The 144,179-nt window shown below is 42.9% G+C and overlaps 2 protein-coding genes across 3 annotated transcripts; one reads left to right on the top strand and one right to left on the bottom strand.

The window, feature by feature from the left end:
* The first annotated feature begins 38,106 nt into the window (after nucleotides 1–38,106).
* On the top strand, nucleotides 38,107–91,500 carry LOC109881512 (V-set and immunoglobulin domain-containing protein 10-like 2). Its single transcript, XM_031809092.1, has 10 exons — nucleotides 38,107–38,143; nucleotides 38,222–38,401; nucleotides 51,633–51,775; nucleotides 52,562–52,733; nucleotides 53,060–53,292; nucleotides 59,699–59,873; nucleotides 80,569–80,691; nucleotides 82,986–83,010; nucleotides 90,203–90,309; nucleotides 91,003–91,500. The coding sequence occupies exons 1-10, from the start codon at nucleotides 38,107–38,109 to the stop codon at nucleotides 91,107–91,109; spliced, it is 1,302 nt and encodes a 433-aa protein (XP_031664952.1). The 3' UTR covers nucleotides 91,110–91,500.
* Nucleotides 91,501–93,512: 2,012 nt separating this feature from the next.
* On the bottom strand, nucleotides 93,513–119,271 carry chek1 (checkpoint kinase 1). 2 transcript variants are annotated; one of them, XM_020473635.2, is made up of 13 exons: nucleotides 118,879–119,271; nucleotides 117,285–117,350; nucleotides 113,160–113,274; nucleotides 112,623–112,731; nucleotides 112,450–112,514; nucleotides 111,766–111,835; nucleotides 111,489–111,677; nucleotides 111,120–111,224; nucleotides 109,220–109,373; nucleotides 108,204–108,366; nucleotides 97,258–97,389; nucleotides 94,198–94,299; nucleotides 93,513–94,080 (listed from the first exon to the last, which is right to left on the bottom strand). In XM_020473635.2, exons 2-13 carry the CDS (start codon nucleotides 117,347–117,349, stop codon nucleotides 93,985–93,987), a joined length of 1,365 nt encoding a protein of 454 aa, XP_020329224.1. In that variant the 5' UTR covers nucleotide 117,350; nucleotides 118,879–119,271; the 3' UTR covers nucleotides 93,513–93,984. The 2 variants fall into 2 exon arrangements, with proteins under 2 accessions (XP_020329224.1, XP_031665249.1); XM_031809389.1 differs by lacking the exon at nucleotides 118,879–119,271 and adding an exon at nucleotides 117,592–118,804.
* Between the last annotated feature and the right edge of the window lie 24,908 nt (nucleotides 119,272–144,179).

Below are 144,179 nucleotides of genomic sequence, written 5' to 3'. Positions count from 1 at the left end.
CTGGAAGCTTGCTTCAGAGCTCGGGTATTTTCTGTATACCAGGGAGCTAGTTTCTTATGACAAATGTTTTTAGTTTTTAGGGATGCATCTGCATCTAGAGTATTGTGCAAGGTTAAATTGTCACGCCCTGGCCTTAGTTATCTTTGTTTTCTTTATTATTTTGGTTAGGTCAGGGTGTGACATGGGGGATTTATGTGTTTTGTCAGGTCTAGGGTTTTTGTATGTTTATGGGGCTGTTTCCTGTCTTTGTGTTCTCTGCACCAGATAGGACTGTTTCGGGTTTTGCCACGTTTGTTGATTTGTAATTGAGTTCATGTTGAGTTTCTCATATTAAAAACCATGTTGAACCATGTTGAACTGCATTTTGGTCCTCCTCTCCTTCAACGGAAGAAAACCGTTACATAACTTGAGTTCCTCAGTTAGGTGGTTAACAGATTTTTGTCCTCTGGCGTCCTTGGGTAGGCAGAGGGAGTCTGGAAGGTCATCAAGGAATCTTTGGGTTGTCTGAGAATTTATAGCATGACTTTTGATGCTCCTTGGTTGGGGTCTGAGCAGATTATTTGTTGCGATTGCAAACGTAATGAAATGGTGGTCCGATAGTCCAATGTTACGAGGAAAAACTTTAAGATCCACAACATGTATTCCATGGGACAAAACTAGGTCCAGAGTATGACTGTGACAGTGAGTAGGTCCATAGACATGACAAAACCCTCTGAGTCGATGATGGCTCCGAAAGCTTTTTGGAGTGGGTCTGTGGACTTTTCCATGTGAATATTAAAATCACCAAAAATTAGAATATTATCTGCTATGACTACAAGGTCTGATAGGAATTCAGGGAACTCAGTGAGGAACTCTGTATATGGCCCAGGAGGCCTGTAAACAGTAGCTATAAAAAGTGATTGAGTAGGCTGAATAGATTTCATGACTAGAAGCTCAAAAGACGTAGTAGTAGCACTAGTAGCAGTAGTAGTAGTAGTAGAGCAACAGTAGCAGTAGCAGCAGTAGCAGTAGCAGCAGCAGTAGTACTAGTTGTAGTAGTAGTAGCAACAGTAGCAGTAGCAGTAGCAGCAGTAGCAGTAGCAGTATTAGTAGTATTAGTAGTAGTATTAGTAGCAGCAGTAGCAGTAGCAGTGGCAGTAGTACTAGTTGTAGTAGTAGTAGTAGTAGTAGCAACAGTAGCAGTAGCAGTAGCAGCAGCAGCAGCAGTATTAGTAGTAGTAGTAGTAGTAGTAGTAGTAGTAGTAGTAGTAGAAGTAGTAGCAGGAGGAAGAAGAGGATCATTATGATTATTATTATTAATATTATTTGCATTATTATTTATATTTGTTATTTATAATATGTTTTATTATTATTATTTTTATTATTATGTATTTTTTAGGCCCTAAGCTGCAGAAGCTGGCCCAGAGTCTAGGAGACCTTCAGGTGATCTCTGGCGCCGCCTCTCTGAGTATAGAGCGCCTCCCATTGGCTGCCGAGGGCCTCTACACTTGCCAGGCTCTCTACGACACAGAGCAGGGAGCCAAGCTATACTACTACTACATACACCTACGGGTACTGGGTAAGATATAGTACTACTACTGCTACTGCTACTACCTCTACTGCTTCTACTGCTACTTCTACTACTACAACTATGATACTATTACTACTGCTACTACCACTACTACTACTAACAATACTAAAATTACTACTTAACAATAATGAGGCTATGTACAGGGGGTACAGGTACAGAGTCAGTGTGCGGGTGTACAGGTCAGTTGAGGTCATTTGTACATGTAGGTATGGGTGAAGTGACTGCGAAGATAATAAACAGCGTGTAGCAGCTGTGTACAAAACAAATGGGGGGGTCAATGTAAATAGTCCGTTGGCCCTTTGATTAATTGGTCAGCGGTCTTATGGCTTGGGTGTAGCAGCTGTTAATGAGTCTTTTTGTCATAAACGTGGCACTCCGGTATCGCTTGCCATGCGGCAGCAGAGAAAACAGTCTATGACTTGGGTGACTGGAGTCTCTGACAATTTGATGGCCTTTCCTCTGACACCGCCTAGTATATAGGTCCTGGATGGCAGGAAGCTTGGAACCAGTGATGTACTGGGCCGTACACATTACCCTCTGTAGTGCCTTACGGTCAGATACCAAGCATTTGTCATACCAGGCGGGGATGCAACCGGTCAAGATGCTCTCAATGGTGCAGTTGAATAACCTTTTGAGGTTCTGCGGACCCATGCCAAATCTTTTCAGTCTCCTGAGGGGGAATAGTCTTTGTCGTGCCCTCTTCACGACTGTCTTGATGTGTTTGGACCATTCTAGTTAGTTGGTGATGTGGACACCAAGGAACTTGAAACTCTCGACCCGCTCCACTACAGCCCCGTCAATGTTCGGTCCATCTTTTTCTGTAGTCCACGATCAGCTCCTTTGTCTTGCCCACATTGAGGGAGAGGTTGTTGTCCTGGCAGCACACTGTTCTCTGACCTCCTCCCTATAGGCTGTTGTTGTCGGTGATCAGGCCTACCACTGTTGTGTCGTCAGCAAACGTAATAATGGTGTTGGAGTCACGGGGTCGTGGGTGAACAGGGAGTACAGGAGATGACTAAGTATACACCCCTGAGGGGCCCCAATGTTGAGGATCAACGTGGCAGACGTGCTGTTGCCTATCCTTACCACCTGGGTGCGGCCCGTCAGGAAGTCCAGGATCCAGTTGCAGAGGGAGGTGTTTAGTCCCACGGTCCTTAGCTTAGTGATGAGTTTCATGGGCACTATGTTGTTGAATGCTGAGCTGTAGACAATGAACAGCATTCTCACTTAGTTGTTCCTTTTGTCCAGGTGAAAAAGGGCAGTGTTGAGTGCAATAGAGAACATCATCTGTGGATCTGTTGGGGTGGTATGCGAATTGGAGTGGGTCTAGGGTATCCGGGAGGATGTGAGCCATGACCATGAGTGCTACGGGGCGGTAATCATTTAGGCAGGTTGCCTTCACTTCCTTGGGCACAGGGACTATAGCGGTCTGCATGAAACATGTAGGTATTACAGACTCAGTCAAGGAGAGGTTGAAAATGTCAATACATGTCCTGGTAATGACAACTTTGAGTACACGTCCTGGTAATGAGTACTTTGATTACATGTCCTGGTAATCCATCTGGCCCCGTGGCTTTGTGAATGTTGACCTGTTTAAAGGTCTTATCACACAGTCATCCAGAACAGCTGGTTCTCTCATGCATGCTTCAGTGTTGCTTGCCTTGAAGCGAGCATAAAAAGGCATTTAGCTCGTCCGGTAGGCTCGCGTCACTGGGCAGCTCGTGTCTTGGATTCCCTTTGTAGTCCGTAATAGTTTTCAAGCCCTGTCGCATCCGACGAGCATCAGAGCCAGTGTAGTAGGATTCAATCTTAATCCTGTATTGACGTTTTGCTTGTTTGATTGTTCATCTGAGGGCATAGTGTCCCGCTCCTTGAAAGCGGCAGTTCTAGCCTTTAGCTCGATGTGGATGTTGCCTGTAATCCATGGCTTCGGTTTGGGATATGTGTGTACGGTCACTGTGGGGACGACTCCGTCAATGCACTTATTGATGAAGCTGATGACTGAGGTGGTATACTCCTCAATGCCATTGGATGAATCCCGGAACATATTCCAGTCTGTGCTAGCAAAACAGTCCTGCAGCGTAACATCGGCGTCATCTGACCACCTCCGTATTGAGCGAGTCACTGCTACTTCCTGCTTTAGTTTTTGTTTGTAATCAGGAATCAGGAGGATATAATTAAGGTCAGATTTGCCAAATGGAGGGCGGGGGAAAGCTTTGTACTCATCTCTGTGTGTGGAGTAAAGGTGGTCAAGAGTTTTTTTTCCTCTGGTTGCACATGTGACATGCTAGTAAAAATGTGGTAAAACTGATTTCTGGATGCGCATTTTCTTGTTTGCTTATGGTCTTGTAGAGTTTATTGTTTAGCGCGGTCTTAGTGCCAGCATCGGTATGTGATTTGAAATAGACGGCTACAAACAATATGGATGAGAACTCTCTTGGTAGATAGTGTGGTCTACAGCTTATCATGAGGTACTTTACCTCAGGCAAGTAATACCTTGAGACTTCTTTAATATTAGACATCGTGCACCAGCTGTTGTTAACAAAAAGACACACACCCCCATCCCTCGACTTACCAGACGTAGCGTCTCTGTTCTGCCGGTGCATGGAAAATCCTGCCAGCTCTATACTATCCGAGTCTTCATTCAGCCCCAACTCAGTGAAACATAAGATGTTACAGTTTTTAATGTCCCGTTGGTAGGATAATCTTAATCGCAGGTCTTCAATTTTATTTTCCAATGATTGCATGTTAGCAAGTAGAACGGATGGCAGGGTGAGTTTACTCGCTCGCCTACGGATTCTCAGAAGGCAGCCCGATCTGCTCCCTCTTATCCTCAGTCTTTCTTCACACAAATTATGGGGATTTGGGCCTGTTCCCAGGAAAGCAGTATATCCTACTCGTCGGACTCGTTAAAGGAAAAAGTTTCTTCCAGTTCGTGGTGAGTAATCGCTGTTCTGATGGCCAGAAGTTATTTTCGGTCATAGGAGACGGTAGTAGCTACCTTATGTACAAAATAAGTTAAAGAATAAGTTACAATCAACACAAAAAAACGCACAAAATAGTTGGTTAGGAGCATGTTTAAGGTCAGCCATGCTCTTCGGTGCCATCTTATCATCTTATCAACTGACATGCCTAGTTAAATAACGGTTAAATTTAAAAAAAATACTACTACTACTACTATTACTACTACTACTATAATACAACTCCTAATGCTATACAATTCCTACTACTACTGCTACTACTACTACTACTATGATTAATGCTACTGCTACTACTACAACTGTATTTTTACTACTACTGTACTGCTACTATTACTACTACTGCTACTACTATTTCTGCTACTACTACTACTGTATTACTACTACTACTATAATACAACTCCTAATGCTATACAATTCCTACTACTACTGCTACTACTACTACTACTACTATGATTAATGCTACTACTACTACTACTACTGTATTATTACTACTACTGTACTGCTACTATTACTACTACTGCTACTACTATTACTGCCACTACTTCTACTGTACTACTACTATTACTACTTCTGCTACTACTAATACTGCTACTACTACTACTGCACTACTACTACTATAATACAACTCCTAATGCTATACAATTCCTACTACTACTGCTACTACTACTACTACTATGATTAATGCTACTGCTACTACTACAACTGTATTTTTACTACTACTGTACTGCTACTATTACTACTACTGCTACTACTATTTCTGCTACTACTACTACTGTATTACTACTACTACTATAATACAACTCCTAATGCTATACAATTCCTACTACTACTGCTACTACTACTACTACTACTATGATTAATGCTACTACTACTACTACTACTGTATTATTACTACTACTGTACTGCTACTATTACTACTACTGCTACTACTATTACTGCCACTACTTCTACTGTACTACTACTATTACTACTTCTGCTACTACTAATACTGCTACTACTACTACTGCACTACTACTATTACTACTACTGCTACTATTACTACTACTGCTACTACTATTACTGCTACTACCACTACTGCATTACTACTATTACTACTACTACTACTACTACTACTACTGTTGTACTACTATTACTACTACTGCTACTACTATTACTACTAATATTACTATCACTACTGCTACTGCTACAACAATTACTACTACGACCACTACTACTACTACACTAATATGTGTGAGTGTGTGTGTGTTGTTTTGTTTGTAATGCGTGTGTTTGTGTATGTGCATTTGTGTAGTCCCTGTCAGTAAGCCCTATATTCTGCTGAGTGATGCGTCTCCGGCGGAGGGATCTTTGGTGTGGCTGCGCTGCGGCCTAGAGAACGGCACAGGGCCGCTTTACTTCTTGTGGGAGCATGAGACACACAGCGGATTGGTCAGCACCGTCTCCCAGGGCAACAGCAGCATGTTCAACATGACAGAAGTCAACCGTAACTACACAGGCTGGTACCGTTGTGTGGCCCGGAACCAGGTCAACCAGGAACGGTCCGACCGCATCTGGCTGGACATCATCTGTTAGTATACGCACTACACACCCTAAACCCTACACACTACCTCTAATGATGAACCCTAACTTCTTACCCATCTGGAGGGACATCATCTGTTAGTATACACACCACAGACTAAACACTATACCCTTAACCCTACACACTACCCCTAGCACTAAACCCTAACTTCTAACCCATCTGGAGTGACATCATCTCTTAGTATTAGGCCTGTCAAAGTTAACGCCTAGCCTGCTATCGTTAATAAATTATTAGCGCAAGGCATGATTAGCGGCATAATTTTTTCAAATGCTGTCAATTGCATCTCCATCTCTTTACCGCACTGAACCTTTTTTTAGCAAACATTTTTACGCTTGGACCTTTAAAGCACATCACAAAACTAAACACTGCTACAGACTACATTAAATGCTTGGGCAATTGCATTGCTGTGCCTTTAGTTCAAATCATTCGAAAGTTATGCCCCGGTTCTATGTTTTTTCTTTCTACAGCGGATTCATAAGCATTTATATAAGGTCAGTTTAAATTAACCATGTAGTGGGCCGTTTCAAACTATTCGCAGGCCGCTATTTTTTGGTTTGTTAACAAAAAATATTTTAGTCATGTTACATAGCTATCTAGCTTGCTAGATAACAAACTGATAACCTGACCACTTACACTGCTCAAAGAGGTGTGGTTCAAAGGTAGAATGCAAGAGTGGGGTGTATGTGTATGTTTGAGAAATAATGTGTTTAAGAGAGGCAGTAAGTGAGAGAGAGATGGTGTGGGAGTATTTAGTATTTTTTAGTATTTTATTGGGATCCCCCTCCATGTCTGTTCTCCCTCTCACACCTCCTCTGTCTGTTCCCCCTCTCATACCTCCTCTGTCTGTTCTCCCTCTCATACCTCCTCTGTCTGTTCTCCCTCTCTCACACCTCCTCTGTCTGTTCCCCCTCTCATACCTCCTCTGTCTGTTCTCCCTCTCATACCTCCTCTGTCTGTTCTCCCTCTCACACCTCCTCTGTCTGTTCTCCCTCTCATACCTCCTCTGTCTGTTCTCCCTCTCATACCTCCTCTGTCTGTTCTCCCTCTCACACCTCCTCTGTCTGTTCTCCCTCTCATACCTCCTCTGTCTGTTCTCCCTCTCTCACACCTCCTCTGTCTGTTCTCCCTCTCATACCTCCTCTGTCTGTTCTCCCTCTCATACCTCCTCTGTCTGTTCTCCCTCTTACACCTCCTCTGTCTGTTCTCCCTCTCATACCTCCTCTGTCTGTTCTCCCTCTTATACCTCCTCTGTCTGTTCTCCCTCGCATACCTCCTCTGTCTGTTCTCCCTCTCAAATGAGCTGATCCACTGTTCGATCTAAACCTGGAATGTAATGCAAATCCAAGGATCTAGGAATCAGCATTTGTCCTACCACTTTTAAAAGGGGGTGATCCAACTATTTTAAATAATTATAGAAAAATCTCAAAGCTGTCACCCCTGGAGAAAATACTATATACCTTTGTTAGTGAACAGCAAAAATAGCTTTTATATACTAACTCTATTTTATCAATGTACAAATCGGGCTTCAGGAAGAAGCATAGAACAATTAAAGCAGCCATTAAGGTTTTACATGATATCACTGAAGCCCTTGACAGAACTAAGTGCACTCAATTTGATGGGCTCATGTCTGTTAAATTGTCTGTCTGTAATGGTGTGATCCAGGGCACTGCACTTGGTCCCCTTGTATTCACTATTTCTATCAATAATTTAGACAAAAATGTCCAAAATGCACAACTTCATTTTTATGCTGATGATACTGTTATTTATTGTTGTGCCTCATCTCTCACAAAAGCATCCAGAACTTGCAAACTGTTTTTTAAACTGTTCAAGATACCTTGCGTCAATTGAAGCTTATTCTCAATGCTGACAAAACTAAACTAATGGTTTTTTCTAATTGACACCCTTTATATGACGCCTGCTCCGGCTCTACCTCTCTGGCGCTCGAGGGTGCCGGGCTGCCCTTCATTACGCGCATTAGCGCTCACTGGATTCACCTGGACTCTTTCACTTTGTTGATTGCCTTCCCTACTTCTGTCTGCTCCAACGTTTGTTCGCTGTGTCAGCATTGATGTCATTATGTGTTCATGTCCAGATGCTGTCCTGTCCTGTTCCATGTCAGTTGGTAATTAAATGTTCACTCCCTGTACCTGCTTCTCGTCTACCAGTGTCAAGCCTTACACTTTACCATGGGGCATTGAGATTTATTTTAAACTGCAAAATCCAAATCCAATCACTCGTAGGCTCAGTCACTGGTATACTTTGATTTGGAGGTTGATTCCTTGACCCGTCAATGTTTTTAATTTGCTGTTCAATGTGTGTTAAACTCCTGTGATTCCTGTGGTTTTTACTAGATTACCTGTAGTATTTCATGTTGTCTGTATATAACGGTGTAATGACTTGGTGCTGCCTATCTAGGCATGGACGCTCTTGAAAAAGAGATTTCAAATCTCAATGAGCGCTTCCTGGTGAGCGCTTCCTGGTGAGCGCTTCCTGGTGAGCGCTTCCGCTTCCGCTTCCTACTGAAACATTGATAAGAGGAAGTAGGTATACTGAATATTGATAAGAGGCAGAAGGGCTACTGAACCATTGATAAGAGGTTGTAGGCCTCCTGAAACATTGATAAGAGGGAGAAGGTCTACTGAAACATTGATAAGAGGGAGTAGGTCTACTGAAACATTGATAAGAGGGTGTAGAACTACTGAAACATTGATAAGAGGGACAAGGTCTACTGAAACATTGATAAGAGGGAGCAGGTCTTGTGAAACATTGATAAGAGGTAGTAGGACTACTGAGACATTGTTAATAGAGGGAATAGGTCTGCTGCAACACTAATAAGAGGGACTAGGTCTACTGAAACATTGATCAGAGGGAGTAGGTCTACTGAAACATTGATAAGAGGGAGTAGGACTACTGAAACATTGATAAGAGGGAGTAGGACTACTGAAAAATTGATATGGGAGAGTAGGCCTACTGCAATATTGACAAGAGGGACTAGGCCTACTGCAACACTGGTAAGAGGGAGTAGGACTACTGAAACTTTTATGAGAGGGATTAGGTCTACTGAAACATTGATCAGAGGGAGAAGGTCTACTAAAAAAATGATAAGAGGGACAAGGTCTACTGAAACATTGATAAGAGGAAGTAGGTATACTGAAATATTGATAAGAGGTAGAAGGGCTACTTAAACATTGATAAGAGGGAGTAAGACTACTGAAACATTGATAAGAGGTAGTAGGACTACTGAAACATTGATAAGAGGGAGTAGGCTCCTGAAACATTGATAAGAGGGAGTAAGTCTACTGAAACATTGATACGAGGGAATAGGTCTTCTGAAACATTGATAAGAGGGAGTAAGTCTACCGAAACATTGATAAGAGGTAGTAGGACTACCGAAACATTGATAAGAGGGTGTAGGCCTACTGCAACACTAATAAGAGGGACTAGGTCTACTGAAATATTGATCAGAGGGAGTAGGTCTACTGAAACTTTGATCAGAGGGAGTAGGTCTATTGAAACTTTGATCAGAGGGAGTAGGTCTACTGAAACATTGATCAGAGGGAGTAGGTCTACTGAAACATTGATCAGAGGGAGTTGGCCTACTGAAACATTGATAAGAGGGAGAAGGTCTACTGAAACATTGATAAGAGGGAGAAGGTCTACTGAAACATTGATAAGATTATCAATGTTTCTACTGAAACATTGATAATAGGTAGTAGGCCTACTGAAACATTGATAAGAGGGAGTAGGACTACTGAAACATTGATAAAGAGGGACAAGGTCTACTGAAACATTGATAAGAGGGAGCAGGTCTTCTGAAACATTGATAAGAGGTAGTAGGACTACTGAGACATTGTTAATAGAGGGACTAGGCCTATTACAACACTAATAAGAGAGACTAGGTCCACTGAAACATTGATCAGAGTGAGTAGGTCTACTGAAACATTGATCAGAAGGAGTAGGTCTACTGAAACATTGATCAGAAGGAGTAGGTCTACTGAAACATTGATCAGAGGGAGTAGGTCTACTGAAACATTGATCAGAGGGAGTAGAACTACTAAAACACTGATCAGAGGTTGTAGACCTACTGAAACATTGGGAGCATTAATACCTTTTACAGTGACTTTTGCGTTGTTTGGTGAAAATGCTATTTAAAAACATCCTGATACAGATATGTTGTGTTTTCGTCCCTTACAATCAACGCATAGTATGCCTGTAACTCAATGCATTGCTTTTTAAATTTGAGCAAATTCTAAAATTGCAATTAAATCGGAATTAGCTACAGAACATAATGAGATTCATCGAAAAAATAAATCAATTGTTTGTCAGCCCTAGTTAGTATACCCACTACACACTGCACCCTAAACCCTACACACTACCCCTAACTCTGAACCCTAGAACCAGGTATAAATGGGGCTAGAGAGAGGATACTTTGCTGATGTAGTGTGTATAACATAGTGTGTGTTTAGCATACCTTGGGTAACATAGTGTGTTTGTAACGTAGTGTTTTTTTGTTTTTTTTAACCTTTATTTAACTAGGCAAGTCAGTTAAGAACAAATTCTTATTTTCGATGACGGCCTAGGAACAGTGGGTTAACTGCCTTGTTCAGGGGCAGAACGACACATTTGTACCTTGTCAGCTCGGGGAATTGAACTTGCAACCTTTCGGTTACTAGTCCAACGCTCTAACCACTAGGCTACCCTGCCGCCCCAGTGTGTGTAACGTAGTGTGTGTTTGTAACGTAGTGTGTGTTTGTAACGTAGTGTGTGTGTTTAATAACATAGCGTGTGTTGTGGCGTACAGCAGGTCAGCCACCAGGGGGAGACTCGTCGAGGCCTGTTGACAGACTGAGTAAACATCACGAGGCGATGGCTCCATCTGCTGGATGTGCCGGGTCTCGACGGGCTCTCCGGCCAGGTCTAATTGGGGCTGATTGGGAGCTGGTGATTAATCAAGGGCTGATTGCTCACAAGCTGTGCAAGGCACATAAAGCTGCCAGAAGGGCAGCACACAGGGAGAGTGGGGGGAAGAAAGGACTCCCGTATAGTTGGGGACGGCTGCATAGGCATGAGGAGGGAGTTCAGTTTTTGTTCCCGACAGTATACATACAGACCCGGAGCCCAGAAGACGGGTCTCATGGGGGAGACCTATCTTTTTGTTTTGATTTATTTTTAACTCATTACTGATCATTGGGACGCTACCGTCCCACCTGGTCAACATCCGGTGAAATTGCAAAGCGCCAAATTAAAATGACAGAAATCGTAATATTAAACATTCATGAAATACATACATCATTTAAAAACTGAACTTCTTGTTAATCCAGCTGCTTTGTCAGATTTCAAAAAGGCTTTACGGCGAAAGCACACCATGCGATAATCTGAGGACAGCGCCCCGCACACAAAAGCATTATATACAACGTTCCAACCAAGTGATAAAATAAGTCACTTACCTTTGAAGATCTTTATCTTGTTGCAATCACAAGCGTCCCAGCTACATAACAAATTGTCCTTTTGTTCGATAAAGTCCTTCTTTATCTTCTTATGGCTTATGGTTCTTCTAGCGGCACCCCTCGACAACATTCCTCTGAAAAGGCAGCGCGCAAAATTCAAAAATAGTTTTTAGAAATATGTAACTTTCACACAACTAACTTCTTATGGCTGGGGGGCAGTATTGAGTAGCTTGGATGAATAAGGTGCCCAAAGTAAACGGCCTGCTCCTCAGTTTCAGTTGCTAATATCAAATCATATCAAAATCAAATTTATTTATATAGCCCTTCGTACATTAGCTGATATCTCAAAGTGCTATACAGAAACCCAGCCTAAAACCCCAAACAGCAAGCAATGCAGGTTTAGAAGCACGGTGGCTAGCAAAAACTCCCTAGAAAGGCCAAAACCTACGAAGAAACCTAGAGAGGAACCAGGCTATGAGGGGTGGCCAGTCCTCTTCTGGCTGTGCCGGGTGGAGATTATAACAGAACATGGCCAAGATGTTCAAATGTTCATAAATGACCAGCATGGTCAAATAATAATAATCACAGTAGTTGTCGAGGGTGCAGCAAGTCAGCACGTCAGGAGTAAATGTCAGTTGGCTTTTCATAGCCGATCATTAAGAGTTTCTCTACCACTCCTGCTGTCTCTAAAGAGTTGAAAACATGAAAACAGCAGGTCTGGGACAGGTAGCACGTTCGGTGAACAGGTCAGGATTCCATAGCCGCAGGCAGAAAAGTTGACTGGAGCAGCAGCACGGCCAGGTGGAATGGGGACAGCAAGGAGTCATCATGCCAGGTAGTCCTGAGGCATGGTCCTAGGGCTCAGGTCCTCTGAGAAAAAGAGAGAATTAGAGAGCATACTTAAATTAACACAGGACACCGGATAAGACAGGAGAAGAACTCCAGATATAACAAACTGACCCTAGCCCACCGACACATAAACTACTGCAGCACAAATATTTTAGGCTGAGACAGAAGGGGTCAGGAGACACTGTGGCCCCATCCGATGATACCCCCGGACAGGGCAAAATAGGAAGGATATAACCCCACCCACTTTGCCAAAGCACAGCCCCAGACAACTAGAGGGATATCTTCAACCACCAACTTACCATCTTGAGACAAGGCCGAGTATAGACCACAAATATCTCCGCCATGGCACAACCCAATGGGGGGGGGGGGGTCGCCAACCCAGACAGGAAGATCACGTCAATGACTCAACCCACTTAAGTGACGCACCCCTCCTAGGGACGGCATGAAAGAGCACCAGTAAGCCAGTGACTTAGCCCCTGTAATAAGGTTAGATGCAGAGAATCCCAGTGGAGAGAGGGGAATCGGCCAGGCAGAGACAGCAAGGGCGGTTCGTTGCTCCAAAGCCTTTCCATTCACCTTCACACTTCTGGGCCAGACTACACTCAATCATATGACCCACAGTCTTCAGTAAAGACTGAAGGGTTGAGACCGAGTCTGCGTCTCTCACATGGGTAGGCAGACCATTCCATAAAAATGGAGCTCTATAGGAGAAAGCCCTTCCTCCAGCTGTTTGCTTAGAAATTATAGGGACAATTAGGAGGCCTGCGTCTTGTGACCGTAGCGTATGTGTAGGTATGTACGGCAGGACCAAATCAGAAAGATAGGTAGGAGCAAGCCCATGTAATGCTTTGTAGGTTAGCAGTAAAACCTTGAAATCAGCCCTTGCCTTAACAGGAAGCCAGTGTAGGGAGGCTAGCACTGGAGCAATATGATCACATTTTTATATCTGCATATTATTAGTATTGAATGGAAAACACTCTGAAGTTTTTTAACTGTTTGAATGATGTCTGTGAGTATAACAGAACTCATACGGCAGGCAAAAACCTGAGGAGAAATCAAAACAGGAAGTGAGAAATCTGAGGTTGGTATGTAGTCAACACAGTTCCCATTGAAATCCCCTTGAGATAAGATTCACTTCCTAGGGCTTCCACTAGATGTCAACCGTCTCTAGAAATTTGAATGAGGCTTCTACTGTGTTGTGGGACTGAATGACAGCAGAATGAATCAGTTGTCTAGCAGTCAGCCATTTTCTGGTCATGCGCATTTCACATGATAGCGACCTGCGTTCCATGGCTCCTGAAGACACAAGGGAATACTCCGGTTGGAACTTTATTGAAGATTAATGATAAAAACATCCTAATGATTGATTCTGTACTTAGTTTGAAATGTTTCTTCGACCTGTAATATAACTTTAGAAGTTTTTGTCTGACGTAACACTGACCAGAACGAGCGTTTGGATATGTATACCAGACGCGCTAGCAAAAGTAGCTAATTGGACATAAATAACGGACATTATCGAACAAGCAATTTTTGTTGACCTGGGATTCCTTGGAGTGCATTCTGATGAAGATCATCAAATGTAAGGGAATATTTAGCATGTAATTTATGGTTTATGATGACTACAACATGGCGGCTAATTTGACTTGATTGTTCTGAGCGCCGTCTCAGATTATTGCATGGTTAGATTTTTCTGTAAAGTTTTTTTGAAATCTGACACAGCGGTTACATTAAGGATAGGTATTTCTATAATTCCATGTTTATAACTTGTATTATCATCTACATTTATGATGATTATTTCTGTTGAATCAATGTGGCTATGCAAAATCACTGGATGTTTTTGGAACTAGTGAATGTAACGCGCCAATGTAAACTCAGCTTTTTTTATAGAAATATGAACTTTATCAAACAAAACATACATGTATTGTGTAACATGAAGTCCTATGAGTGTCATCTGATGAAGATCATCAAAGGTTAGTGATTCATTTTATCTCTATTTGTGCATTTTGTGACTCCTCTCTTTGGCTGGGAAAATGCTGTGTTTTTCTGTGGCTTGGTGGTGACCTAACATAATCGTTTGTGGTGTTTTCGCCGTATATCCTATTCAAAATCAGAGACTGGGGTGGGATTAACAACAAGACTACCTTTAAAACGGTATAAGATACATGTATGTTTGAGGAATTTTAATTATGAGATTTCTGTTGTTTTGAATTTGGCGCCCTGCACTTTCACTGGCTGTTGTCATATCATCCTGTTAACGGGATTGCAGCCCAAATGCAATACACCAAATGAAAGAAACTCTTGTTAATCTACCCATCGTGTCCGATTTCAAAAAGGCTTTTCAGCGAAAGCACAACATATGATTATGTTAGGTCAGAGCCAAGAAACAAAAACACACTAATTTTTCCAGCCAAAGAGAGGAGTCACAAAAAGCAGAAAAATAGATGCAAATGAATCACTAACCTTTGATGATCTTCATCAGATGACTCTCATAGGACATCATGTTACACAATACATGTATGTTTTGTTCGATAAAGTGTATATTTATATCCAAAAATCTCATTTTACATTTGTGCGTTACGTTCAGTAATGTTTTGCTTCCAAAACATCCAGTGATTTTGCAGAGAGCCACATCAATTTCCAAAAATACTCATAATAAACATTAATAAAAGTGTTATTCACAGAATTAAAGATGGACTTCCCCTTAACGCAACCGCTGTGACAGATTTGATTAAAAACTTTACGGAAAAAGCACACCATGCAATAATCTGAGTACGGCGCTCAGAGACCAAACCAGCCAAAGAAATATCTACCATGTTGTGGAGTCAACAGGAGTCAGAAATAGCATTACAAATATTCACTTACCTTTGATGATCTTCCTCAGGATGCACTCCCAGGAATCTCAGTTCCACAATACATTTTTGATTTGTTCGATAATGTTCATAATTTATGTCCAAATTCCTCCTTGTTGTTAGCGCGTTCAGCCCAGTAATCCATCTTCATGAGGCACGAGCACTAGGTCCAGACAAAGTCCAAAAGTTCCGTTACAGTCCGTAGAAACATGTCAAACGATGTATAGAATCAATCTTTAGGATGTTTGTAACATAAATCTTCAATAATGTTCCAACCGGAGAATTCCTTTGTCTGTAGAAAAGCAATGGAACGCAAGCTACCTCTCACGTGAACGAGCGTCGCGAGCTTGTGGCACTCTTCCAGAGCACTGACTCAAAGAACCCTTATGAGCCCATCCTTTATAGTTGAAGCCTCAAACAGGTTTCTAAAGACTGTTGACATCTAGTGGAAGCCTTAGGAAGTGCAATTTGACCCCAGAGACACTGTGTATTCAACAGGCAAAGGTTTGAAAAACTACAAACCTCAAATTTCCCCTTTCCTGTTTGGATTTTTCTCAGGTTTTTGCCTGCCATATGAGTTCTGTTATATTCATAGACATCATTCAAACAGTTTTAGAAACTTCAGAGTGTTTTCTATCCAAATCTACTAATAATATGCATATATTAGCAACTGGGACTGACTACTAGGCAGTTTACTCTTGGCACGCTTTTCATCCAAACGTGAAAATGCTGCCCAATATCCCAAACAGGTCATATCCCAAAAAAGTCAGTTTCATTGGCACGCTAGACTCAGTAGTCCACCGGTTTCCCTCTTTCAAAATGCATACAAATGAATCCCGTAAATTACCAATAAACTTCTTCAAAACATATCAAACAACATTCCTAATCAATCCTCAGGTACTCTATTATGTAAATAAACGATACAATTTAAGACGGAGAATACCAGAGACCATTACCGGAGATAAATAACGAAGTACTCACCAGATCGCGCTACAAACACTAATAGCCAAAATGGGAGCCACTTAGAAAACTACAAATTCTAGATTATTTTTCAATAAACAAGCCTGAAACTCTTTCTAAAGACTGTTGACATCTAATGGAAGGCCTAGGAACTGCATTCTGGGGGGACTTTTATATACCCATTCCCAGCCATTGTAATTAGAGGTGAGCTGAATTGTTCTCGGGTTTTCACCTGCCATATCAGTTCTGTTATACTCACAGACATTATTTTAACAGTTTTCGAAACTTTAGAGTGTTTTCTATCCAATACTACCAATTAGATGCATATCCTAGCTTCTGGGCCTGAATAACAGGCAGTTTACTTTAAGCACCTCATTCATCAAAACTTCTGAATACTAGCCCGAAGAAGTTAATAAATAAACACCCTTGAAACCGAGCTAATCATACTCTGTCTGTGTCTGATCTTTGTAAACGCCTTGACGAAACCCCCTGGTCTGCCACAGTGTGTTTAACATAGTGTGTGTGTGTGTGTGTGGCAGGTAGCCTGGCGGGTAGGAGCGTTGGGCCAGTAACCAAATGGTTGCTGGATCGAATCCCCGAGCTGACAAGGTAAAAATCTATTGTTCTGCCCCCGAGCAATGCAGTTAACCCACTGTTTCCTGGGCGCTGAAGACGTGGATGTCGATTCAGAGGGCTTGGGTTAAATGCGAAAGACACATTTCAGTTGAATGCATTTAGTTGCATAGCTCACAATGTATCCCCCTTTCCCTTTCTTCTCCCCAGTTGGTCCTGATATTCCCCAGATAGATGTGACTCCCTACAGTATAACAGACAGAGGATACTCTGCTCAGGAGAGACAGACAGTCTCTCTGCTCTGCCAGGCCCAGTCCAACCCTCCCAGTCAATATGTCTGGTTCTACAACAACAGGTATGATTTAACACACACGCATCTAACAAATGTAAATGCATGGAGATTGCTAAATAGCATTGGCACTTAGATCTGAGCTGTGCATGACCATTGGGAGTCTTGCTCTCTGAGGCCGACGTGAGTAAGGTTTTCAATCAGGTCAACACTCAAGGCCGTGGGGCCTGACGGTATTCCAGTGTGCGTTTGCAGAACAGCAGGAAGACATTTTTATAATTAATTAATTAAGTACATTTGCTTTGTCATTATGGGTTACTGTGAGTAGATTGATGAGGAATCTTTAAAAAAAAATCCATTTTAGATTTAAGGCTGTAACGTAACAAAATGTGGAAAAAGTGCATTGTATATTAGGCCCAGCCTTTGGATCTTCGGTTTTTATGACTAAATAATTGAGTGAAGATAATAATTGTTTCATGCTTTCATTAGTGTTTGAGATTGTCAAAAACCTATAAGGATCCCCCCTTTTTTTCAATTTTCATCTAAAATGACATACCCCAATCTAATTAGCTGCTTGTAGCACAGGCCATGAAGCAAGGAAATGCATTTTCTTGGTATCATTTGAAAGGAAACACTTTGAAGTTTGTGGAAATGTGGAAGGAATGTAGGAGAATATAACACATTAGTTCTGGTAAAAGATAATACAAAGAACAAAAAAAACATATTTTTTTGTACCATCTTAATTAAAAATGCAAGAGAAAGGCCATAATGTATTATTCCAGCCCAGGTGCAGATTTTGGCCACTAGATGGCAGCAGTGTATATGCTACATTTTAGGCTGATCCGAATGAACCATTGCATTTCTGTTCAAAATGTTGTATCAAGACTGCCCAAATGTGCCTCATTTGTTTTGTAATACTTTTCATGTTCAGAATTGTGCACTCTCCTCAAACAATAGCATGGTATATTTTCACTGTAATAGCTACTGTAAATTGGACAGTGCGGGTTAGATTAACAATAATTTAAGCTTTCTGCCAATATCAGATATGTCTATGTCCTGGGAAATGTTCTTGTTACTTACAACCTCATGCTAATCGCATTAGCCTACATTAGCTCAACCGTCCCGCAGGGGACCCACCGATCCTGAAGAAGTTTTAAATAGAAGCATGTTTATAACACTATTCACAAATTATCTTTCAGGTAAATCTCTCTCACTGGTTCTCATCATGTCACAAGCTGACAGGCTCCCATAGACAGGTCCATAAAAGGCCCCAGCTCACTCAACTACCCCTCCCCCTCTCCAGCAGCCCAGAAGCAGAGAAACAAATCTGGCTCCACTGAACTAGTCAATCCGCAGTGCAAAAGCTTGGCACTCTGTGACCCCTTGAACACATCAACCTATATCACCAACAACAAGTTCATCACTCTATCTAGTTGAGAGGTGTCAATACACAGGTCAGGCATTTCCATTCTCCAAAAACAAATCAAATAAATGTATTGGTAGCAGTTCTGAACACAGACCCACGGCCCATTTGTTCCAGCTTTACTCAGACAGACACTCAACATATACAGAACAAAAGTCAGGCAAGGGGAAAAAAGGAAGCCTGGGTTCATGTCACAGTAAAGGGGCTGTACAGATATTTCTGGATGTTTTGATGGGCATGCTCTGGTCAGGGACACAGCTGTGGTGAGCAGAGGGGTTAGGTTAAATGCGGAAGGCTTTTCAGATGAATGTATTCAGTTGTACAACTGACTATGTATCCCCCTTTCCCTTTCTCTAGTAGTACTTCTCTTCTTTGTCATCGAGGAGAGGTCATCTTTCATGAAAGGTGAAATAAATACAATTGTGTAAATGTCTATTAGTGTCACGCCCTGATCTGTTTCACCTGTCCTTGTGCTTGTTTCCACCCCACTCCAAATCAAATCAAATCAAATGCATTTATATAGCCCTTCGTACATCAGCTGATATCTCAAAGTGCTGTACAGAAACCTAGCCTAAAACCCCAAACAGCAAGCAATGCAGGTGTAGAAGCACGGTGGCTAGGAAAAACTCCCTAGAAAGGCCAAAACCTAGGAAGAAACCTAGAGAGGAACCAGGCTATGTGGGGTGGCCAGTCCTCTTCTGGCTGTGCCGGGTGGAGATTATAACAGAACATGGCCTAGATGTTCAAATGTTCATAAATGACCAGCATGGTCCAATTATAATAAGGCAGAACAGTTGAAACTGGAGCAGCAGCACGGTCAGGTGGACTGGGGACAGCAAGGAGTCATCATGTCAGGTAGTCCTGAGGCATGGTCCTAGGCCTCTAGTCCTCCGAGAGAGAGAAAGAAAGAGAGAAAGAGAGAATTAGAGAGAGCACACTTAAATTCACACAGGACACCGAATAGGACAGGAGAAGTACTCCAGATATAACAAACTGACCCTAGCCCCCCGACACATAAACTACTGCAGCTTAAATACTGGAGGCTGAGACAGGAGGGGTCAGGAGACACTGTGGCCCCATCCGATGACACCCCCGGACAGGGCCAAACAGATGCTCGAATGCATCTTCAACCAAAACAAGTTTCAGTGCTGAACAGCAACTGATGGGGTCCAAGCATTTTGAGGGGGGGGGGGGGGGGGGGAGTGTTGGCAGTCTATATGTGACTCAGATGCAGTCCCGATAGACTGAAGGTGATGCTGTTGAATGACAAAAACCCATCCAGTTGTTTACCGGAATGATATGAAAGCGCAGCGTGCCAGTAGCTCACTTGTGCCTTGCATACAAGCCACACGCAACACTGTGTTGCATGAGAGGCATGCCCTAAATCACTACATAGTGAGGGATGTGTATACACTCTATGTCTGATACTTCAACGAAATAAAAGACTGTAGAAACTGAATGTGCTTATGTGCTGCCTAGAATATTTGCGCATCTTTCCCAGAAATTGATTTACAGTGGTTTGCGAAAGTATTCACCCCCTTGGCATTTTCCCTATTTTGTTGCCTTACAACCTGGAATTAAAATAGATTTTTGGGGGGGTTGTATCATTTGATTTACACAACATACCTACCACTTTGAAGATGCAAAATATGTTTTATTGTGAAGCAAACAAGAAATATGACAAAAAAGCAGGTAACTTGATCGTGCATAACTATTCACCCCCCCCCCCCCCCAATCACAGCTGGTGATTCATGACCCTGCTGACACCTGGTGTTTTATGACCCTAATGACAGCTGGTGATTGATGACCCTAATGACAGCTGGTGATTTGGCTGGCTGAGGTCCTGTTTGATATAGAAACACCGGATTTTCAGAGTTAAAAAAAGAAAGTGTATTAATTATTAAATTATGAAAAATATGAATATAATCCCACCTATGGGGCCACTAGAGGGCACTTCTAGTAATTTGATTGCAATAAAAGGTTATTAGGTAGAGGAGAGGAACTGCATCGCTTCTTTCAATTTTCAACTTTTTATTGTCACCTGCACTAGAACAGTGAAATGCCTTTCCTGCTTGCGCTTTTCCAACAATGCATTTATCAATTTCCGTAGTAATCAATATCAGTAGTACATTAAAAAAAGGTAAAGTAAAACAAAAACACACAAGAAGTAAGAACACAAGAAAGTAAGTTACAGAACCTTCAGAAAGTATTCACACACACCAAGCTACAGAGCCTTCAGAAAGTATTCACACCCCAAGCTACAGAGCCTTCAAAAAGTATTCACACCACTTTTTCCACATTTTACCAATGCCTCGCAAAGAAGGGCACCTATTGGTAGATAGGTAAAAACAAGAACTGACATTGAATATCCCTTTGAGCATGGTGAAGTTATTAATAACACTTTGGATGGTGTATCAATACACCCAGTCACTACAAAGATACAGGTGTTCTTCCCAACTCAGTTGCCAGAGAGGAAGGAAACCGCTAAGGGATTTTATTCATGGGGATCCTAATAAAATACAAACAATCTCAGTCATTTGTTTTATATATTGGTTCTAATCCCAGCACAGGTGGTTGGTGGCACATTCATTGGGGAGCATGGGTTCGTGGAGCGGAATGGTATCAAATATATGGTTTTCATGTGTTTCATGCCATTCCATGTCTTTTTATTTATTAGGGATCCTGTTAGCAATTGATGTTATTCTTCAATTACACAATCTCCAAAGCAAATCGGGGAGGAAAATGTGTTTATTTGAGATGGACAAATCACAATGTTATCCTGGGAGGTAGATGTTCAAATGTTCAGTCTCCCCTGTCCCCAGCTTCTCTCCACTAAACAAAGGAACAGGAGGTCATTTATAACCCACCATCCTAGCCTGAGGTTGACCAAATTACATACTGTTCCTTTGTACTGCATCAAAAGTCCTTGCAGTACAACTGGCCAATGGCCAAATAACAAGTATCCTGCTCCTGACTCAATGTACAGACCGTAGCTCTGAGTTCTGGAGCTCTGAGTTCTGGAGTGGCATTCTACAGATTCTAAACAGCAACCCAACTCATATTTACAATTCCCCATTAACCATTAGTACTCTAATTTTTAGTACTCTCACCTTCTCATCCTCTAAAAACTTTCAAACTCTCAAACTCTGTGTTGTGTATTTATCTTCAAAATATTCTTATAATCCCCATTAGCTTCTGTCAGCGAAGCAGCTACTCTTCCTGGTGTGCGAACACACCAAAGCACCCACATTACATAGACAGCAAAAGATAAAACAGTTAACTATATTTGTACTGAATGAGCTAAAGATAAAACAGTACATGATATAACATCCCTACACTACCACATATCCACAACACAAAATGTTCCATGTGCTCCATTCCGGTCGTTATCATGAGCCGTTCTCGCCTCAGCAGCCTCCACTGAAAACCAGCCAGGTGTTTTATATATTGGTTCTAATCCAGCCAGGTGTTTTATATATTGGTTCTAATCCAGCCAGGTGTTTTATATAATGGTTCTAATCCGGCCTGGTGTTTTAATATTGGTTTTAATCCAGCCAGGTGTACGCGGGACCCCAGTTCACCATCACTAGGATTCTGCGGATGCACACAGGTACCTACGCCTGTCTGGCTCAGAACACATACCTCAACACCCGCTCTATGAAGACCATCAGCCTCACCGTTTACTGTGAGTAACCTCTGATCTCTAACCCCGACTACCATCCCCTGACCTCCAACTTTCTCTCTCTACCTTCTAGTACTTCTCTCCCTCTTCTCCATATGACGTCACCACACACACACACTCACACACAAACAGACACACCGAAACACACATGGAATCGTTGGGGATGCTGCAGACCTGTTGGAGCATCGTGGAAAGAGACAGAACTCTCAGGAGGTTCTAAGGTACCAAACACTTTTGTGATGTTCACTCACTGTAATGTTATTGCCATGGCAACCCCTGGTTGTCTGAAAGGCTGGTGCTTGTCATCCTGATGTCCTGTGACGATACACACACTCACACACAAACACACACACAATAACAACACAATCAACACAGTGTTGCGCTGTATATTGTCCCCCTGTCCCCCAGACCCTCCAGATGGTTCCCCCTCCTGCTCTGTTCTACCAGCAATGAACTACTCCTCCCTCAACCTGACCTGTTCATGGCCAGGGGGCCTGCCCTCCCCTTCACTACGCTGGACCACAAACCCTCTCTCCCTGGCACAGGTACACACACACATACACACACACGTATACACACACACACACACACACACACACACACACACACACACACACACACACACGTATACACACACACACACACACACACACACAGCATGTTAAATGTGCAACCAGAGGGGATAAAAAAACAAAACCACCTTTATTCCACACACAGAGATGCATACAAAGATCTCCCTCACCCTCCATTTGGCAAATCTCACCATAATTCAATCCTCCTGATTCCTTGCTTACAAGAAAAAATTAAAGCATGAAGCACCAGTGAATCGGTCTATGAAAAAGTGGTCAGATGAAGCAGATGCTAAACTACAGGACTTTTTGCTAGTACAGACTGGAACATGTTCTGGGATTCTTCCGAGGGCATTGAGTAGTACATCACATAAGTGATGGAGGACTGAGCACGCCCCTATTCTCATTGACGGGGCTGTAGTGGAGCAGGTTGAGAGCGGGTTGAGAGCTTCAAGTTCCTTGGCGTTCAAATCACCAACAAACTAATATGGTCCAAGCACACCAAGACAGTCGTGAAGAGGGAACAACAAAACCTTTTCCCCCTCAGGAGACTGAAAAGTTTTGGCATGGGTCCTGAGATCCTCAGAAGGTTCTACAGCTGCACCATCGAGAGCATTCTGACTGGTTGCATCACTGCCTGGTATGAAAAGTGCTCGGATTCTGACCGCAAGGAACTACAGAGGGTAGTGCGTACAGTCCAGTATATCACCGGGGCCAAGCTTCCTGCCATCCAGGACCTCATTACCAGGCGGTGTCAGAGGAAGGCCCTAAATATTGTCAAAGACTCCAGCCACCCCAGTCATAGATTTTTTTGTTGAAATTGTAGACCTGCACCCGGCTGGGAAGACTGGTGCAGGGCGGCAGGGTAGCCTAGTGGTTAGAGTGGTGTTAGAGAAGGTTGCAAGTTCAAACCCCTGTCGTTCTGCCCCTGAACAGGCAGTTAACCCACTGTTCCTAGGCCTTCATTGAAAATAAGAATTTGTTCTTAACTGACTTGCTTAGTTAAATAAAGGTTAAAAAAAAATCTGCAATAGGTTAGCAACTTGGTTTGAGGAAGTCAACTGTGGGAGCAATTAATAGGAAATGGAAGACATACAAGACCACTGATAATCTCCCTCGATCTGGGGCTCCATGCAAGATCTCACCCCGTGGGGTCAAAATGATCACAAGAACGGTAAGCAAAAATCCCAGAACCACACGGGGGGACCTAGTGAATGACCTGCAGAGAGCTGGGACCAAAGTAACAAAGCCTACCATCAGCAAGGGTATTGAAGATGAAACATGGCTGGGTCTTTCAGCATGACAATGACCAAACACACCGCCCAGGCAACGAAGGAGTCCTGGAGTGGCCTAGCCAGTCTCCAGATCTCAACCCCATAGAAAATATTTGGAGGGAGTTGAAAGTCCGTGTTGCCCAGCAACAGCCCCAAAACATCACTGCTCTAGAGGAGATCTGCATGGAGGAATTGTGTGAAAACCTTGTGAAGACTTACAGAAAACGTTTGACCTCTGTCATTGCCAACAAAGGATATATAACAAAGTATTTAGATAAACTTTTGTTATTGACCAAATACTTATTTTCCACCATAATTTGCAAATAAATAAATAAAAAATCCTACTATGTGATTTTCTGGATTTTTTTCTCTCATTTTGTCTGTCATAGTTGAAGTGTACCTATGGTGAAAATTACAGGCCTCTCTCATCTTTTTAATTGGGAGAACTTGCACAATTGGTGGCTGACTAAATACTTTTTTGCCCCAATGTACATACATACTCACACATGTATACATACACACACACACAGATACACATATACATCACACACACACACGTATACACACACACACAGGTACACACACACACAGGTACACAAGCACACACACACACACACACACACATAGAAATGCTCCTGACAAATTAAATTATATATATTTTTTCACGGTTGTTATTTCACCAGGGAGGGGCGTGGCTTGGGGGTGAAGGGTCATGGCCAGCCAACAATGTCTCCGTACTGCAGTCTGGATCCCAGACCAACAACAACTCTCTGTTCACCTGCCAGGGGATGCACCCTGCTCTCAACACCTCCACACAATGCACTGCACGGGCCTGTAAGTCTCACACACCTCCACACAATGCACTGCACGGGCCTGTCTCACACACCTCCACACAATGCACTGCACAGGCCTGTAAGTCTCACACACCTCCACACAATGCACTGCACGGGCCTGGCTAGCTGATTAGCTGTTGTCTCACCTACTGTTTTAGCTAGCTTTCCCAATTCAACACCTGTGATTACTGCATGCCTCGCTGTATGTTTCTCTCAAATGTCAATATGCCTTGTATACTGTTGTTCAGGTTAGTTATCATTGTTTTAGTTCACAATGGAGCCCCTAGTTCCACTCTTCATGCCCCTGATAACTCCTTTGTCCCACCTCCCACACATGCGGTGACCTCACCCATTACTACCAGCATGTCCAGAGATACAACCTCTCTCATCATCAACCAGTGTCTGGGCTTACCTCCGCTGTACCCGCACCCCACCATACCCCTGTCTGCGCATTATGCCCTGAATATATTCTACCATGCCCAGAAACCTGCTCCTCTTATTCTCTGTCCCCAACGCTCTAGGCGACCAGTTTTGATAGCCTTTAGCCGCACCCTCATACTACTCCTTCTCTGTTCCGCGGGTGATGTGGAGGTAAACCCAGGCCCTGCATGTCCCCAGGCACCCTCATTTGTTGACTTCTGTGATCGAAAAAGCCTTGGTTTCATGCATGTCAACATCAGAAGCCTCCTCCCTAAGTTTGTTTTACTCACTGCTTTAGCACACTCTGCTAACCCTGATGTCCTTGCTGTGTCTGAATCCTGGCTCAGGAAGGCCACCAAAAATTCAGAGATTTCCATACCCAACTATAACATCTTCCGTCAAGATAGAACTGCCAAAGGGGGAGGAGTTGCAGTTTACTGCAGAGATAGCCTGCAAAGTAATGTCATACTTTCCAGGTCCATACCCAAACAGTTCGAACTACTAATTTTGAAAATTACTCTCTCCAGAAATAAGTCTCTCACGGTTGCCGCCTGCTACCGACCCCCCTCAGCTCCCAGCTGTGCCCTGGACACCATTTGTGAATTGATCGCCCCCCATCTAGCTTCAGAGTTTGTTCTGTTAGGTGACCTAAACTGGGATATGCTTAACACCCCGCCAGTCCTACAATCTAAGCTAGATGCCCTCAATCTCACACAAATCATCAAGGAACCCACCAGGTACAACCCTAACTCTGTAAACAAGGGCACCCTCATAGACGTCATCCTGACCAACTGGCCCTCCAAATACACCTCCGCTGTCTTCAACCAGGATCTCAGCGATCACTGCCTCATTGCCTGTATCCGCTACGGAGCCGCAGTCAAACGACCACCCCTCATCACTGTCAAACGCTCCCTAAAACACTTCTGTGAGCAGGCCTTTCTAATCGACCTGGCCCGGGTATCCTGGAAGGACATTGACCTCATCCCGTCAGTTGAGGATGCCTGGTTATTCTTTAAAAGTAACTTCCTCACCATTTTAGATAAGCATGCTCCGTTCAAAAAATGCAGAACTAAGAACTGATACAGCCCTTGGTTCACCCCAGACCTGACTGCCCTCGACCAGCACAAAAACATCCTGTGGCGGACTGCAATAGCATCGAATAGTCCCCGTGATATGCAACTGTTCAGGGAAGTCCGGAACCAATACACGCAGTCAGTCAGGAAAGCTAAGGCCAGCTTCTTCAGGCAGAAGTTTGCATCCTGTAGCTCCAACTCCAAAAAGTTCTGGGACACTGTGAAGTCCATGGAGAACAAGAGCACCTCCTCCCAGCTGCCCACTGCACTGAGGCTAGGTAACACGGTCACCACTGATAAATCCATGATTATCGAAAACTTCAATAAGCATTTCTCAACGGCTGGCCATGCCTTCCGCCTGGCTACTTCAACCTCGGCCAACAGATCCGCCCCCCCCGCTGCTCCTCGCCCAAGCCTCTCCAGGTTCTCCTTTAACCAAATCCAGATAGCAGATGTTCTGAAAGAGCTGCAAAACCTGGACCCGTACAAATCAGCTGGGCTTGACAATCTGGACCCTCTATTTCTGAAACTATCTGCCACCATTGTCGCAACCCCTATTACCAGCCTGTTCAACCTCTCTTTCATATCGTCTGAGATCCCCAAGGATTGGAAAGCTGCCGCAGTCATCCCCCTCTTCAAAGGGGGAGACACCCTGGACCCAAACTGTTACAGACCTATATCCATCCTGCCCTGCCTATCTAAGGTCTTCGAAAGCCAAGTCAACAAACAGGTCACTGACCATCTCGAATCCCACCGTACCTTCTCCGCTGTGCAATCTGGTTTCCGAGCCGGTCATGGGTGCACCTCAGCCACACTCAAGGTACTCAACGATATCATAACCGCCATCGATAAAAGACAGTACTGTGCAGCCGTCTTCATCGACCTTGCCAAGGCTTTCGACTCTGTCAATCACCATATTCTTATCGGCAGACTCAGGAGCCTCGGTTTTTCGGATGACTGCCTTGCCTGGTTCACCAATTACTTTGCAGACAGAGTTCAGTGCGTCAAATCGGAGGGCAAATCGACCTAGAATATGTGGACGTCTATAAGTACCTAGGTGTCTGGCTAGACTGCAAACTCTCCTTCCAGACTCATATCAAACATCTCCAATCGAAAATCAAATCAAGAGTCGGCTTTCTATTCCGCAACAAAGCCTCCTTCACTCACGCCGCCAAGCTTACCCTAGTAAAACTGACTATCCTACCGATCCTCGACTTCGGCGATGTCATCTACAAAATGGCTTCCAACACTCTACTCAGCAAACTGGATGCAGTTTATCACAGTGCCATCCGTTTTGTCACTAAAGCACCTTATACCACCCACCACTGCAACTTGTATGCTCTAGTCGGCTGGCCCTCGCTACATATTCGTCGCCAGACCCACTGGCTCCAGGTCATCTACAAGTCCATGCTAGGTAAAGCTCCGCCTTATCTCAGCTCACTGGTCACGATGGCAACACCCATCCGTAGCACGCGCTCCAGCAGGTGTATCTCACTGATCATCCCTAAAGCCAACACCTCATTTGGCCGCCTTTCGTTCCAGTTCTCTGCTGCCTGTGACTGGAACGAATTGCAAAAATCGCTGAAGTTGGAGACTTTTATCTCCCTCACCAACTTCAAACATCAGCTATCTGAGCAGCTAACCGATCGCTGCAGCTGTACATAGTCTATTGGTAAATAGTCCACCCTTCTTCACCTACCTCATCCCCATACTGTTTTTATTTATTTACTTTTCTGCTCTTTTGCACACCAATATCTCTACCTGTACATGACCATCTGATCATTCATCACTCCAGTGTTAATCTGCAAAATTGTAATTATTTGCCTACCTCCTCATGCCTTTTGCACACATTGTATATAGACTCCCCCTTTGTTTTCTACTGTGTTATTGACTTGTTAATTGTTTACTCCATGTGTAACTCTTTGTTGTCTGCTCACACTGCTATGCTTTATCTTGGCCAGGTCGCAGTTGCAAATGAGAACTTGTTCTCAACTAGCCTACCTGGTTAAATAAAGGTGTTCTCAACTAGCCTACCTGGTTAAATAAAGGTGTTCTCAACTAGCTTACCTGGTTAAATAAAGGTGTTCTCAACTAGCCTACCTGGTTAAATAAAGGTGTTCTCAACTAGCCTACCTGGTTAAATAAAGGTGTTCTCAACTAGCCTACCTGGTTAAATAAAGGTGTTCTCAACTAGCCTACCTGGTTAAATAAAGGTGTTCTCAACTAGCCTACCTGGTTAAATAAAGGTGTTCTCAACTAGCCTACCTGGTTAAATAAAGGTGTTCTCAACTAGCCTACCTGGTTAAATAAAGGTGTTCTCAACTAGCCTACCTGGTTAAATAAAGGTGTTCTCAACTAGCCTACCTGGTTAAATAAAGGTGTTCTCAACTAGCCTACCTGGTTAAATAAAGGTGTTCTCAACTAGCCTACCTGGTTAAATAAGGTGTTCTCAACTAGCCTACCTGGTTAAATAAAGGTGTTCTCAACTAGCCTACCTGGTTAAATAAAGGTGTTCTCAACTAGCCTACCTGGTTAAATAAAGGTGTTCTCAACTAGCCTACCTGGTTAAATAAAGGTGTCTCAACTAGCCTACCTGGTTAAATAAAGGTGTTCTCAACTAGCCTACCTGGTTAAATAAAGGTTAAATAAAAAATAAAAATAAAAGTAAGTCTCACACACCTCCACACAATGTACTGCACGGGCCTGTAAGTCTCACTCACTCACTCTCTCTCTCTCACTCACTCACTCACTCACTCACTCACTCACTCACTCACTCACTCACTCACTCACTCACTCACTCACTCACTCACTCACTCACTCATCACTCACTCACTCACTCACTCATCACTCACTCACTCACTCACTCACTCACTCACTCACTCACTCACTCACTCACTCACTCACTCACTCACTCACTCACTCACTCACTCACTCACTCACTCACTCACTCACTCACTCACTCACTCACTCACTCACTCACTCACTCACTCACTCACTCACTCACTCACTCACTCACTCACTCACTCACTCACTCACTCACTCACTCACTCACTCACTCACTCACTCACTCACTCACTCACTCACTCACTCACTCACTCACTCACTCACTCACTCACTCACTCACTCACTCACTCACTCACTCACTCACTCACTCACTCACTCACTCACTCACTCACTCACTCACTCACTCACTCACTCACTCACTCACTCACTCACTCACTCACTCACTCACTCACTCACTCACTCACTCACTCACTCACTCACTCACTCACTCACTCACTCACTCACTCACTCACTCACTCACTCACTCACTCACTCACTCACTCACTCACTCACTCACTCACTCACGGGGGAGTAATGCATAAGGTGATGGGTCAGGTCTTAATGGTGATGGGTCAGGTCTTAAAGGTGATGGGTCAGGTCTTAAAGGTCAGGTCTTAAAGGTCAGGTCTTAAAGGTGATGGGTCAGGTCTTAAAGGTGATGGGTCAGGTCTTAAAGGTGATGGGTCAGGTCTTAAGTTAGGTTATGTTTAAAGGTAGACTCAGCAAGATGACGTAGATGCACCAACGAAACAGTAGTAGCAAAGACAAAAGGTTCAAAAATAACCCAATTGGGTAAATATTGGACAGAACAGACGCTGGGTTATTTTGACCTTGGGTTTAGTTTAGTAGGATCCCCATTAGCTACTGCACATGCAGCAGATACTCTTCCTAGGGTCCACATGAAACGAACACAAACATGACAAAGTACAGAACAATTACAGAACAAGATATTACATTAAATTCAAAATAAATGTTTTATTTCCAACCTGGATAGGAATACAAGCCACAGGTCTCGCACCCACTGTGAAATTTGGTGGAGGATCAGTGATGATCTGGGGGTGCTTCACAGCAAGGCTGGAATTGGGCATTGTCTTTGTGAAGGACGCATGAATCAAGCCATGTACAAGGTTGTCCTGCTCTGACAATGTTCCCCAACTCAGAGGATTGGTTTTTAAAGCAGGACAATGCTCCATGCCACACAGCCAGGTCAATCAAGGTGTGGATGGAGGACCACCAGATCAATACCCTGTCATGGCCAGCCCAATCTTCAGACCGGATCCCCATTTAAAACCTCTGGAATGTGATCAAGAGGAAGATGGATGGTAACTACCAATCAAACAAATCCGAGCTGCTTGAATTTTTGCCCCAGGAGTGGCATAAAGTCACCCAACATCATTGTGAAAGACTGGTGGAGAGCATTTCTTTTTTAATATATTTTTTTCACCTTTATTTAACCAGGCAGTTGAGAATAAGTTCTCAACAACCTGACCAAGATAAAGCAAAGCATTGTGACAAAAACAACAACACAGAGTTACACATGGGATAAACAAAAGTACAGTCAATAACACAATAGAAAAAGTCTATGTACCGTGTAGTAAGATTAGGGAGGTAAGGCCTAAAAAGTTTAAAGAATTACAATTAAAAGAATTACAATTTAGCATTAATACTGGAGTGATAGATGTGCAGATGATGATGTGCAAGTAGAGATACTGGGATGCAAAAGAGCAAAAAATAATAATAATAACAGTATGGGATGAGGTAGTTAGTTGGTTGGATGGGCTATTTACAGATAAGCTGCAGTGATCGGTAAGCTGCTCTGACAGCTGAAGCTTAAAGTTAGAGAGGGAGACATAAATCTCCAGCTTCAGTGATTTTTACTGGTGGGTGTTGCTATGGTGACCAGTGAGCTGAGATAAGGCGGAGCTTTACCTAGCAAAGACCTATAGATGACCTGGAGCCAGTGGGTTTGGCGACTAATATGTAGCGAGGGCCAGCCGACTAGAGCATACAGGTCACAGTGGTGGGTAGTAGATGGGGCTTTGGTGACAAAACAGATGGCACTGTGATAGACTACATCCAATTTTCTGAGTAGAGTGTTGGAGGCTATTTTGTAAATTACATCACCGAAGTCAAGGATCAGTAGGATAGTCAGTTTTACGAGGGTATGTTTGGCAGGTATGTTTACCTCCTAGCCGTTGAGTTAGCAACAGTAGCTTCAAGTTTATTTGTTGTGTGGTAGACGAGTTTATCGTCTACCACACAACGTTGTTACTACAATGTATCCAATATACCAGCAGAGACATTCTTCAAAGGACAAAGGACTCGGTTTGGCAACACGGCCTTCCATCTACCACCAACCTACTGAAGCGCAGCTCAGAGTAAATATTTATTGCATTTTCCTTTTCCAAATGGTTGGTAATTTAGAATGTATTTACGATAGCACAGCTTCGCCCTTTGTTCCTCAGTCTTCCTGCTCTTTCACTCAAACCCAGCCCCTGTTCTTTTGTGTAACAAGCTGTCATATCTGTTCCGCCCGCTAGGGACGTTTTCCTTTATGACGTCATTTGTAATCGAGGTATAATTCATTCTTTGTATGTGTAATTCTGTGTGATTAGTTAGGTATTTAGTAAATACACAATTAAACACAATTTGGTATTGCTGATTCAACTTGTTAGCCAGGGTTCGTGCAGATAACCAAGAATGTACAACTTTCAGATGAGACTGAATTAAGGTGACGATTAATATTGACTGCTATTGATATAAAATATTACTAGGTCTTTAAGAGTTTATTCGGAAGATAACAGCTCTATAAATATTATTTTGTGGTGCCCCGACTCTCTAGTTAATTACATTTACATGATTAGCTCAATCAGGTAATATTAATTACGGAGAAATTATTTTATAGAATAGCATGTCATATCACTTAATCCGGCATAGCCAAAGACACGACAGTTGCCCAAGAATTACCTGGTAGACCTCTTCGGCTAGCAGGGAGATAGGCCTAGCTCGAGACTAGCTCAAGGCTAACTGGTGCTTGCTTTGGGACAGAGGCGTTAGCCAGGAGTCGCCACTCAGAATACAGCTATGCAATGATCCGGTGTATAGGTCCAGAGCTTGAAGGAATCCGGAATCCGGAGATGTGATAGAGAAAAAAGCAGTCTGATATGTCTGGGTTGATATCGCGCTGTGTGGGCTGGCAGGTATTGACCAAGCTGAGGCTGGCTGGTGTCCGAGTTAACCGTGAAGCCCGCTAGCAGGGGCTAACTGACTACTAGCTAGTAGCTAGTTAGCTGGCTAGCTTCTGGGGTTCCGTTTCTAATTTATAATAATAGCAGATCTATACCACATTGGGTGAGGCGGGTTGCATGAGAGTATATTCAGTCCGTAGATGGAAAGTGAGATTAAAATATATACAAATATATAAGGGAAAAAAACGAGGAAACGGGACAATACAAAACACACGTCCGACTGCTACGCAGACTTGGATTCAAGCAAGAAAATAAATGCTCTAAATGACAATATTTTAATTTGGAATTTGGGAGAAATGTTGTCAGTAGTTTATAGAATAAAACAAAAAAACATTAATATTATCTAAGATTAGCACATTACTAATCTCATGGACTCTGAGCCTATATATATTTATATGAGCTAACTTTAACTCTTTCCCAAGTAGCTTATCTAAAATTGAACTCATAATGATTTCTAATAATACAAAGAAGAAATGTATGTATTTTTGAGCAGATTAGGTTCAGCAGATGCCTTATATGCTTTATCCATTTAAGCACCAACTGTCAGAGCAGCTCACAGATTACTGCACCTGTACATAGCCCACCTATAATTTAGCCCAAACAACTACCTCTTTCCCAACTGTATTTATTTTATTTATTTATTTAGCTCCTTTGCACCCCATTATTTTTATTTCTACTTTGCACTTTCTTCCACTGCAAATCTACCATTCCAGTGTTTTACTTGCTATATTGTATTTACTTTGCCACCGTGGCCTTTGTTTTGCCTTTACCTCCCTTATCTCACCTCATTTGCTCACATCGTATATAGACTTGTTTCTACTGTATTATTGACTGTATGTTTGTTTTACTCCATGTGTAACTCTGTGTCGTTGTATGTGTCAAACTGCTTTGCTTTATCTCGGCCAGGTCGCAATTGCCCCATCCAGAGAGACCAGCACCACCATGCACCACCAGGCCCCATCCAGAGAGATGGCTACCTGGTTGCCTACCTGGTTAAATAAAGGTGAAATAAATAAAATAAAAAATAAAAATCTGGTTTAGCTTGGCTGCCGTGCTATCCACTCTGGAAGGGGCATGATGTTGTAGGGTGGACCAGGTCTCTCTGGGAGGGGCTCAATATTGTAGGGTGGAGCTGGCCTCTCTGGAAGGGACCCGATGGTGTAGGGTGGTGCTGGTCTCTCTGGATGGGGCCTGGTGGTGCAGGGTAGTGCTGGTCTCTCTGGATGGGGCCTGGTGGTGTAGGGTAGAGATGGTCTCTCTGGATGGGGCCTGGTGGTGCAGGGTGGTGCTGGTCTCTCTGGATGGGGCCTGGTGGTGCATGGTGGTGCTGGTCTCTCTGGATGGGGCCTGGTGGTGTAGGGTGGTGCTGGTCTCTCTGGATGGGACCTGCTGGTGCAGGGTGGTGCTGGTCCCTCTGGATGGGGCCTGGTGGTGTAGGGTGGTGCTGGTCTTTCTGGATGGGGCCTGGTGGTGCAGGGTGGTGCTGGTCTCTCTGGATGGGGCCTGGTGGTGTAGGGTAGAGATGGTTTCTCTGTATGGGGCCTGGTGGTGCAGGGTGGTGCTGGTCTCTCTGGATGGGGCCTGGTGGTGTAGGGTGGTGCTGGTCTCTCTGGATGGGGCCTGGTGGTGTAGGGTGGTGCTGGTCTCTCTGGATGGGGCCTTGGTGTGTAGGGTGGTGCTGGTCTCTCTGGATGGGGCCTGGTGGTGCAGGGTGGTGCTGCTCTCTCTGGATGGGGCCTGGTGGTGCAGGGTAGTGCTGGTCTCTCTGGATGGGGCCTGGTGGTGTAGGGTGGTGCTGGTCTCTCTGGATGGGGCCTGGTGGTGTAGGGTAGAGATGGTCTCTCTGGATGGGGCCTGGTGGTGTAGGGTGGTGCTGGTCTCTCTGGATGGGGCCTGGTGGTGTAGGGTGGTGCTGGTCTCTCTGGATGGGGCCTGGTGGTGCAGGGTGGTGATGGTGTCTCTGGATGGGGCCTGGTGTTGCAGGGTGGTACTGGTCTCTCTGGATGGGGCCTGGTGGTGTAGGGTAGAGATGGTCTCTCTGGATGGGGCCTGGTGGTGCAGGGTGGTGCTGGTCTCTCTGTATGGGGCCTGGTGGTGCATGGTGGTGCTGGTCTCTCTGGATGGGGCCTGGTGGTGTAGGGTGGTGCTGGTCTCTCTGGATGGGGCCTGGTGGTGTAGGGTGGTGCTGGTCTCTCTGGATGGGGCCTGGTGGTGCAGGGTGGTGATGGTCACTCTGGATGGGGCCTGGTGGTGTAGGGTGGTGCTGGTGTCTCTGGATGGGGCCTGGTGTTGCAGGGTGGTACTGGTCTCTCTGGATGGGGCCTGGTGGTGTAGGGTAGAGATGGTCTCTCTGGATGGGGCCTGGTGGTGCAGGGTGGTGCTGGTCTCTCTGTATGGGGCCTGGTGGTGCATGGTGGTGCTGGTCTCTCTGGATGGGGCCTGGTGGTGTAGGGTGGTGCTGGTCTCTCTGGATGGGGCCTGGTGGTGTAGGGTGGTGCTGGTCTCTCTGGATGGGGCCTGGTGGTGCAGGGTGGTGATGGTCACTCTGGATGGGGCCTGGTGGTGTAGGGTGGTGCTGGTGTCTCTGGATGGGGCCTGGTGTTGCAGGGTGGTACTGGTCTCTCTGGATGGGGCCTGGTGGTGTAGGGTAGAGATGGTCTCTCTGGATGGGGCCTGGTGGTGCAGGGTGGTGCTGGTCTCTCTGTATGGGGCCTGGTGGTGCATGGTGGTGCTGGTCTCTCTGGATGGGGCCTGGTGGTGTAGGGTGGTGCTGGTCTCTCTGGATGGGGCCTGGTGGTGCAGAGTGGTGCAGGCTGGTGCTGGTCACTCTGGATAGGGCCTGGTGGTGTAGGGTGGTGCTGGTCTCTCTGGTGGTGCTGGTCTCTCTGGGTGGGGCCTGGTGGTGCAGGGTGGTGCTGGTCTCTCTGGATGGGGCCTTGTGGTGCAAGGTGGTGCTGGTCTCTCTGGATGGAACACTCAAAGCGTTGTTCAGATCTGATATCTGAACAACGAATCAAATCAAATCAAATCACATTTATTTATATAGCCCTTCGTACATCAGCTGATATCTCAAAGTGCTGTACAGAAACCCAGCCTAAAACCCCAAACAGCAAGAAATGCAGGTGTAGAAGCATGGTGGCTAGGAAAAACTCCCTAGAAAGGCCAAAACCTAGGAAGAAACCTAGAGAGGAACCAGGCTATGTGGGGTGGCCAGTCCTCTTCTGGCTGTGCCGGGTGGAGATTATAACAGAACATGGCCAAGATGTTCAAATGTTCATAAATTACCAGCATGGTCGAATAATAATAAGGCAGAACAGTTGAAACTGGAGCAGCAGCATGGCCAGGTGGACTGGGGACAGCAAGGAGTCATCATGTCAGGTAGTCCTGGGGCATGGTCCTAGGGCTCAGGTCCTCCGAGAGAGAGAAAGAGAGAAGGAGAGAATTAGAGAATGCACACTTAGATTCACACAGGACACCGAATAGGTGTGCATTATCGAAGCGCATTATGAGATATAGGCCAGTGTCATAGGCCGAGAGTCAACCAATCATATTTCTCAAATCCTTTCAGGCTGCAAAAAACACTCAAACTGGACAGTTTTATCTCCATCTCTTCATTCAAAGACTCAATCATGGACACTCTTCCTGACAGTTGTGGCTACTTGGCGTGATGTTTTGTTGTCTCTACCTTCTTGCCCTTTGTGCTGTTGTCTGTGCCCAATAATGTTTGTACCATGAGAGAGGCCTGTAAAGATGAGAGAGGATGAGATGAGAGATGAGAGCTGCTACCATGTTGTGCTGCTGCCATGTTGTGTTGCTGCCATGCTTTGTTGTTGTATTTAGGTCTCTCTTTATGTAGTGTTGTGGTGTCTCTCTTGTCGTGATGTGTGTTTTGTCCTATATTTTTTTCAATCCCAGTCTCCGTCTCCGCAGGAGGCCTTCTGCCTTTTGGTAGGCCGTCATTGTAAATAAGAATTTATTCTTAACTGACTTGCCTAGTTAAATAAAGGCCCTGATGAAGAGCTGCAAAAGTAAGTAAAATAGCCATATTGGAGTGAAAGACATAGGCCTCAGGTCATTTGGAGTGATAGACACGGGCCTCAGGTCTTTTGGAGTGAAAGACACAGGCCTGAGGTCATTTGGAGTGAAAGACACAGGCCTCAGGTCATTTGGAGTGAAAGACACAGGCCTGAGGTCATTTAGAGTGAAAGACACAGGCCTGAGGTCATTTCTTAAAACTTGTGAGGCTCTCCATGCTCATTAGTTGCTCATTCAACATCGTTGCTTCTACTTCACTCAATCCCATTTTGAAAAGACTCCCATCCGAACTATTGTACATTCCCTGAGACCAACCAGAAATACTTCCAAATATTTAGAGATTGTTATTAAACAGCCACATGTGGTCTCTCGTTTCTGCATCAAGAGTAGACTACGCTACAATTGCTTGGTCGGTGCAGCACACAGCAGATTTCACAACACAGGCCCCTACTCACAACACAGGCCCCTATGCCCTCAGGCCCCTACTCTACCACTACCACATATCTACAGTACAAAATCCATGTGTATGTGTGTGTATAGCGCATATGTTACCGTGTTTGTGTGTGTGTGTGTGTGTGTGTGTGTGTGTGTGTGTGTGTGTGTGTGATAAAATAAAAATTCAACTGTTAAGTCATGATGTTTTTTATTGACATTTTGTTCATTTTGGAGTCAGATCATTTCAGTTGATAATTATATTATATACTTATTATATACTAATTATATACCAATTTCAGTTTCAGTATAGTTTTTTTTTCAAACGGGTTTATTAAAGGGATACTTCAGGATTTTGACAATGACTTCCCCTGAGTCGGATGAACTCATGGACACCATTTGTATGTCTCTGCATCCAGTATAAAGTAATGTAAGAGGTAGTTTATAAGCCAATGCTAACTAGCATTAGCACAATGACTGGAAGTCTATGGTATCTACTAGCATGTTAGCAGTTACGATAGACTTACAGTCATTGAGCTAACGCTTGTTAGCAATTGCTCTAACGCTAGTTAGACTTCAAACTGCACAAAGAGACATAAAAATGGTATCCATGAGTTAATCTGACTCTAGGGAAGTAGATAAAGGGCTTCACTGCCAAAATCCTGAAGCATCTCTTTTTATCTTATCTCAGTTTACTCAATAGTTTTTTCATGATTTGTTTTAGTTTACTATAAAAACCTTGCGTCACACTGCACCGCACTTGCCTGTACATCACACACCGCTGTACATCACACACCACTGTACGGCACGGGCCTGAACATCACAAACCGCTGTACGACACTGGCCTGTACATCACTCACACAGCTGCCCCTAATATATTTAAGCAATAAGGCACGAAGGGGTGTGGTATATGGCCAATATACCACGGCTAAGGGCAGTTCTTTGCACAACGCAACACGGAGTGTCTGGATACAGCCCTTAGCTGTGGTATATTGGCCATATACAACAAACCCCCTACTGGTTACCAACGTAATTTGAGCAGTAAAAATAAATGTTTTGTCATACTTGTGGTATACAATATACCACGGCTGTCATCAATCAGTATTCAGGGCTAGAACCACCCAGTTATTAAATATATATATATATCTCTCAGGGTCTCCTTATGGTGAGCCAGTGTGTTCTGCTTATGCCACCGGGATGAACCAGTACCTGCTGCTGTCCTGCTCCTGGGAAGGTAACCACAACAATAGTAACAGTCACAACAACCACCACAACATCAATACATATAATTATAATAATACTGTTCTTGTAGGTGGGTCTCCCAGGGCTGTGGTGTGGTGGGAGGTGCCTAAAGAAGAGGGGAGGGGCCAAGAAGTGGAGACTTCCAAGATCCTGGTACTTCGTTCTAACTCCACCCAGAATGGGCAGGCCTACACCTGTTATGCCAAACACCCTCTGGACACACACACCAGGACCTGCAGCCTCAAACTGGGTAAGCACACTCATTGATAAGAGTAAAGAGTAATGGCTGAACACATTGATAAGAGTACAGAGTCCAGTGGTACGCCGCTGGGTTTAACTAACAGTTTAATAGACATGTACTGGGTTCAACTAACAGTCTAATAGACATGTACTGGGTTTAACTTCTTTGGGACTGGGGGGCAGTATTGAGTTACTTGGATAAAAAGGTGCCCAGAGTAAACTGCCTGCTACTCAGGCCTCTAAAAGCTAGAAAATGCATGTAATTAGTGGATTTGGATAGAAAACACTCTGGAGTTTCTAAAACTGTTTGAATGATGTCTGTGAGTACAACAGAACTCATGTGGCAGGCAAAAACCTGAGAAAAAATCCAACCCGGACGTGAGAAATCTGAGGTTTGTAGTTTTTCAAGTCATTGCCTATCGAATATACAGTGTCTATGGGGTCATATTGCACTTCCTAAGGCTTTCCACTAGATGTCAACCGTTTTTAGAACCTTGTTTGAGGCTTCTACTGTGAAGGAGGGGGGATTGAGAGCTGTTTGAGTCAGGGGTCTGGCAGAGTGCCATGAGCTCAGTCTCACGCTAGTTAGCTGCGTTCCATTGCATTTCTACAGAGAAAGGAATTCTCCGGTTGAAACATTATTGAACATTTATGATAAAAACATCCTAAAGATTGATTCTATACATCATTTGACATGTTTCTATGAACTGTAATATGACTTTTCGTCTGAACTTTCACCTGGACTTGCCCATAAATCTTCAATAATGTTTGGATTTGTGTACTGAAAGCGCAAACAAAAAGGAGGTATTTGGCCTTAAATTATTTACTTTATTGTACAAAACAAACATTTATTGTGGAACTGGGATTCCTGGGAGTGCATTCTGATGAAGATCATCAAAGGTAAGTGAATATTTATGATGCTATTTCTGACTTCTGTTGACTCCACAACATGGTGGGTATCTGTATGGCTTGTTTTTGTGCCTGATGGCCATACTCAGATTATTGCATGGTGTGCTTTTTCCGTAAAGTTTTGTTTAAATCTGACACAGCGGTTGCATTAAGGAGAAGTGGATCTAAAATTCCATGCGTAACACTTGTATCTTTTAGCAATGTTTATTATGTGTATTTCTGTAAATTGATGTTGCTCTCTGCAAAATCACCGGATCTTTAAAATAGTGTAAAATACTTGTATGTTTGAGGAATTTAAATTATGAGATTTCTGTTGTTTTGAATTTGGCACCCTGCATTTTCACTGGCTGTTGGCGAGGTGGGACTCTACCGTCCCAAATATCCCAGAGGGGCTAACTAACAGTTTAATTGACTTGAACATTGGTTCTTCCTTTAACCTGTCTAGGACTGGGGTTCCGCTAGCGGAACCCATCCGTAACAGCCAGTGAAAGTGCAGGGCTCCAAATTCATAATTAAAATTCCTCAAGCATACAAGTACTTTACACCATTTTAAAGATACAATTTTCGTTAATCCAGAAACAGTGCCCACAGAACACACAACACCCAGCCACAGAAAAACAGCCATTTTTTCCAGCCAAAGAGAGGAGTCACAAAAAGCAGAAATAGAGATAAAATTAATCACTAACCTTTGATGATCTTCATCAGATGACACTCGTAGGACTTAATGTTACACAATACATGTATGTTTTGTTTGATAAAGTTCATATTTATATCAAAACATCTGAGTTTACATTGGCGCATTACGTTCAGTAGTTCTAAAACATGCGGCGATTGTGCAGAGAGCCATATCAAATCCAAAAGGGCGTTCAGGTCGCGCCGAACATCAGACGAAAAATTCTAAAAGTTCAGTTACAGCCTGTAGAAACATGCCAAACTAAGTATAGAAACAATCTTTAGGATGTTTTTAACATAAAACGAAACTAATTTTCCAACCGGACAATTCCTTTGTCTGTACAAATGAAGTGGAACGTAGCTACCTTTCACGTGAGCGCGCCAGACCGAGGCTGTGGCACTCTGCCAAACCACTCACTCAAAGAGCTGTTATAAGCTATTGAAATGTCTTGGAGCTTTAGGCCTAAGAGTCAAAGGGAGCCTAGAATAGAACAGACTATATGGGATAGATTTTTAGAAATGTAGCTTAATTCATTTGCAAAATATTATGTTTTTTCTATTCCAAGAAAAAACTCAAATGCATTTCATACTGTAACCGATGTACTGTAAGCCTAAGGGTTTCCGTCAGGAAAATATGGCACTGTACAACGTGTTTCTATTCCAAGAAAACGAAAATGCATTTCTTACTGTAGCTGTGTTAGTGTAACTTACTTATTGGAATAAAGGCCTACTTAAATATACAGTATATCAATCAATCACACAGCATACAAGTAATCCATGTCTTTAAATATAGTCAAGCAATTTAGTTATAAAACTAAATAACAAAGGGAGCATTGATTAATTATACAATCATGGCTAAAGCGATTTAATTAATGGTTTCAGTTAGGAAAATATGATGCTGTACAACAGGACCAGTCGGGAGTAGGTCTAAACTACTAAGTGACTGCGAGTGAAGAGCAAAATAATCCTTACATTTCATATACAAATATGATTGATTTATCAAGACCAGTCCCCATGCTCTGTCATTCAGTGATATTTATTCCCTATTGTCCTAATGATAGGACAATGATAGGACAATAAACATCTGTATTTTGAAAGAGTATTTTTATAATTATTTAATTAACGAATTCATAAATACTGTACAGTATATGCTTGATCTGACATTTTGCAGTTGCATGAGGTTTGGTGTTATAAATGTAACATTTTAGAGTACATTGCAATTTTGGGGGATTTTTACACCTGGCAGAGCTATTAGACAATGTAAATAAATGGAGGTATGAAGAGTCTATTGTCCTTCTAATAGCCCATCATGGAAACGTTGTTTGTAGAATTTATTGCCTGATATGCTTTTGAAAACAAAATGCCTCCAGCTGTCCATCTCTACTATAAATAAAAACACAGAATATCTAAGGGGCTTTTATATAATTATAATGCAGGGTTAATAATAATTAAAAGTAGTAATCATTGGATAACAGATTGGCTCTTGTTGTGGAGAATCGTAACCAAATTTAACACTTACAAGAACTTGTGAATTCAATATAGGCTTTTAATACAAACATACAGTGCCCTGCGAAAGTATTCGGCCCCCTTGAACTTTACGACCTTTTGACACATTTCAGGCTTCAAACATAAAGATATAAAACTGTATTTTTTTGTGAAGAATCAACAACAAGTGGGACACAATCATGAAGTGGAACGACATTTATTGGATATTTCAAACTTTTTTAACAAATCAAAAACTGAAAAATTGGGCGTGCAAAATTATTCAGCCCCTTTACTTTCAGTGCAGCAAACTCTCTCCAGAAGTTCAGTGAGGATCTCTGAATGATCCAATGTTGACCTAAATGACTAATGATGATAAATACAATCCACCTGTGTGTAATCAAGTCTCTGTATAAATGCACCTGCACTGTGATAGTCTCAGAGGTCCGTTAAAAGCGCAGAGAGCATCATGAAGAACAAGGAACACACCAGGCAAGTCCGAGATACTGTTGTGAAGAAGTTTAATGCCGGATTTGGATACAAAAAGATTTCCCAAGCTTTAAACATCCCAAGGAGCACTGTGCAAGCGATAATATTGAAATGGAAGGAGTATCAGACCACTGCAAATCTACCAAGACCTGGCCGTCCCTCTAAACTTTCAGCTCATACAAGGAGAAGACTGATCAGAGATGCAGCCAAGAGGCCCATGATCACTCTGGATGAACTGCAGAGATCTACAGCTGAGGTGGGAGACTCTGTCCATAGGACAACAATCAGTCGTGTATTGCAAAAATCTGGCCTTTATGGAAGAGTGGCAAGAAGAAAGCCATTTCTTAAATATATCCATAAAAAGTGTAATTTAAAGTTTGCCACAAGCCACCTGGGAGACACACCAAACATGTGGAAGAAGGTGCTCTGGTCAGATTAAACCAAAATTGAACTTTTTGGCAACAATGCAAAACGTTATGTTTGGCGTAAAAGCAACACAGCTCATCACCCTGAACACACCATCCCCACTGTCAAACATGGTGGTGGCAGCATCATGGTTTGGGCCTGCTTTTCTTCAGCAGGGACAGGGAAGATGGTTAAAATTGATGGGAAGATGGATGGAGCCAAATACAGGACCGTTCTGGAAGAAAACCTGATGGAGTCTGCAAAAGACCTGAGACTGGGACGGAGATTTGTCTTCCAACAAGACAATGATCCAAAACATAAAGCAAAATCTACAATGGAATGGTTCAAAAATAAACATGTCCAGGTGTTAGAATGGCCAAGTCAAAGTCCAGACCTGAATCCAATCGAGAATCTGTGGAAAGAACTGAAAACTGCTGTTCACAAATGCTCTCCATCCAACCTCGCTGAGCTCGAGCTGTTTTGCAAGGAGGAATGGGAAAACATTTCAGTCTCTCGATGTGCAAAACTGATAGAGACATACCCCAAGCGACTTACAGCTGTAATCGCAGCAAAAGGTGGCGCTACAAAGTATTAACTTAAGGGGGCTGAATAATTTTGCACGCCCAATTTTTCAGTTTTTGATTTGTTCAAAAAGTTTGAAATATCCAATAAATGTCGTTCCACTTCATGATTGTGTCCCACTTGTTGTTGATTCTTCACAAAAAAATATAGTTTTATATCTTTATGTTTGAAGCCTGAAATGTGGCAAAAGTTCAAGGGGGCCGAATACTTTCGCAAGGCACTGTATCAGAAGCCTAGATGGTCTGCGGAACACACACTTTTCCAGAGCACTGGCTCTGATTTATACACATACAACATATGAGTCCATCCCACATGCAAATGAAGTTACTTCCCTCAGTCCATCTGCCACCATTATATCCCAATCTGTGCATCCTGCTTGTTCACGCCCAATAACGCCCATATCTGCTTTCAGTCAAGTTATAATGGTGACAGGACCTCTTCATGTCCCAAAAATAATACATGCCCATCTTACCCTATGGGCCCCTTAAGTTCAGCTTGGTGTGGTCTTTGGTATGTCTGTCCTTATTAGGACTAGTAGACTGTGTCTCTTCTCTTCATGTCCTAAAAATATATGTCCCATGTCTATAGTCCATCAGTTGGTCATTTGGCTGACCCCCTCCTTTGTATGTCCCCCCGACCTTGGTATGTCCAGCTGTCCTAAGCTCTCATGGCCTTACTCTGGTTTCCTGTCCTATACAATAGACAATGCATTTTTACCAGAATGGTAAATGCACTCTAAGTGTATCTTTCTCTTGTGGTACAGTATTAAGTTTCTCCCTATATGTACATCTTTCTCCCACACTCTCGGAACTCATTAAGAGACGTCTTCTATCTTCAATATAATCATTAATTCAGAAGGTTAAACCCATAGGTTTAAGGCCTGCAGTAGGTTATAATAAACTCAACATTGTGTGCCATGTGCCATGGAGTCAGTACATTGAAAATCTCTTCCCAACTATTTTGCAATCTATATGGCACAGTTGTAAATTTTTGGGTTCTGAAATGAAACTGGTATATATTTTTATTTATCACAATTTTATTTTACCAATTTTGGTCTTTAATGCGGGGCTGACAGACAAGTTCCTTACATTTTCCCCCTTCCACTTGATAAAGGTTCTGATTGATAAAGTTATTTTTAAATATTTTATATTTGAGTTTAATTACAATCTTTGTTGTGTTATTTGTTGTCTTTTCTGGTGGATTTAACCGAAATTGCGACCGACTTTTATAGCTTGTTAACTTAAGAAGTAAAAAAATAACGATACTTTGGAGATTATTTTGTTTTCAAATAACCAAAAGTGAGCGGTTGTAATCTGAATGAAGGCAATTCTTGAACAGTGGGTGAGACATTCTTTCTAATGTCAAGTATAATTCCCCCATTGTATTTACCAAAGTTTTCTCTTAACTCCAGGACCACCAACAGTTTTTGTTGTTGTTGCCTGATGCATGACTCTAGTGCCAGAGAAGAGACTCTCAGACTGAAAACACCTCCATTAATAGCCACAGTTTAGACTACAGTGAGATCACTAAGGAACTAAGGAATTTACAAAAATCAAATGGGATCGAAATGCTATGTGGGCTAAAGCAAGAGGGACTGGTTTGGCAGATGATTGGATGGCTTTTAAATGTCTTTGAAATATGGGTGTGGCTATGATCTGTAAATTGAAAGCAGACCACTACCTGAAATCTACTTCACATAATTTAAATAATTGAATTGAATTTAATTTAAACAAATTCTGGCAAGTAGTGAAAGGTTTGGAGTGCAAAAAAGATTTTCCCAAACAATTGTTGGTAGACACACAGATTGTAACTGAGACTAAACCTCCATCCTTGAAATCAGCATTTGTTTTAGATGAAGGCAGTTTATTTGAAAATGTCAAAAGGTATAATTGAGCCCCTATGAATTTACCTGACACCCCTGTGCACTCTTTCACCAGGTTCTCCTTTTCATCCTTCTCAGTTTCAGAAGTGTGTAGCCATGGAAGAAATTGATGGAAAATAAATCCCCTGGCCATGATGAACTAGACCCCCGCCTCCTACACCTAGCTGCAAACATCATTGCTCCCCATTTACATGTATTTTTAACCTCACGCAAGATGTTAAGGAAATTCCCAAGTTATGGAAATCTGCTTTGTACTGCCTCTCCTGAAAGGTGGAGATCCTTCGCTACTTGACAACTATCGACTCATATCAAAATTGTCCGTACTGTCTAAGGTACTGGAGTCCTTAGTTAGTAGGCAGCTAAAGGCCTACCTCCAAGAAAACAAGATCTTAAATGGATTGCAATCACGTTTTAGGTCTGGCCACAGCACTGTTTCAGCATCATTGAAGGTTTTAAATGCCATCCACTGTGCTCTTGATAATAAGTTACATTGTGAGTCTGCCTTTATTGATTTGTTGGAGGCCTTTCCAGGTCCATACCCAAACAGTTCGAACTACTAATTTAGAAAATTACTCTCTCCAGAAATAAGTCTCTCACTGTTGCCGCCTGCTACCGACCCCCCTCAACTCCCAGCTGTGCCCTGGACACCATTTGTGAATTGATTGTCCCCCATCTAGCTTCAGAGTTTGTTCTGTTAGGTGACCTAAACTGGGATGTGCTTAACACCTAGGCAGTCCTACAATCTAAGCTAGATGCCCTCAATCTCACACAAATCATCAAGGAACCCACCAGGTACAACCTTAAATCTGTAAACAAGGGCACCCTCATAGACGTCATCCTGACCAACTGGCCCTCCAAATACACCTCCGCTGTCTTCAACCAGGATCTCAGCGATCACTGCCTCATTGCCTGTATCCGCTACAGAGCCGCAGTCAAACGACCACCCCTCATCACTGTCAAACGCACCCTAAAACACTTCTGTGAGCAGGCCTTTCTAATCGACCTGGCCCGGGTATCCTGGAAGGACATTGACCTCATCCCGTCAGTTGAGGATGCCTGGTCATTCTTTAAAAGTAACTTCCTCACCATTTTAGATAAGCTTGCTCCGCTCAAAAAATGCAGAACTAAGAACAGATACAGCCCTTGGTTCACTCCAGACCTGACTGCCCTCGACCAGCACAAAAATATCCTGTGGCGGACTGCAATAGCATCGAATAGTCCCCGCGATATGCAACTGTTCAGGGAAGTCAGGAACCAATACACGCAGTCAGTCAGGAAAGCTAAGGCCAGCTTCTTCAGGTAGAAGTTTGCATCCTGTAGCTCCAACTCCAAAAAGTTCTGGGACACTGTGAAGTCCATGGAAAACAAGAGCACCTCCTCCCAGCTGCCCACTGCACTGAGGCTAGGTAACACGGTCACCACCGATAAATCCATGATTATCGAAAACTTCAACAAGCATTTCTCAACAGCTGGCCATGCCTTCCGCCTGGCTACTCCAACCTCGGCCAACAACTGCGCCCCCCCCCCCGCAGCTACTCGCCCAAGCCTCTCCAGGTTCTCCTTTATCCAAATCCAGATAGCAGATGTTCTGAAAGAGCTGCAAAACCTGGACCCGTACAAATCAGCTGGGCTTGACAATCTGGACCCTCTAGTTCTGAAACTATCCGCCGCCATTGTCGCAACCCCTATTACCAGCCTGTTCAACCTCTCTTTCATATCGTCTGAGATCCCCAAGGATTGGAAAGCTGCCGCAGTCATCCCCCTCTTCAAAGGGGGAGACACCCTGGACCCAAACTGTTACAGACCTATATCCATCCTGCCCTGCCTATCTAAGGTCTTCGAAAGCCAAGTCAACAAACAGGTCACTGACCATCTCGAATCCCACCATACCTTCTCCGCTGTGCAATCTGGTTTCCGAGCCGGTCACGGGTGCACCTCAGCCACGCTCAAGGTACTAAACGATATCATAACCGCAATCGATAAAATACAGTACTGTGCAGCCGTCTTCATCGACCTTGCCAAGGCTTTCGACTCTGTCAATCACCATATTCTTATCGGCAGACTCAGTAGCCTCGGTTTTTCGGATGACTGCCTTGCCTGGTTCACCAATTACTTTGCTGACAGAGTTCAGTGTGTCAAATCGGAGGGCATGCTGTCCGGTCCTCTGGCAGTCTCTATGGGGGTGCCACAGGGTTCAATCCTCGGGCTGACTCTTTTCTCTGTATATATCAATAATGTTGCTCTTGCTGTGGGCAATTCCCTGATCCACCTCTACGCAGACGACACCATTCTATATACTTCCGGCCCGTCCTTGGACACTGTGCTATCTAACCTCCAAACGAGCTTCAATGCCATACAACACTCCTTCCGTGGCCTCCAACTGCTCTTAAACGCTAGTAAAACCAAATGCATGCTTTTCAACCGTTCGCTGCCTGCACCCGCACGCCTGACCAGCATCACCACCCTGGATGGTTCTGACCTTGAATATGTGGACATCTATAAGTACCTAGGTGTCTGGCTAGACTGTAAACTCTCCTTCCAGACTCATATCAAACATCTCCAATCGAAAATTAAAAAATCAAGAATCGGCTTTCTATTCCGCAACAAAGCCTCCTTCACTCACGCCGCCAAATTTACCCTAGTAAAACTGACTATCCTACCGATCCTCGATGTCATCTACAAAATTGCTTCCAACACTCTACTCAGCAAACTGGATGCAGTTTATCACAGTGCCATCCGTTTTGTCACTAAAGCACCTTATACCACCCACCACTGCGACTTGTATGCTCTAGTCGGCTGGCCCTCGCTACATATTCGTCGCCAGACCCACTGGCTCCAGGTCATCTACAAGTCCATGCTAGGTAAGTTTCCGCCTTATCTCAGTTCACTGGTCACGATGGCAACACCCATCCGTAGCACGCTCTCCAGCAGGTGTATCTCACTGATCATCCCTAAAGCCAACACCTCATTTGGCCGCCTTTCGTTCCAGTTCTCTGCTGCCTGTGACTGGAACGAATTGCAAAAATCGCTGAAGTTGGAGACTTTTATCTCCCTCACCAACTTCAAACATCTGCTATCTGAGCAGTTAACCGATCGCTGCAGCTGTACATAGTCTATCGGTAAATAGCCCACCCATTTTTACCTACCTCATCCCCATACTGTTTTTATTTATTTACTTTTCTGCTCTTTTGCACACCAATATCTCTACCTGTACATGACCATCTGATCATTTATCACTCCAGTGTTATTAATCTGCAAAATTGTAATTATTCGCCTTCCTCCTCATGCCTTTTGCACACAATGTATATAGACTCCCCTTTTTTTCTACTGTGTTATTGACTTGTTAATTGTTTACTCCATGTGTAACTCTGTGTTGTCTGTTCACACTGCTATGCTTTATCTTGGCCAGGTCGCAGTTGCAAATGAGAACTTGTTCTCAACTAGCCTACCTGGTTAAATAAAGGTGAAATTAAAAAAATTTAAAAAATAAAATGCTGTGTTAGTGCAAAGGTTAAAATATTGTGGAAGTACTGGTCATGCTCTAGATTGGTTTATAAATGACCTATCAAATCGTACACAATGTGTAATGGCGGATGGTTTTAAAGTCCATAAAGTCCATAGAGGTGTGCTCAGGTGTTCCGCAAGGTTCTATTTTGGGCCCACTGTTGTTCATTTTGTATATCAACAACATTGAGGATCTTATTGAAACAGCAAATGTTCATTTTTATGCAGATGTTTTTTATTCAAGTGGTATTAGTTTATCTGATGCTTTTGAAAATGCCCAAAGAGCATTTAACATGGTTCTACATTTTGTAAAAATGCATGGTATTTTCAAATACCAGGCATGTTACTAATCATGTCATTGCTACATTGGCTGGACATACTATAGAGCAAGTTAAAGTGTATACATATTTGGGCTTGTGGGTTGATGACAAACTGAGCTTCACTGTGCAGGTAGAGAACTTGATAAGGAAGCTCAAGCTGAGAATAGGTTTTTATTACCGGCACAAGGCTTGTTTTTCTTTTGAGGCCAGGAAGGAGCTGGTACGATGCACATTACTGTCGGTTTTAGATTTTAGTTATGTTATATATATGCAGGCCTCAACCACTACCCTGAGAGCACTTGATTCAGTGTATCATGCAACCCTCAGGTTAATTACAAATCAAAAACTTCTAACACATCATTGTGATTTTTACAGCGCTGTTGGCTGGTCGTCATTGACCTTGCATAGGCTTAAACACTGGTATACACTGATTTATTAGGCCATATTGGGTAAAATGCCATTTTATCACTGTTATTTTTTTGTCAGTTCGGTAAATAAATATCAATTACGGTCCCATTCTCATTTGCTTCTAACAGTACTAAAAATTTGAACAGGTCATGGTAGAAATAGTTTTAGTTAGCTCCATGGTCCTGGAATTCTCTCCTGAACATTTAAAAAGTTTATGATCTAGTTTCGTTGGTGAAGTTTAAATACTTGATTGATGTATAGTTAGTGTATGTAAGTTGTTTTTTTCTGAAACATTGTTCCCCCTGCTGCTATTGGACCAGGTCTCTCTTGGAAAAGAGATGTTATCTCAATGAGAGATAAGATCAGCGTTCTAATTCCCCCTTGTGATAGAGTGGTGCAATGACAGAATGCCACCATCTACCACTAACGGTCGCGGCATAAGCTGGTAACTTTTAAAGGAAGAACCACTGTAAACTTTTATTTAACTATCCAAGTCAGTTAAGAACATGAAGAACAAATTCTTATTTACAATAACGACCTACCCCGGCCAAACCCGAATGATGCTGAGCCAATTGTGCTCCGCCCTATCCCAATCACGGCCGAATGTGATGCAGCCTGGATTTGAACCAGGGACTGAGATGCTGTGCCTTAGACCGCTGCACCACCCGGGAGCCCTGAGTTTAACTAACAGGCTAATAGACATGTACTGGGTTTAAATAACAGTCTAATAGATACAGTGGGGAGAACAAGTATTTGATACACTGCCGATTTTGCAGGTTTTCCTACTTACAAAGCATGTAGAGGTCTGTATTTTTTTATCATAGGTACTTCAACTGTGAGATACGGAATCTAAAACAAAAATCCAGAAAATCACATTGTATGATTTTTAAGTAATTAATTTGCATTTTATTGCATGACATAAGTATTTGATCACCTACCAACCAGTAAGAATTCCGGCTCTCACAGACCTGTTAGTTTTTCTTTAAGAAGCCCTCCTGTTCTCCACTCATTACCTGTATGAGCTGCACCTGTTTGAACTCGTTACCTGTATAAAAGACACCTGTCCACACACTCAGTCAAACAGACTCCAATCTCTCCACAATGGCCAAGACCAGAGAGCTGTATAAGGACATCAGGGGTAAAATTGTAGACCTGCACAAGGCTGGGATGGGCTACAGGACTATAGGCAAGCAGCTTGGTGAGAAGGCAACAACTGTTGGCGCAATTATTAGAAAATGGAAGAAGTTCAAGATTACGGTCAATCACACTCGGTCTGGGGCTCCATGCAAGATCTCACCTCGTGGGGCGTCAATGATCATGAGGAAGGTGAGGGATCAGCCCAGAACTACACGGCAGGACCTGGTCAATGACCTGAAGAGAGCTGGGGCCACAGTCTCAAAGAAAACCATTAGTAACACACTACACCGTCATGGATTAAAATCCTGCAGCGCACGCAAGGTCCCCCTGCTCAAGCCAGCACATGTCCAGGCCCGTCTGAAGTTTGCCAATCACCATCTGGATGATGCAGAGGAGGAATGGGAGAAGGTCATGTGGTCTGATGAGACAGAAATAGAGCTTTTTGGTCTAAACTCCACTCACCGTGTTTGGAGGAAGAAGAAGGATGAGTACAAATGCAAGAACACCATCCCAACCGTGAAGCATGTAGGTGGAAACATCATTCTTTGGGGATGCTTTTCTGCAAAGGGGACAGGACGACTGCACCGTATTGGATGGGACCATGTATCGCGAGATCTTGGCCAACAACCTCCTTCCCTCAGTAAGAGCATTGAAGATGGGTCGTGGCTGGATCTTCCAGCATGACAACGACCCGAAACACACAGCCAGGGCAACTAAGGAGTGGCTCCTTATGAAGCATCTCAAGGTCCTGGAGTGGCCTAGCCAGTCTCCAGACCTGAACCCAATAGAACATCTTTGGAGGGAGCTGAACGTCCGTATTGCCCAGCGACAGCCCCGAAACCTCTAGGATCTGGAGAAGGTCTGTATGGAGGAGTGGGCCAAAATCCCTGCTGCAGTGTGCGCAAACCTGGTCAAGAACTACAGGAAACGTATGATCTCTGTAATTGCAAACAAAGGTTTCTGTACTAAATATTAAGTTCTGCTTTTCTGATGTATCAAATACTTATGTCAATGCAATAAAATGCAAATGAATTACTTAAAAATCATACAATGTGATTTTCTGGATTTTTGTTTTAGATTCCGTCTCTCACAGTTGAAGTGTACATATGATAAAAAAATTACAGGCTTCTACATGCTTTGTAAGTAGGAAAACCTGCAAAATCGGCAGTGTATCAAATACTTGTTCTCCCCACTGTATGTACTGGGTTTAACTAACAGTCTAACTGACTTGTACTGGGTTTAACTAACAGTATAATAGACATGTACTGGGTTTAACTAACAATCTAACAGACATGTACTGGGTTTAACTAACAGGCTAATAGACATGTAATGGTTTTTACTAACAGGCTAATAGACATGTACTGGGTTTAACTAACAGTCTTACATGGTGTCTGTATATGAAGACAGTGATCGAATCTCTATCTTCCTCCTTTGTGTGTGCGTGTGTGTAGAGGCTCCAGTCTTGTTGACCCAGCGTAGTGTGGTATCTGTGTTCGAGGGCAGTGACGTTCAGCTCACCTGTATCCTTCAATCCAACTATCCCCCGGCCAATCAGATTGTCTGGTTCAACAACCACAGACAGGAAGTCGTACAGGTACATGCTCCGCCAACCTCAGGGTCTTATTCCTCAAGATTTATTCCCTTTCGGAAGTTTTTCCTTGCCTCTGATCTGCTGCTCACTCTGAGGGTCTAGGCCAGAATACTGTAAAGTACTTTGAGGGTCTAGGCCAGAATAATGTAAAGTACTTTGAGGGTCTCGGCCAGAATAATGTAAAGTACTTTGAGGATCTCGGCCAGAATACTGTAAAGTACTTTGAGGGTCTAGGCCAGAATACTGTAAAGTACTTTGAGGGTCTAGGCCAGAATAATGTAAAGTACTTTGAGGGTCTAGGCCAGAATAATGTAAAGTACTTTGAGGATCTCGGCCAGAATACTGTAAAGTACTTTGAGTGTCTAGGCCAGAATACTGTAAAGTACTTTGAGGGTCTAGGCCAGAATAATGTAAAGTACTTTGAGGATCTCGGCCAGAATAATGTAAAGTACTTTGAGGATCTCGGCCAGAATAATGTAAAGTACTTTGAGGATCTCGGCCAGAATAATATAAGGTACTTTGAGGATCTCTGCCAGAATAATGTAAAGTACTTGAGGATCTAGGCCAGAATACTGTAAAGTAATTTGAGGGTCCAGGTTACTGTAAAGTACTTTGGGGGTCTAGGTTGGGCTACTGTAAAGTACTTTGGGGTCTAGATTACTGTAAAGTACTTTGGGGGTCTAGGCTGGGATACTGTAAAGTACTTTGGGGTTCTAGGCCAGCATACTGTAATTACGTACAGCTCTACCAGTGACCTGTAGAGTTAAAATGTGATTGGTTGATTTACAGGAAGTCCAGGAAGCTCTGGCCAAAACCAGGAAGTATGTACTGCGTCGCGCGGCTGCGTGGACCAACCTAACGGTCTTAGAGACGGATGGAACAACAGACAGCGGCCAATACTGGTGCTCCGCTAGCAACGCCGTGGGTGGGACCGAGATCCCTGTTACGCTATTGGTCAAGAGTAAGATCCCTGTTATGCTGTTTGTCAAGAGTAAGATTCCTGTTATGCTGTTGGTCAAGAATAAGATCCCTGTAACGCTAATGGTCAAGAGTATGATCCCTATTACACTATTGGACAAGAGTAATATCCCTGTTACACTATTGGTCAAGTGTAAGAACAATAAAGCTTTAGTCTGTACACACAAAACTAAACAAAAAAGTTTTCTGATGAACTGAATTACTATTTCATTACTGTTCTACTGTACCTCCTCCTCTCATCCCCTTCTCTCTCTCTGACCCACCCCCTCCCCCATCCTCTCTGTCTCCCTGCCCTCTTCCCCCTCTCAGGATACCCCATGCCTCCCAATGTGACCCTGGTAAGGCTGGTTTACAGCAGTCGGCAGCGCAGAGAGGTAGAGCTGGAGTGGCAGATGGAGGGAGAGGGAGAAGGAGGAGAGGGAAGAGGGCTGACTGGGTTCATACTTGACCACAGACTAGAGGAGGCACCAGGGCAAAGGAGAGAAGAGGAGGAAAAAGAGAAGGACAGAGAGGAGGCTGGTACAGATCCTGCTGACCAAGAGGTGAGCCAAAAAGAGAGTTGGGGGGCCAGAGAACACACAGAATAATACAATTCTGTTATTCTGCATGGAATAAGAATGTTTCCGTTGTGCCAGTAGATACCCTGATATTTGTGATCTATCTAGTAGATACCATGATAGTTGTGTTCTATCTAGTAGATACCATGATAGTGTCAGCCATTGGGTGCAGAGATGTAGCGGAGTCAGGTGCAGGACACAGTTACATGAGTTTACTCACAAAATTCAAACAATATTCCAAATAGGAAAATACATACAAACTAACACCTACAACAACAATTAAGACACCAACAATCATGGACAGAACAGAAATGTATGCCAGAGGGTTAAATAAGGAACATGATATGGGAATTGAAACGAGGTGTGTGTAATACAGACAAAACAAAACGAAAATGAAACATGAAACGCGGTGACTAGAAAGCCGGTGACGTCGACCGCCGAACACCACCCGAACAAGGAGAGGGGCCGACTTCGGCGGAAGTCGTGACAGTATCCCCCCTTGACGCGCGGCCCCAGCAGCGTGCCGACACCGGCCTCGGGGACGACCCGGAGGACGGGACGCAGGGCGATCCGGGTGGAGACGGTGAAACTCCTGTAGCAATGAAGGATCTAGGATGTCCTCCACCGGTACCCAGCATCTCTCCTCCGGGCCGTAACCCTCCCACTCCACGAGGTACTGAAGGCCCCTCGCCCGGCGCCTTGAGTCCATGATGGCTCGTGCGGTATACGCCGGGACCCACTCGATGTCCAGAGGGGGCAGAGGAACCTTCTGCACCTCAGACTGCTGGAGCGGACCAGCCACCACCGGCCTGAGGAGAGACACATGGAACGAGGCGTTAATACGATAATCAGGGGGGAGTTGTAACCTATAACAAACCTCGTTCAGTCACCTCAGGACTTTAAATGGCCCCACAAACTGTGGACCCAGCTTCCGGCAGGGCAGGTGAAGGGACAGGTTTCGGGTCGAGAGCCAGACCCGATCCCCCGGTGCATACACCGGGGCCTCACTGCGGTGGTGGTCGGCACTCGCCTTTTGCCCCCTGACGCCCCTTTGTATCCGCTCATGGGTAGCGTTTCATATCTCCTCCGAGTGCCGAAACCATTCATCCACCGCAGGAGCCTCGATCTGGCTCTGATGCCATGGTGCCAGGACCAGCTGATAACCCAGCACACACTGAAACTGTGATAGGTTGGTAGAGGAGTGGCGGAGGGAGTTTTGGGCAATCTCCGCCCAGAGATGTAAACCGCCCACTTCCCCGGCCGTCCTGGCAATAGGACCGCAGAAACCTACCCACATCCTGGTTGACTCTTTCTACCTGCCCGTTACTCTCGGGGTGGAATCCTGAGGTAAGGCTGACCGAGACCCCAGGCTTTCCATAAACATCCTCCAGAATCTAGACGTGAATTGGGGACCCCGATCAGAAACTATATCCTCAGGCACCCCGTAGTGCCGGAATACGCTGGTGAACAGGGCCTCCGCAGTTTGTAGAGCCGTAGGGAGACCGGGCAAAGGAAGGAGACGGCAGGACTTAGAAAACCGATCCACAACGACCAGGAACGTGGTGTTACCCTGCGACGGGGGAAGATCCGTCACGAAATCCATCGATAGGTGTGACCACGGTCGTTGTGGAACGGGAAGGGGTTGTAATTTCCTTCTGGGCAGATGTATGCACTGCGCATACTGAACCGGAGGAAACATAAACCCTCACGTCCTTAGCTAAAGTGGGCCACCAGTACTTCCCAGCAAGGCAGCGCACCGTCCGACCGATGCCAGGATGACCAGAGGAGGGTGACGTATGAGCCCAACAGATCAAACAATCGCGGACATCAAACAGAACGTACAGACGCTCAGCTGGACACTCAGAGGGAGTGGGCTCTGCACATGACGCCCGCTCAATGTCCGCGTCCACCTCCCATACCTCCGGTGCCACCAGGCGAGAAGCTGGAATTATGGATCCGTGGACCGCTCCTCTTATTAACACAGCCGGGACAGTGTGTCTGCCTTAACGTTCTGGGAACCTGGTTTGTAGGATAGGGTGAAAACCAAGCGGGTGAAAAACATGGCCCACCTTGCCTGGCAAGGGTTCATTCTCCTCGCCGCCCAGATGTACTCCAGATTGTGGTGGTCAGTCCAAATGAGGAAAGGGTGTTTAGCCCCCTCAAGCCAATGCCTCCACGCCTTCAGTGCCTTGACAACAGCCAACAGCTCCCGGTCCCCCACATCTTAGAAAAGAAAGCACAGGGGCGGAGCTTTGGTGGCGTACCCGAGCGCTGAGACAGCACAGCTCATATCCCAGCCTCGGACGCGTCCACCTCTACTATGAATGCCAAGGAGGGATCAGGATGAGCCAGTACAGGAGCCGAGGTAAACAGAACCTTCAGGTGACCAAAAGCCATGTCCGCCCCAGCTGACCACTGCAGTCGCACCGGTCCCCCCTTCAGCAAGGAGGTAATGGGAGGCACTACCTGACCAAAACCCCAGATAAACCTCCGGTAGTAGTTGGCAAACCCTAGGAACCGCTGCACCTCCTTTATCGTGGTTGGAGTCGGCCAATTACGCACGGCTGAAATGGGGTCATTTTCCATCTCCACCCCTGACCCGGAAAAGCGGTACCCTAGGAAGGAGACTGGAGTGTTGGAAGAACAGACATTTCTCCTTCATGTTCTAACAGTCAACCAAGCACCCTGCGTACGAGGGACACATGCTCGGAGTAGTGGAGTATATTAGAATGTCATCTATATACACCACTACACCCTGTCCGTGCAGGTCCCCTGAAAATCTCATCCACAAAGGATTGGAAGACTGATGGAGCATTCATTAACCCATACGGCATGACGAGGTACTCATAGTGCCCAGAAGTGGTACTAGATGCTGTCTTCCGCTCACCCCCCCCCCCCCCCCCCCCCGGATACGCACAAGGTCGGAAGTGCTCCTGGTCCAATTTTGTGAAGAAGCGCGCCCCGTGAAGTGACTCTGTCATACTGGCGATGAGAGGTAGCGGGTCACTGTATTTTACTGTAATCTGATTTAAACCTCGATAGTCAATACACGTAAACCTCCATCCTTCTTCTAGCCCATCCATTTTTACCTACCTCATCCTCATACTGTTTTTATTTATTTACTTTTCTGCTCTTTTGCACACCAATATCTCTACCTGTACATGACCATCTGATAATTTATCACTCCAGTGTTAATCTGCAAAATTGTAATTATTCGCCTTCCTCCTCATGCCTTTTGCACACAATGTATATAGACTCCCATTTTTTTTCTCTACTGTGTTATTGACTTGTTAATTGTTTACTCCATGTGTAACTCTGTGTTGTCTGTTCACACTGCTATGCTTTATCTTGGCCAGGTCGCAGTTGCAAATGAGAACTTGTTCTCAACTAGCCTACCTGGTTAAATAAAGGTGAAATTAAAAAAATAAAAAAATAAAAAGTTGTGTTCTATCTAGTAGATACCATTATATTTGTGTTCTATCTAGTTGATACCATTATAGTTGTGTTCTATCTAGTAGATACGCTAAAAGTTGTGTTCTATCTAGTAGATACCATGATAGTTGTGTTCTATCTAGTAGAAACCCTCATAGTTGTCTTATATCTAGTAGATACCCTCATAGTTGTGTTCTATCTAGTAGATTCTATGATAGTTGTGTTCTATCTAGTAGATACCATTATAGTTGTGTTCTATCCAGATACCCTGATAGTTGTGCTCTATCTAGATACCCTGATAGTTGTGTTCTATCTTGATACCCTGATAGTTGTCTTCTATCTAGTAGAATCCATGATAGTTGTGCTCTATCTAGTAGATACCATGATAGTTGTGTTCTATCTAGTAGAGTCTCTGATAGTTGTGTTCTATCTAGTAGATACCCTGATAGTTGTGATCTATCTAGTAGATTCTCTGATAGTTGTGTTCTATCTAGGTTATACCTTGATAGTTGTGTTCTATCTGGTAGATACCCTGATAGTTGTGTCCTATCTAGTAGATGCTCTGATAGTTGTGTTCTATCTAGTAGATACCATTATAGTTGTGTTCTATCTAGTAGATACCATTATAGTTGTGTTCTATCTAGTTAATACCATGATAGTTGTGTTCTATCCAGTAGATACCATGATAGTTGTGTTCTATCTAGTAGATACCCTCATAGTTGTGATCTATCTAGTAGATACTCTCATAGTTGTGTTCTATCTAGTAGAGTCTCTGATAGTTGTGTTCTATCTAGTAGATACCCTCATAGTTGTGTTCTATCTAGTAGATACCCTCATAGTTGTGATCTATCTAGTAGATACCCTCATAGTTGTGATCTATCTAGTAGATACCCTCATAGTTGTGATCTATCTAGTAGATACCCTCATAGTTGTGTTCTATCTAGTAGAGTCTCTGATAGTTGTGTTCTATCTAGTAGATACCCTCATAGTTGTGTTCTATCTAGTAAATACCCTCATAGTTGTGATCTATCTAGTAGATTCTCTGATAGTTGTGTTCTATCTAGGTGAAACCCTGATAGTTGTGTTCTATCTGGTAGATACCCTGATAGTTGTGTCCTATCTAGTAGATACCCTGATAGAACACAACTATCTAGTAGATACCATTATAGTTGTGTTCTATCTTGTTGATACCATTATAGTTGTGTTCTATCTAGATACCCTGATAGTTGTGTTCTATCTAGTAGAATCCATGATAGTTGTGTTCTATCTAGTAGATACACTAAAAGTTGTGTTCTATCGAGTAGAAACCCTCGTAGTTGTCTTATATCTAGTAGATACCCTCATAGTTGTGTTCTATCTAGTAGATTCTATGATAGAACACAACTATCTAGTAGATACCATTATAGTTGTGTTCTATCTAGATACCCTGATAGTTGTCTTCTATCTAGTAGATACCATGATAGAACAAAACTATCTCGTAGATACCCTGATAGTTGTGTTCAAAATAGTAGATTCTCTGATAGTTGTGTTCAGCAATTTAAAACTTGGCTGAATTACTTATTTACTAAATACCTAAATAATCACACAGAATTACATATACACAGGATGGAACATAAATCGATTACTACTCATGTCATGAAAGACAAAGTCCCTAGCTGACGAAACCGATATGACGGCTGATTACACAAAGAAAGGGTGTTAGGTTTGAATGAAAGAGTGGGAAGACTGAGGGACAAAGGGACAAAGGGGATTGGGTCTCTATTGGACCTTGAGAAGCTATGCCACCGTAAATATAGAATCTTATGCAATCTAATAACTACCCATTCAGAAAAGGAAAATGCAAGATATATATTTACACTGACCTGCGCTTCGATAGATGGGTTGAAGATGGAAAACTGGTTTGCCCAGCAGAGATCGCCCTTGTCCTTTGTAGAATATTTCTGGTCCTAGTGTTGTAGAGCTGATACGTTGAAGTACGTGTCCTTTCCTAGGCCACGTACGCTTACAGCTGCAGCTGATAACTCAACGCCTAGGATGTATCACTTCTTCAGTGAATAAAAGTTCAAAGTTCATACCAAGTTGCCATACTCAGCTCGTGCTGTATTCTGGCTGGTCTAGTCGAAATTCATCCTTCCAGCATGGTGATCGTCACCTCCACGTTGAAAGTAGCCCTTTTAAACATATGGACACAAGTCCTCACATCGTCGGGAACTAATCTTGACTTCCGTCAACGGGCTTTTGTATTGGGAGAGAGAAGGGCGTGTTTCATAGTTCTCAACCAACGTCTGTTCACATGGGTGTGGCCACTGAGTGAGCATAGTTTACTTATGAAAACAATTCTCTCATTTAGAAGCTAAAATTACATTTAATCTTTTCACAAATAGTTTCATATTTAAATTGCACAACAATTCCATGTGAATCTGATAACTAGAATGTGTAGACTTTCCAAGATACAATTTATGTCATCCTATCATCAGATATAATGTCCCAGACAACAACTGATCTGAGATCTTATTCTTTAAGTACCAACAGACACTTTCAACTGGTTGGATTACAGAAATATTGTACCTTTCCCCAACCTTTTGATGTTACCATAAACAGGGCAAAGTCATGACACCATAAATATACAGCAACTTTGAGGAGTGGGGAGTGGGACAACATTCCACAGCCCACAATCAACAGCCTGATGAAGGAGATGTCACGCTGCATGAGGCAAATGGTGGTCACACCAGATACTGACTGGTTTTCTGATCCACACCCCTACTTTTTTTAAGGGATCTGTGACCAACAGATGCATATCTGTATTCCTAGTCATGTGAAATCTATTGATTAGGGCCTAATGAATTTATTTCAATTGACTGATTTCCTTATGAACTGTAACTCAGTAAAATCTTTGAAATTGTTGCATGTTGTATACATTTTTTTCAGTGTAGATATTAACATAGTTTTGTTGTTGTAGGAGCAGCGACAGGAAAAAAGGAGTAGTTTCTCTCCATGGAAACAGGTGGCAGTATTGGAAGCCAGGGAGAGGGTCCACACGCTGGGCAACATGACCCCAACAGATACCTACCAGATACGCATCACAGCTGTCAATCACAGAACCCTCGGACACCCCTCCCCCCCAGAAACACCAGGTGAGTGAGATATATTATTACTACTATTATTGTTACTACTATCATATTATTATATTCTATTATCTTAAAGAGGGGGGAAAGGATACAGAGGGGGAGAGCGACAACGAAGGGGAGAGGGACAATGAGAGGCTGAGAAAGAGAGAGAGGAACATAAATTTCAACCTACCAATTAGGATTTGGCTAAAAATACTTGAATCAGTCATAGAGCCCATTGCCCTCTATGGTTGTGAGGTCTGGGGTCCGCTCACCAACCAAGACTTCACAAAATGGGACAAACACCAAATTGAGACTCTGCACGCAGAATTCTGCAAAAATATCCTCCGTGTACAAGGTAGAACACCAAATAATGCATGCAGAGCAGAATTAGGCCGATACTCACTAATTATCAAAATCCAGAAAAGAGCCGTTAAATTCTATAACCACCTAAAAGGAAGCGATTCCCAAACCTTCCATAAAAAAGCCATCACCTACAGAGAGATGAACCTGGAGAAGAGCAAGCTGGTCCTGGGGCTCTGTTCACAAACACAAACACACCCTACAGAGCCCCAGGACATCAGCACAATTAGACCTCACCAAATCATGAGAAAACAAAAAGATAATTACTTGACACATTGGAAAGAATTTACAAAAAACAGAGCAAACTAGAATGCTATTTGGCCCTACACAGAGAGTACACAGCGGCAGAATACCTGACCACTGTGACTGACCCAAAATTAAGGAAAGCTTTGACTATGTACAGACTCAGTGAGCATAGCCTTGCTATTGAGAAAGGCCGCCGTAGGCAGACATGGCTCTCAAGAGAAAACAGGCTATGTGCTCACTGCCCACAAAATGAGGTGGAAACTGAGCTGCACTTCCTAAACTCCTGCCCAATGTATGACCATATTAGAGAGACATATTTCCCTCAGATTACACAGATCCACAAAGAATTTGAAAACAAATCAAATTTTGATAAACTCCCATATCTACTGGGAGAAATTCCACAGTGTACCATCACAGCAGCAAGATTTGTGACCTGTTGCCGCGAGAAAAGAGCAACCAGTGAAGAACAAACACCATTGTAAATACAACCCATATTTATGCTAATTTATTTTCCCTTGTATACCTTAACCATTTGTACATTGTTAAAACACTGTATATATATATAATATGACATTTGTAATGTCTTTATTGTTTTGAAACTTCTGTATGTGTAATGTTTAATTTTTATTGTTTATTTCACTTTATATATTTACTTTATATATTATCTACCTCACTTGCTTTGGCAATGTTAACACATGTTTCCCATGCCAATAAAGCCCTTGAATTGAATTGAATTGAGAGCCTAGAATGAAAGCCAAGAATGAAAATAACATTACAATAATCTGTAGCTACTATTTAACTCTATAAAGACTGACTGCTAAGTTAAAAGGCTACCAAGCTTGCAAGGAAAGAACAGACCCGGATGCAACATTAATTAGCACTGAGGTGTGAAATGAGAGGTGTGAAGCCGCTGAGCCCAATAACGGCAGCAGAGTTCCTCCCCCACCCAAATGCCTTGTCCTCTTTGGCCCCCTGCTCCAGGGTTTGCCCACAACAATGCTGCTGCCATGTTGCTACCATTTTAATGTCATGTTTGTAACGCTACCATGATGTGTTGTCATGTGTTGCTGCCTTGCTATGTTGTTGTATTAGTTCTCTCTTTATGTAGTGTTGTGGTGTCTCTCTTGTCGTGATGTGTGTTTTGTCCTATATTTTTGTAAAATTTTTACATTTTTAATCCCCTGTCCCCGCAGGAGGCCTTTTACCTCTTGGTAGGCCACCATTGCAAATAAGAATTTGTTCTTAACTGACAAGCAAAATAAAGGTTAAATAAAACATAAAAATAAAATACAGGAAGAGGTGAGATATCTGAGGTGTGATAATGAACCACTCATGAGAGAGCTAGACATCCCCCCCAGAGAAGAAAACAGAACAGCCTTAATACCACAACAGGACAGACAAGGCAGGACACCCTCCCCCCTCCCCCGACAACACCCCCACACCCACAGAGGACACACAAAAGCCAAAGATTGTGCTCCTCATTGACTCAAATGGTAAATACATTGATGAGAGGAAACTTTTTCCAAAACACCAAGCGGATAAACTCTGGTGTCCGAACACCCGGTGTGCCCTGGAGTTACTCTCTAGCAGGCCCACCTCTACAAGGCAGCAGTCCCCACCTTTGACAGGACCTTGAAGGACATCACCCTCCAGCCCAGCCCCAACACCAAAAACAGCTTCTATCTCAAGGCCATCAGACTGTTAAATAGCGATCACTAGCACATTAGAGGCTGCTGCCTATATACATAGACTTGAAATCACTGGCCACTTTAATAAATGGAACACTAGTCACTTTAATAATGTTATAATATCTTGCATTACTCATCGCATATGTATATACAGTATTCTATACTATTCTACTGAACCTGAGTTCATCAAATCAAATTAAAAATTTTTTGTCACATGCGCCGAAAACAACAGGTGTAGACCGAACAGTGAAATGCTTATTTACAAGCCCTTAACCAACAATGCAGTTTTAAGAAAATACACAAACAAAAGTAAGAGATAAGAAAACCAAATAATTAAAGAGCAGCAGTAAATAACAATGGTGTAACAGTTTAACTTTCGTCCGTCCCCTCACTCAAACCAGGGACCCTCTGCACACATCGACAATTGACACCCACGAAGCATCGTTACCCATCGCGCCACAAAAGCCGCGGCCCTTGCAGAGCAAGGGGAACAACTACTTCAAGGCCTCAGAGCGAGTCACGTCACCGATTGAAATGCTATTAGCGCGCACCACCGCTAATTTAGTTTATTTAGTTTATTTTTTATTTTTACAGGGACAGTGCACATTAATCAACGTTTCAGTAAAAGTGCCGGTTTTAGCCAGCCGGCTAATTTTCAAGGAGCGGGAGACTAATCCGGACGCTTATAAGAAATCCCACTACGCCCTGAGAAGAACCATCAAACAGGCAAAGCGTCAATACAGGATTAAGGTTGAATCCTACTACACCGGCTCTGACACTCGTCGGATGTGGCAGGGCTTGAAAACTATTACGGACTACAAAGGGAAACCCAGTGACGCGAGCCTACCGGACGAGCTAAATGCCTTTTATGCTCGCTTCGAGGCAAGGAACACTGAAGCATGCACGAGAGCACCATCTGTTCTGGATGACTGTGTGATAATGTACACAGAGAGCTAATATAAATAATATGCATTTACAATCTTTCCTGGCTCAAAGTGGAGGAGAGATTGACTTCATCACTACTTGTTTTTGTAATAAGTGTTGACAAGCTGAATGAACAAAAGCGGTCTGTTTAAACTACTGGCACACAGCTCAGACAGCTTGAACAACCATGCATACCCCACAAGACATGCCACCAGAGGCCTCTTCACAGTCCCCTATGATTTCCGGCGCCGTCAGAGATGGCCGCCTCGCTTCGCGTTCCTAGGAAACTATGCATTTTTTATTTTTTTTTACATGTTATTTCTTACATTAGTACCCCAGGTCATCTTAGGTTTCATTACATACAGTCGAGAAGAACTACTGAATATAAGAGCAGCGTCAACTCACCATCAGTACGACCAAGAATATGACTTTCGCGAAGCGGATCCTGTGTTCTGCCTTTCACCCAGGACAACGGAATGGATCCCAGCCGGCGACCCAAAAAAACGACTTCGTAAAAGAGTGAAACGAAGCGGTCTTCTGGTCAGACTCCGGAGACTGGCACATCGTGCACCACTCCCTAGTATACTTCTCGCCAATGTCCAGTCTCTTGACAACAAGGTTGATGAAATCCGAGCAAGGGTAGCATTCCAGAGGGACATCAGAGACTGTAACGTTCTTTGCTTCACGGAAACATGGCTCACTGGAGAGACGCTATTGGAGTCGGTGCAGCCAGCTGGTTTCTCCACGCATCGCGTCGACAGAAACAAACATCTTTCTGGTAAGAAGAGGGGCGGGGGCGTATGCCTTATGGTTAGCGAGACGTGGTGTGGGCACAAAAACATACAGGAACTCAAGTCCTTCTGTTCACCTGATTTAGAATTCCTCACAATCAAATGTCGACCGCATTATCTACCAAGGGAATTCTCTTCGATTATAATCACAGCCGTATATATTCCCCCCCAAGCAGACACATCGATGGCTCTGAACGAACTTTATTTGACTCTTTGCAAACTGGAATCCATACATCCTGAGGCTGCATTCATTGTAGCTGGGGACTTTAACAAGGCTAATCTGAAAACAAGACTCCCTAAATTGTATCAGCATATCGATTGCGCAACCAGGGCTGGCAAAACCTTGGATCACTGCTATTCCAACTTCCGCGACGCATATAAGGCCCTGCCCCACCCTCCTTTCGGAAAAGCTGACCACGACTCCATTTTGTTGATCCCTGCCTACAGACAGAAACTAAAACCAGAAGCTCCCACGCTGAGGTCTGTTCAACGCTGGTCCGACCAATCTGATTCCACGCTCCAAGACTGCTTCCATCACGTGGACTGGGATATGTTCCGTATTGTGTCAGACAACAACATGGACGAATACGCTGATTCGGTGTGTGAGTTCATTAGAATGTGCGTTGAAGATCGTTCCCATAGCAACGATTAAAACATTCCCAAACCAAAAACCGTGGATTGATGGCAGCATTCGCGTGAAACTGAAAGCGCGAACCACTGCTTTTAATCAGGGCAAGGTGACCGGTAACATGACCGAATACAAACAGTGTAGCTATTCCCTCCGCAAGGCAATCAAACAAGCTAAGCATCAGTATAGAGACAAAGTAGAATCTCAATTCAACGGCTCAGACACAAGAGGTAGGTGGCAGGGTCTACAGTCAATCACGGATTACAAAAAGAAAACCAGCCCCGTCACGGACCAGGCAGACTAAATAACTAATTTGCCCGCTTTGAGGACAATACAGTGCCACTGACACGGCCTGCAACCAAAACATGCGGCCTCTCCTTCACTGCAGCCGAGGTGAGTAAAACATTTAAACGTGTTAACCCTCGCAAGGCTGCAGGCCCAGACGGCATCCCCAGCCGCGCCCTCAGAGCATGCGCAGACCAGCTGGCTGGTGTGTTTACGGACATATTCAATCAATCCCTATCCCAGTCTGCTGTTCCCACATGCTTCAAGAGGGCCACCATTGTTCCTGTTCCCAAGAAAGTTTGAGTGCTCAAAGTGCTTTGAGAGACTAGTCAAGGACCATATCACCTCCACCCTACCTGACACCCTAGACCCACTCCAATTTGCTTACCGCCCAAATAGGTCCACAGACGATGCAATCTCAACCACACTGCACAATGCCCTAACCCATCTGGACAAGAGGAATACCTATGTGAGAATGCTGTTCATCGACTACAGCTCGGCATTTAACACCATAGTACCCTCCAAGCTCGTCATCAAGCTCGAGACCCTGGCTCTCGACCCCGCCCTGTGCAACTGGGTACTGGACTTCCTGACGGGCCGCCCCCAGGTGGTGAGGGTAGGCAACAACATCTCCAGGAAATCTCCAGGAAATGTCTTCAGGAAACAGCAGAGGGAACACCCCCCTAGCCACATCGATGGAACAGTAGTGGAGAGGGTAGTAAGTTTTAAGTCCCTCGGCATACACATCACAGACAAACTGAATTGGTCCACCCACACAGACAGCATCGTGAAGAAGGCGCAGCAGCGCCTCTTCAACCTCAGGAGGCTGAAGAAATTCGGCTTGTCACCAAAAGCACTCACAAACTTCTACAGATGCACAATCGAGAGCATCCTGGCGGGCTGTATCACCGCCTGGTACGGCAACTGCTCTGCCCACAACCGTAAGGCTCTCCAGAGGGTAGTGAGGTCTGCACAACGCATCACCGGGGGCAAACTACCTGCCCTCCAGGACACCTACATCACCCGATGTTACAGGAAGGCCATAAAGATCATCAAGGACAACAACCACCCGAGCCACTGCCTGTTCACCCCGCTATCATCCAGAAGGCGAGGTCAGTACAGGTGCATCAAAGCTGGGACCGAGAGACTGAAAAACAGCTTCTATCTCAAGGCCATCAGACTGTTAAACAGCCACCACTAACATTGAGTGGCTGCTGCCAACATACCATCTACTGTATCTTGCCTATGCCGCTCTGTACCATCACTCATTCATATATCTTTATGTACATATTCTTTACTCCCCTACACTTGTGTGTATAAGACAGTAGTTTTGGAATTGTTAGTTCGATTACTTGTTGGTTATTACTGCATTGTCGGAACTAGAAGCACAAGCATTTCGCTACACTCACATTAACATCTGCTAACCATGTGTATGTGACAAATAAAATTTGATTTGATTTGATTTGAAGTCCAAAACAGGCTATGGGAGGTGCACAGTACTACATACAGCCATATCTACATGGCTATTCCTATTCCACATCAAGTAACTGATGCAAGCAATAACATTTTATTTTAAAAAACAGATCAAAAACACTGTATAGAACAGCGGGGACTGTGAAGTAACACAAACAGGCACAGACACATGCATACACACACACACGATAACATACACACTATACACACACATACAGTGGGGCAAAAAAGTATTTAGTCAGCCACCAATTGTGCAAGTTCTCCCACTTAAAAAGATGAGAGAGGCCAGTAATTTTCATCATAGGTACACTTCAACTATGACAGACAAAATTAGAAAAAAAATCCAGAAAGTCACATTGTAGGATTTTTTATGAATTTATTTGCAAATTATGGTGGAAAATAAGTATTTGGTCAATAACAAAAGTGTATCTCAATACTTTGTTATATACCCTTTGTTGGCAATGACAGAGGTCAAATGTTTTTTTGTAAGTCTTCACAAGGTTTTCACACACTGTTGCTGGTATTTTGGCCCATTCCTCCATGCAGATCTCCTCTAGAGCAATGATGTTTTGGGGCTGTTGCTGGGCAACACGGACTTTCAACTCCCTCCAAAGATTTTCTATGGGGTTGAGATCTGGAGACTGGCTAGGCCACTCCAGGACCTTGAAATGCTTATTACGAAGCCACTCCTTCGTTGCCCGGGCAGTGTGTTTGGGATCATTGTCATGCTGAAAGACCCAGCCACGTTTCATCTTCAATGCACTTGCTGATGGAAGGAGGTTTTCACTCAAAATCTCACGACACATGGCCCCATTCATTCTTTCCTTTACACGGATTAGTCGTCCTGATCCCTTTGCAGAAAAACAGCCCCAAAGCATGATGTTTCCACCCCCATGCTTCACAGTAGGTATGGTGTTCTTTGGATGCAACTCAGCATTCTTTGTCCTCCAAACACGACGAGTTAAGTTTTTACCAAAAAGTTATATTTTGGTTTCATCTGACCATATGACATTCTCCCAATCTTCTTCTGGATCATACAAATGCTCTCTAGCAAACTTCAGACGTGCCTGGACATGTACTAGCTTAAGCAGGGGGACATATCTGGCACTGCAGGATTTGAGTCCCTGGCGGCGTAGTGTGTTACTGATGGTAGGCTTTGTTACTTTGGTCCCAGCTCTCTGCAGGTCATTCACTAGGTCCCCGCGTGTGGTTCTGGGATTTTTGCTCACCGTTCTTGTGATCATTTTGACCCCACGGGGTGAGATCTTGCGTGGAGCCCCAGATCGAGGGAGATTATCAGTGGTCTTGTATGTCTTCCATTTCCTAATAATTGCTCCCACAGTTGATTTCTTCAAACCAAGCTGCTTACCTATTGCAGATTCAGTCTTCCCAGCCTGGTGCAGGTCTACAATTTTGTTTCTGGTGTCCTTTGACAGCTCTTTGGTCTTGGCCATAGTGGAGTTTGGAGTGTGACTGTTTGAGGTTGTGGACAGGTGTCTTTTATACTAATAACAAGTTCAAACAGGTGCCATTAATACAGGTAACGAGTGGAGGACAGAGGAGCCTCTTAAAGAAGAAGTTACAGGTCTGTGAGAGCCAGAAATCTTGTTTGTTTGTAGGTGACCAAATACTTATTTTCCACCATAATTTGCTAATAAATTCATTAAAAATCCTACAATGTGATTTTCTGGATATTTTTTTTTCATTTTGTCTGTCATAGTTGAAGTGTACATATGATGAAAATTACAGGCCTCTCTCATCTTTTTAAGTGGGAGAACTTGCACAATTGGTGGCTGACTAAGTACTTTTTTGCCCCAGCTAATGTGGATCCATAATACATACAGATACAAATTGATGGAAAGTGGTGTTCGGGGAAAAAATACAACAATATAAAATCCATGGACACAAACAACAAGTGTTTGGTTACAATTGGCAAAAAACACACACCTTTCTTTCCACGGGCCGTGGGGTGAGACAGGGATGCACCTTGAGCCCCACCCTCTTCAACATTTTTATTTATTCTTTATTTTACTAGGCAAGTCAGTTAAGAACAAATTCTTATTTTCAATGACGGCCTAGGAACAGTGGGTTATCTGCCTGTTCAGGGGCAGAACGACAGATTTGTACCTTGTCAGCTCGGGGATTCGAATTTGCAACCTTTCGGTTACTAGTCCAACGCTCTAACCACTAGGCTACCCTGCCGCCCCAAGGGCACAAGAACAGTCTGCAGCACCCAGCCTCACCCTACTAGAATCTGAAGTCAAATGTCTACTGTCCCCAACCAAGGAGGGCCTATACAGCAGCACCTAGATCTTCTGCACAGATTCTGTCAGACTTGGACAGTGACAGTACATTTCAGTAAGACAAAAATAATGGTGTTCCAAAAAGGTCCAGTTGCCAGGACCACAAATACAAGTTCCATCTAGACACCGTTCCTAGAGCACACAAAAACTATGCATAACTTCCATATCTATTGGGTGAAATACCACAGTGTGCAATCACAGCAGCAAGATGTGTGACCTGTTGCCACAAGAGAAGGGCAATCAGTGAAGAACAAACACCATTGCAAATACAACCTATAATTATGTTTATTTATTTCCCATTTTGTACTTTAACTATATGCACATAATTACAACACTGTATATAGACATATTAACTTCTTCGATATAGGGGGCGCTCTTTTAATTTTGGGATAAAAAAACGTTCCCGTTTTAAGCAAGATATTTTGTCACGAAAAGATGCTCGACTATGCATATAATTGACAGCTTTGGAAAGAAAACACTCTGACGTTTCCAAAACTACAAAGATATTGTCTGTGAGTGCCACAGAACTAATGCTACAGGCGAAACCAAGATTACATTTCATACAGGAAGTGCCCCAGATTTTGAATGCGCTGTGTTCCAATGTCTCCTTATATGGCTGTGAATGCGCCAGGAATGAGCCTACACTTTCTGTCGTTTCCCCAAGGTGTCTGCAGCATTGTGACGTATTTGTAGGCATATCATTGGAAGATTGACCATAAGAGACTACATTTACCAGGTGCCCGCTTGGTGTCCTCCGTCAAAATTATTGCGTAATCTCCAGCTGCGTGCATTTTTCCATTTGGTTCAGAGGAGAAACCAAACTGCCACGAATGATTTATCATTGAATAGATATGTGAACAACGTTTGCCATGTTTCTGTCGATATTATGGAGTTAATTTGGAAAATTGTTTGCGTTGTAATGACTGAATTTTCGGGATGGTTTTCTTAGCCAAACGTGATGAACAAAATGGAGTGATTTCTCCTACACAAATAATATTTTTGGAAAAACTGATCATTTGCTATCTAACTGAGAGTCTCCTCATTGAAAACATCTGAAGTTCTTCAAAGGTACATGATTTTATTTGAATGCTTTTCTTGTTTTTGTGAAAGTGTTGCATGTTCATTAATTGTTTAAGTATGGGAAACAGTGTTTTTACTCTTTACAATGACGATCTGTGAAGTTATTTGGATTTTTACGAATTATCTTTGAAAGACAGGGTCCTGAAAAAGGGACATTTCTTTTTTTGCTGAGTTCATGACATTTGAAATGTCTCTATTCTTTTTACTGTTCATTTTTTATTGTTTTCAGTTCACTTTTGTTTATGAACTATTTCACTTGCTTTGGTTTGTAAACATCTGTTTCCCATGCCAATAAAACCCTTTGAATTGAATTGAAAGATGGCGAGAGAGAGAGATAGCAAGAGACCGCAAGATAGAGATTGAGACAGACAGCAAAAGATATTGAGACAGCTAGCAAAAGAGATTGAGACAGACAGCAAAAGAGGTTGAGGCAGCAAGAGATAGAGACATATCTCCATTCCTAGTATCCTCTCTCCTTATCTCCTCTTTCACACACTGGAGAAGAAGATCAGAGGGCAGGGGCAATGGATCTTCGCCTCCAATACGGTTGAGAAGAAGACAGGATGTGAGGGAATCACAGAAAGACAAATTGAGAAAGATCCAGAGGTCATTGATTTGATTCATTTTTTAAATAGGCCATAAAGGCAAAATAAATACAATTTAGCATTAACACTGGAGTGATAGATGTGCAGATGATGATGTGCAAGTAGAGATACTGGGGTGCAAAAGAGAAAGAAGATAAATAACAATATGGGGATGATGTAGTTGGGTGTGCTATTTTCAGATTGGCTGTGTACAGGAACAGTGAGCGGTAAGCTGCTCTGACAGCTGATGCTTAAAGTTAGAGGGAGATATACAGTGGGGCAAAAAAGTATTTAGTCAGCCACCAATTGTGCAAGTTCTCCCACTTAAAAAGATGAGAGAGGCCTGTAATTTTCTTCATAGGTACACTTCAACTATGACAGAAAAAATGATTTAAAAAATCCAGAAAATCACATTGTAGGATTTTTAATGAATTTACAGGCCTCTCTCATCTTTTTAAGTGGGAGAACTTGCACAATTGGTGGCTGACTAAATACTTTTTTGCTCCACTGTAAGTCTCCAGGTTCAGTGATTTTTGCAATTCGTTCCATTGATTGGCCATGAGTTAAAACATTCCCATGATGCAGCTTGTTGACAGACTGATGCGAGACTAACCCTAATCTTCTTCCCTTTTTGTTTTTTTCTCTCAGGTGAAACACACACACACACACACACACACACACACACACACACACACACACACACACAGACAGACACATGGCCTTACAATAACCCTACCCCTCCTTCATCTCTCCATCCCTTCCTCTCCTTCTCTCCCGCTTTGTCCTTCCCTCCCTCTCAGTTGTCTGTCTGTATAGAAACTGTTTTGTCCTGAATAGCTAATCAAATTTCTCCATTGTGATGGCCAATAAGATTTATCCTGCAGCTGATAGAAAACTCTGATTGGTGTTTCTCATTATTCTATAGAGTTTCCAAAACAGCTATTTTACATGTGCAACAAAGAGAGGAGAGTAGAAAACAGAGAGAATGAAGAGAGGTGAAGAGATGTACAAGATGAGAGGAAATATGAGCAGGAGATGAGGAGAGAAACTCGACAAAGAAGCCTGGATTGCTATCAATTAATATGTTAATAACAGTTGCATTTCTTCAGTATTTATCAGTCACTTAATAACCCGTTAGGTTTGTCTATTCTGTTAGGGGCTATTCTGAACCTGTTAGCTCTGTCGATTCTGTTAAAGATTAGTTCTGAACCCATTAGTTTTTTCTATTCTGTTAGAGATGAGTTATATTCTGTTAGAGATTACTTCTGACCATGTTAGCTTTGTCTATTCTGTTAGAGATTAATTCTGAACCCGTTAGCTCTGTCTATTCTGTTAAAGATTAGTTCTGAACCCGTTAGCTTTTTCTATTCCGTTAGAGATGAGTTATATTCTGTTAGAGATTACTGCTGACCATGTTAGCTTTGTCTATTCTGTTAGAGGTGAGTTCTGAACCGTTAGTTCTGTATATTCTGTTAGAGAATAGTTCTGAACCCGTTAACTTTGTCTATCGGTTAGAGATTAGTTCTATTCTGTTAGAGATTACGTCGGAACCCATTAGTTCTGTATATTCTCTTAGAGATTAGTTCTGAACCCATTATATTTGTCTATCTGTTAGAGATTAGTTCAGAACATGTTAGCTTTGTCAACATTTTACATTTAAGTCATTTAGCAGACACTCTTATCCTGAGCGATTTACAGTTAGTGCATTAATTTTAAGATAGCTATGTGGGACAACTGCATATCAGTCATAGTAAGTCCTCAATAAATTAGCTAACAGCAATGTTGGGGGGGGGGGGGGCTCTGCTGGAAGATGGGCAGGGACTCTGTTGTCCAAGCCACAGGGGGAAGCTGCTTCCACCATTTGGGGTGCCAGGACAGAGAAGTGTAGTGGATGTGAGCTTCGACTGGAAGCTAGTGGAGTGTGCGGAGGAGCGGGGTGACATAGGAGAACTTGGGAAGGTTGAACACCAGGTGGGCTTCAGCGTTCTGGATAAATTGCAAGGGTTTGATGGCACAAGCAGTGAGCCCAGCCAAAAGCGAGTTGCAGTAGTCCAGACAGGAGATGGGAAGTGCCTGGATTAGGACCCTGCGCCACGTCCTTTGTGAGGTAGGGTCGTACTCTACGGATGTTATTGAGCATGAACCTGCAGGAGCTAGTCACTGCTTTGATGTTTTCAGAGAACGACAGGTTGTTGTTCAGGGTTTAAGTCGAGGTTCTTTGCACTCTGGGAGGGAGACACAGTGGAGTTGTCAACTGTGATGGAGAGCGGGCAGCCAATCCCCGGGAGGAATAGCAGCTCCATCTTGTCGAGGTTGAGCTTAAGGTGGTGGGCCGACATCCAAGTTGAGATATCTGCCAGGCACTCAGAGACGCCACCTGGGTGTCGGAAGGGCGGAAGGAGAAAAGTAGTTGAATGTCATCCTCATAGCAGTTATTGGAAAGACCATGTGAGGATATGATGGAGTCTAGTGACTTGGTGAATAGAGAGAAGAGGTGAGGGCCTAGAACTGACCCCTGAAGGACACCAGTCGGGAGAGTACATGGTGCAGACACAGATCCTCTCCACGTTACCTGGTGGGAGCGGCCTGCCAGGTACAATGCAATCCAAGAGTGTGCAGAGCCTGAGATGCCCAGCCCTGAGGGGTGGAGAGGATGATCTGATGGTTCACGGTGCCGAAGGCAATGGATAGATGTAGGAGGATGAGAACAGAGGACAGCGATTTAGCTTCGGCAGTATGGAGAGCCTCCGTGACATAGAGAAGAGAAGTCTCGGTTGAGCAACCCGTCTTGAAGCCTGACTGGATAGGGTCAAGAAAATTGCTTGGAAAGAGATAGCGAGAGATTAAGTCAGAGACAGCACGCTCAAGTGTTTTGGAAAGAAAAGAAAGAAGGGATACAGGTCAGTAGTTTTTGACGTCAGATGAGTCGAGTGTTGGTTTCTTGAGGAGGGTAGCGACTAGGGGCATTTTGAAGTCAGAAGGAACACAGCCAGTGATCAGGGATGAGTTGATGAGGGAAGTGAGAACGTCTGCAGAGATGGTCTGAAGTGATGATGAGATGGTTTCGAGCGGGCAGATTTTCGGGCAGCCAGGTTGGAGGCGATTGGGAAAGGGAGAGGTCAAAAGAGGCGAGGGGAAAGAGAGTTGAAAATAAATTGGGAGATTATAGTCGCCAAGTGCGAAGAGCGGCGAGCCATCGTCAAGGAAATGAGCTTATCAAGGTTCCAAGCTCATTGAGGAACTGTCCAAGGCCACCTGGTGGGTGACAGATTTCAACAGTGTTAAGCTTTAGTGGACAAGTGACAGTGACAGCATGGAATTCAAATGAGATGGACAGGTGAGAGAAGAGATGGACAGGTGAGAGAGGGAGAAAAGAGAAAATCTACAGTTAGCAGAAACAAGTAGCCATGTACCACCACCGCAATGACCAGATGCTCTCGGACTATGAGAGAAAATGTAGTCAGATGAAGAGATTGCAGCTGGAAGAACAGCTGGAAGAAATGGCAGCAGTTTTACGTGCGCTGAACCACTTGTGTTATTATGTGTTTTTTTTGCGTTTTTGCGTTATTTGTAACTTATTTTGTACATAATGTTTCTGCAACCGTATCTTACGGCAAAAAAGAGCTTCTGGATATCAGGACAGCGATTGCTCACCTCGGATTAGACAAAGATTTTTTCTTCAATTTACAAGACGCACAAGACATTCTCCAAAAACCCGGCGGGGCCGACATGAGGTACAATCACAAATATCCTACCAACGGGACATCAACAACTGTAATATCCTATTTTTTACGGAATCGTGGCTGAATGACGACATGGATATTCAGCTAGCGGGATACACGTGCACTGGCAAGATAGAACAGCACACTCCGGTAAGACGAGGGGGGGCGGTCTGTGCATATTTGTAAACAACAGCTGATGCACGGATTCTAAGGAATTCTCTAAATTTTGCTCGCCTGAAGAAGTGTATATTGTGATAAATTGCAGGCCACACTACTTGCCTAGAGAGTTTTCAGCTATACTTTTTGTGGCTGTTTATTTACCACCACAGACAGATGCTGGCACTAAGACCGCACTCAGTCAGCTGTATAAGGAAATAAGCAAACAGGAAACCACTCACCCAGAGGCGCTCCTAGTGGCCGGATACTTTAATGCAGGGAAACTTAAATCAGTTCTACCAAATTTCCATCAACATGTTAAATGTGCAACGAGAGGGAAAAGCATTCTAGATCACCTGTACTCCACACACAGAGACGCGTACAAAGCTCTCACTCGCCCTTCATTTGGTAAATCAGACCACAACTCTATCCTCCTGATTCCTGCTTACAAGCAAAAGCACCAGTGAATTTGTCTATAAAAAAAGTGGTCAGATGAAGCAGATGCTAAACTACAGGACTGTTTTTCTATCATAGACTGGAACATGTTCCGGGATTCTTCCGATGGCATTGAGGAGTACACCACATCAAGTCACTGGCTTTATCAATAAGTGGATCGAGGACGTCGTCCCCACAGTGACTGTCCGTACATACCCCAACCAGAAGCCATGGATTACAGGCAACATTCGCACTGAGCTAAAGGGTAGAGCTGCCGCTTTCAAGGTGCGGGACTCTAACCTGGAAGCTTACAAGAAATCCTGCTTTGCCCTGCGACGAACCATCAAACAAGCAAAGCGTCAATACAGGGCTAAGATTGAATCATACTACACCGGCTCCGACACTCGTCTTATGTGGCAGGGCTTGCAAACTATTACAGACTACAAAGGGAAGCCCAGCTGCGAGCTGCCCAGTGACACAAGCCTACCAGACGAGCTAAATCACTTCTATGCTCGCTTCGGGGGCAAGCAACACTGAGGCATGCATAAGAGCATCAGCTGTTCCGGGCGACTGTGTGATCACGCTCTCCGTAGCCGACATGAGTAAGACCTTTAAACAGGTCAACATACACAAGGCTGCGGGGCCAGACGGATTACCAGGACGTGTGCTCCGGGTATGTGCTGACCAACTGGCAGGTGTCTTCAATGACATTTTAAACATGTCCCCGATTAAGTCTGTAATATCAACATGTTTCAAGCAGACCACCATAGTTCCTGTGCCTAAGAACAGAGAAGCAACCTGCCTAAATGACAACAGACCCATAGCACTCACGTCTGTAGCCATGAAGTGCTTTGAAAGGTTGGTAATGAATCACATCAACACCATTATCCCAGAAACACTAGACCCACTCCAATTTGCATACCACCCAAACAGATCCACAGATGATGCAATCTCTATTGCACTCCACACTGCCCTTTCCCACCTGGACAAAAGGAACACCTTTATTATTTATTTATTTTTAATTTTACCTTTATTTTACTAGGAAAGTCAGTTAAGAACTAATTCTTATTTTCAATGACGGCCTAGGAACAGTGGGTTAACTGCCTGTTCAGGGGCAGAACGACAGATTTGTACCTTGTCAGCTCAGGGATTCGAACTTGCAACCTTTCGGTTACTAGTCCAACACTCTAACCACTAGGCTACCCTGCCGCCCCGCCACCTATGTGAGAATGCTATTCATTGACTACAGCTCAGTGTTCACCATAGTACCCTCAAAGCGCATTACTAAGCTAAGGATCCTGGGACTAAACACCTCCCTCTGCAACTGGATCCTGGACTTCCTGACGGGCCGCCCCCAGGTAATGAGGGTAGGTAGCAACACATCTGCCACGCTAATCCTCAACACTGGAGCTTCCCAGGGGTGCGTGCTCAGTTCCCTCCTGTACTCCCTGTTCACCCAGGACTGCATGGTCAGGCATGACTCCAACACCATCATTAAGTTTGCAGACGACACAACAGTGGTAGGCCTGATCACCGTTCATCATATATGCATAGTTACTTTAACCATATCTACATGTACATACTACTTCAATCAGCCTGACTGACCGCTGTCTGTATGTAGCCTCGCTACTTTTATAGCCTCGCTACTGTCTATAGCCTCTCTACTGTCTATAGCCTCTCTACTGTCTAAAGCCTCTCTACTGTATATAGCCTCGCTACTGTATGTGGCCCCTCTAATGTATGTAGCCTCTCTACTGTATATAGCCTCTCTACTGTCTATAGCCTCTCTATTGTATATAGCCCCTCTACTGTATATAGCCTCTCTACTGTTATAGCCTCTCTACTGTCTATAGCCTCTCTACTGTACATAACCTCTCTACTGTCTATAGCCTCGCTACTGCCTATAGCCTCGATACTGTCTATAGCCTCTATGCTGTCTATAGCCTGTCTATAGCCTCTCTACTGTCAATAGCCTCTCTACTGTATATAGCCTCTCTAGTGTCTATAGCCTCTCTACTGTCTATAGCCTCTCAACTGTCTATAGCCTCTATCTTCTGTATATAGCATCTCTACTGTATATAGCATCTCTATTGTCTATAGCCTCTCTACTGTATGTAGCCTCTCTACTGTCTATAGCCTCTCTACTGTCTATAGCCTCTCTACTGTCAATAGCCTCTCTACTGTATTTTGCATCTATACTGTATATAGCCTCTCTAGTGTCTATAGCCTCTCTACTGTCTATAGCCTCTCTACTGTCTATAGCCTCTATCTTCTGTATATAGCATCTCTACTGTATATAGCATCTCTATTGTCTATAGCCTCTCTACTGTCTATAGCCTCTATCTTCTGTATATAGCATCTCTACTGTATATAGCCTCTCTATTGTATGTAGCCTCTCTACTGTATATAGCCTCTCTACTGTATATAGCCTCTCTACTGTATATAGCCTCTCTACTGTATATAGCCTCGCTACTGTATATAGCCTCTCTACTGTCTATAGCCTCTCTACTGTCTATAGCCTCTACTATATTTTGCATCTCTACTGTATCGAGTACAGTATATAGATATGAGATGAGTAATGTACGGTATGTAAACAAAGTGGCATAGTTTAAAGTGGCTAGTGATACATGTATTACATAAGGATGCAGTAGATGATATAGAGTACAGTATATACATATACATATGAGATGAGTAATGTAGGGTATGTAAACATTATATTAAGTAGCATTGTTTAAAGTGGCTAGTGATATATCATCAATTTCCATCAATTCCCATTATTAAAGTGGCTGGAGTTGAGTCAGTGTGTTGGCAGCAGCCACTCAATGTTAGTGGTGGCTGTTTAACAGTCTGATGGCCTTGAGATAGAAGCTGTTTTTCAGTCTCTCGGTCCCTGCTTTGATGCACCTGTACTGACCTCGCCTTCTGGATGACAGCGGGGTGAACAGGCAGTGGCTCGGGTGGTTGTTGTCCTTGATGATCTTTATGGCCTGCCTGAGACATCGGGTGGTGTAGGTGTCCTGGAGGCCAGGTAGTTTGCCCCCGGTGATGCGTTGTGCAGACCTCACTACACTCTGGAGAGCCTTACGATTGTGGGCAGAGCAGCTTCCGTACCAGGCAGTGATATAGCCCGACAGGATGCTCTCGATTGTGCATCTGTAGAAGTTTGTGAGTGCTTTTGGTGACAAGCAGAATTTCTTCAGCCTCCTGAGGTTGAAGAGGCGCTGCAGCGCCTTCTTCACAATGCTGTCTGTGTGGGTGGACCAATTCAGTTTGTCTGTGATGTGTATGCCGAGGAACTTAAAACTTACTACCCTCTCCACTACTGTTCCATCGATGTGGATAGGGGGGTGCTCCCTCTGCTGTTTCCTGAAGTCCAAAATCATCTCCTTAGTTTTGTTGACGTTGAGTGTGAGGTTATTTTCCTTATACCACACTCCGAGGGCCCTCACCTCCTCCCTGTAGGCCGTCTCGTCGTTGTTGGTAATCAAGCCTACCACTGTAGTGTCGTCCGCAAACTTGATGATTGAGTTGGAGGTGTGCATGGCCACGCAGTCGTGGGTGAACAGGGAGTACAGGAGAGGGCTCAGAAGGCACCCTTGTGGGGCCCCAGTGTTGATGATCAGCGGGCTGGAGCCTCTCCACTGTATATAGCATCTCTACTGTCTATAGCCTATCTACTGTATATAGCCTCTACCGTTATAGCCTCTCTACTGTGTATAGCCTCTCTACTGTCTATAGCCTCTCTACTGTCTATAGCCTCTCTACTGTTATAGCCTCTGCTGTATGTAGCCTCTCTACTGTATATAGGCTCTCTACTGTCTATAGCCTCTCTACTGTCTATAGCCTCTCTACTGTTGTAGCCTCTGCTGTATATAGCCTCTCTACTGTTATATCCTCTCTACTGTATATAGGCTCTCTACTGTCTATAGCCTGTCTACTGTTATAGCCTCTCTACTGTCTATAGCCTCTCTACTGTATATAGCCTCTCTACTGTCTATAGCCTCTCTACTGTCTATAGCCTCTCTACTGTCTATAGCCTCTCTACTGTTATAGCCTCTCTACTGTATATAGCCTCTCTACTGTCTATAGCCTCTCTACTGTATATAGCCTCTCTACTGTGTGTAACCTCTCTTTATACTGTTGTTTTATTTCTTTACCTACCTATTGTTCACCTAACATCTTTTTTGCACTATTGGTTAGAGCCTGTAAGTAAGCATGTCACTGTAAGGTGTACACCTGTTGTATTCGGCGTACGTGACAAATAAACGTTGATTTGTTTTGATTCTCTGGGGTGACCCATGTCACTGTCAGTGCCAAGAAGTCAAGGGACTGAAGGGCAGCATAGGCTGAGATGAACTCAGTATTGTTGACCACAGATCGGCAGTTCTAAACGCTTCCAGAAACTAGGGATTCCACATGGGTTGTGCACACAGGGTACACTAAATTAGAAGGGTTGCAGTCAAGAGGTGGGGAGCATCTGTAAAGCCTAAAGGGATAAGAGTGAACTGGGATAGAAAACACACACAGTTTACAAAGCTACAAAAGAGTAAAATGAGATCATCTGTAAATTACTAGGTAAGATACTAAAGTGAGAGAGTGTTGTGGAGCCTTCCTCTCTTTCCTTCCTCAAATAACTCATCAGTAACGTTTTGGCAACAGTCTTAGTTATGCAACGAAACCGCCGCTTACAGCTGCCACAGTGAAGACAGGGAAGACTGAAGTACTAATAACAATTGCTAATTGACTTGCAAAGGTGAAGAGCACACCTCCCTGTATTAACTGCTGATTGCCTAGGAGAGGAGAAACCACTCCCCCCTCCAATATGGCAGGTAGACTAGTGGTCAGAGCGTTGGTCCAGTAACTGAAAGGTTGCTAGATCGAATCCCTGAACTGACAAGGTAAAAATCTGTCGTTCTGCCCCTGAACAAAGCAGTTAACCCACTCTTCCTAGGTCATCATTGTGAATAAGAATTTGGCCTTAACTGACTTGCCTAGCTAAATAAAGGTTAAACAATACAGAAACGTATTACTAAAATAACAAGTCACAAATTGGCATGCCACTTAATCCTGGTTGATGTGTCAACAATCAACAAAGCAAGTTGATAGCAGTCAGAATATCACACACCAAATAGGCGACTGGGAAGAAAGGCGTCGATTAAAGAAATGGCCCTAGATAGGTAAAAGACAGTACTAGACAAAGCTAATCTCCTTCAAGATAGACAATGCTAACGAGTTCAGACCTAATCTCTATTTTAAGAGACTAGTTCTGAAAGTGTTAGCTTGGACTATTCTGCTAGAGATTAGTTCTGAAGCTGTTAGCTCTCTATATTCTACCAAAGATATGTTCTGAGCCTGTAAACTCTGTCTATTCTGTGAAACAATGCTAACGGGTTCAGATCTAATCTCTATCTTGAAAGAGAATAGTTCTGAACCTGTTAGCTTTGTTTATTCTGTTAGAGATTAGTTCTGAACCTGTTAGCTCTGTCTATTCTGTTAGAGATGAATTCTGAACCTGTTAGCTTGGTCTATTCTGTTGGAGTTTAGTTCTGAACGTGTTAGCTCTGAATATTCTGTTAGAGATTAGTTCTGAAACTGTTAGCTCTGTCTATTCTGTTAGAGATTAGTTCTGAGTGTTCATGTCATCAAAGCATCACTGATTCACTAACGTCCTAGCCGACATTAGCCAGTTAGTTTGTATGGACATCATGCACCACAACCGAATGTTGATAATATATCCCACATTTTTACACAAAACATAGCTAGTTAGCAAAGGCCGGGATTCAAACCTAGCTGTGCTATTGTGCAGGTCACCTTCGAGCGGACAATGCAGATTTTAAGGGCATTTTCCCCAATGTTTGCGAAGATCACATTAACGTAAATGCTGCAGATGTCAGCGCAATCGGAATCTGTCAATGTCAAGCTCGCTGTAAATGGTAGAAGGTATACATTTCTGACTATGTGTGTGTGTGTGTGTGTGTGTGTGTGTGTGTGTGTGTGTGTGTGTGTGTGTGTGTGTGTGTGTGTGAAATGTGTATGTTTTGCAGCGGACCCTCCCTTCAGTGCGTACCCTGCTGTGATTGGAGCAGCCATCGGAGGGATGCTTATCGCTGCCATAGCAACCGTTCTGCTTTTCATGTACATCATCCGCAACCGCAACAACAACCCCCGTACGTACACACACACTACAAATTCACACTAAATACTCAAACACTACACACACACACTATACACAAACTCAGATACATCATTCATTGAATCAGATGGCTCATTCATCAGAATACCCACTGATATTGCCAATTTCATTGTCAAGATTAGCAAATTTAGACACGACATGCAAGCAACAAACACTTCACAAGTATAATTGATCAAATTATGAAAGACAAGAATTGTAATTTTGAATTCCGTTGTCTATCAACAATGACAAGCCACCGGGGTCTGACAACTTGGATGGAAAATTACCTAGGATAATATTTGCCATATCTTCAATCTAAGCCTAGTAGAAAGTATGTGCCCTGAGGTCAGGAGGGAAGCTAAAGTCATTCCGCTACCCAAGAATAGTAAAGACCCCTTTACTGGCTCAAATAGCCAAACAATCAGCTTGTTACCAACCCTTAGTAAACTTTTAAGAAATATTGTGTTTGATCAGTTACAATGCTATTTTACTGTACACAAATTGACAACACATTTTCAGCATGCTTATAGGGAAGGACATTCAACAAGCACAGCACTTACACAAATGACTGATGATTGGCTGAGATAAATTGATAAAAAGATTGTAGGGGCTATTTTGTTAGACTTCCGTGTGGCTTTTGATATTATCGATCATAGTCTGCTGCTGGAAAAACGTGTGATATGGCTTTACACGCCCTGCTATAATGTGGATAAAGAGTTACTTGTCTAACAGAACACAGAGGGTGTTCTTTAATGGAAGCCTCTCCAACATTATCCAGGTAGAATCAGGAATTCCCCAGGACAGCTGTCTAGGCCCCTTACATTTTTCAATCTTTACAAATGACCTGCCACTGGCTTTGAGTAAAGTGTGTCTATGTATGCGGATGACTCAACACTATACACGCCAGCTACTACAGCGAGTGAAATCACTGCAACACTCAAGAACAGACTATGGTGGGCGCAAAGTACTATGTAAAGCCCTTGGCTACATGGAACTCTTTTCCACAACAGTAGAATCAGATTTATCAGGTAAAAATACACCCTATGGAACAGCGGAACTGTGAAGAGACACACACGCAAAGAAACACGCTTACACACACGTACACATGGATTTTGTATTGTAGATATCTGTTTGAAGGCCTGAGGGAACACACTTAATGTGTTGTGAAAAGTGTTTCGAAATGTAATGTAACATTTTTAATAGCATATAACTGCCTTAGTGTTGCAGGACCCAAGAAAACTCTAACCCTATCCATCCAGTTAATGTAAACTCTAACCATCCAGTTAATGTAAACTCTAATCATCCAGTTAATGTAAACTCTAATCATCCAGTTAATGTAAAGTATAACCATCCATTTAATGTAAACTCTAACCATCCAGTTTATGTAAACTCTAATCATCCAGTTAATGTAAACTCTAACCATCCAGTTAATGTAAACTCTAACCCTAGCCACCTAGTTAATGTAAACACTAACACTAACCATCCAGTTAATGTAAACTCTAACTCTAACCATCCAGTTAATGTAAACTCTAATCATCCAGTTAATGTAAACTCTAACCATCCAGTTAATGTAAACTCAAACTCTAACCATCCAGTTAATGTAAACTCTAACTCTAACCATCCAGTTAATGTAAACTCAAACTCTAACCATCCAGTTAATGTAAACTCTAACCCTAACCATCCAGTTAATGTAAACTCTAACCCTAACCATCCAGTTAATGTAAACTCTAACTCTAACCATCCAGCTAATGTAAACTCTAACCTAACCATCCAGTTAATGTAAACTCTAACCCTAATTAGCATGCTGAACCTGACTAACATGATGACCCTGACTAGCATGCTGATCCTGACCCTAACTAGCATGATGACCCTGATCCTAACTACCATGAAGAACCTGACCTTAACTAGTATGATGACCCTGACCCCAGGGGCACACATTGTGTAGTGAAATGTGTGAATGTATTGTAATGTTTTGCTGGACCCTAGGAAGAGTAGCTGCTGCCTTTCCAGAAGCAAATGGGGATCCATAGTAAATACAAATACATTATGACCCTGACTAGCATGCTGACACAGTTCAGGAGTTTCCATGATTGAGTCTTTGAATGAAGAGATTAAAGTAAAACTGTCCAGTTTGACCCTGACCAGAAGTTATCAGGATACAACAACAGTTTAATCTGATCCTGACCAGGAGGTATCAGGATACAACAACAGTTTAATCTGATCCTGACCAGGAGGTATCAGGATACAACAACAGTTTATTCTGACTTTAACTCTCTTGTCTCTAAACAGGACTCCATGACATGCTGTTTGGAATGTGAGTATGGAGTCACACAGGCCATGTGTAAAACATGAGTATACATTATTTGTGTATGTAACACAGGTGTGTGTATATATATATAATGTGGGTATCATGTGTATTTTGTGTGTGTGTATATACAGTTGAAGTCGGAAGTTTACTTACACTTAGGTTTGAGTCATTAAAACTTGTATTTCAACCACTCCACTAATTTCTTGTTAACAAACTATAGTTTTGGTAAGTCGGTTAGGACATCTAATTTGTGTGTGACACAAGTCATTTTTATTTTATTTATTTTTTACCTTTATTTAACTAGGCAAGTCAGTTAAGAACAAATTCTTATTTTCAATGACGGCCTAGGAACAGTGGGTTAACTGCCTTGTTCAGGGGCAGAACGACAGATTTGTACCTTGTCAGCTCGGGGATTCGAACTTGCAACCTTTCGGTTACTAGTCCAACGCTCTAACCACTAAGCAACCCTGCAGCCCCCAAGTTGAATGTGCCTTTAAACTGATTGGAAAATTCCAGAAAATTATGTGATGGCTTTAGAAGCTTCTGATAGGCTAATTGACATAATTTGAGTCAATCGAAGGTGTACCTGTGGATGTAATTCAAGGACTCCCTTAAAACTCAGTGCCTCTTTGCTTGACATCATGGGAAAATCAAAAGAAATCAGCCAAGACCTCAGAATTGTTTTTTGTATACTTCCACAAGTTTGTTTCATCCTTGGGAGCAATTTCCAAATGCCTGAAGGTACCACGTTCATCTGTACAAACAATAGTACGCAAGTATAAACACCATGGGACCGCACAGCCTTCATACTGCTCAGGAAGGAGACGCGTTCTGTCTCCTAGAGGTGACTACTTTGGCTACTTTGGTGCGAAAAGTGCGAAAAATCCCAGAACAACAGCAAAGGATCTTGTGAAGATGCTGGAGATGCTGAAATGTCCTCTGGTCTGATGAAACAAAAATAGAACTGTTTGGCCATAATGACCATCGTTATGTTTGGAGGAAAAAGGGGGAGTCTTGCAAGCTGAAGAACACCATCCCAACCATGAAGCACGGGGTGGCAGAATCATGTTGTGGGGGTGCTTTGCTGCAGGTTGGACTGGTGCACTTCACAAAATAGATGAAGACATGAGAAAGGAAAATTATGTGGATTTATTGAAGCAACATCTCAAGACATCAGTCAGGAAGTTAAAGCTCGGTCACAAATAGGTCTTCCAAATGAACAATGACCCCAAGCATACTTCCAAGGTTGTGGCAAAATGGCTGAAGGACAACCAAGTCAAGGTATTGGAGTGGCCATCACAAAGCCCTGACCTCAATCCCATAGAAAATGTGGGCAGAACTGAAAAAGCGTGTGCAAGCAAGGAGGCCTACAAACCTGACTCAGTTACACCAGCTCTGTCAGGAGGAATCGGCCAAAATTCACCCAACTTATTGTGAAAAGGAGGGAAGGCTACCTGAAACGTTTGACCCAAGTTAAACAATTTAAAGGCAATGCTACCAAATACTAATTGAGTGTATGTAGACTTCTGACCCACTAGGAATGTGATTAATTCGCTCTACTATTATTCTGACATTTCACATTCTTAAAATAAAGTGGTGATCCTAACTGACCTAAGACAGGGAATTCTTACTAGGATTAAATGTCAGGAACTGTAAAACACGGAGTTCAAATGTATTTGGCTAAGGTGTATGTAAACTTCAGACTTCAACTGTATATATATATATATATATATATATATATATATATATATATATATATACAGTGTATATAATATGTGTGTGTATAAGAAGAAGAAGTTTGGAACCACCAACCCTCTTCTTTGAGCTGGCTGCCCGACCAAACTGAGCAATTTGGGGAGAAGGGCCTTGGTCAGGGAGGTGACTAAGAAAGAACCTGATAGTCTCTCTGACAGAGTTCCAGAGTTCCTCTGTTGAGATGGGAGAGCCTTCCAGAAGGACAGCCATCTCTGCAGCACTCCACCAATCAGGCCTTTATAGTAGAATGGCCAGACGGAAGCCACTCCTCAGTTAAAGTCACCTGACAGTCTGCTTTGAGTTTGCCAAAAGGCACCTAAAGGACTCTCAGACCATGAGAAACATGTGGTCTGATGAAACCAATTTTTTGCTCTTTGGCTGGAGATAACCTGGCACCATCCCTACTGTGAAGCATGATGGTGGCAGCATCATGCTATGGGGATGTGTTTCAGCAGCATGGACTAGGAGACTAGTCAGGATCGAGGGAAAGATGACGGAGCAAAGTACAGAGATCCTTGATGAAAACCTGCTCCAGAGCGGAGCGAAGGTTCACCTTCCAACAGGATAAAGACCCTAAGCACACAGCCAAGACAACGCAGGAGTGGCTTCGGGACAAGTCGCAATGTCCTTGAGTGACACAGCCAGAGCCCGGACTTGAACCCAAACGAACATCTCTGGGGAGACCTGAGAATAGCTGTGCAACGACGCTCCCCATCCACCCTGACAGATCTTGAGAGGATCTGCAGAGAATGGGAGAAACTCCCCGAATACAGGTGTAACAAGATTGTAACTTCATACCCAAGAAGATTCAAGGCTGTAATCGCTACCAAAGGTGCTTCAACAACGTTCTGAGAAAATGATCAGAATACTAAATGTGATATCAGTTTCTAATTTTTAGTACATTTGCAAAAATGTCTAAAAATCTGTTTTTGCTTTGTCATTGTAGAATAATGTGTGTAGATTGATGAGGAAAAACATTTAATACATTTTAGAAGACGGCTGTAACGTAACAATGTAGAAAAAGGACTGAATACTTTCCAAATGCACTGTGTGTGTGTATATATATATATATATATAATATGTGTCTGTGTGTATATAAACCCAACAAAAAAAGAAACGTCCTCTCACTGTCAATTGCGCTTATTTTCAGCAAATTTGTGTAAATATTTGTATGAACATAAGATTCAACAACTGAGACATAAACTGAACAAGTTCCACAAACATGGAATAATGTGTCCCTGAACAAAGGGGAGGTCAAAATCAAAAGAAACAGTCAGTACCTGCAGTGCCTCTCCTCCTCGTGGACTGCACCAGAATTGCCAGTTCTTGCTGTGAGATGCTACCCCACTCTTCCACCAAGGCATCTGCAAGTTCCCGGACATTTCTGGGGGGAATGGCCCTAGCCCTCACCCTCCGATCCAACAGGTCCCAGACGTGCGCAATGGGATTGAGATCCGGGCTCTTCGCTGTCCATAGCAGAACACTGACATTCCTGTCTTGTAGGAAATCACGCACAGAACGAGCAGTATGGCTGGTGGCATTGTCACGCTGGAGGGTCATGTCAGGATGAGCCTGCAGGAAGGGTACCACATGAGGGAGGAGGATGTATTCCCTGTAACACACAGCTTTGAGATTGCCTGCAATGACAAGTTCAATCCGATGAATCTGTAACACACCGCCCCGAATTCGACCATTTTTTTATTTTATTTTTTATTTCACCTTTATTTAACCAGGTAGGCTAGTTGAGAACAAGTTCTCATTTGCAACTGCGACCTGGCCAAGATAAAGCATAGCAGTGTGAGCATACAACAAAGAGTTACACATGGAGTAAACAATTAACAAGTCAATAACACAGTAGAAAACAAAGGGGGGGTCTATATACAATGTGTGCAAAATGCATGAGGTAGGCAAATAATTACAATTTTGCAGATTAACACTGGAGTGATAAAAGATCAGATGGTCATGTACAGGTAGAGATATTGGTGTGCAGAAGAGCAGAAAAGTAAATAAATAAAAACAGTATGGGGATGAGGTAGGTGAAAAGGGTGGGCTATTTACCAATAGACTATGTACAGCTGCAGCGATCGGTTAGCTGCTCAGATAGCTGATGTTTGAAGTTGGTGAGGGAGATAAAAGTCTCCAACTTCAGCGATTTTTGCAATTCGTTCCAGTCACAGGCAGCAGAGTACTGGAACGAAAGGCGGCCAAATGAGGTGTTGGCTTTAGGGATGATCAGTGAGATACACCTGCTGGAGCGCGTGCTACGGATGGGTGTTGCCATCGTGACCAGTGAGCTGAGATAAGGCGGAGCTTTACCTAGCATAGACTTGTAGATGACCTGGAGCCAGTGGGTCTGGCGACGAATATGTAGCGAGGGCCAGCCGACTAGAGCATACAAGTCGCAGTGGTGGGTGGTATAAGGTGCTTTAGTGACAAAACGGATGGCACTGTGATAGACTGCATCCAGTTTGCTGAGTAGAGTGTTGGAAGCCATTTTGTAGATGACATCGCCGAAGTCGAGGATCGGTAGGATAGTCAGTTTTACTAGGGTAAGCTTGGCGGCTTGAGTGAAGGAGGCTTTGTTGCGGAATAGAAAGCCGACTCTTGATTTGATTTTCGATTGGAGATGTTTGATATGAGTCTGGAAGGAGAGTTTGCAGTCTAGCCAGACACCTAGGTACTTATAGACGTCCACATATTCTAGGTCGGAACCATCCAGGGTGGTGATGCTAGTCGGGCATGCAGGTGCAGGCAGCGACCGGTTGAAAAGCATGCATTTGGTTTTACTAGCGTTTAAGAGCAGTTGGAGGCCACGGAAGGAGTGTTGTATGGCATTGAAGCTTGTTTGGAGGTTAGATAGCACAGTGTCCAAAGACGGGCCGAAAGTATATAGAATGGTGTCGTCTGCGTAGAGGTGGATCAGGGAATCGCCCGCAGCAAGAGCAACATCATTGATATACACAGAGAAAAGAGTCGGCCCGAGAATTGAACCCTGTGGCACCCCCATAGAGACTGCCAGAGGACCGGACAGCATGCCCTCCGATTTGACACACTGAACTCTGTCTGCAAAGTAATTGGTGAACCAGGCAAGGCAGTCATCCGAAAAACCGAGGCTACTGAGTCTGCCGATAAGAATATGGTGATTGACAGAGTCGAAAGCCTTGGCAAGGTCGATGAAGACGGCTGCACAGTACTGTCTTTTATCGATGGCGGTTATGATGTCGTTTAGTACCTTGAGTGTGGCTGAGGTGCACCCATGACCGGCTCGGAAACCAGATTGCACAGCGGAGAAGGTACGGTGGGATTCGAGATGGTCAGTGACCTGTTTGTTGACTTGGCTTTCGAAGACCTTAGATAGGCAGGGCAGGATGGATATAGGTCTGTAACAGTTTGGGTCCAGGGTGTCTCCCCCTTTGAAGAGGGGGATGACTGCGGCAGCTTTCCAATCCTTGGGGATCTCAGACGAGATGAAAGAGAGGTTGAACAGGCTGGTAATAGGGGTTGCGACAATGGTGGCAGATAGTTTCAGAAATAGAGGGTCCAGATTGTCAAGCCCAGCTGATTTGTACGGGTCCAGGTTTTGCAGCTCTTTCAGAACATCTGCTATCTGGATTTGGGTAAAGGAGAACCTGGAGAGGCTTGGGCGAGGAGCTGCGGGGGGGGCGGAGCTGTTGGCCGAGGTTGAAGTAGCCAGGCGGAAGGCATGGCCAGCCGTTGAGAAATGCTTATTGAAGTTTTCGATAATCATGGATTTATCAGTGGTGACCGTGTTACCTAGCCTCAGTGCAGTGGGCAGCTGGGAGGAGGTGCTCTTGTTCTCCATGGACTTCACAGTGTCCCAGAACTTTTTGGAGTTGGAGCTACAGGATGCAAACTTCTGCCTGAAGAAGCTGGCCTTAGCTTTCCTGACTGACTGCGTGTATTGGTTCCGGACTTCCCTGAACAGTTGCATATCACGGGGACTATTCGATGCTATTGCAGTCCGCCACAGGATGTTTTTGTGCTGGTCGAGGGCAGTCAGGTCTGGGGTGAACCAAGGGCTGTATCTGTTCTTAGTTCTGCATTTTTTGAACGGAGCATGCTTATCTAAAATGGTGAGGAAGTTACTTTTATAGAATGACCAGGCATCCTCAACTGACGGGATGAGGTCAATGTCCTTCCAGGATACCCGGGCCAGGTCGATTAGAAAGGCCTGCTCACAGAAGTGTTTTAGGGAGCGTTTGACAGTGATGAGGGGTGGTCGTTTGACTGCGGCTCCGTAGCGGATACAGGCAATGAGGCAGTGATCGCTGAGATCCTGGTTGAAGACAGCGGAGGTGTATTTGGAGGGCCAGTTGGTCAGGATGACGTCTATGAGGGTGCCCTTGTTTACAGAGTTAGGGTTGTACCTGGTGGGTTCCTTGATGATTTGTGTGAGATTGAGGGCATCTAGCTTAGATTGTAGGACTGGCGGGGTGTTAAGCATATCCCAGTTTAGGTCACCTAACAGAACAAACTCTGAAGCTAGATGGGGGGCGATCAATTCACAAATGGTGTCCAGGGCACAGCTGGGAGCTGAGGGGGGTCGGTAGCAGGCGGCAACCGTGAGAGACTTATTTCTGGAGAGAGTAATTTTCAAAATTACCATCACCCCTGGTGAGACAAAACTGCGACTTGTCAGTGAAGAGCACGTTTTGCCAGTCCTGCCAGTCCTGTCTGGTCCAGCGACGGTGGGTTTATGCCCATAGGTAACGTTGTTGCCGGTGATGTCTGGTGAGGACCTGTCTCACAACAGGCCTACAAGCCCTCAGTCCAGCCTCTCGCGGACAGTCTGAGCACTGATGGAGGAATGTGCGTTCCTGGTGTAACCTGGGCAGTTGTTGTTGCCATCCTGTACCTGTCCCGCAGGTGTGATGTTCAGATGTACCGATCCTGTGCAGGTGTTGTAACACGTGGTCTGCCACTGCGAGGATGATCAGCTGTCCGTCCTGTCTCCCTGTAGCGCTGTCTTACGCGTCTCACAGTACGGACATTGCAATTTATAGCCCTGGCCACATCTGCAGTCCTCATGCCTCCTTGCAGCATGGCTAAGGCACATTCACGCAGATGAGCAGGAACCCTGGGCATCTTTCTTCTGGTATTTTTCAGAGTCAGTAGAAAGGCCTCTTTAGTGTCCTAAGTTTTCATAACTGTGACCTTAATTGCCTACCGTCTGTAAGCTGTTAGTGTCTTAACGACTGTTCCACAGGTGCATGTTCATTAATTGTTTATGGTTCATTGATCAATCATGGGAAACAGTGTTTAAACCCTTTACAATGAAGATATTTGATATGTATAAATTATTTGGATTTTTACAAATTATCTTTGAAAGACAGGGTTGTGTTTTTTATATATATATAATGTATAATGTATAATGTGTATATAATATGTGTGTATATATATATATATATGTGTGCGTGTGTAGGCAGCACAGCCGGTCCAGGGAGAACATCAACCTCCCTGATGATGAGGTGATGGGAGGAGTTGATGGAGAGGGAGGAGCTACAGAACATTGCCCCTCCCCTAGCCCAGGTAACCTAATGTCTCATTAACATAATGAGACAATCTCCCACCAGGCCTATGTCATTTTTATTTTACTAGGCAAGTCAGTTAAGAACAAATTCTTATTTTCAATGACAGTTTAGGAACAGTAGGTTAACTGCCTGTTCAGGGGAAGAACGACAGATTTGTACCTTGTCAGCTCGGGGGTTTGAACTCGCAAAGCTCTAACCACTAGGCTACCCTGCAGCCCCAAAGTAGTAATCGCTCTGTGATTGATTGCCACAATTCTATAATGTTTGTCTAATTTCAGTGTGAGTCTAATCCAGAGCATATCATTGTATACCCAAACCGCTGTGAAATATCTTTTCAATAACCTAAAATATTGTGTTTGAAGCTGGTGTATCAAACACAAACTAAGACAAAACCAAATTTACATATAGAGCACATAGAACTGATCTACCTCTTCTTAGACTTGCTTACAATGAGAATGACAGATCTATAACTAACATTTCTATGTGAATTTTGGTCACTTAACCCAAAATGTTATAATCTGGAAGTTACATACTGGGTTTGGAGTTCGTTATAACCAATTTATTGATGTGATTATGATAGGCTATATATATATATATATATATATATATATAGCCTATATATTGGGCACAAATCTTTAACACGTTAATAAATCCAATCAGTTCTATGATAAATTAATCTTCTGTTCTCTAGGTCCGTCCATGTCATCTCCTAGGGCTGCCTCCCCCGTCTCCCCTCCTCTAACTGCTGAGGACAACGAACCCGTGAACGTCACCATCACTGTCATGGCAACAGGCTGAAGATTTCACACATCCATACATGCTGCGTTCATAACCAGTGGGAAACTCGGCAAATACAATTTGTATTAAAAGTACAGCTATCATGCTCAAAAACATTATACCATACTAATAGATCATTTTTCGTGAATAATCCTTTGCTGTTGCATTTAACTTCCAAAAATGCTGTTATCAAGGTAATTTCCTTAGTATGTGATGTCAGAGTTCAGCATGTGGGAGAAGTCGAAGCTCAGAGATGATAGACGAGTTTCCCACTAGTAATTACCAGTTGGAAGGGCGTGCAAGTGTATTTTTCCAATGCTGGTATGCTGGTATTTACAAATATAGGAGATGGTGTGAATGCAGCCTAAGCACTTGTCTATTCTGCCTTCCAGGTTGAAATAAAGTACAGTTCTTATCACAACTTATTTTATTTGATACAAAATAATGGTTACACACCAACTCGAGAGAGACAGACCTATACCGAGAGAGACAGAGACCTTTACCGAGAGAGACAGAGACCTTTACCGAGAGAGACAGACCTATACCGAGAGAGACAGAGACCTTTACCGAGAGAGACAGACCTATACCGAGAGAGACAGACCTATACCGAGAGAGACAGAGACCTATACCGAGAGAGACAGAGACCTATACCGAGAGAGACAGACCTATACCGAGAGAGACAGACCTATACCGAGAGAGACAGACCTATACCGAGAGAGACAGACCTATACCGAGAGAGACAGACCTATACCGAGAGAGACAGAGACCTTTACCGAGAGAGACAGACCTATACCGAGAGAGACAGACCTATACCGAGAGAGACAGACCTATACCGAGAGAGACAGACCTATACCGAGAGAGACAGAGACCTTTACCGAGAGAGACAGACCTATACCGAGAGAGACAGAGACCTATACCGAGAGAGACAGACCTATACCGAGAGAGACAGACCTATACCGAGAGAGACAGACCTATACCGAGAGAGACAGACCTATACCGAGAGAGACAGAGACCTTTACCGAGAGAGACAGAGACCTATACCGAGAGAGACAGACCTATACCGAGAGAGACAGACCTATACCGAGAGAGACAGACCTATACCGAGAGAGACAGACCTATACCGAGAGAGACAGAGACCTTTACCGAGAGAGACAGACCTATACCGAGAGAGACAGAGACCTATACCGAGAGAGACAGACCTATACCGAGAGAGACAGACCTATACCGAGAGAGACAGACCTATACCGAGAGAGACAGACCTATACCGAGAGAGACAGACCTATACCGAGAGAGACAGAGACCTTTACCGAGAGAGACAGACCTATACCGAGAGAGACAGACCTATACCGAGAGAGACAGACCTATACCGAGAGAGACAGACCTATACCGAGAGAGACAGAGACCTTTACCGAGAGAGACAGACCTATACCGAGAGAGACAGAGACCTATACCGAGAGAGACAGACCTATACCGAGAGAGACAGACCTATACCGAGAGAGACAGACCTATACCGAGAGAGACAGACCTATACCGAGAGAGACAGAGACCTTTACCGAGAGAGACAGAGACCTATACCGAGAGAGACAGACCTATACCGAGAGAGACAGACCTATACCGAGAGAGACAGACCTATACCGAGAGAGACAGACCTATACCGAGAGAGACAGAGACCTTTACCGAGAGAGACAGACCTATACCGAGAGAGACAGAGACCTATACCGAGAGAGACAGACCTATACCGAGAGAGACAGACCTATACCGAGAGAGACAGACCTATACCGAGAGAGACAGACCTATACCGAGAGAGACAGAGACCTTTACCGAGAGAGACAGAGACCTATACCGAGAGAGACAGACCTATACCGAGAGAGACAGAGACCTATACCGAGAGAGACAGACCTATACCGAGAGAGACAGACCTATACCGAGAGAGACAGACCTATACCGAGAGAGACAGACCTATACCGAGAGAGACAGACCTATACCGAGAGAGACAGACCTATACCGAGAGAGACAGACCTATACCGAGAGAGACAGACCTATACCGAGAGAGACAGAGACCTTTACCGAGAGAGACAGACCTATACCGAGAGAGACAGACCTATACCGAGAGAGACAGACCTATACCGAGAGAGACAGACCTATACCGAGAGAGACAGACCTATACCGAGAGAGACAGACCTTTACCGAGAGAGACAGACCTTTACCGAGAGAGACAGACCTTTACCGAGAGAGACAGAGACCTATACCGAGAGAGACAGAGACCTATACCGAGAGAGACAGAGACCTATACCGAGAGAGACAGACCTTTACCGAGAGAGACAGAGACCTTTACCGAGAGAGACAGACCTATACCGAGAGAGACAGAGACCTTTACCGAGACATTTCCTGAATTGATGTAATAATAAAGTCCAGAAACATTCATAACATTGTGCACCACCATCTTTTTTAATTCTCATTTAAACTACTAGTTTGATGGTTGTAGTTATCAATTGTCCCATTGACAATCACCCATATTAACACACTTCTTTCATTTCAAACTTGACATTTCTCTAGTAAAGGCTACTTATCATAATGAATCAATTCAACTAAATGCCTGTGATTAGTGATCAGTATGGTCAGTGAGGATCATTTGTTTATGGTCCCAGCTGTAGCAGCTACTGCAACTACACACACCATACGTGATACTATCCTTGTGGGGACCTGAAATGTATTTCATTCAAAATCCTTTTCCCTAGACCATTTTAAGCTATCCTCACAGGGACCTGGGAAATGTCCCCGCGAATGAGAATTATCCTGGTGGGGAATTTTGGGGATTTCCGGTACGCATGAGGATAGTAAAACACACGCCTGATGTCTTCTGGTGTGTGTGTTCCATGATGTAGATGGCAACTGATCATGTGACAGGAAGTGGTATTCTCTGGGTACTGATGATGTCACTTAGCTTCTGTTTGATCTTCAGGAAGAGACGCTTAAACTCCAGACCATCGCCCTGTAACACACACACACTATCTGTATCCATGAAGTGATGCAGGATACTGCAAAGATCGGCAGATATAGTTAGAGTACATTCACAGTTGTATTACACACACACGTCAGTATCCCCTACCTTGGATAGTCTGAAGTCCAGTAAAACTCTCTCGTCCAGCTCCATCAGATGAACCTTAAATATCAACTTATTGTTCCGTCTATCCAGAGTACTGACTGTTACCTGGGAAACAAGACACGCAACAAGGGTTAAAGGTGTGTGACTGGTGGGATATGAACTAGGGCGGGGCCACATGTCATATACCTGGTGGGATATGAACTAGGGCGGGGCCACATGTCATATACCTGGTGGGATATGAACTAGGGCGGGGCCACATGTCATATACCTGGTGGGATATGAACTAGGGCGGGGCCACATGTCATATACCTGGTGGGATATGAACTAGGGCGGGGCCACATGTCATATACCTGGTGGGATATGAACTAGGGCGGGGCCACATGTCATATACCTGGTGGGATATGAACTAGGGCGGGGCCACATGTCATATACCTGGTGGGATATGAACTAGGGCGGGGCCACATGTCATATACCTGGTGGGATATGAACTAGGGCGGGGCCACATGTCATATACCTGGTGGGATATGAACTAGGGCGGGGCCACATGGCCAACATGTCATTTAACATGCAACCAGAAAATGGTGGAGTGATTTCTGCATAATGCATCTTTAAATCACTGTCACAACATTTAGAATAAATTAGCTAGTTATTCTGCCTATTTAATGGAGTCATGCGAAAGCACATTAGGAAATATGTTTTCATTTATGGTAGACGCTCGGGAAAACTAAAAGTCAGGTCAGTTAAGGGACAATATCTTCCTTCAAAGACTCAAGACTCTTACTGACGGTTGCAGCTGCTTCGTGTGATGTTTTGTTGTCTCCATCTTCTTGCCCTTCATTCTGTTGTCTGTGCCCAATAATGCTTGTACCATGTTTTGTGCTGCTACCATGAGGTGTTGTTACCATGTTGTTGTCATGTTGTGTTGCTACCATGCTGTGTTGTCATGTGGTGATGCCTTGCTTTGTTGTGGTGTCTAGTTGGTTGTGATGTGTGTTTTGTCCTATATTTTTAATCCTAGCCCCAGCAAGAAGCCTTTTGGTAGGCCGTCATTGTAAATAAGAATTTGTTCTTAACCGACTTGCCTAGTTAAATAAAGATTAAATCAAATTAAAAAAACAAGCTTTGCGTACAATGTTGAATTGCCCTCACTGCTGCTCGATCAGCCTACTTTTCAGACCTGATTGAGAATAAAAAAACAAACCAAAAAATGTATTTTTGACAGTCTCAACGCTAACTTAAAAGCAGCATTACCCAAGTGAGGATGGCCTTCACTTCAGCAGTGATGAATTCATGAACTTCTTTGACAAAAAGATTATGATCATTAGAAAGCAAATTACAGACTCCGCTTTGAATCTGCATATTTCTCCAAAACTCAGTTGTCCTGATTCAGCACAGAACTGCCAGGACCTAGAATCAATGGTGACACTCCAAGATTTTTTTATCCAGTATTTCGACACATTCACAAAAATAGTCACGGCCTCTAAATCTTGCAGCTGCCTACTGGACCCTATTCCAACTAAACTACTGAAAGAGCTACTTCCTGAGCTTGGCCTTCCTATGTTGAACATAGGGAGGACCCCATTCAGTCGACTGGTCGATTGTTTAGGCTGTTGGTCGACCGAGATATCTTCAGTCGAGCAGTCGTATAAAGAAAATACAAAATAATTCATGGGGCACAAAACACTTATCTGATTTGCACCTGTTTCAGTGGCCTAATCCATTGTGGGGGCCACTGATTCAGTGAACATCAAGCCTCATGCAACGGCAAAATGTCAGACAGAGCAATTTCACAGATGCAGATGTTTTTAATATTTGCTATGCTGTAAAAGGCTTCACATGTTTTTCTTCATTAAAACAGCCTGGTATTACTTAGTGTTTACACTGTTCCAAACGGGGAAAAAAAACATATCGTAATCTACCACCACCTGTTTGCACATATGCACGCTGCGCTTGCTCATGTAACTTCCTTTTTCTTGATCTCCTTCTAATTGTTATTACAATTATGATGATCATTAAAATAATTAGTAATGTCGTTGTCATTAGTAGGTTCTGTATAGTAGCCTTGTATAACCACCATGTCATTATCATTAACAAACCTCACTCAACGTCAACAAAAAACAAAGGAGATGATCGTGGTCTTCAGGAAACAGCAGAAGGAGCACCCCCCTATCCACATTGACAGACAGCAGTGGAAGAGGTGGAAAGTTAAAGTTCCTCGGCGTTCACATCACAGACAAACTGAAATGGTCCACCCACACAGACAGTGTGGTGAAGGCGGCAAACAGCTTCTATCTCAAGGCCTGTTAAACAGCCATCACCAACACCATGGCTGCTGCCTACATACTGACTCGAATCATTGGCCACTTTAATAAATGGATCACTAGTCACTTTAATAATGTTTACATATCTTGCATTACTCATCTCACATGTATATACTTTATACCATCTATTGCATCATGCCTATGCTGCTCTGTCATTGCTCATCCATTATATTCTTATTCCATTCATTTACTTGTTTGTGTGTATTAGGTAGTTGATGTGGAATTGTTAGATTACATGTCAGATATTGCTGGACAGTCAGAACTAGAAGCACAAGCATTTCGCTACACTCGCAGTTGTAACCCATATTACCGGCTCTACATTTATTTTTATTTCTATTGCAAATTGGCACTGCAGTTGGATGCATCTCCATTGGCGGGCCGCATTTTACATTCATAAACCAACATTTTAGCGTTTATAAAGAATGTCTTTACAGGGTTAGATACAGATGTTTCAAAAGTAGCTAGAATCAATATAGGCTGCATCCCTCAAATATTTTCTGGTGCTCCGAACTCTTATTGTTCTCATAACTTCTGTGAACTGGGAGCACCAATGCTACCAACACATTTTTAAAATTTATAGCTGTGCTGAGTCAGACAAAACTAGTATTTGGTGCAGGTGTATTTGAAAGTGGGTGAGTACCTGGTTGGTGCAGGTGTCTTTAAAAAGGTGTGTGGGTGTACCTGGTGTGTAATGTAAAAATGGTTGGTGCAGGTATGTCTGAAAGGGTGTGTGCGTGTGTACCTGGTTGGTGCAGGTGTGTTTGAAGGTGTGGCCCAGGTCGATACAGGTGTCCCTCAGAGCGGAGCAGGAAGCTGAAGAGTCCAGAGTCGTAAAGAACCTCGTCATCCTCCGAACCAGCCGCTGCCACGGGGTCTACACACACACACACGAGCAAGAGACAAGGAGATATGTTTAAAACCAGCAATAATACCCGAACATAAAAACACACAAATGATTTCATGTTAAGTCCCATATTAGGTATTACAGACAGGTTGAAAATGTCAGTGAGAACACTTTCCAGGTGGTCCGCACATGCTTTGAGTGCACGTCCTGATAATCTGTCTGACCCTGCGGCTTTGTGAATGTTGGCCTGTTTAAAAAGGTCTTGCTCATATCGGCTACAGAGAACGTGATCACAGTCATCCGGGACAGCTGGTGCGCTCATGCATGCTTCAGTGTTTCTTGCTTAAAAGCAAGCATAAAAAGGCATTTAACTCATCTGGCAGGCTCTCGTCACTGGGAAGTTCATGGCTGAGTTTCCCTTTGTAGTCCGTAAAAGTTTATGCCCTGCCACATCCGACGAGCGTCAGAGCCGGTGTAGTACGATTCAATCTTAGTCCTGTATTGACACTTTGCCTGTTTGATGGCTCGTCTGAGGGCATAGCGGGATTTCTTATGAGCGCCCAGATTAGTGACCCACTCCTTGAAAGCGGACGCTCTAGCCTTTAGCTCGGTGCGGGTGTTGCCTGTAATCCATGACTTCTGGTTGGGAAATGTAAGTACGGTCACAGTAGGGACAACGTCATCAATGCAGATATTGATAAAGCCGGTGACAGAGGCGGTATACACCTCAATGTCATTGGAATATGTTCTGGGATTCATCCAATCTGTGCTAGCAAAACAGTCGTGTATAGTAGTATCCGCATCATCTGATCACTTCCGTATTGAGCGAGTCACTGGTACGTCCTGCTTTTGTTTTTGCTCGGTAACAGGATACCGGAGGATAGAAATACGGCCAGATTTGCCAAATGGAGGGCGAGGAAGTTTTGTACACTTCTCTGTGTTTGGAGTAAAATTTGTCTAGTTTTTCCCCCCTCTGGTTGCACATGTGATATGCTGTAAGACATTAGGTAAAACAGATTTAAGTTTGCCTGCATTAAAGTCCCCCGCAACTAGGAGTGCCGTGTTACTTTTGGTACCTCTGTCAAAATGTGCTTCACATCTCCCCTGATTGAGGATCAGGTCTGTCTTTCAACACAGCCCATGTCTCCTTAAAGCGCCAGAGCGCCGTGCCTGCTCAGCTAGCTCTAGCCTGTCCCGAGGAACCACTGAAGTCACTTGGAGTCTGGGCCGTATCATGTTAGATCCCTCTCATTCTGGCTCGTCTGTCCCACTGGGAGTCTGGACCACATCATGTTAGATCCCCTCTCATACTGGCTCTAGTCTGTCCTGAGGAACCACTGAACTCACTGGGAGTCTGGGCTTTATCTCCATTCATGCTGCACAGAAGTTAACACATTTGAATAATGCACATAGACATGTTAAACTGTTCATTACTGTTACAACACTTTACAATGCAAGAAGACAACTATAGCTTCCAGCTTTGTGGGCTAACTTCCTTTGCTAGTATACAGCTGAAGCTAACATCAATTCACATACCCTAGTACCTTGTTATGATACACACGGTATCACAAACCCAAAATATTGCTGATTTCAAAGCGGATTGTCACCAAAAATGTTAATTCACTTTCTCCCCCCTGGCTCACGCCTCTACCAGTCAAGCTCATCTTTGCTCGAGTAATTTGTCACATGCACCAAATACAAACAGTGAAAGCCCTTAACCAACAGTTGAAAAAAAAAAATAATAAATAAAAGTAGCAAATAATTAAAGAGCAGCAGTAAAATAACAATAGCGAGGCTATATATAGGGGGCACCGGTTAGTCAAGGTGCATTTTTGACACGTGGGACAGCGGCACTTTTATATTTATTTATAGAAATAAAAAATAATAAATAAATAAATATATATATATATATATAAAAAGAGATTTCTTATTCCAAATGAAGGGAAAGAGATGAGTAAAAACAAAATTAATTGTATGATTGATTAATTAAATGCATACATTCAAGTAATGTCAAAGGTAATGATATTGAACTCTACAGATCTGTCTGGATCAAGTCCTACGCTGTGACTTTGGCTAATACGCCTTCTTTATTTGTCTTGGTATCGGGTATCATTCCGGTATCGAGATGGTTTTGGTATCGAGTAGGAATTGATTTGGTATTGAGTATATTTCGTTTTGGTATCACTTTGGTATTGTTGTGGTTTCGTTTTAGTATCATGATGGTATCGTTGTGGTATCGTGAGACTAACCGGTGTTGGGTTCTGAGAATATGAAATGTTACTTATTCATGTCACTGATGGAGTGCTAAGGTTGGAGGGTCTACACCAGTAGTTAAGGGTTATAGGAGGAAGGTACAATGGAAGTCAGAATTTCACATTCACTTAGGTTGGAGTCATTAAAACTAGTTTTTCAACCACTCCACAAATTTATTGTTAACAAACTATAGTTTTGGCAAGTCGGTTAACACATCTACTTTGTGCATGACAAGTAAATCTTTTAACAATTGTTTAGACAGATTATTTAACTTATAATTCACTGTATCACAATTCCAGTGGGTCAGACGTTTACATACACTAAGTTGACTGTGCCTTTAAACTGCTTGGAAAATTCCAGAAAATGATGTCATGGCTTTAGAAGCTTCTGATAAATGATGTCAATTAGCCTGAGTCAATTGGAGGTGTACTTGTGGATGTATTTCAAGGCCTACCTTCAAACGCAGTGCCTCTTTGACATCAAGGGATAATCAAAAGAAGTCAGCCAAGACATCAGAAAAAAAAATTGTAGACCTCCACATGTCTGGTTCATCCTTGAGAGCAATTTCCAAACGCCTGAAGGTACCAGGTTCATCTGTACAAACAATAGTACGCAAGTATAAACACCATGGGACACACCATCATACCGCTCAGGAAGGAGACGCGTGGAGAAAACGGGGACAAAAGTATCTATATCCACAGTAAAATGAGTCCTATATCGACATAACCTGAAAGGCCGCTCAGCAAGGAAGAAGCCACTGCTCCAAAACAGCCATAAAAAAGCCAGACTGCAGTTTGCAACTGCACATGGGGACAAAGATCATACTTTTTGGAGAAATGTCCTCTGGTCTGATGAAACAAAAATATAACTGTTTGGCCATAATGACCATTGTTATGTTTGGAGGGAAAAGGGGGAGGCTTGCAAGCCGAAGAACACCATCCCAACCGTGAAGCACAGGAGTGGCAGCATGATGTGGGGGTGCTTTGCTGTAGGAGGGACTGGTGCACTTCACAAAATAGATGGCATCAGGAAGGAAAATTATGCAGATATATTAAAGCAACAACTCAAGACATCAGTCAGGAAGTTAAAGCTTAGTCGCAAATGGGTCTTACAAATGGACAATGACCCCAAGCATACTTCAAAGTTGTGGCAAATTGGCTTAAGGACAACAAAGTCAAGGTATTGGAGTGGCCATCACAAAGCCTTGACCTCAATCCCATAGAAAATGTGGGCAGAACTGAAAAAGCGTGTGCAAGCAAGGAAGCCTACAAACCTGACTCAGTTACACCAGCTCTGTCAGGAGGAATGGGCCAAAATTCACCCAACTTATTGTGGGAAGCTTGTGGAAGGCAACCCGAAACTTTTGACCCAAGTTAAACAATTTAAAGGCAATGCTACCAAATACTAATTGAGTGTATGTAAACTTCTGACCCATTGGGAATGTGATGAAAGAAATAAAAGCTGAAATAAATCACTCTACAATTATTCTGACATTTCACATTATTAAAATAAAGTGATGATCCTAACTGACCTAAGACAGGGCATTTGTACTAGGATTAAATGTCAGGAATTGTGAAAAATGCAGTTCAAATGCATTTGGCTAAGGTGTATGTAAACTTCTGGCTTGGAATGTGTTGAGTGCAGGGAAGCGATTACATGTGGCAGGCATTGATAAGGGGAGACAGGTAGACATCTTAGAAATCAACAATGTCACTGAGGGAGAGGGTAATGTATAATGTTTACATTATGTCAGGATATGTCATTGTTAGCCATCAGAGATCCTCGGGGAGGAGAATAGACAGTCTGGTATCAATAACCATGACAGCCTTGAGTTGGGGAGTATGAGCACTTTGGGGTAGAGGTCAAGTCAGATGAAGTGACGAAGAACAGATCTCACTAAGGTTCTGTCTAGCAACAGGGATGCATTGGCTGTTCGGTTGTGCAGGAGGAGACTCAGCCTAGGAAAAAGGGTTAAATATCAGTGCTTGTGTGAAATATTTTGTTGTCTGAATTACAGCTGTAAGGATCCTTTGGGAAGAATAAAACTTGGTTAAGCTTCTCCAGTGTCTGAGTTATTTACTCTTACACTATCTATATTTTTCAAAGCTGTCAACTTAACACCACAAACTGATGCTGCACTAAGACCGCACTCAACTTACTGTATAAGACCATAAGCAAACAAGAAAATGGTCATACAGAAGCGGCGCTCCTAGTGGACGGGGACTTTAAATGCATGGAAAATTAAATCTGTTTTACCCCCCCCCCCCAAAAAAAAATACAAATAACTCTAGAACACCTCTACTACACACAGTGATGCATCGAATGCTCTCCCTTGCCCTCCATTTGGCAAATCTGACCATAATTCCATCCTCCCAAATCCTGTTTATAAGCAAAAACTAAAGCAGGAAGTACCAGTGACACGTTCAATATGGAAGTTGTCAGAGGCCGTGGATGCTACCCTATTGGACGGTTTTGCTAGCAAACTGGATTACACTTCAGGTCACCGGCTTCATCAATAAGTGCATCGACGGCATCGTCCCCAGTGACTGTACGTACATATCCCAACCAGAAGCCATTGATTACAGGCAACATTTGCACCGAGCTAAAGACTTGAAATGCAGCTTTCAAGGAGCGGGACACAAATCCAGAAGCTAATAAGAAATCTATGCCATCAGACAAACCATCAAACAGGCAAAGCATCAATACAGGACTAAGATTGAATTGTACTTCACCGGCTCCGGCGCTCGTCGGACGTGGCAGGGCTTGCCAACTATTAGGGACTACAAAGGGAAACCCAACCGCGAGCTGCCCAGTGACGAGAGCCTACCAGATGAGCTAAGTTAGTTTCATGCTCGCTTTGAGGCAAGCAACACTGAAGCATGCACGGGAGCACCAGCTGTTCCGGATGACTGTGATAACGCTATCGGCAGCCGATGTGTGCAAGACCTTTAAACAGGTCAACATTCACAAGGCCGTGGGGCCAGATGGATTACCAGGACGTGTACTCAAAGCATGCGCAGACCAACTGGCAAGTGTCTTCACTGATATTTGCAACCTCTCCCTGGCCGAGTCTATAATACCTACATGTTTCAAGCAGACCACCATAGTCCCTGGGCCCAAGAAAGCCAAGGTAACCTGCCTACATGAGCCATGAAGTGCTTTGAAAGGCTTAGCACCCAACAGTTTGCGCAATCTTGATCGCACTGCACACGGCCCTTTCCCACCTGGACAAAAGGAACAGATATGTGAGAATGCTGTTCATGGACTACAGCTCAGTTTTCAACACCGTATTGCCCACAAGGCTCATCACTAAGCTAAAGACCCTGGGACTAAACACCTCCCTCTGCAACAGGATCCAGGACTTCCTGACTGGCCGCCCCCACGTGGTAAGGGTAGGCAACAACACATCTGCTACACTGATGCTCAACACTGGGGCCCTTCAGGTGTGTGTGCTTAGTCCCCTCCTGTCCTCCCTGTTCACCCAAGACTGCGTAGCCAAACACGACTCCAACACCATCATTAAGTTTGCTGACGACACAACAGTGGTAGGCCAGATCAGACAACAAGACAGCCTATAGGCAGGCGGTCAGAGACCTGGCATTGTGGTGCCAGGAGAACAACATCTCCCTCAATGTGAGCAAGACAAAGGAGCAGATCTTGGACTACAGGAAAAGGAGGGCCGAACACGCCCCCATTCACATCGATGGGGCTGAAGTGGAGCGGGTCGAGAGTTTCAAGTTCCTCGGTGTCCACATCACCAACAAACTATCATGGTCCAAACAAACCAAGACAGTCATGAAGAGGCCACGACAAAACCTTTTCCCTCCTCGGGAGAATGCAAAGATTTGGCATGGGTCCCCAGATCCTCAAAAAGTTCTACAGTTGCACCATCGAGAGCATCCCAACCGTTTGCATCACCGCCTGGTATGGCAACTGCTCGGCATACAGAGGGTAGCGCATACAGCCCAGTAGATCACTATGGCCAAGCTTCCTGACATCTAGGACCTATATACTAGGCTGTGTCAGAAGAAGGCCCCAAAAATTGTCAAAAGACTCCAGTCACCCAAGTTACAGCCTGTTCTCTCTGCTACCGCAGAGCACCAAGTCCGGTTCCAAAAGGCTCCTTAACTTCTTTGGGACACGGGCAGTATTTTCACGTCCGGATTAAAAGTGTGTCCAAAGTAAACAGCCTGCTACTCAGACCCAGAAGATAAGATATCTACTAATAATATGCATTTGGATAGAAAACACTGAAGTTTCTAAAAACTGATTTGGCAGGCGAAACCCCGAGGACAAAGCGTTCAGAATTTTGTTTTGTTTTGAGGTCACTCTTTTCAATAGGTCTTCATTGGGAATCCAGATTTCTAATTGACTTTCCTGCAGTTCCTATCGCTTCCACTGGATGTCAACAGTCTTTCGAAATTGGATGAGGTTTTTCCTTTGAGAAATTAAGTAACACTCATTTGGCCGCCTTTCGTTCCAGTACTCTGCTGCCTGTGACTGGAACGAATTGCAAAAATCGCTGAAGTTGGAGACTTTTATCTCCCTCACCAACTTCAAACATCAGCTATCTGAGCGGCTAACCGATCGCTGCAGCTGTACATAGTCTATTGGTAAATCAAATCAAATTTATTTGTCACATACACATGGTTAGCAGATGTTAATGCGAGTGTAGCGAAATGCTTGTGCTTCTAGTTCCGACAATGCAGTAATAACGAACAAGTAATCTAACTAACAATTCCAAAAAAAACTACTGTCTTATACACAATGTACGGGGATAAAGAATATGTACATAAGGATATATGAATGAGTGATGGTACAGAGCAGCATAGGCAAGATACAGTAGATGATATCGAGTACAGTATATACATATGAGATGAGTATGTAAACCAAGTGGCATAGTTAAAGTGGCTAGTGATACATGTATTACATAAGGATGCAGTCGATGATATAGAGTACAGTATCTACGTATGCATATGAGATGAATAATGTAGGGTAAGTAACATTATATAAGGTAGCATTGTTTAAAGTGGCTAGTGATATATTTACATCATTTCCCATCAATTCCCATGATTAAAGTGGCTGAAGTAGAGTCAGTGGCATTGACAGTGTGTTGGCAGTAGCCACTCAATGTTAGTGGTGGCTGTTTAACAGTCTGATGGCCTTGAGATAGAAGCTGTTTTTCAGTCTCTCGGTCCCAGCTTTGATGCACCTGTACTGACCTCGCCTTCTGGATGACAGCGGGGTGAACAGGCAGTGGCTCGGGTGGTTGATGTCCTTGATGATCTTTATGGCCTTCCTGTAGCATCGGGTGGTGTAGGTGTCCTGGAGGGCAGGTAGTTTGCCCCCGGTGATGCGTTGTGCAGACCTCACTACCCTCTGGAGAGCCTTACGGTTGAGGGCGGTGCAGTTGCCATACCAGGCGGTGATACAGCCCGCCAGGATGCTCTCGATTGTGCATCTGTAGAAGTTTGTGAGTGCTTTTGGTGACAAGCCGAATTTCTTCAGCCTCCTGAGGTTGAAGAGGCGCTGCTGCGCCTTCCTCACGATGCTGTCTGTGTGAGTGGACCAATTCAGTTTGTCTGTGATGTGTATGCCGAGGAACTTAAAACTTGCTACCCTCTCCACTACTGTTCCATCGATGTGGATGGGGGGGGTGTTCCCTCTGCTGTTTCCTGAAGTCCACAATCATCTCCTTAGTTTTGTTGACGTTGAGTGTGAGGTTATTTTCCTGACACCACACTCCGAGGGCCCTCACCTCCTCCCTGTAGGCCGTCTCGTCGTTGTTGGTAATCAAGCCTACCACTGTTGTGTCGTCCGCAAACTTGATGATTGAGTTGGAGGCGTGCGTGGCCACGCAGTCGTGGGTGAACAGGGAGTACAGGAGAGGGCTCAGAACGCACCCTTGTGGGGCCCCAGTGTTGAGGATCAGCGGGGAGGAGATGTTGTTGCCTACCCTCACCACCTGGGGGCGGCCCGTCAGGAAGTCCAGTACCCAGTTGCACAGGGCGGGGTCGAGACCCAGGGTCTCGAGCTTGATGACGAGCTTGGAGGGTACTATGGTGTTGAATGCCGAGCTGTAGTCGATGAACAGCATTCTCACATAGGTATTCCTCTTGTCCAGATGGGTTAGGGCAGTGTGCAGTGTGGTTGAGATTGCATCGTCTGTGGACCTATTTGGGTGGTAAGCAAATTGGAGTGGGTCAAGGGTGTCAGGTAGGGTGGAGGTGATATGGTCCTTGACTAGTCTCTCAAAGCACTTCATGATGACGGATGTGAGTGCTACGGGGCGGTAGTCGTTTAGCTCAGTTACCTTAGCTTTCTTGGGAACAGGAACAATGGTGGCCCTCTTGAAGCATGTGGGAACAGCAAACTGGTATAGGGATTGGTTGAATATGTCAGTAAACACACCGGCCAGCTGGTCTGCGCATGCTCTGAGGGCGCGGCTGGGGATGCCGTCTGGGCCTGCAGCCTTGCGAGGGTTAACACGTTTAAATGTCTTACTCACTTCGGCTGCAGTGAAGGAGAGACCGCATGTTTTCGTTGCAGGCCGTGTCAGTGGCACTGTATTGTCCTCAAAGCGGGCAAAAAAGTTGTTTAGTCTGCCTGGGAGCAAGACATCCTGGTCCGTGACTGGGCTGGGTTTCTTCCTGTAGTCCGTGATTGACTGTAGACCCTGCCACATGCCTCTTGTGTCTGAGCCGTTGAATTGAGATTCTACTTTGTCTCTGTACTGGCGCTTAGCTTGTTTGATAGCCTTGCGGAGGGAATAGCTGCACTGTTTGTATTCAGTCATGTTACCAGACACCTTGCCCTGATTAAAAGCAGTGGTTCGCGCCTTCAGTTCCACACGAATGCTGCCATCAATCCACGGTTTCTGGTTGGGGAATGTTTTAATCGTTGCTATGGGAACGACATCTTCAACGCACGTTCTAATGAACTCGCACACCGAATCAGCGTATTCGTCAATGTTGTTGGCTGACGCAATACGAAACATCTCCCAGTCCACGTGATGGAAGCAGTCTTGGAGTGTGGAGTCAGCTTGGTCGGACCAGCGTTGGACAGACCTCAGCGTGGGAGCTTCTTGTTTTAGTTTCTGTCTGTAGGCAGGGATCAACAAAATGGAGTCGTGGTCAGCTTTTCCGAAAGGGGGGCGGGGCAGGGCCTTATATGCGTCGCGGAAGTTAGAGTAACAATGATCCAGGGTCTTTCCACCCCTGGTTGCGCAATCGATATGCTGATAAAATTTAGGGAGTCTTGTTTTCAGATTAGCCCACCCTTTCTCACCTACCTCATCCCCATACTGTTTTTATTTATTTACTTTTCTGCTCTTTTGCACACCAATATCTCTACCTGTACATGACCATCTGATCATTCATCACTCCAGTGTTAATCTGCAAAATTGTAATTATTTGCCTACCTCCTCATGCCTTTTGCACACATTGTATATAGACTCCCCCTTTGGTTTCTACTGTGTTATTGACTTGTTAATTGTTTACTCCATGTGTAACTCTTTGTTGTCTGCTCACACTGCTATGCTTTATCTTGGCCAGGTCGCAGTTGCAAATGAGAACTTGTTCTCAACTAGCCTACCTGGTTAAATAAAGGTGTTCTCAACTAGCCTACCTGGTTAAATAAAGGTGTTCTCAACTAGCCTACCTGGTTAAATAAAGGTGAAATAAAAAATAAAAAATAAAACACTGTTCAGAATGAGGCTCGAGGGAAGTGCACTCTTTATTAGAGGCACATGACCTGAAAGCACGCTCCACTTTGTTTTCCTCCGGTATTGAAGGCAGTACATCCCGTCTTCAATTTGATCGATTATTTACGTTAAAAAATACCTAAAGTTGTATTACAAAAGTAGTTTGAAATGTTTGGACAATGCTTACAGGTAACTTTTGAGATATTTTGTAGTCACGTCGCGCAAGTTGGAACTGGTGTTTTTCTGGATCAAACGTGCCAAATAAATTGACATTTTGGATATATATCAACGGAATTAATCGAACAAAAAGGACCATTTGTGATGTTTATGGGACATATTGGAGTGCCAACAGAAGAAGCTCGTCAAAGGTAAGGCATATTTCTGCGTTGTGTCGCGCCTGCAGGGTTGAAGGTTAACAGCTTCTACCCCCAAGCCATAAGACTGCAGAACAATTAATAAAACGATCACCCTGACTATTTACATTGAAACCCCCCCTTTGTTTTTATACTGCTGCTACTCGCTGTTTATTATCTATGCAGTCACTTTACCCCTACCTAAACGGACAACTCTATATAGCCTCATTGTCATTTTATTTAAAAAATACTTTAGTTTATTTGGTAAAATTTTTCTTAACTATTTCTTGAACTGCATTGTTGGTTAAGGGCTTGTAAGTATTTCAAGGTAAGGTCTACACTTGTGGTAGTCGGTGCATGTGACAAACAACATTTGATTTGATCCTCTCAATCAGTATACGACGTAAGACATTTTGACAGAAGTATCTAAATTCTAGTACAGAACTGTTTTTCCATGTTCTCGAATATAAAAAGTACCAAAGTTCAGTATACCGTGCAACACTAGTGTGTACGTATACAGTGTGTGTGTGTGGTACCTGGCTGGCTCCAGGCGTGCCCAGTAGTTGACTCCCCAGCAACATGTTGTCTGGTCTGGCCGGCTGAGAGAAGCTGACCTGGTCTTGCACTCCGACACACACACTTCCCTCCCACACACCGAGCGCTGGGTCTGGCTGGGAGCTGGAGAACTGCACCCTATCACTACACACACACACACACACACACCATTAATCCGCTGCTCCCAACTCCCCAGACACCCTTGGAGAGTGGGGTCACAGCCACGGTCTGCCACTATCAACGGCGAGGGTTAAGTGTCTTGCTCAAGGGCACATTGGCAAATTCTACATTGTTTGCTCTGGGATTCGAACTAGCAACTGTTCAGTGACTGTGTGCGTTCTCTAATTCTCTCCTTCTCTCTTTCTTTCTCTCTCTCGGAGGACCTGAGCCCTAGGACCATGCCCCAGGACTACCTGACATGATGACTCCTTGCTGTCCCCAGTCCACCTGGCCATGCTGCTGTTCCAGTTTCAACTGACCTGAGCCCTAGGACCATGCTCCAGGACTACCTGACATGATGACTCCTTGCTGTCCCCAGTCCACCTGGCCATGCTGCTGCTCCAGTTTCAACTTCCACCTGACTGTGCTGCTGCTCCAGTTTCAACTGTTCTGCCTTATTATTATTCGACCATGCTGGTCATTTATGAACATTTGAACATCTTGGCCATGTTCTGTTATAATCTCCACCTGGCACAGCCAGAAGAGGACTGGCCACCCCACATAGCCTGGTTCCTCTCTAGGTTTCTTCCTAGATATTGGCCTTTCTAGGGAGTTTTTCCTAGCCACCGTGCTTCTACACCTGCATTGCTTGCTGTTTGGGGTTTTAGGCTGGGTTTCTGTACAGCACTTTGAGATATCAGCTGATGTACGAAGGGCTATATAAATAAATTTGATTTGATTTGATTTGGCCCAATGCGCTAGGTTTCCTGCCGCCTGGTGGCAACATTAGACAAACACCACTACACACACAAATAATAACAGTTGTAAAATAACCCACCTGTTGTTCCTGTGTAGTAGTAGTCTGTCAGAGAGTAGCAGTTTGTTGTGAGAGGCTAAGGGTGTGAAGGTCTGACTGAACCATGGGTCGGTCTTGAGATCAGAGATAGACAGCCTCTCTTCTGGCAAGGCCTGGAGTAGTTTAGATAGGAGGCCTAAACCCACATCAAGAAATAAAAGTATATATATAAAACCGTGGAGTTTAGACACATAGAACCGTGGAGGTTAGACACATAGAACCGTGGAGGTTAGACGTACATGTATGTGTCTAAACTCCACGGTTCTATCGATTGGTGTGTGTGTCACGCACTCAAGTTTTGGGTCAATTAGAAATGTCCTTGTTTTTGAAAGAAAAGCAATTTTTTCCATTAAAATAACATCAAATTGATCAGAAATACAGTGTAGACACTGAAGATCTCATACAACGCTGTGTACAGAACAGCACAAACAGGCTCTAACCAGAATAGAAAGAGTGGGAGGCCCCGGAGCACAACTGAGCAAGAGGACAAGTACATTAGTGTCTAGGTTGAGAAACAGACGCCTCACAAGTCCTCAACAGGCAGCTTCATTAATTAGTACCCGCAAAACAACAGTCTCAACATCAACAGTGAAGAGGCGACTCCGGGATTCTGGCCTTCGAGGCAGAATTCCTCTGTTCAGTGTGTGTTCTCTTGCACATCTTAATCTTTTTATTGGCCAGTCTGAGATATGGCTTTTTCTATGCAACTCTGCCTAGAAGGGCAGCATACCGGAGTCGCCTCTTCACTGTTGACGTTGAGACTGGTGTTTAGCGGGGGTGTTTTTATTTAAGTAGGCAAGTCAGTTAAGAACAAATACTTATTTACAATGACGGCCTACCAAAAGGCCTCCTGCAGGGACTGTATCTGATGCTCCAGATACTCAACTAGTTAAAAGGCCAGAACAGTTTTGAGCTGTGTTAACATAATTGCAAAAGGGTTCTGATGATCAATAAGCCTTTTAAAATGATAAACTTGGATTAGCTAACAACATGCCACTGGAACACAGGAGTGATAGTTGCTAATAAATCAGCCTCTGTACACCTATGCAGATATTCCATTAAAAAAAAAAGTTTCCAGCTACAATAGTAATTTACAACATTAACAAATGTCTACACTAGAGGTCGACCGATTAATCGGAATGGCCGAATTTTCAAGTTTTCATAACAATTGGAAATCTGTCTTTTTTTTTTACACCTTTATTTAATCTTTATTTAAGTAGGCAAGTCTGTGTTCTTAACTTTCTTATTTTCAATGACGGCCTAGGAACGGTGGGTTAACTGCCTTGTTCAGTGGCCGAACGACAGATTTTTACCTTGTCAGCTCAGGGATTCAATCTTGCAACCTTACGGTTAACAGTAATGCAGTAAGAAGCCAAGGTAAGTTGCTAGCTAGCATAAACTTAAATCAATCATAATCGCTAGTTATAACTACACATGGTTGATGATATTACTAGTTTATCTAGCGTGTCCTGCGTTGCATATAATCGATGCAGTGCGCACTCGAAAAAGGATTGTCGTTGCTCCAACGTGTACCTAACCATAAACACCAATGCCTTTCTTAAAATCAATACACAGAAGTATATATTTTTAAACCTGCATATTTAGCTAAAAGAAATCCAGGTGAGCAGGCAATATTAACCAGGTAAGTTAAAACAAGTGTTCATTCAGTATTGTTGTAATTGTCATTATTACAAATACATGTAAAAAAAGAAGAAGAAAAAAACGGAAAATTTAAAAAATAAATAAAAAAAATTCGGCCGATTAATCGGTATCGGCTTTATTTGTCCTCCAATAATCGGTATCGGTGTTGAAAAATCATAATCGGTCAACCTCTAGTTTACATACACACAATTACTGGGAGGGGGGGGGGGGGGGGTCTTACTGAGGGGTGTGTGTTTAATCTTCTTCCAGGGGGAGAGGTAGGTCTTCTTCTGCAGCCAATCAGAATATTCCTGGCAGCTCTCGCTGGGCTGGTCCCACGGCAACTCTGTAACCATAGCAACACAGTCACACACACACAAAGGTTCCAGAGCAACTTTCCAATGACAACGTCACACAAACTGTTAAGTCCATATTTTAAGTGTCCCTATATTTCTGTTATTACGGTGCCATGACTCTGTTAGTGTGGCTGCGCAGGAGTCTCGTTGCCAATGAATCTGGCCTGAGTGCAATGGCAACCATGTATTGTAAGAATACGATTGAGTAAACTTTGTTACCTTGTGGTATTTGAGTTTACACACACCAGCCTTACCTCCAGCCAACATGGCGGTGAGGACGATGCCACAGGCCCAGACGTCAGCTGGTTGAGCGTTGAACTCTAATTTGCTGAGCAGCTCAGGCGCGACGTACGGAAGCGTTCCACACAGCCTGTTCAGACGCCGCTCTCGCCCACGGTGACGGAACATCGTAGCTAGACCGAAGTCTGACAACTTCAGGTTATCTACACAAACAAGTAGCAGAACACAGTATACACCATTATGTCAAAGTAAAATGAGCATAACTAGCACACACTCAGTCAAAACACACACCTTTATCATCCAGGAGAATGTTCTCAGGCTTGATGTCTCTGTGGGTGATACCTACACTGTGGAGATATTCCTAGAGAGAGAGAGCGGGGGAGAGGGAGCACGGGAAAGAGAGCGAGCGAGAGCGAGAGCGAGAGCGCGCGCGTGGGGGAAGAGAGAGAGATTAAATCTATTATATGCCATTTAGCAGATGCTTTTATCTAAAATGACATTTTACATATGGGTGGTCCCGGGAATCAAACCCCAAGCGCCATGCTCTACCAACTGAGCTACAGAAGACCATGGATGATCAAGACTGCAAGTCTACTCTAGTGCCCCCGACCTCTAGTGCCCCTGCATATTTAAAGAATAGCTAGGCCTATGTAAAGGACATCATGCTGATTGCTTCGGGAGTACCACTTCCTCCCGATTCAGAGTACCTGGTGTGAACTCGGGACCTCTGCCTTGCTAGCGCACGTGACCGTCCTCCTGAGATTGTATCTGCTACTATAATGAATAGCATATAGATCAAGGAACCAAGCGACAACACTACCCTCACAGCTCCGCAAGGAATGTTATGGCACGTTTCACTTTTCAGGTAGCACGTAATGCCGGAGCGTATTGACAAAAAGGACATTGCAACAACTCCCTAACGTGTGTAGACCCTTTAACCCCGACCTCTAACCATCCTAGATAACGGTCACTCACCACAGCTGCCATCAACTGCTGGAAAAACCTGTGAGCTTCTCTCTCTGGCATCCCCAAATCAGGCTCTGAGAGAGAGAGAAGTAGAGTTTAAGTTTTAGATGACCCCCAGCCTGTGATAGGATTCAATCTACCAATCTCATTGTTGTGATTGGCTGCTGGCTCTGTCATCTCACCAATCCTGTCGAATAGCTCTCCACCGCTGCAGTACTCCAGGAACAGATAGACAGTCGGCCCCTCCCTCCGGTGGCCGAAGAAACGCACTACATTAGGGTGGGACAGAACCTGTAACAAAACACACAACCAAGAAATCCATGAGAAAGCAAAAAAAAACACCATTATGTCAAAGTAATGGTGTAGCCTAGTGGTTAGAGCATTGGGCCAGTAACCGAAAGGTTGCTGGATCAAATCCCCGAGCTGACAAGGTAAAAATATGACCTGCCCCTGGACAAGGCAGTTAACCCACTGTTCCCTGGTAGGCCGCCATTGTAAATAAGAATTTGTTCTTAACTGACTTGCCTAGTTAAATAAATAAAAACCTTAAGGACTTGGATTCACCCTTACTCTGTTTATGATTGTGTTGTCATGGAGGAGTGATTGGGCTCATTTATTTGAGTTCAAAATTAAATACCACGCTCATGGAAGGTCATAAGTGTGCAAAGCTGTCATCAAGGCAAAGGTTGGCTACTTTGACCAGACAGTCAGATAAGTACCTTGTTTATGCAGATCTCTTTCTTGACGTTCTCAGAACACTCCTTCCCCTGAGACGTATCAATAACCTTCACCGCTACAGCCTCTCCTGTCTGTCTGTTCACCAGCAGCCTCACCCTGAGACATACACACCATGAGTATCACACACACTAGGAAAGTGACAAATGAAAAAAATAAATTCAGAAATTCACAATGCAGAACATGGTCCTATTAAGTATGACCACTAGAGGGCGATTAAGGTCTATCCACCACAGTCATAGGCTAAATCTCAAACTGAACACTTGGTCCTTGAAGAGGTGGCATCTTGCTGATGTGCTCCATAGTGATCACGAGGCTGTAGGTGTTTCTGACAAAATGAGCTCATCAATATTCCAAAATTATCTTACCATTGGCGAGCATTGTCTACCTGGGAAACACGGGGCAGCGGACGAACACAGTTGGAAACACGACACTGGGAAACACGGGGGGGCCGACGACACTGGGAAACACGGGGGGGCCGACGACACTGGGAAACACGGGGGGGCAGACGACACTGGGAAACACGGGGGGGCAGACGACACTGGGAAACACGGGGGGGCAGACGACACTGGGAAACACGGGGGGGCAGACGACACTGGGAAACACGGGGGGGCAGACGACACTGGGAAACACGGGGGGGCAGACGACACTGGGAAACACGGGGGGGCAGACGACACTGGGAAACACGGGGGGGCAGACGACACTGGGAAACACGGGGGGGCAGACGACACTGGGAAACACGGGGGGGCAGACGCCACTGGGAAACACGGGGGGGCAGACGCCACTGGGAAACACGGGGGGGCAGACGCCACTGGGAAACACGGGGGGGCAGACGCCACTGGGAAACACGGGGGGGCAGACGCCACTGGGAAACACGGGGGGGCAGACGCCACTGGGAAACACGGGGGGGCAGACGCCACTGGGAAACACGGGGGGGCAGACGCCACTGGGAAACACGGGGGGGCAGACGCCACTGGGAAACACGGGGGGGCAGACGCCACTGGGAAACACGGGGGGGCAGACGCCACTGGGAAACACGGGGGGGCAGACGCCACTGGGAAACACGGGGGGGCAGACGCCACTGGGAAACACGGGGGGGCAGACGCCACTGGGAAACACGGGGGGGCAGACGACACTGGGAAACACGGGGGGGCAGACGACACTGGGAAACACGGGGGGGCAGACGACACTGGGAAACACGGGGGGGCAGACGACACTGGGAAACACGGGGGGGCAGACGACCCTGGGAAACACGGGGGGGCAGACGACCCTGGGAAACACGGGGGGCAGACGACCCTGGGAAACACGGGGGGCAGACACCCTGGGAAACACGGGGGGCAGACACCCTGGGAAACACGGGGGGCAGACACCCTGGGAAACACGGGGGGCAGACACCCTGGGAAACACGGGGGGCAGACACCCTGGGAAACACGGGGGGCAGACACCCTGGGAAACACGGGGGGCAGACACCCTGGGAAACACGGGGGGCAGACACCCTGGGAAACACGGGGGGCAGACACCCTGGGAAACACGGGGGGCAGACACCCTGGGAAACACGGGGGGCAGACACCCTGGGAAACACGGGGGGCAGACACCCTGGGAAACACGGGGGGCAGACACAGACACACTAGGAACCTGGGGCAGACACAGACACACTAGGAACCTGGGGCAGACAGATTGATAGACAGGGAGATGGATGGAAGAAATAAACAACATCTCTACATATCGCTCTCCGGTGATTTAGCTTGAAGCCTGCCTGCTGCTAGCTAGCATCCAGTGTCCAACATTAATTGCCCGCTAGCCCGGGGCCAGTAACGTCAACACATTTTTGCATTCCAGTTCAACATTTACCTGTGAAGTCTACCATTGAAGACTACACACAGAAATGTCATGCGATTAGCATTTGAGCAATATGATGGGCCATTCAAGCACGACCACACTCCCGAAACTCAACTTCGAGCAGTACATGAGGCGATGCCTTAATTAAAAGCACATGTAAGCGGTCCGAAGCAAAAATAATCAATCTACTGGCTGAGAACTTCAATAGTGAACATATTAGCAACATGCTGGCTACTGTTGATAGTCTGCAGAAAGACACCTAGCATTCAAGTTGGTTAGGGCAGTCTGACAACAACAAAAAGCAGTCTTCATTCAACCAATCAATTGGACAAAGTTTTTTTCCATAGACACACCCTGTGTTTGAAATAAATTATATATATGAAGTCAGAGGTTTACATACACCTTGGCCAAATGCCTGTGTGTGTGTGTGTCTCAAGAGTTTGGACACACCTACTCATTCAAGGGTTTTTCTTTATTTTTTATATTTTCTACACTGTAGAATAATAGTAAAGACATCAAAAGTATGAAATAACACATATGGAATCATGTAGTAACAAAAAAAAGTGTGAAATCAAAATATTATATGAGATTCTTCAAATAGCCACCCCTTGCCTTGACAGCTTTGCACACTCTTGGCATTCTCTCAACAAGCATCACCTGGAATGCTTTTCCAACTATCTTGAAGAAGTTCCAACATATGCTGAGCACTTGTTGGCTGCTTTTCCTTCACTCTGCGGTCGCAGAGTCCAAAGTCACTCTGCGGTCACTAAGAGTCACTCTGCGGTCCAGGTCACTCTGCGGTCACTAAGTCCAAACCAGATGGCGTAACGTGGCATGCTGTGGTAGCCATTCTGGTTAAGTGTGCCTTGAATTCTAAATAAATCACTGGCAGTGACACCAGCAAAGCACCCCCACACCATAACACCTCTTCCTCCAGTCTTTACGGTGGAAAATACATCTGCGGAGATCGTCCATTCACCCACACCTCACCTGACAAAGACATGGTGGTTGGAACCAAAGATCTCAAATTTGGACTCCAGACCAAAGTAAAAATGTTCATGGCCCAAGCTAGTCTCTTCTTATTGGTGTCCTTTAGTAGTTGTTTATTTGCAGCAATTTGACCATGAAGGCCTGATTCACACAGTGTCCTCTGAACAGTTGATGTTGAGATGTGTCTGTTACTTGAACTCTGAAGTATTTATTTGGGCTGCAATTTCTGAGGCTGGTAACAAATGAACTTGCCCTCTGCAGCAGAGGTAACTCCGGGTCTTCCATTCCTGTGGCGGTCCTCATGAGAGCCAGTTAACTGTAATGAACTTATCCTCTGCAGCAGAGGTAACTCTGGGTCTTCCTTTCCTGTGGCGGTCCTCATGAGACCCAGTTTCATCATAGAGCTTGAAGGTTGTTGCGACTGCACTTGAAGAAACGTTCAAAGTTCTTGAAATGTTCCACATTGACTGACATTAATTTCTTAAAGTAATGATGGACTGTCATTTCTCTTTGCTTATTTGAGCTGTTCTTGACATAATATGGGCTTGGTCTTTTACCAAATAGCTCTCTGGTAAAAAGACCACACCCTATCTTGTCACAACAACTGATTGGCTCAAACAAATTAAGAAGGAAAAAAATTCCACTAATTAACTTAATGCAGACCTGTTAATTGAAATGCATTCCAGGTGACTACCTCATGAAGCTGATTCAGAGAATGCCAAGAGTGTACACACTCTCATCAAGGCAAAGGGTGGCTATTGGAAGAATCTCAAATATGAAATATATTTTTGATTTGTTTAGCACTTTTTGGTTACTACATCATTCCATGTGTGTTATTTCACAGTTTTGATGTCTTCACTATTATTCTACAATATAGAAAATAGTAAAAACTAAAAGAAAAACCCTTGAATGAGTAGGTGTTCTAAAACCTTTGACCAGTAGTGTACTGTCTGTCAGCTGTTGTTGCTGGCATCCCATGCCTAAGTTTGCTAATCTTGCCAATGAAAAAATTATTGAAGTAATTGCCAATATCAGAGGGTTTTGTGATGAATGAGCCATCCGATTAAATTAATGATGGAGCGGAGTTTGCCTTTTTGCCCAAAATTTCATTTAAGGTGCTCCAAAGCTTTTTACTATCATTCTTTATCTGTTTCATAGTGTAGTTCTTTTTATTCAGTTTAGTCACATGATTTCTACATTTGAAGTACGTTTGCCAATCGGTTGTGCAGCCAGACTTATTTGCCTCGTCCCTCTCAACCATACAATGTGTGTGTACTTACTCTCCATACGCTCCTTCTCCCAGCGTCTGGATCAGGTCCCAGTCCTGCACAAAAGGTACCGCCATGCTGCATGTGCGCACACACGTTAGAAAGTATGTTTGGTAGCAAGTCATGAGCTGTGTTTTAATACCCATTCTAACATACTGTATACTACATACTATTAGTTCATTTTAGTATACTGTATCTGAACGGTATCCTTTCAGTTGAGTGTACAAGCGCTTCACCTGTCTACTGGAAGATGATGCGGTTGCTATGCAACCTCCTGCTAACCCTAACCATAGCATAACAAATGACTGGCTAGACATACGATTTTGGGTGTGTTCGTAAATTCAGGGCGTTGTCAGAGCGTTCCGTCCGCACACTGGACGCTCTGGCCGATGAGCAGGTTTGACTTCCCAACGGCAGTCAAGCATCCAAGCTAACTGGCCAACGCTGGCTAGCTACTTCCAGACACAAATGAGAGAACCTCACTGACCATTTTACTCGCCCCAGCAGAGCTGGTTAGGCTGTTGTCATGTTATCCAGAGCGTTGGTGACTAACTGTGCTGCTGGCAACAATTTAATGACGCTTTTTTTTGCTGAAGTTTACTGGTACTGGTTATTTTCAACGGGTGTTGAGCGTTTGGAAATGCATCAGTTATTCTGCGTGAATTAACAATGTCCATTGAAACGCACGACCACTACACCACCACTTACCTAGTCTAAGAATGATGTGAATAATCAAACCAATCAAATGTAGTTAGGTAGCTAGCTAGCTTACTTATCACCGGTACTTACTGCAGTAATTATATGCGGTTCAAAATGATACTATAACTAACAAATTGTCAGCCAACATAACATGTTCGCTACACTCACAATAACATCTGCTAACCATGTATGTGACCAAAAAAATGGGCCCTAAAAGTGCAGAAATAGCGTCCACTGTTTGTATACTTCGTATTTTGGCGAATTTAGTAAGACATCCAGGAACGTTTGGCATACTATACCCATACTATGACCAATAAGTATACTGCATACTGACTATCCACACTATTTCCAATAAGTATACCATCCAAGCCCGTGGCTGTAAATAATGTTCTAGTGCTTTTAATTAACTAGAGAGACAGATAGCTAAACCAAGCCAACGCTACTGGCTAGCTAGTTTGCCCAAACCTGCGCCAACGTCACTAGCTGCATAGCCAACCAGTCCCCAAAACAAACGTTAACATGACTAACTACAATAGGAAGCAAAATCATTCAGTTTTGTTCGCTATGACATGTAACGTTATACGGTGAACCAGAATCTCCTATAACTACAACCAATTAGCAAGTAGGAAATGCCAGAATTTCCTAGTACCGATGAGAACGGAAACGCGGCAAGTCATTAAATCTAACCGAAGTATTAAACTATACAATATCGACAAGAATTGTAATTCACGCCAGGTAGCTAAAATACGCGTTGCCAAAAACGTTAGCTCGTCAAGTTAACGTTACTTTGTTAACAAAACCACACTTTGTCTAAACCTTACTGACGTTGGCTTTAATAGCTCTCCCCAATTCCTGTCAAGCAAGCGCAAAATAGTCTGTGTTGGCCACATGACCGTGTGTTGTTTACCTTGAGTCTTTCAGCAGTCCTGGTTCCTTATCAGCATTTATATTAAAATATATATATTATCTAAAAATCTTGAAAGCGAAGTAAACTCAAACGCAACTGGACAACAAATTTGGCGCGCTACATGGACTTCCGTTCCGGTGGTATTTACTATAGTGTCACTTCCTGTAAACGGTATGTTTACGGAAGTAGAAGAGAAAAGGCAGAGGTAACAATCACAGAGTTTGTACCATCGATAGACACCTCCAAAGACGGTACAGTATGAAGCTAAAACTGATTCTCCAATAGAAGTCCCCAAAACACTTGTAGGCGATGTCATGGCAAAGTTAGCTAGCTAAGCTCATGCGTAGGAACACGTCAGCGGGTCTGTTTTCTCACGCCGAACTGCGCATGTGCAAGTCGTCAAATCTTCTTCTTCGATAAGGTTTAAAGGCTTTTAGCATCCAATAAATATTGCATTACCGCCACCTACTAGACTGGAGTATAACTCCCTTATTCTTTGCTTGAAATAATAATAATAATAATAAATGTATTAATAAATAAACAAACACCCTACCACTAAAAACCCACCACACTACTCCACTATTTAAATATATTTGGTCCTGGGGCGGCAGGTAGCCTAGTGGTTAGAGAGTTGGGTTGCTGGATCGAATCCCAGAGATGACAATGTAAAAGTATGTAGTTCTGCCCTTGAACAAGGCAGTTAACCCACTGTTCCCCGTCATTGTAAATAAGACATGATTCTTTCTTTTAAAATGTTTACCTTTATTTAACTAGGCAAGTCAGTTAAGAACAAATTCTTATTTGCAATGACGGCCTAGGAACAGTGGGTTAACTGCCTGTTCAGGGGCAGAACAACAGATTTGTACCTTGTCAGCTCAGGGATTTGAACTTGCAACCTTCCGGTTACTAGTCCAACCCTCTAACCACTAGGCTACCCTGCCGAGACTTGCCTTGTTAAATAAAGGTTGACAAAAAAAACCTCAGGCCTGAAAGGATAGGACACTCCGTGCAAATCTTCTGATGTCAAGTCTCACACACCCAAATACCTCTCTGCAGCTGCAACCACCACCTCAATTTTCAAGGCTCAATTTTCAAGGTGGTTTCAATTATATTTATACAAAAATCCAATCTTACTGAAACAAATATCACAGTCACCCAAGTCATAGACTGTTATTTCTGCTACAGCACGGGAAACAGTACCAGAGCGCCACGTCTAGGTCCAAAAGGCTCCTTATCAGCTTCTACCCCCACAAGCCTGCTGAACAATTTTTCAAATGGGCACCCGGACTATTTACATTGACCCCCCTTTGTTTTTAAACTGCTGCTACTCGCTGTATATTATCTACGCATAGTCACTTTACCCCTACCTACATGTACAAATTACCTCGACTAACCTGTACCCCCGCATCCTGACTCGGTACTGGTACACCCTGTATATAGCCTCGTTATTGTTATTTTATTACTTTTTATTTAATGTTTTACTTTAGTTTATTTCAGAGATAGGACGCAGGTCTGTGCCCAAACAATTCGAGCTTCTACTTTTAAAAATCCATCTCTCCAAAAATAAGTCTCTCACTGTTGCAGCCTGTTATAGACCCCCCTCAGGTCCCAGGTGTGCCCTGGACACCATATGTGATTTTTGTGCTCCCCATCTATCTTCAGAGTTCGTTCTGCTAGGTGACCTAAATTGGGATATCTTTGGCTTGAAATAATTATACAGACCTGACAGCCCTCGACCAGCACAAAAACATACTATGGCTTACTGTACTAGCATTGAATAGTTCTAGCATTGCACTTTTCAGGGAAGTCAGGAACCAATACACACAGTCAGTTAGGAAAGCAAAGGCTAAAGGTAAATATGCTTAACCCCCCCCGGCCGTCCTACAATTTAAGCTAGATGCCCTCAATCTCAAACAAATTATCAAGGAAACTACCCATGCACAACCCTAAATCTGTAAAAATGGGCACCCTCATAGATATTACTCTGACTAACTGATCAGCTAGATCTACTGTCTCTATTATATCATGGAAGACCAGCTAGATCAACTGTCTCTTTTAAATAATGACAGATCAGCTAGATTTACTGTCTCAATTATATTATGATAGAACAGCTAGATCTAATGTCTCTACTACATTATGAAAGACCAGCTACATCTACTATCTCTATTATAATATGACAGACCAACTAGATCTACGGTGTCTATTATATTATGGCAGACCAGCTAGATCTACTTTCTCTTTTATATAATGACACACCTAATAGATCTACCGTCTCTAATATATTATGACAGACCAGCTTGTCACGTTCGTTGAATGGATGAGACCAAGGCGCAGCCTGAGATGAATACATCTTCTTATTTAATGAAACGAAGAACACTTAAAAAACACAAAAAAAAAAAATACAACAAAACGACAGTGAAGCAAAATATGCTACAAGTGCAGACAGAGCCAACTAACCATAGACAATGACCCACCAAATACCCAAGGAATATGGCTGCTTAAATATGGTTCCCAATCAGAGACAACGATAAACAGCTGCCTCTAATTGAAAACCAATCTAGGCAACCATAGACATATATAACACCTAGACTAGTGTACACCCATAGACATACAAAACCCATTGACAGGGTAAAACACATACATCACTCATATCACACCCTGACCTACACAAAACAATAAAGAAAACAAAGACACAGCTAGACCTCCTGTCTCCTGTCTCTCCTGTCTCTAATATATTATTACAGACCTGCTAGATCTACGGTCTCAATTATATAATGACAGACCAGCTAGATTAACTGTCTCTATTATATTATGACTGTCATGCCCTGGTCTTAGTATTTTGTGTTTTCTATATTTATTTGGTCAGGTCAGGGTGTGACATGGGTCTATTTTGTGTTGTGTTTATGTATGGGGGTTTTTCGTAGGTTTTGGGAATGTGGCTTAGTGGGGTGTTCTAGCAAAGTCTATGGTTGCCTGAGGCGGTTCTCAATCAGAGGCAGGTGATTCTCGTTGTCTCTGATTGGGAACCATATTTAGGCAGCCATATTCTTTGAGTGTTTTGTGGGTGATTGTTCCTGTCTCAGTGTTTTGTATTTCACCAGATAGGCTGTATAGGTTTTACGTTCCGTTTGTTGTTTTGTATTGATCGTGTTTTGTCTTCATTAAACATGTATCGTATTAACCACGCTGCATTTTGGTCTGACTCTCCTCTCATTATATTATGACAGACGAGCTAGATCTACTGTCTCTGTGTCTCTATTATATTATGACAGACCAGCTAGATCTACTGTCTCTATTATATTTTGACAGACCAGCTAGATCTACTGTCTCTATTATATTATGACAGACCAGCTAGATCTACTGTCTCCATTATATTATGACAGACGAGCTAGATCTACTGTCTCTGTGTCTCTATTATATTATGACAGACCAGCTAGATCTACTGTCTCTATTATATTTTGACAGACCAGCTAGATCTACTGTCTCTATTATATTATGACAGACCAGCTAGATCTACTGTCTCTATTATATTTTGACAGACCAGCTAGATCTACTGTCTCTATTATATTATGACAGACCAGCTAGATCTACTGTCTCTATTATATTATGACAGACCAGCTAGATCTACTGTCTCCATTACATTATGACAGACAGGCTAGATCTACTGTCTCTGTGTCTCTACTATATTATGACAGACCAGCTAGATCTACTGTCTCTATTATATTATGACAGACCAGCTAAATCTACTGTCTCTATGATAATATGACAGACCAGCTAGATCTACTGTCTCTATATTATGGCAGACCAGCTAGATCTGCTGTCTCTATTATATTATGACAGACCAGCTAGATCTACTGTCTCTATTATATTATGACAGACCAGCTAGATCTACTGTCTCTGTGTCTCTATTATACTATGACAGACCAGCTAGATCAACTGTCTCTATTATATTATGACAGACCAGCTAGATCAACTGTCTCTATTATATTATGACAGACCAGCTAGATTTACTCTCTCTATTATATTATGACAGACCAGCTAGATCTACTGTCTCCATTATATTATGACAGACCAGCTAGATATAATGTCTCTATTATATTATGACAGACCAGCTAGATCTACTGTCTCTATTATATTATGACAGACCAGCTAGATCTGCTCTCTCTATTATATTATGACAGACCAGCGAGATCTACTGTCTCCATTATATTATGACAGACCAGCTAGATCTATTGTCTCTGTGTCTCTATTATCTTATGACAGACCAGCTAGATCTACTGTCTCTATTATATTTTGACAGACCAGCTAGATCTGTCTCTATATTATGACAGACCAGCTAGATGTACTGTCTCTATTATATTATGACAGACCAGCTAGATCTACTGTCTCCATTACTTTATGACAGACAGGCTAGATCTACTGTCTCTGTGTCTCTATTATACTATGACAGACCAGCTAGATCAACTGTTTCTATTATATTATGACAGACCAGCTAGATCTACTGTCTCTATTATATTATGACAGACCAGCTATATCTACTGTCTCTGTGTCTCTACTATATTATGATAGACCAGCTAGATCTACTGTCTCTATTATATTATGGCAGACCAGCTAGATCTGCTGTCTCTATTATATTATGACAGACCAGCTAGATCTACTGTCTCTATTATATTATGCAAAACCAGCTAGATCTAATATCTCTGTGTCTCTATTATACTATGACAGACCAGCTAGATCAACTGTCTCTATTATATTATGACAGACCAGCTAGATCAACTGTCTCTATTATATTATGACAGACCAGCTAGATTTACTCTCTCTATTATATTTATTTTATTTATTTTTATTTCACCTTTATTTAACCAGGTAGGCTAGTTGAGAACAAGTTCTCATTTGCAACTGCGACCTGGCCAAGATAAAGCATAGCAGTGTGAGCATACAACAAAGAGTTACACATGGAGTAAACAATTAACAAGTCAATAACACAGTAGAAAACAAAGGGGGGGTCTATATACAATGTGTGCAAAAGGCATGAGGTAGGCAAATAATTACAATTTTGCAGATTAACACTGGAGTGATAAAAGATCAGATGGTCATGTACAGGTAGAGATATTGGTGTGCAGAAGAGCAGAAAAGTAAATAAATAAAAACAGTATGGGGATGAGGTAGGTGAAAAGGGTGGGCTATTTACCAATAGACTATGTACAGCTGCAGCGATCGGTTAGCTGCTCGGATAGCTGATGTTTGAAGTTGGTGAGGGAGATAAAAGTCTCCAACTTCAGCGATTTTTGCAATTCGTTCCAGTCACAGGCAGCAGAGTACTGGAACGAAAGGCGGCCAAATGAGGTGTTGGCTTTAGGGATGATCAGTGAGATACACCTGCTGGAGCGCGTGCTACGGATGGGTGTTGCCATCGTGACCAGTGAGCTGAGATAAGGCGGAGCTTTACCTAGCATAGACTTGTAGATGACCTGGAGCCAGTGGGTCTGGCGACGAATATGTAGCGAGGGCCAGCCGACTAGAGCATACAAGTCGCAGTGGTGGGTGGTATAAGGTGCTTTAGTGACAAAACGGATGGCACTGTGATAGACTGCATCCAGTTTGCTGAGTAGAGTGTTGGAAGCCATTTTGTAGATGACATCGCCGAAGTCGAGGATCGGTAGGATAGTCAGTTTTACTAGGGTAAGCTTGGCGGCTTGAGTGAAGGAGGCTTTGTTGCGGAATAGAAAGCCGACTCTTGATTTGATTTTTCGATTGGAGATGTTTGATATGAGTCTGGAAGGAGAGTTTGCAGTCTAGCCAGACACCTAGGTACTTATAGACGTCCACATATTCTAGGTCGGAACCATCCAGGGTGGTGATGCTAGTCGGGCATGCAGGTGCAGGCAGCGACCGGTTGAAAAGCATGCATTTGGTTTTACTAGCGTTTAAGAGCAGTTGGAGGCCACGGAAGGAGTGTTGTATGGCATTGAAGCTTGTTTGGAGGTTAGATAGCACAGTGTCCAAAGACGGGCCGAAAGTATATAGAATGGTGTCGTCTGCGTAGAGGTGGATCAGGGAATCGCCCGCAGCAAGAGCAACATCATTGATATACACAGAGAAAAGAGTCGGCCCGAGAATTGAACCCTGTGGCACCCCCATAGAGACTGCCAGAGGACCGGACAGCATGCCCTCCGATTTGACACACTGAACTCTGTCTGCAAAGTAATTGGTGAACCAGGCAAGGCAGTCATCCGAAAAACCGAGGCTACTGAGTCTGCCGATAAGAATATGGTGATTGACAGAGTCGAAAGCCTTGGCAAGGTCGATGAAGACGGCTGCACAGTACTGTCTTTTATCGATGGCGGTTATGATGTCGTTTAGTACCTTGAGTGTGGCTGAGGTGCACCCATGACCGGCTCGGAAACCAGATTGCACAGCGGAGAAGGTACGGTGGGATTCGAGATGGTCAGTGACCTGTTTGTTGACTTGGCTTTCGAAGACCTTAGATAGGCAGGGCAGGATGGATATAGGTCTGTAACAGTTTGGGTCCAGGGTGTCTCCCCCTTTGAAGAGGGGGATGACTGCGGCAGCTTTCCAATCCTTGGGGATCTCAGACGAGATGAAAGAGAGGTTGAACAGGCTGGTAATAGGGGTTGCGACAATGGTGGCAGATAGTTTCAGAAATAGAGGGTCCAGATTGTCAGGCCCAGCTGATTTGTACGGGTCCAGGTTTTGCAGCTCTTTCAGAACATCTGCTATCTGGATTTGGGTAAAGGAGAACCTGGAGAGGCTTGGGCGAGGAGCTGCGGGGGGGGCGGAGCTGTTGGCCGAGGCTGAAGTAGCCAGGCGGAAGGCATGGCCAGCCGTTGAGAAATGCTTATTGAAGTTTTCGATAATCATGGATTTATCAGTGGTGACCGTGTTACCTAGCCTCAGTGCAGTGGGCAGCTGGGAGGAGGTGCTCTTGTTCTCCATGGACTTCACAGTGTCCCAGAACTTTTTGGAGTTGGAGCTACAGGATGCAAACTTCTGCCTGAAGAAGCTGGCCTTAGCTTTCCTGACTGACTGCGTGTATTGGTTCCGGACTTCCCTGAACAGTTGCATATCACGGGGACTATTCGATGCTATTGCAGTCCGCCACAGGATGTTTTTGTGCTGGTCGAGGGCAGTCAGGTCTGGGGTGAACCAAGGGCTGTATCTGTTCTTAGTTCTGCATTTTTTGAACGGAGCATGCTTATCTAAAATGGTGAGGAAGTTACTTTTAAAGAATGACCAGGCATCCTCAACTGACGGGATGAGGTCAATGTCCTTCCAGGATACCCGGGCCAGGTCGATTAGAAAGGCCTGCTCACAGAAGTGTTTTAGGGAGCGTTTGACAGTGATGAGGGGTGGTCGTTTGACTGCGGCTCCGTAGCGGATACAGGCAATGAGGCAGTGATCGCTGAGATCCTGGTTGAAGACAGCGGAGGTGTATTTGGAGGGCCAGTTGGTCAGGATGACGTCTATGAGGGTGCCCTTGTTTACAGAGTTAGGGTTGTACCTGGTGGGTTCCTTGATGATTTGTGTGAGATTGAGGGCATCTAGCTTAGATTGTAGGACTGGCGGGGTGTTAAGCATATCCCAGTTTAGGTCACCTAACAGAACAAACTCTGAAGCTAGATGGGGGGCGATCAATTCACAAATGGTGTCCAGGGCACAGCTGGGAGCTGAGGGGGGTCGGTAGCAGGCGGCAACCGTGAGAGACTTATTTCTGGAGAGAGTAATTTTCAAAATTAGTAGTTCGAACTGTTTGGGTATGGACCTGGAAAGTATGACATTACTTTGCAGGCTATCTCTGCAGTAAACTGCAACTCCTCCCCCTTTGGCAGTTCTATCTTGACGGAAGATGTTATAGTTGGGTATGGAAATCTCTGAATTTTTGGTGGCCTTCCTGAGCCAGGATTCAGACACAGCAAGGACATCAGGGTTAGCAGAGTGTGCTAAAGCAGTGAGTAAGACAAACTTAGGGAGGAGGCTTCTGATGTTGACATGCATGAAACCAAGGCTTTTTCGAACACAGAAGTCAACAAATGAGGGTGCCTGGGGACATGCAGGGCCTGGGTTTACCTCCACATCACCCGCGGAACAGAGAAGGAGTAGTATGAGGGTGCGGCTAAAGGCTATCAAAACTGGTCGCCTAGAGCGTTGGGGACAGAGAATAAGAGGAGCAGGTTTCTGGGCATGGTAGAATATATTCAGGGCATAATGCGCAGACAGGGGTATGGTGGGGTGCGGGTACAGCGGAGGTAAGCCCAGGCACTGGGTGATGATGAGAGAGGTTGTATCTCTGGACATTCTGGTAGTAATGGGTGACATTCTGGTAGTAATTATGACAGACCAGCTAGATCCGCATGTGTGGGAGGTGGGACAAAGGAGTTATCAGGGGTATGAAGAGTGGAACTAGGGGCTCCATTGTGAACTAAAACAATGATAACTAACCTGAACAACAGTATACAAGGCATATTGACATTTGAGAGAGACATACAGCGAGGCATACAGTAATCACAGGTGTTGAATTGGGAAAGCTAGCTAAAACAGTAGGTGAGACAACAGCTAATCAGCTAGCACAACAACAGCAGGTAAAATGGCGTAGACTAGGCAACGGGGCCAACAGATAAAACAAACAAGCAGAATGGAGTACCGTGATTTATGGACAGTCCAGCGTGCATCAGCTATGTAGCCAAGAGATCAGTGGTCTGTATATTATGACAGACCAGCTAGATCTACTGTCTCCATTATATTATGACAGACCAGCTAGATATAATGTCTCTATTATATTATGACAGACCAGCTAGATCTACTGTCTCTATTATATTATGACAGACCAGCTAGATCTGCTCTCTCTATTATATTATGACAGACCAGCGAGATCTACTGTCTCCATTATATTATGACAGACCAGCTAGATCTATTGTCTCTGTGTCTCTATTATCTTATGACAGACCAGCTAGATCTACTGTCTCTATTATATTTTGACAGACCAGCTAGATCTGTCTCTATATTATGACAGACCAGCTAGATCTACTGTCTCTATTATATTATGACAGACCAGCTAGATCTACTGTCTCTATTATATTATGACAGACCAGCTAGATCTACTGTCTCTGTGTTTATTATACTATGACAGACCAGCTAGACCAGCTAGATCTACTGTCTCTATTATATTATGACAGACCAGCTAGATCTACTGTCTCTATTATATTATGACAGACCAGCTAGATCTACTGTCTCTGTCTCTATTATATTATGACAGACCAGCTAGATCTACTGTCTCTATTATATTATGACAGACCAGCTAGATCTACTGTCTCTATTATATTATGACAGACCAGCTAGATCTACTGTCTCTATTATATTATGACAGACCAGCTAGATCTACTGTGTCTCTATTATATTATGACAGACCAGCTAGATCTACTGTCTCTATTATATTATGACAGACCAGCTAGATCTGTCTCTATATTATGACAGACCAGCTAGATCTACTGTCTCTATTATATTATGACAGACCAGCTAGATCTACTGTCTCTATTATATTATGACAGACCAGCTAGATCTACTGTCTGTCTCTATTATATTATGACAGACCAGCTAGATCTACTGTCTCTATTATATTATGACAGACCAGCTAGATCTACTGTCTCTATTATATTATGACAGACCAGCTAGATCTACTGTGTCTCTATTATATTATGACAGACCAGCTAGATCTACTGTCTCTATTATATTATGACAGACCAGCTAGATCTACTGTCTCTATTATATTATGACAGACCAGCTAGATCTACTGTCTCTATTATATTATGACAGACCAGCTAGATCTATCTTCTCTATTATATTATGACAGACCAGCTAGATCTACTGTCTCTATTATATTATGACAGACCAGCTAGATCTACTGTCTCTATTATATTATGACAGACCAGCTAGATCTACTGTCTCTATTATATTATGACAGACCAGCTAGATCTACTGTCTCTATTATATTATGACAGACCAGCTAGATCTACTGTCTCTATTATATTATGACAGACCAGCTAGATCTACTGTCTCTATTATATTATGACAGACCAGCTAGATCTACTGTCTCTATTATATTATGACAGACCAGCTAGATCTACTGTCTCTATTATATTATGACAGACCAGCTAGATCTACTGTCTCTATTATATTATGACAGACCAGCTAGATCTACTGTCTCTATTATATTATGACAGACCAGCTAGATCTACTGTCTCTATTATAATATGACAGACCAGCTAGATCTACTGTCTCTATTATATTATGACAGACCAGCTAGATCTACTGTCTCTATTATATTATGACAGACCAGCTAGATCTACTGTCTCTATTATATTATGACAGACCAGCTAGATCTACTGTCTCTATTATATTATGACAGACCAGCTAGATCTACTGTCTCTATTATATTATGACAGACCAGCTAGATCTACTGTCTCTATTATATTATGACAGACCAGCTAGATCTACTGTCTCTATTATATTATGACAGACCAGCTAGATCTACTGTCTCTATTATATTATGACAGACCAGCTAGATCTACTGTCTCTATTATATTATGACAGACCAGCTAGATCTACTGTCTCTATTATATTATGACAGACCAGCTAGATCTACTGTCTCTATTATATTATGACAGACCAGCTAGATCTACTGTCTCTATTATATTATGACAGACCAGCTAGATCTACTGTCTCTATTATATTATGACAGACCAGCTAGATCTACTGTCTCTATTATATTATGACAGACCAGCTAGATCTACTGTCTCTATTATATTATGACAGACCAGCTAGATCTACTGTCTCTATTATATTATGACAGACCAGCTAGATCTACTGTCTCTATTATATTATGACAGACCAGCTAGATCTACTGTCTCTATTATATTATGACAGACCAGCTAGATCTACTGTCTCTATTATATTATGACAGACCAGCTAGATCTACTGTCTCTATTATATTATGACAGACCAGCTAGATCTACTGTCTCTATTATATTATGACAGACCAGCTAGATCTACTGTCTCTATATTATGACAGACCAGCTAGATCTACTGTCTCTATTATATTATGACAGACCAGCTAGATCTACTGTCTCTATTATATTATGACAGACCAGCTAGATCTACTGTCTCTATTATATTATGACAGACCAGCTAGATCTACTGTCTCTATTATATTATGACAGACCAGCTAGATCTACTGTCTCTATTATATTATGACAGACCAGCTAGATCTACTGTCTCTATTATATTATGACAGACCAGCTAGATCTACTGTCTCTATTATATTATGACAGACCAGCTAGATCTACTGTCTCTATTATATTATGACAGACCAGCTAGATCTACTGTCTCTATTATATTATGACAGACCAGCTAGATCTACTGTCTCTATTATATTATGACAGACCAGCTAGATCTACTGTCTCTATTATATTATGACAGACCAGCTAGATCTACTGTCTCTATTATATTATGACAGACCAGCTAGATCTACTGTCTCTATTATATTATGACAGACCAGCTAGATCTACTGTCTCTATTATATTATGACAGACCAGCTAGATCTACTGTCTCTATTATATTATGACAGACCAGCTAGATCTACTGTCTCTATTATATTATGACAGACCAGCTAGATCTACTGTCTCTATTATATTATGACAGACCAGCTAGATCTACTGTCTCTATTATATTATGACAGACCAGCTAGATCTACTGTCTCTATTATATTATGACAGACCAGCTAGATCTACTGTCTCTATTATATTATGACAGACCAGCTAGATCTACTGTCTCTATTATATTATGACAGACCAGCTAGATCTACTGTCTCTATTATATTATGACAGACCAGCTAGATCTACTGTCTCTATTATATTATGACAGACCAGCTAGATCTACTGTCTCTATTATATTATGACAGACCAGCTAGATCTACTGTCTCTATTATATTATGACAGACCAGCTAGATCTACTGTCTCTATTATATTATGACAGACCAGCTAGATCTACTGTCTCTATTATATTATGACAGACCAGCTAGATCTACTGTCTCTATTATATTATGACAGACCAGCTAGATCTACTGTCTCTATTATATTATGACAGACCAGCTAGATCTACTGTCTCTATTATATTATGACAGACCAGCTAGATCTACTGTCTCTATTATATTATGACAGACCAGCTAGATCTACTGTCTCTATTATATTATGACAGACCAGCTAGATCTACTGTCTCTATTATATTATGACAGACCAGCTAGATCTACTGTCTCTATTATATTATGACAGACCAGCTAGATCTACTGTCTCTATTATATTATGACAGACCAGCTAGATCTACTGTCTCTATTATATTATGACAGACCAGCTAGATCTACTGTCTCTATTATATTATGACAGACCAGCTAGATCTACTGTCTCTATTATATTATGACAGACCAGCTAGATCTACTGTCTCTATTATATTATGACAGACCAGCTAGATCTACTGTCTCTATTATATTATGACAGACCAGCTAGATCTACTGTCTCTATTATATTATGACAGACCAGCTAGATACTGTCTCTCTATATTATGACAGACCAGCTAGATCTACTGTCTCTATTATATTATGACAGACCAGCTAGATCTACTGTCTCTATTATATTATGACAGACCAGCTAGATCTACTGTCTCTATTATATTATGACAGACCAGCTAGATCTACTGTCTCTATTATATTATGACAGACCAGCTAGATCTACTGTCTCTATTATATTATGACAGACCAGCTAGATCTACTGTCTCTATTATATTATGACAGACCAGCTAGATCTACTGTCTCTATTATATTATGACAGACCAGCTAGATCTACTGTCTCTATTATATTATGACAGACCAGCTAGATCTACTGTCTCTATTATATTATGACAGACCAGCTAGATCTACTGTCTCTATTATATTATGACAGACCAGCTAGATCTACTGTCTCTATTATATTATGACAGACCAGCTAGATCTACTGTCTCTATTATATTATGACAGACCAGCTAGATCTACTGTCTCTATTATATTATGACAGACCAGCTAGATCTACTGTCTCTATTATATTATGACAGACCAGCTAGATCTACTGTCTCTATTATATTATGACAGACCAGCTAGATCTACTGTCTCTATTATATTATGACAGACCAGCTAGATCTACTGTCTCTATTATATTATGACAGACCAGCTAGATCTACTGTCTCTATTATATTATGACAGACCAGCTAGATCTACTGTCTCTATTATATTATGACAGACCAGCTAGATCTACTGTCTCTATTATATTATGACAGACCAGCTAGATCTACTGTCTCTATTATATTATGACAGACCAGCTAGATCTACTGTCTCTATTATATTATGACAGACCAGCTAGATCTACTGTCTCTATTATATTATGACAGACCAGCTAGATCTACTGTCTCTATTATATTATGACAGACCAGCTAGATCTACTGTCTCTATTATATTATGACAGACCAGCTAGATCTACTGTCTCTATTATATTATGACAGACCAGCTAGATCTACTGTCTCTATTATATTATGACAGACCAGCTAGATCTACTGTCTCTATTATATTATGACAGACCAGCTAGATCTACTGTCTCTATTATATTATGACAGACCAGCTAGATCTACTGTCTCTATTATATTATGACAGACCAGCTAGATCTACTGTCTCTATATTATGACAGACCAGCTAGATCTACTGTCTCTATTATATTATGACAGACCAGCTAGATCTACTGTCTCTATTATATTATGACAGACCAGCTAGATCTACTGTCTCTATTATATTATGACAGACCAGCTAGATCTACTGTCTCTATTATATTATGACAGACCAGCTAGATCTACTGTCTCTATTATATTATGACAGACCAGCTAGATCTACTGTCTCTATTATATTATGACAGACCAGCTAGATCTACTGTCTCTATTATATTATGACAGACCAGCTAGATCTACTGTCTCTATTATATTATGACAGACCAGCTAGATCTACTGTCTCTATTATATTATGACAGACCAGCTAGATCTACTGTCTCTATTATATTATGACAGACCAGCTAGATCTACTGTCTCTATTATATTATGACAGACCAGCTAGATCTACTGTCTCTATTATATTATGACAGACCAGCTAGATCTACTGTCTCTATTATATTATGACAGACCAGCTAGATCAACTGTCTCTTTGTGACTATTATATTATGACAGACCAGCTAGATCTACTGTCTCTATTATATTATGACAGACCAGCTAGATCTACTGTCTCTATTATATTATGACAGACCAGCTAGATCTACTGTCTCTATATTATGACAGACCAGCTAGATCTACTGTCTCTATTATATTATGACAGACCAGCTAGATCTACTGTCTCTATTATATTATGACAGACCAGCTAGATCTACTGTCTCTATTATATTATGACAGACCAGCTAGATCTACTGTCTCTATTATATTATGACAGACCAGCTAGATCTACTGTCGCTATTATATTATGACAGACCAGCTAGATCTACTGTCTCTATTATATTATGACAGACCAGCTAGATCTACTGTCTCTATTATATTATGACAGACCAGCTAGATCTACTGTCTCTATTATATTATGACAGACCAGCTAGATCTACTGTCTCTATTATATTATGACAGACCAGCTAGATCTACTGTCTCTATTATATTATGACAGACCAGCTAGATCTACTGTCTCTATTATATTATGACAGACCAGCTAGATCTACTGTCTCTATTATATTATGACAGACCAGCTAGATCTACTGTCTCTATTATATTATGACAGACCAGCTAGATCTACTGTCTCTATTATATTATGACAGACCAGCTAGATCTACTGTCTCTATTATATTATGACAGACCAGCTAGATCTACTGTCTCTATTATATTATGACAGACCAGCTAGATCTACTGTCTCTATTATATTATGACAGACCAGCTAGATCTACTGTCTCTATTATATTATGACAGACCAGCTAGATCTACTGTCTCTATTATATTATGACAGACCAGCTAGATCTACTGTCTCTATTATATTATGACAGACCAGCTAGATCTACTGTCTCTATTATATTATGACAGACCAGCTAGATCTACTGTCTCTATTATATTATGACAGACCAGCTAGATCTACTGTCTCTATTATATTATGACAGACCAGCTAGATCTACTGTCTCTATTATATTATGACAGACCAGCTAGATCTACTGTCTCTATTATATTATGACAGACCAGCTAGATCTACTGTCTCTATTATATTATGACAGACCAGCTAGATCTACTGTCTCTATTATATTATGACAGACCAGCTAGATCTACTGTCTCTATTATATTATGACAGACCAGCTAGATCTACTGTCTCTATTATATTATGACAGACCAGCTAGATCTACTGTCTCTATTATATTATGACAGACCAGCTAGATCTACTGTCTCTATTATATTATGACAGACCAGCTAGATCTACTGTCTCTATTATATTATGACAGACCAGCTAGATCTACTGTCTCTATTATATTATGACAGACCAGCTAGATCTACTGTCTCTATTATATTATGACAGACCAGCTAGATCTACTGTCTCTATTATATTATGACAGACCAGCTAGATCTACTGTCTCTATTATATTATGACAGACCAGCTAGATCTACTGTCTCTATTATATTATGACAGACCAGCTAGATCTACTGTCTCTATTATATTATGACAGACCAGCTAGATCTACTGTCTCTATTATATTATGACAGACCAGCTAGATCTACTGTCTCTATTATATTATGACAGACCAGCTAGATCTACTGTCTCTATTATATTATGACAGACCAGCTAGATCTACTGTCTCTATTATATTATGACAGACCAGCTAGATCTACTGTCTCTATTATATTATGACAGACCAGCTAGATCTACTGTCTCTATTATATTATGACAGACCAGCTAGATCTACTGTCTCTATTATATTATGACAGACCAGCTAGATCTACTGTCTCTATTATATTATGACAGACCAGCTAGATCTACTGTCTCTATTATATTATGACAGACCAGCTAGATCTACTGTCTCTATTATATTATGACAGACCAGCTAGATCTACTGTCTCTATTATATTATGACAGACCAGCTAGATCTACTGTCTCTATTATATTATGACAGACCAGCTAGATCTACTGTCTCTATTATATTATGACAGACCAGCTAGATCTACTGTCTCTATTATATTATGACAGACCAGCTAGATCTACTGTCTCTATTATATTATGACAGACCAGCTAGATCTACTGTCTCTATTATATTATGACAGACCAGCTAGATCTACTGTCTCTATTATATTATGACAGACCAGCTAGATCTACTGTCTCTATTATATTATGACAGACCAGCTAGATCTACTGTCTCTATTATATTATGACAGACCAGCTAGATCTACTGTCTCTATTATATTATGACAGACCAGCTAGATCTACTGTCTCTATTATATTATGACAGACCAGCTAGATCTACTGTCTCTATTATATTATGACAGACCAGCTAGATCTACTGTCTCTATTATATTATGACAGACCAGCTAGATCTACTGTCTCTATTATATTATGACAGACCAGCTAGATCTACTGTCTCTATTATATTATGACAGACCAGCTAGATCTACTGTCTCTATTATATTATGACAGACCAGCTAGATCTACTGTCTCTATTATATTATGACAGACCAGCTAGATCTACTGTCTCTATTATATTATGACAGACCAGCTAGATCTACTGTCTCTATTATATTATGACAGACCAGCTAGATCTACTGTCTCTATTATATTATGACAGACCAGCTAGATCTACTGTCTCTATTATATTATGACAGACCAGCTAGATCTACTGTCTCTATTATATTATGACAGACCAGCTAGATCTACTGTCTCTATTATATTATGACAGACCAGCTAGATCTACTGTCTCTATTATATTATGACAGACCAGCTAGATCTACTGTCTCTATTATATTATGACAGACCAGCTAGATCTACTGTCTCTATTATATTATGACAGACCAGCTAGATCTACTGTCTCTATTATATTATGACAGACCAGCTAGATCTACTGTCTCTATTATATTATGACAGACCAGCTAGATCTACTGTCTCTATTATATTATGACAGACCAGCTAGATCTACTGTCTCTATTATATTATGACAGACCAGCTAGATCTACTGTCTCTATTATATTATGACAGACCAGCTAGATCTACTGTCTCTATTATATTATGACAGACCAGCTAGATCTACTGTCTCTATTATATTATGACAGACCAGCTAGATCTACTGTCTCTATTATATTATGACAGACCAGCTAGATCTACTGTCTCTATTATATTATGACAGACCAGCTAGATCTACTGTCTCTATTATATTATGACAGACCAGCTAGATCTACTGTCTCTATTATATTATGACAGACCAGCTAGATCTACTGTCTCTATTATATTATGACAGACCAGCTAGATCTACTGTCTCTATTATATTATGACAGACCAGCTAGATCTACTGTCTCTATTATATTATGACAGACCAGCTAGATCTACTGTCTCTATTATATTATGACAGACCAGCTAGATCTACTGTCTCTATTATATTATGACAGACCAGCTAGATCTACTGTCTCTATTATATTATGACAGACCAGCTAGATCTACTGTCTCTATTATATTATGACAGACCAGCTAGATCTACTGTCTCTATTATATTATGACAGACCAGCTAGATCTACTGTCTCTATTATATTATGACAGACCAGCTAGATCTACTGTCTCTATTATATTATGACAGACCAGCTAGATCTACTGTCTCTATTATATTATGACAGACCAGCTAGATCTACTGTCTCTATTATATTATGACAGACCAGCTAGATCTACTGTCTCTATTATATTATGACAGACCAGCTAGATCTACTGTCTCTATTATATTATGACAGACCAGCTAGATCTACTGTCTCTATTATATTATGACAGACCAGCTAGATCTACTGTCTCTATTATATTATGACAGACCAGCTAGATCTACTGTCTCTATTATATTATGACAGACCAGCTAGATCTACTGTCTCTATTATATTATGACAGACCAGCTAGATCTACTGTCTCTATTATATTATGACAGACCAGCTAGATCTACTGTCTCTATTATATTATGACAGACCAGCTAGATCTACTGTCTCTATTATATTATGACAGACCAGCTAGATCTACTGTCTCTATTATATTATGACAGACCAGCTAGATCTACTGTCTCTATTATATTATGACAGACCAGCTAGATCTACTGTCTCTATTATATTATGACAGACCAGCTAGATCTACTGTCTCTATTATATTATGACAGACCAGCTAGATCTACTGTCTCTATTATATTATGACAGACCAGCTAGATCTACTGTCTCTATTATATTATGACAGACCAGCTAGATCTACTGTCTCTATTATATTATGACAGACCAGCTAGATCTACTGTCTCTATTATATTATGACAGACCAGCTAGATCTACTGTCTCTATTATATTATGACAGACCAGCTAGATCTACTGTCTCTATTATATTATGACAGACCAGCTAGATCTACTGTCTCTATTATATTATGACAGACCAGCTAGATCTACTGTCTCTATTATATTATGACAGACCAGCTAGATCTACTGTCTCTATTATATTATGACAGACCAGCTAGATCTACTGTCTCTATTATATTATGACAGACCAGCTAGATCTACTGTCTCTATTATATTATGACAGACCAGCTAGATCTACTGTCTCTATTATATTATGACAGACCAGCTAGATCTACTGTCTCTATTATATTATGACAGACCAGCTAGATCTACTGTCTCTATTATATTATGACAGACCAGCTAGATCTACTGTCTCTATTATATTATGACAGACCAGCTAGATCTACTGTCTCTATTATATTATGACAGACCAGCTAGATCTACTGTCTCTATTATATTATGACAGACCAGCTAGATCTACTGTCTCTATTATATTATGACAGACCAGCTAGATCTACTGTCTCTATTATATTATGACAGACCAGCTAGATCTACTGTCTCTATTATATTATGACAGACCAGCTAGATCTACTGTCTCTATTATATTATGACAGACCAGCTAGATCTACTGTCTCTATTATATTATGACAGACCAGCTAGATCTACTGTCTCTATTATATTATGACAGACCAGCTAGATCTACTGTCTCTATTATATTATGACAGACCAGCTAGATCTACTGTCTCTATTATATTATGACAGACCAGCTAGATCTACTGTCTCTATTATATTATGACAGACCAGCTAGATCTACTGTCTCTATTATATTATGACAGACCAGCTAGATCTACTGTCTCTATTATATTATGACAGACCAGCTAGATCTACTGTCTCTATTATATTATGACAGACCAGCTAGATCTACTGTCTCTATTATATTATGACAGACCAGCTAGATCTACTGTCTCTATTATATTATGACAGACCAGCTAGATCTACTGTCTCTATTATATTATGACAGACCAGCTAGATCTACTGTCTCTATTATATTATGACAGACCAGCTAGATCTACTGTCTCTATTATATTATGACAGACCAGCTAGATCTACTGTCTCTATTATATTATGACAGACCAGCTAGATCTACTGTCTCTATTATATTATGACAGACCAGCTAGATCTACTGTCTCTATTATATTATGACAGACCAGCTAGATCTACTGTCTCTATTATATTATGACAGACCAGCTAGATCTACTGTCTCTATTATATTATGACAGACCAGCTAGATCTACTGTCTCTATTATATTATGACAGACCAGCTAGATCTACTGTCTCTATTATATTATGACAGACCAGCTAGATCTACTGTCTCTATTATATTATGACAGACCAGCTAGATCTACTGTCTCTATTATATTATGACAGACCAGCTAGATCTACTGTCTCTATTATATTATGACAGACCAGCTAGATCTACTGTCTCTATTATATTATGACAGACCAGCTAGATCTACTGTCTCTATTATATTATGACAGACCAGCTAGATCTACTGTCTCTATTATATTATGACAGACCAGCTAGATCTACTGTCTCTATTATATTATGACAGACCAGCTAGATCTACTGTCTCTATTATATTATGACAGACCAGCTAGATCTACTGTCTCTATTATATTATGACAGACCAGCTAGATCTACTGTCTCTATTATATTATGACAGACCAGCTAGATCTACTGTCTCTATTATATTATGACAGACCAGCTAGATCTACTGTCTCTATTATATTATGACAGACCAGCTAGATCTACTGTCTCTATTATATTATGACAGACCAGCTAGATCTACTGTCTCTATTATATTATGACAGACCAGCTAGATCTACTGTCTCTATTATATTATGACAGACCAGCTAGATCTACTGTCTCTATTATATTATGACAGACCAGCTAGATCTACTGTCTCTATTATATTATGACAGACCAGCTAGATCTACTGTCTCTATTATATTATGACAGACCAGCTAGATCTACTGTCTCTATTATATTATGACAGACCAGCTAGATCTACTGTCTCTATTATATTATGACAGACCAGCTAGATCTACTGTCTCTATTATATTATGACAGACCAGCTAGATCTACTGTCTCTATTATATTATGACAGACCAGCTAGATCTACTGTCTCTATTATATTATGACAGACCAGCTAGATCTACTGTCTCTATTATATTATGACAGACCAGCTAGATCTACTGTCTCTATTATATTATGACAGACCAGCTAGATCTACTGTCTCTATTATATTATGACAGACCAGCTAGATCTACTGTCTCTATTATATTATGACAGACCAGCTAGATCTACTGTCTCTATTATATTATGACAGACCAGCTAGATCTACTGTCTCTATTATATTATGACAGACCAGCTAGATCTACTGTCTCTATTATATTATGACAGACCAGCTAGATCTACTGTCTCTATTATATTATGACAGACCAGCTAGATCTACTGTCTCTATTATATTATGACAGACCAGCTAGATCTACTGTCTCTATTATATTATGACAGACCAGCTAGATCTACTGTCTCTATTATATTATGACAGACCAGCTAGATCTACTGTCTCTATTATATTATGACAGACCAGCTAGATCTACTGTCTCTATTATATTATGACAGACCAGCTAGATCTACTGTCTCTATTATATTATGACAGACCAGCTAGATCTACTGTCTCTATTATATTATGACAGACCAGCTAGATCTACTGTCTCTATTATATTATGACAGACCAGCTAGATCTACTGTCTCTATTATATTATGACAGACCAGCTAGATCTACTGTCTCTATTATATTATGACAGACCAGCTAGATCTACTGTCTCTATTATATTATGACAGACCAGCTAGATCTACTGTCTCTATTATATTATGACAGACCAGCTAGATCTACTGTCTCTATTATATTATGACAGACCAGCTAGATCTACTGTCTCTATTATATTATGACAGACCAGCTAGATCTACTGTCTCTATTATATTATGACAGACCAGCTAGATCTACTGTCTCTATTATATTATGACAGACCAGCTAGATCTACTGTCTCTATTATATTATGACAGACCAGCTAGATCTACTGTCTCTATTATATTATGACAGACCAGCTAGATCTACTGTCTCTATTATATTATGACAGACCAGCTAGATCTACTGTCTCTATTATATTATGACAGACCAGCTAGATCTACTGTCTCTATTATATTATGACAGACCAGCTAGATCTACTGTCTCTATTATATTATGACAGACCAGCTAGATCTACTGTCTCTATTATATTATGACAGACCAGCTAGATCTACTGTCTCTATTATATTATGACAGACCAGCTAGATCTACTGTCTCTATTATATTATGACAGACCAGCTAGATCTACTGTCTCTATTATATTATGACAGACCAGCTAGATCTACTGTCTCTATTATATTATGACAGACCAGCTAGATCTACTGTCTCTATTATATTATGACAGACCAGCTAGATCTACTGTCTCTATTATATTATGACAGACCAGCTAGATCTACTGTCTCTATTATATTATGACAGACCAGCTAGATCTACTGTCTCTATTATATTATGACAGACCAGCTAGATCTACTGTCTCTATTATATTATGACAGACCAGCTAGATCTACTGTCTCTATTATATTATGACAGACCAGCTAGATCTACTGTCTCTATTATATTATGACAGACCAGCTAGATCTACTGTCTCTATTATATTATGACAGACCAGCTAGATCTACTGTCTCTATTATATTATGACAGACCAGCTAGATCTACTGTCTCTATTATATTATGACAGACCAGCTAGATCTACTGTCTCTATTATATTATGACAGACCAGCTAGATCTACTGTCTCTATTATATTATGACAGACCAGCTAGATCTACTGTCTCTATTATATTATGACAGACCAGCTAGATCTACTGTCTCTATTATATTATGACAGACCAGCTAGATCTACTGTCTCTATTATATTATGACAGACCAGCTAGATCTACTGTCTCTATTATATTATGACAGACCAGCTAGATCTACTGTCTCTATTATATTATGACAGACCAGCTAGATCTACTGTCTCTATTATATTATGACAGACCAGCTAGATCTACTGTCTCTATTATATTATGACAGACCAGCTAGATCTACTGTCTCTATTATATTATGACAGACCAGCTAGATCTACTGTCTCTATTATATTATGACAGACCAGCTAGATCTACTGTCTCTATTATATTATGACAGACCAGCTAGATCTACTGTCTCTATTATATTATGACAGACCAGCTAGATCTACTGTCTCTATTATATTATGACAGACCAGCTAGATCTACTGTCTCTATTATATTATGACAGACCAGCTAGATCTACTGTCTCTATTATATTATGACAGACCAGCTAGATCTACTGTCTCTATTATATTATGACAGACCAGCTAGATCTACTGTCTCTATTATATTATGACAGACCAGCTAGATCTACTGTCTCTATTATATTATGACAGACCAGCTAGATCTACTGTCTCTATTATATTATGACAGACCAGCTAGATCTACTGTCTCTATTATATTATGACAGACCAGCTAGATCTACTGTCTCTATTATATTATGACAGACCAGCTAGATCTACTGTCTCTATTATATTATGACAGACCAGCTAGATCTACTGTCTCTATTATATTATGACAGACCAGCTAGATCTACTGTCTCTATTATATTATGACAGACCAGCTAGATCTACTGTCTCTATTATATTATGACAGACCAGCTAGATCTACTGTCTCTATTATATTATGACAGACCAGCTAGATCTACTGTCTCTATTATATTATGACAGACCAGCTAGATCTACTGTCTCTATTATATTATGACAGACCAGCTAGATCTACTGTCTCTATTATATTATGACAGACCAGCTAGATCTACTGTCTCTATTATATTATGACAGACCAGCTAGATCTACTGTCTCTATTATATTATGACAGACCAGCTAGATCTACTGTCTCTATTATATTATGACAGACCAGCTAGATCTACTGTCTCTATTATATTATGACAGACCAGCTAGATCTACTGTCTCTATTATATTATGACAGACCAGCTAGATCTACTGTCTCTATTATATTATGACAGACCAGCTAGATCTACTGTCTCTATTATATTATGACAGACCAGCTAGATCTACTGTCTCTATTATATTATGACAGACCAGCTAGATCTACTGTCTCTATTATATTATGACAGACCAGCTAGATCTACTGTCTCTATTATATTATGACAGACCAGCTAGATCTACTGTCTCTATTATATTATGACAGACCAGCTAGATCTACTGTCTCTATTATATTATGACAGACCAGCTAGATCTACTGTCTCTATTATATTATGACAGACCAGCTAGATCTACTGTCTCTATTATATTATGACAGACCAGCTAGATCTACTGTCTCTATTATATTATGACAGACCAGCTAGATCTACTGTCTCTATTATATTATGACAGACCAGCTAGATCTACTGTCTCTATTATATTATGACAGACCAGCTAGATCTACTGTCTCTATTATATTATGACAGACCAGCTAGATCTACTGTCTCTATTATATTATGACAGACCAGCTAGATCTACTGTCTCTATTATATTATGACAGACCAGCTAGATCTACTGTCTCTATTATATTATGACAGACCAGCTAGATCTACTGTCTCTATTATTATGACAGACCAGCTAGATCTACTGTCTCTATTATATTATGACAGACCAGCTAGATCTACTGTCTCTATTATATTATGACAGACCAGCTAGATCTACTGTCTCTATTATATTATGACAGACCAGCTAGATCTACTGTCTCTATTATATTATGACAGACCAGCTAGATCTACTGTCTCTATTATATTATGACAGACCAGCTAGATCTACTGTCTCTATTATATTATGACAGACCAGCTAGATCTACTGTCTCTATTATATTATGACAGACCAGCTAGATCTACTGTCTCTATTATATTATGACAGACCAGCTAGATCTACTGTCTCTATTATATTATGACAGACCAGCTAGATCTACTGTCTCTATTATATTATGACAGACCAGCTAGATCTACTGTCTCTATTATATTATGACAGACCAGCTAGATCTACTGTCTCTATTATATTATGACAGACCAGCTAGATCTACTGTCTCTATTATATTATGACAGACCAGCTAGATCTACTGTCTCTATTATATTATGACAGACCAGCTAGATCTACTGTCTCTATTATATTATGACAGACCAGCTAGATCTACTGTCTCTATTATATTATGACAGACCAGCTAGATCTACTGTCTCTATTATATTATGACAGACCAGCTAGATCTACTGTCTCTATTATTATGACAGACCAGCTAGATCTACTGTCTCTATTATATTATGACAGACCAGCTAGATCTACTGTCTCTATTATATTATGACAGACCAGCTAGATCTACTGTCTCTATTATATTATGACAGACCAGCTAGATCTACTGTCTCTATTATATTATGACAGACCAGCTAGATCTACTGTCTCTATTATATTATGACAGACCAGCTAGATC

Source organism: Oncorhynchus kisutch, linkage group LG29, assembly GCF_002021735.2.
Source record: "Oncorhynchus kisutch isolate 150728-3 linkage group LG29, Okis_V2, whole genome shotgun sequence".
In the NCBI taxonomy this organism is placed as follows: Eukaryota; Metazoa; Chordata; class Actinopteri; order Salmoniformes; family Salmonidae; genus Oncorhynchus; species Oncorhynchus kisutch.
Note: the sequence above shows the minus strand (reverse complement) of the source record. Positions and strands in the feature narration are given on the sequence as shown.

Bases quoted from the DNA above. Each gene is read 5' to 3' on its own strand.
- LOC109881512 (XM_031809092.1), top strand. From the start codon at position 38,107: ATGAACCAGTACCTGCTGCTGTCCTGCTCCTGGGAAG. The intron at 53,293-59,698 runs GTGAGCCAAAAA...TTGTTGTTGTAG, and splicing joins CAGATCCTGCTGACCAAGAG to GAGCAGCGACAGGAAAAAAG. The intron at 80,692-82,985 runs GTACGTACACAC...GTCTCTAAACAG, and splicing joins CAACCGCAACAACAACCCCC to GACTCCATGACATGCTGTTT.
- chek1 (XM_020473635.2), bottom strand. From the start codon at position 117,349: ATGGCGGTACCTTTTGTGCAGGACTGGGACCTGATCCAGACGCTGGGA. The intron at 112,732-113,159 runs GTACTTATCTGA...GTTTTGTTACAG, and splicing joins AAGAGATCTGCATAAACAAG to GTTCTGTCCCACCCTAATGT. The intron at 112,515-112,622 runs GTGAGATGACAG...TCTCTCTCTCAG, and splicing joins AGAGCTATTCGACAGGATTG to AGCCTGATTTGGGGATGCCA.